General features: G+C 45.1%; 2 protein-coding genes across 4 annotated transcripts; both read left to right on the top strand.

The window, feature by feature from the left end:
• Positions 1–17797: 17797 nt before the first annotated feature.
• LOC131559289 (leucine-rich repeat-containing protein 56-like) lies at positions 17798–74689 on the top strand. The gene is made up of 14 exons (XM_058807618.1): positions 17798–17863; positions 17966–18107; positions 27436–27600; positions 36221–36308; positions 43041–43101; positions 60365–60461; positions 60859–61056; positions 64929–65106; positions 67213–67416; positions 68912–68976; positions 70088–70218; positions 70925–71088; positions 73416–73776; positions 74497–74689. The coding sequence occupies exons 3-14, from the start codon at positions 27445–27447 to the stop codon at positions 74687–74689; spliced, it is 1896 nt and encodes a 631-aa protein (XP_058663601.1). The 5' UTR covers positions 17798–17863; positions 17966–18107; positions 27436–27444.
• A 23440-nt stretch (positions 74690–98129) lies between these two features.
• Positions 98130–131773, top strand: LOC131559126 (ras association domain-containing protein 8-like). 3 transcript variants are annotated; one of them, XM_058807376.1, is made up of 6 exons: positions 98130–98251; positions 126947–127100; positions 127291–128204; positions 129176–129344; positions 129994–130104; positions 130823–131773. In XM_058807376.1, the coding sequence occupies exons 2-6, from the start codon at positions 126998–127000 to the stop codon at positions 130852–130854; spliced, it is 1329 nt and encodes a 442-aa protein (XP_058663359.1). In that variant the 5' UTR covers positions 98130–98251; positions 126947–126997; the 3' UTR covers positions 130855–131773. The 3 variants fall into 3 exon arrangements, with proteins under 3 accessions (XP_058663359.1, XP_058663360.1, XP_058663361.1); XM_058807377.1 differs by lacking the exon at positions 98130–98251 and adding an exon at positions 114562–114638; XM_058807378.1 differs by lacking the exon at positions 98130–98251 and having other exon boundaries at positions 126898–127100.
• The last annotated feature ends 1133 nt before the right edge of the window (positions 131774–132906 follow it).

The raw sequence follows: 132906 nt of genomic DNA, 5'->3' as shown, positions 1-132906 counted from the left end.
TTGGTGAGTCACAACCCCACAATGGCAGAGGGGTGATGGCACAGACTTGCAAAGACACAGAGAGCGATAATAGCTTAAAAGTGTCTTCTTTCCCCTTCTACTTTTTGATAAAAAAGCAAAATACTGGGACTAGATCCTCAGCTGTGGCAAAGCAAGGTAACTCCATGCTTTTGTCAGAGCACGGACATAGACTTTCTGAGGTCATAGCCCATTCTATTTGTAAAAAATTGTTGTTCCTGAGCAGATTATTCCTTCTTTTCTCCAAATTTGAGTTTAATTCTTGGAAAATGTCTGGCTTGCAGTGCTCTAACTGTTGTGAGCCTTGCTTGACAGGAAAGGAAGGCTAACCAAGTACTGGGTCCACTGGCATGCAGGGCAATGAAAAGGAAAGTGAGAGTATCTTAGGTCCTTACAGCCACAGTAAAACTCAAAAACAAAATGTGCAGTGGAGTTGAAATACCTTCAATTCCCATACCTTCAATTTTTCATTATTGTTCTCACCAAAATGTACACAGCTTGCAGCTGGAAGGCCATAACTCATTGACATGCTTATCCTGTCATGGCTTTTTGTACCAGCACACTAAATTCAGTCTGTGAAGGTACATTACTGATTTTTGTAGGCACTGTGGCCCAAAATTAACTCCTTGATATTTTCACTCCGCTTTAACTTCTGTGAGAGGGGAACTGTAGACAAGACATAAACTTAGCTGTCCACTGTGTGACATACAGACATGCCAAGACCTTAGTGAGCAACCGAACTTCCTCATCAGCTACAGATCAAAGCTACATTTTTAAAATTGGAGGTTTTTTGGAGTGATTTTTACTAGAAACACCTAAGTTGAATTATTCTTTCTTTCTCCCTAGTAAAAAAACTCAAAAGAACATGAAAAAGTCTTCTTGTGATCATCAAAATCATCAGCAAAGTAGGTAACAGTAATTTTGTAGCTTCACAAGGATACATACTTCAATACATCCAGATATCCACCATATATTTTTTATATACTGGAGGGTTTATTAGTTCTCAGCAGACACAGAGAGTAGATTAGTGGTGTCAATTGCTATTGTTGTTCTGGGTCTCCTGTTGTCACCGTATCTACAAGTTCACCTGACTTTTAATCATGCAGATTGCTTTCTGGTTCTTTCCATGGCATTTGAGCTCACCCTAGTCTGTTTTCCTGAATGCATGCTTTTTCTGTGTGACTGAAACTTTACTGGAAAGTGTTTGCAAGGAAGGCTCTGTCATTGTGCTCCCTCTGACAATGTCTCTGACAGCATACTGAGAAAAGCAGAGATCTCTGTGAGTTTTGCTTCCCCATTGCACAATATTCTTCATGATTTTTTAATTTAATCCTCCTGAAGATACACTAGACTCAAGAAACATGCAAATCCTTATCTCATACTGGGATGTTTTCTTGCCCATCTCTCCCTGAGCTTAGAGAATGAGTAGGGTCATGGCAGAAAGCAAACGGATAAGTAATCAACTTTTAAAAAATTCTATGTTTCTAGGGAATGCAAATTGTTTCTTTGTAGTATCTGACAGAGTAACACAAGTAACTTATCATGGCAACCAGCTTTTGGAACAGAAAAAAATATATCATTACAAGGTGCTTTGTTACTATAACAGGGAAAGAAGCTGAGACCTTATCAGTTTTGTTCACTTGTGTGTCGTGCATCATCTAGGTAGCAGAATCTGTCAGTAGAAGTTTGTGTTCGATTCAGTGCAAGTCATCTGCCTTGTGAGCCAATCTGATACTTGGATCAAAGCTGAAGTGCAGTCAGAAGGAAAGAAGGAAGTGTTCAGAAGAATTGAAACAAGGCTGGATTCTCAGAAACACAAAGACAAATCCATTTCCTCCAAGCTGATGCAACTCTGAAGATGCCAGTAAGGGATGAACCAATTCTGAAATTAATTTGGCTTGCATTCTCTGACAGTCTCCATTATTTTACTGTCCTTCTTTATTCTTTTTTAAGTGAAGTAAGTCAAACCCATTCTCTTTACAGGGATGCTTCTGGGAAGGACAGACTCATTTCCACTCAGCTTGCTTGGGTTAGTAAGTGAATGTAGAAATGGCAAAGGGAATCAGCTGAGGGCAGAGAGGGGAAACTGTCACAGTTACCACTTTGGAAGGAAATAAAAGCTGAGTTTATTAGCTCAGAGGAGGACAGTTTTGAAAACCGTTGTTTGTGCACAGAGGCCAGCAGAACTATCCTGTGCTGAGGGTAGGCTCATGTATAGATCTGGAGTGGATCTAGGGTATGCTTTACTCTGGAGCTGGAAAGGATGTCTTCTGTGTGACAGATTTGAAAAGTGAAGGAAAAGCTCAAAGTTTCTTAATCCCTTTACTGATTTGAGCCACAAGTAACACAGCTCCAACTGTGTGATGGACTGAAGTGTATGCTCCCCCTTCTATTTTAAAAACACTCTCCCCCAGTTAAAATTTATGCTGTTCATGCACTAGTGCTAATGCTTGAGAAACAGTGGCCAGCTTTCTGAGCTGCCTGGTGCCTAGCTGAATGCACAGGTAAAATTCTTGTGACTCATGGACAATTCTCTTCTAGCTTCCTGGTGAGGTTGTAGAGAAAATGCTGCTAGATAACAAACCCTGACAATAGCATGACTTGGAAAGAAGCCTTTGAAAATAAACTCTTAATGTATCAGATGAATCTATGTGAGATGCAAAGCTAGAGTTCACTCTTGACACTGAATTCTTGTACTGTGAGTGACTGACTATAAAAAGACTTGGGAAAAATCTGAGTCTCCTGCAACACAAAGAAACCTTGAGATAAATGAAAGTCATCTCAAAGGAACCAAGCTAAAACTGTTCAACATTATAATTTAACACAGTTTCCTAGAGACTGGGAAAAGTCAGTGGGCTTATCCTTACTGCAGGTTGTACCAAGAGAGAGCCACAAGAGACATCACAAGTGTTAAATGCCACAAATGTGTACTGGCATCTCAAGGGCCTGGGAATCTTGGAGATACTTAAGATTTGGAAGCAGCAGTCCAGCTGCAAAGGGTTTTTAAGACTGACACTGAACTGGAAAGATCTCCTGGAATAATCAATTAACAAAAGAAAACACTGAATTAATTAATCAGTCCTCAATAAATCAACAAAATCTTCCTCTATATAATCTCCAAAGGCATGGCATTGCTTCAGATGACTCAAGCAGTGAATGGGACCACTTTGTTTTTAATCCCTAAAATAATGGCATTAATATTGGATTAAATTCTACTTAATAATTGTGCTCAGGTTTCTTTCAACCAAATAATTTGAAATGCTGCAGAAGGTTTTTGTTGAGCAGAGCAAAGTCATCACTTCTGGAGTGTTATCTGATCCAGGACAAGATCTTTCTTATGATGGATTTCCTTTTTGAAATAAACAAGGCAGCATCTTGCCAAGTGCCTGGCTCAAGCCCCACCAAAACTAGAGAGAGAAAAGATTTCTGTTGACTGAAATAAATTTTGCTAACAGTTGGATTTGGTCAATTTTGAACTGAGAATAGAAACTTGCAGAGATGATGCTCTGGAATCGCAGAAATTAAAGACTTTGTAATCAGAGCTTGGAAGTGGAAGGAGATTCATGTTCCATAGTTTAAAAATACAGACAGCTGCTGATTCCTTTTTTTGCTATTAAAATCCCCACAACCCAAACACACACACACACACACACACACACACACACACACACACACACACACACACACAAGACATAATTCAGAGACTGGTCATTTCCCAGTCAGACTCCTTCTAGAGACACTGTGGGAATGAAAAGCTATCATATCTCCCTAGATGTGGTATGCAATACTTGGTAACATGAGGCCCTCCCCTGAGTGGATAATGGAATGGTTGGGCTTCAGATTTTGCTGTGTGGGGTGAGCAGGGGGGAGAGATGAGATAAGGGTTTGATCTCTGGGTATTTACAAGCAGAGTGGCTTTCTACAGGTGCCTGACAATTTCAGTCTGATCTGAAGCACACTGCCCTCTGCAGTGTCCCGATTGTTCCTGTGGGTGTTTGCTTAAGCCCCCAGCAAATGTCCTTTTTGGCTATTTGTGCTTTTTCCAGGGAGTTGTAGCTGATCATGTGCTGAATCTGGAGCCTGAGACACTTAGAAACAACACTGATTCTTTCAAGAAATGCCCCCACCTCATCAAGAGTTGCCAGGGTTGGTGAGGTCTTGTGTCTCCTTCCACTCTCTGCTGTGCCTGCCAGCGTAGATCAGCAAGGGTCAGCTACAGTAGGAGGCCTGGTAATGCAGAAATCTGCAAGTTGGGAGCAACACTGATTTTCCTGGCGGTGGTTTGCTGGCATATGTACAGGAGCTTTTGTTAGCTGTCAGCCTGAATGGAATGTCAATCATTCCCTTGGAGCCTGATCTTCAGATCACTGCACTTTTGGGCTTTTGCCTTTGTCTTCATACAGCAGTAACTCAGGTCTGTGGAAGCTGGAAGCCTTATTTTTTGTTAAGAAGCCCTTGTGATATTTAGTCCCCATGTGGTTTTCTTTTTCAAACTCTACAGACAAGTTTGAACCCTTTGCAACTGATACGCTACCAGTTTTTTTTATGGGACAGTTTGGATCACTTACCATGCTCTGGGTCATCTGTCACTTTTGCTGGCAGTAGCCAGATTTCCAGAGTGGAAGTGGGATGAGTTGCTAAGGAATATCTTGTGCTCTATATCATTTCTGCATTCACTGATGTGCAACAGATTTATCTGTGTAGTTCAAGGCCTCTCTGTACCAGATGAGTTTGTATTGAAATCTCAGACCGTCCCACATATTCTCCAGGAGAAGACACAAAGATTATTGGTATTCTTTTTAAGATACTCTTCTTCTTCATCAGTTAATGCTGATTTTCTTTCCATCAGCATCAAAGAACAATTGCTAACTACATGTCTTTCTTGCAGAAATTTCAAAGCAGTGTTGCACAGCATGATTCAGGCATGCACACATGGTAGAATTAGATAGAATTAAAGACATTTGTGTTTATCCAGTTAAACTACTGGTTCCTTTTCCTTTGACTGTTTTTAATATACTGGCCACACATTGTCTCTAACCCTACCATGCAGCCCTCCTTCTCATCATCATGCTCAAGCTGCTGAGCCTTCTCTTCTGTTAATTCCCTCACTAAATTCCTTCTACTGTGAGGAGATGCCCTGAGCCTTGGTTCCTATCTGTGCAAGCAAGTAAAGCTGATATGAAGCAGAAATACATTACAATACATTACAATACAATACAATACAATACATCAGACTGGAGAGGAGGATAGAATCCAGCCTTCCCTGCATCTCTCTGCTTCTTAGTGCTCTTAACACACCAGTGTATGCTCTATTCCTACCCAACCTTGGTAAAGCTTGCTCATCTGGTCCCTTTCCATTATGGACAGGTGTTTTCCTCTGTGGCAGCCTCTTCCTGATGCTCTTGTGCAGCATTTCCAGCTCTCCCTCCATCCCTCTCTGTGATTTCCTCAAATACATGCTGCTGCAGTAACCAAGTCCATAGGTGACCTCAGCCTTGAGGTTATTTATAGCAGAGGTAGACACTGTCCTGCAGTGCAGCTGCTCATTGTCAGAGCTAAAGATCCTGAGTTATGGAGCTCCCTGGGAGCTTATGGTGGTAGCAGTATTCCCACATCAAGTGAGATCCAGGTTAGATACTGAAAGGTTTCCCTGGCAGTGAGGCTCTGCTCTTGTGTCACTATCCTGTCTAGGCTGTCCTGACAAATCCCTAGTAGAGGTGAGGGCACAGTCCTCCCACACAAATGCCTTCAAGAGAAGCACAGGGCTAGAAATCATCCCTTCAGTCAGAGACATGACAGAGTTGACCTCATCAGAGTATTTCTACACCTATTTCACACAGATTCTCTTCTTGCTGGCAGTTACCCCTTTTCTTATTACAGAACTTTCTCACACTGAAGCCATAAAGTTGACCACAGCATCTTGGTGGTTTTGTCTGCATTTTTGTCAACCCCTTTCCTCTGCTGCTTCTCCATCAGGGAATGTAAAAAACAGAAGAGGACCTGCAGTCACTTGCATCTTGCAGGACTGGTGCATGTCCATTTCATGTTCCTAGGTAACTTTTCAGGCAGATGTTCATGAGCTCAGCAGTGGTGTGACTCTGTGTGTGTGTGTGTGTGTGTGTGTGTGTGTGTATGTGCAAATTACCCAGATACTCTCTGAGGCTTTTCAGGGGGCCAGTGCTAAACATTTCAGAAGTCAGACCTCCTGCAACATTCCTAAGCTGAGATGCCCAAAGCAACATATTGCAAATTTCTTCTCTGGTTTGATTCACAGCTTTGTGTTTCCTACTTTCAGTCAGCAGACTTCACTTGGGGAAATACTGAAGTTAGCATACGAAAACACTGATCACAAATGTTACATGAATCCAAGTGATTGATGGAATTTCAGCCATTGGCTATCACAGCCTGTGTTAATCTCCAGATGTTGTATTAACATTGGGTGATTTCCCAGTTCTCGTTAGCAGTATGCTTTGGTGGGGGTAGAAGGTGTTTGCTGTACTTTCCCTTCAGTGAGCTGTTTAATCATTGGAGCTTACTAGCAGTGGGATCTAGGGGACTTAGGTGATCACAAAGTGAATTTAGAGTAAAGCAATACCCTCCTTCTGGCTTCTCTGGGACGGTGAACAGGAGAGGGAATGGGTTCAGAACTGCTCCCTTTCCTCTTTTAAGGAGCCCTGGTGCTCCAGTGAGGACTAAGCAGGAAACTGCTGCCTTCTTAGTCAAGGTCTTCCTGGTTTTCAGGAGCACACTCAGACTGGCTCTCCTGCAGATCAGCACATGCCAGTGAACTTGTTGTAGCATGTTTAGCTGCACGTTCTTGTTGGCTTACTGAGGTCTGATCCAAAGCTTACTGCAGATACAGGGAGGGTTCACGTACTTCTTCAGTGGCCTTTGGTCTACTCTGTGGAGGCAAAAATACAACTGTGATAGATACATGGGTGAGTGAACCCTCCATTAATACCACATTTCACTCTGAGGAGATGGCAAAAGGGATTCTGTAGCCTGACCTTGTGCATCCCAGAGCAGTAAAAGCAACATGAATCCTACTTAATAAGTAATTCAAAAGCACTTTCTGGTTTGTGAATCATCTGCATCTCAGACTTTCTGAGACTCTTGGGTAATGAGACAAGAACAGTGCAGCTTCTGTAGTCATTTCTACCTGCTCACTGGGCTGCTAGCCTGCTCTGGCCCTAATTTTGAGCTGTTCCTTTAAACTGCTCTCTGCAACTAAGCAATTCTCATCTAGAGATCTCAGACATGAAGTAATCCTCCCATCTTTTCTATTAAAAAAGCCAACTACCATTAAACCTGTTTTACAGGTGGGTAGGCTGAACTCCAGTCTGCCTGAGATCACAAAGTGTTATTTAGGACCAAACTGCCTGGTCTGACACATTGCTGCAGCAGGGATGACCACTTTTCTTAGAGGAAGAGAGTGCCCAGGTGGAGGCAGGGCTGGCCTCTGTGGTCGTGCTTTGCACATGACTGTGAAGCACATAAAGCTCACTGGCAGCATGGCAGGAATCCAGGTGTCCCTTGGATGAAGATGCATGTGTAGGGTAAACTAAAACACCGTGCTGGGCTCTGTGTGCTGAGCCATCCAGCAGGTGGGAATGCACAAATCTGCCTGATTGCTTATGCCTGAGTCACCTCCTTCAGCATTTGCCACTGCCTAGCATGTTAGCATGCTGCCTGCTGGATAATAAATGACTTCATCTGCTGCAGCAGTGAGGATAATATTAAAAATTAACCCTGGGAAATGGTCCCACATATTTTTTTCATTCAGACGCAGACAAGGGGGAAGAGGAGAGGAATGCTTTTTAAATGGGATTTGCAGAAAAGGCATGTGGTGAGGTTTTAGTAATGAGGATGGTTCAGGCTTCAGTTTAATCACTGCAGTTGTTGGTAATCGATGATCAAAATTCAGAGGGCTTAAGGCACTTCATAAAGTTAAAAGCAGTGCAGGTAGAAAAGACTCAGTAGGCATATTGCAGAGGAGGTCAAAGAATGGGATAAATGGGGATTACTGTGCTGACATATAATTTATGACCTGTTCGCAGAAATAAATTAATTCATCACGTGGATGATATTACCTCTTTTAAGGAATGATGCTATCTGATTTCATCTGTAGATGAAACACTCTCAGTTTTGGTTTATCCATTGCATGCTTTTCTCATAGTAGCACACTTAGAACCACACCTTACCTATTGCAGCATGCAGAGTATATTTACAGAAGTGAAGGATTTGTATTAAATGTCTCAGGAAACAGTGCAACTGACAGACAGATATTTAATTTTCTTGGCTTCTCTTGCCTCCAGCACCCACACAGTATCCATCAAATTGTCTGGAGCCAAATCCTCACAGGCTGCATTTGAGGCTTGGGCAAGGAGCCAGCCTGGTTTAGAGAGCAAAGTCCTGTCTGTCCGCACGCACTTCCCACTGTCTGTGTGCTGCAGTCTGGAGCAGGGGAGCTCAGTCTAAGGTTCAACAAAAAATACCCTTTAACTCCCTTTGCATTGTTCCAAGAAAGGGATTTGGTGTGAAGCCTGCTGACACATGCATTGATGATTCCATTGTTGACACAAAAATTGCACCTTGTTCTGAGGCGTCATTCAGCTGGCTTTGGTACAGCAGCAAGCAGCACATCCGATCCTGAGGGATGTCTCAGCTCTTTGAGCTGCTCCCTTCATAGATGGTTGGTACCTATAGATGGTCTGGATTGCAGCACAACCTGTAATGCCAGGTGCACTCACTGTGCAAGCAGATCTGCCCTCTGGCTGGCATGCTTTTTTCCAGAAACATATTGTGCCTGTTGATTTCATAAATGTACTGTGATAGCACAGCACCTGTCCAAGGGCCAAGATGAGGTCTGCATGTTTGTCCTGAGTCACCCGCTCATCTCCACATGGTAGAGGTATTTTAAAATGTTGGGCTTAAGCAACATTTCCTGCTACAGCAGGAAAAATTATGTAAAGTTCCTTCATAGACAGTGTTAAAAATTTGCTGGATGAAAAGTACTCAGATATTGCTATGTCCAAATTGGAGACAATTCCTACTGTAAGATCTTTCCTTATCTGTGATATTTACAGAACCATGGTTGAAATATTCCTCAGGCTAATTCCTTTATTTATTGTCTCTCCTTTCTCTCTCCCTCCAGACAGAGCTTTGTCATCAGCCCTAATCCCTGGTACCTACATACAGCACTTGCTGCAGCCAAACACTGCTGGAGCAAGGATTTTATTTTAATGATTACTGACCAGGAATTATCACAACAGTTGTCATCAACACAACACTGATTTATCAACATGGTCTTTGTGCGGCTTTTGGAAAGCCCAATAGCTTAGGGTTAGTTTGGCACCTCTTTGCAGAGTAGATGGTGCACGTTGAAATCACTTCCTTTAACGTCAATAGATTTGAATCACACCCATGGTGGGGTTATTTATTTCCCTCCCCTTCACCCCCATGCCCCCCAGGTCTCTATATTTCACTCTCCAGGTTGCCAAGGGCTGTGTGTGTTGCTCATGTGTTGTGAAGTGAGTATCTGAAAGAAGTGACCCGTGCAAACAGCTGTAGGCATATGTCCAGCTGCCCAATTCTCTAGAAAAGGAAACTGTGATCTATGCCTGGAAAATCTGCTTCCACAAGCCAGGAGTTAACCAGTAAACAATGACTATATAGTTGTGTCCTAGACACTTGTGTTTCCACTAGCTTTTAAGGAGAACGAGAAGGAAATTATATTTTTAATAGCAGCTCAACTTGCAACTTGATCTGCTACTGCAGGGAGAAATCAACTGATAACTTAGATATCAGCCAGCTGCCAATGTTTGGTATGCAAGGTTACTTGGAATGGTCTGTTTTAGTACAACCACAGCATGGCATAGGAAGTGGCCATTGTAGGGCAGGACAAGGGAAGCTTGTGTGTCTTCCAAGGAAGATGGGTTCTGCCAGCGGTGATGTGTCAGGAGTTGTTGGGGGATACACATTTCACTTTGTCAAAAGTCCATCTCTGTTTCTAACAGTGGGAAAATCCAGGAATGAAAGGTCTTTCCTTGGACTGTGAAGGAAGTGAATGAAGGTAAGTCACAGTACTATAGGAGCTTCATGGCTCCTAAAAATAACAGTAGTTTATGGACATGGGAGGATTCCCATTCTAAATTTCTGTCTTCTTCTGAAGGGATTTGTTCAGCCATATGCCCATGACCCAGCTCAGGCACCAGGAGTTTCTGTTCAACCAATATTAGGGTTAACCCAGGGTCTCTTCTAAGGTGTTTCAAGAAAAGAGGATGTTTAGCCAAAGGGCCAGGCATTCAGGCCAAAGAGCAGTGATAAAGTGCAGGTTTTCATGGCCAAAGAGCTGGCCTACAAACACGACTGGAGTCCCCTGTGGAAGACAGCATGCCATGGTCACTGCCATGTACTGTCACTACACAGTGGGGCTGCTGACAGATCCAACCTTAAAAAGGCTGTTAAGCAAGGCTTTTGGGGTAGGTGTGTAAAGATTTCTGTGGACTGGGATGTGTTTTATGGTTTTCAGTTCTTGGAAACCCTACCTGAACATCTGTCTGGGTCTCAGCCAGCATGCTGAGTTAGGTAATAAAGCTGAATATTTACTGAAACTTTTAGACCGTGCATAAAACATACAGAAGCATACCAATAATACATCTTTTCTCATCACTATTCTAACTTAGCCGCTGGAATGTAAGTACACAGTCCTTTTTCTAAGCACACATTATGCAGAATCAGAGCCAAGGCTCTAAAGAGAGTGCCTAGAAATCAGGTCTCTCCTGTCATTTTGGGAACAGGGAAACATTCTTCATTCTCCATGAGGATGGGATTCTTCCTAGTAGTCTAGAGGAAGTTATACATGGTAATGACCCAAATATAGATGAATCCCAAGGCTTTCCAAAGAGGCTATCCATGGAAAAGGCAACCTGAGCTGCTTAAATTCTAGGGAAAATCCCAGTATAGTATGGTGGTGTGTTGCATCACTTTTCATTCCTGTGCAGTATTTACTGAACTTGACTCCAAGCTGCCTGCAGCAGCAGCAGATGTGTAGGGTCAAAGGTTCCTTTGACAGAGCAGAGAGGACCATTGTTGCCTTTGCTCAGTTCGCTCACTGATGCTGAGCCAGAAGGAAGCCCAAATCACCTCGTAGACTGTGGAGCTGAAACAACCCTGGGGATAGGCAGGGCACCTAAGGCAAAAGGGGGACTTTGGCTCTTAGAGTGTTAGGACAGGGAGCCGTGTCTTCAGGCTGCAGGTGCTGGCCCTAGGATTACTTGGGTGAGCACAGGGATGCAGAGGGTATACAGTGTTTGTTCCGGACTGCAGAACTGCCTGGCCCCATTTATCTACCTGCTGATCTCCTCCCTCCACATCTGCAGACTGCACTCCAGCCACCTTATTTCCTGCCCTGCAGGATGGGGATTTGTTGAGGACTTTTGCCAGAGCTGTTGTCTGTAGCGTGGCTCTCAGTGGTGCTGTTGCTGTGATGGCTGAAAGCCCCAGTGTACATGAGTTGCATTCAGAGTAAGCTTTGAACTGTGCAAAGTGCATGCAAACTAGGGGTGTAATGGCACGCAAACTGGTGCTTTGACCTGATTAAATTTTTTTAAAGCCCCAATTTCTCCACTCCTTCACATCATATGTTGTCACACTGATGGGAAGTGAAAATAACAACCCCTTTCTGATTCAGTAACATTTTATGGTGGCTTTGCATTGGCACAAAAAGCAAGTACACATTGGAAAGCTGCTGTTTCCCCTGTCTGAAGACAGCTAGATGAATTTCACTGCTAAATCCTGCTTGGAAAAACAAATCTAAAAAGTGCAGTGAGGCCACAGGTTCCTTTACACTGCAGCAAGTGATGAAAAAGAACAAATGTTGTTCCTGAAAAACTGTGGAGGAAGAGTCACTGACTATAACTCCTTTCCAACGTCAATTCATTTTCCCCTTACTTTAATGTTGAAAACAAAGTTGTAACTCAATCATTGACCATGGAATTCATCCCAGAAGAAATGCAAGGACCACCAATAATGTGGTCCAGGTGTGGGTTATAAATATCATCAGGAAGAGACATTCTGTGTCCCAGGGGCGTTAATCCTGCAGCCAGTGCTCTTTCTTTTATATTTTAAGTCTGTCATATTTAAGGCTTCTCAGCAAGACTTTCTCTTGCAGAGGAATCCTACCACAACAAGCACAGTGATACAGCTAAACTGAATGAAGCCCTGTAGTGGTACTACAGTTGTAACAACATGGGATTTATACCTACCAATTCTTTGATAAAAATTACCATCTGGCAGTTGCAGAGAAGCTTTGGACTTGTCCCATACCATGGGACAGGATACCATACACTGGAAAAGCACATGTGTGCAGACAGCATCCTTGAGCTTTCCAAAACCAGGAAATAGTTTGACCCAAAAGAAACTGAGAAAGTTAGAGGGCCTTGAACAGAGGCACAAAATAATAACCTCTACACAGGGATTTCAAGTCACCATTTATTCATCTGGAGTCAGGAATTAAATAAACAAGGGAGTATAAGCATATTTTTCTGGCTCTCGGTATTTTTTTCAGATAAGAAGCTTTTGTTTCCTTTTTCCTGTAAAAATGTAAAGGGAGAAAAATTTTACGTTTATTAATTTATTTACAACTTTTCATTATACTTTAGGTAGAAATAGGAAATTAACCCTTCTGGAATTAGGCAGTCCTGGCTCAGTGGCTCAAATATTAATACATTGCCCTATCTCACCTTTGCTACCCCATGTCTTTCATCCCAATCAATCATCTTGACTGCACAGTAATGCAACTACTTCTGAGTAGAATCTCTTGGTCATGAACCAGAATCTGCTTTTCTAAAGCAATAGCACAAAGGAAGGAAAGATCCCTCTGGTGTGGCATCTGCACTGGGTATTGCTTTAAAGTAAGTGGGATTCTGCCAGAGTTCTTCTCTCCCAGCAGAGCCGGGTCAGGATTTAAACTAAAGAGATATCCCAACGCAATTGAAGCCTGTCTTAAGCTCACCTTTCCCCTAGGAGACCCTACACCAGGACAAGGTACCACTTGGTGTTTTTATTGCCTTCTAGTACCCCAAAAATTTACCAAGCCAAGGAGGGTGTTCACTTTCCTTGAGCGAGCCTGCAGCAGTGAGAGGAGACAGGTTCTGTCACTCAGCACTGGCTCGGGACCTCAGAGGTGTGTGGTCACCTTCAAAGGCCACACACGGTTTCTGTGTCACTTTGGTGACATCAGTAGTTTGGTTCACTTCTTTATAGAAGCAAGGGCAACATAAAACTATGGATGCCTATCTTTCAGTGTGAGTTCAAATACTCTGTAAAAACTGTTATCAAAAGTTTTTCCAGGTCTAGTTCAGTTTGAAAAGATACAGCTTTGTATAAAATGCCAAATGTTTTCTGATGAAGCTTTCCTTTCTGATTGCAGTTTATGAATTCAAATAAGCCTGTGAAAAGGAGCAAAAACAAATGCCCAGATTCATTGAATCAGAGAAGATGTTTTATTAACTGAATTCTCTCATTGCCCTTTCTTTTCATGCCAGGTGCAGTAACAGAAAAATAAATTCAATTTGCAGACTCTTGTCATCCTCCGGATCTTTGGATCAGTCTCTCAGCCTCATTCATTGCTTCTGAGGATGAACTTCTCAACACCTGCTGTGGTTCAAACTGTTCTTACATCATCTCCTGAACACAGTGACTTCAATCGCGTGAAACCATGAGGTTAATGCCACAGTCGAGATTTCAAAGCTGTTTCTGCAGACCTGAGCTGATTTTTTTTTTTAAATGCTACAGTAGCTGCTAGTTCTTAACCAGCAGAAGAATTACCAAAGCTGGCAGTGTTCTGCTTATCATGCAATACAAGAAGATGGGAAAATTTTCTAGCAGAACTGCAGTCTGGGTGGGGGTGGCAGTACTGTAGGCTGAGTTCTCCACTTAGTTTTGATTTTTGTCTTTTTGTATAAAATGGAGATGAATAACCTTGTTCTGTATTACCTACTTGAACCAGATGACCTTTAAAAGGCCCCTTCCAACTCAAACTATTCTATGATTCTATGAAATTGTTAGTTGTGCTAGAAAAGGGATTCTCACAAGAAAAAAGGTCATTACAGGGCTTACTAATGAGGGTGAGAGATCAGGCAATAGGGGGAACCATCTTTAGAGAGACACTTTGAACAATCTTTTAGAAGGGGGGAGACACTGATACATATCTAAATGAGTCTGGGTTATGTGCTATAGCAGAAAACTTTGCTCTGAACAGAAAGTTCCCTCTGGTTCTGTGTTTCTGAGTTGTAGGACAATGAAATCCTTAAATGTCAATTATGCAAGTAGCAACAACGATTATCTATTGATCAATAATATTAATTATAGACTGGATTGATTGGATGTTGCTTGTGACTGAATAAAACCAGAAGAACAGACAAATCTCTTCTTGTAAAATAAGACTCCGAAAGGAAAAGCAAGTTTATCTAGGCTTGGCTTTCAGAGGAGGCTTCACCCAATTCCTGTTCATTTGGGTAGGACCAATGGAATTAATGCAGAGTACCACATATTTTGGAGTTCCTGTGAAGGTGAGATCAGAAGCAGGTCCACTGTCTCCAGGTCGGACCAAGGTATGCTAATTGTCAATACTAGGATTCTAAAACTTTCTTGGATAAACTGAAACATTACTTTTCTTTCCTATAAAGCTTCATGAATGTACAACATGGTTCCTGCATAGACATCACATCAGCTTCACAGTTATTAATTTACAGATTTCTCACTGACCTTAGCTCAGCTCTGGGAATGGTGCCAGCACAATTACAGTAACTCTGAATAAAGAGACATAAAGCTTCTGTATCTACCCTGAAATTGTGCCAGAATTTTCTCTTCCTCAGTGATGGAAAGATGCATTTCTTCAATTGGTTTCAAATAGTTCAGACTGTGTTGGCCATAAGTAGATTATTTCCAGCAAAACAAGGAAAAGAAGAAAATTGCCATGCAGATGTGTGCATACACAATACAATACATGTGATCCACAGATAATATTTGGGAAGAGTGTCCCAAGAAGGTGTATGTTGGGAAACTGAGTCAAGGTGATTTGAGCTAGTTACCTGGGAAAAAAACGGCAGAGTTGGGAATAAAATTCCAGGGGCAGATGCTTGATTCAGTATTGTTTTCACTGAATCACACTACCTTCCTGGAGCACGTCAAGGCCCATTGCCTTCCTTCCTGTGAAGATGGGCAGCTGGATTGCAATGACAGCAGGTAGAGCTGAGTGTGCTCATCACCTTGGAAAATCAGGCCCCTGGTGATTCTCTCTCATGTTAATTGACCGTCAGACCCTGCAAGAGGGGAGTCAACACATTTCCTGACCTATCGTTTAAGTGTTTTCCAAACCCTAGAGTAAATTGAATGTAGTTATAGAGGAAATGCTGATGCAATCCGCCAGCAGCTGCTGCCCTCCCACATCCTCACGAAGAAGGTGTGAGGGGGTGAATTGCATGCAAGCAGTGTAGTCAAAAACCCAGCAGCTACTACATGGCAAGCAGGACTCTATGCCTTCCCGCCCCGGAGAGAAACACTGCTAAGGGCTGTTGTTGAGAAAATGCTGGGGACCAACCTGAAGGTAAAGCCCTGAAAAAACAGGCTTTTCCTGTGGGACCACTGAGCACCTCAGAGGATGTGATAGGAATCACATCTTCCTAGGTGCCTGATGTACGAATCCTATATTGAAATGTGGAAATGTAGGTATCTTCTGTGAGTGAGAATGGTAAGAGCTGCCCTCTTGCACTGAGATGTTTAATGATGTCACCAACAAAATTGAACCACATCTGTTGGATCCAGATTATTACAAACTTCATTCTCACGTGTCTAATCTTTTGACATTTCTGGTCTGGAAATTTACTCTTTCAGTCTGTTTGGGTTTTAGTTGGTTGTTTGGGGGGTTTTCTTTGTTTTTTTTTTTTTTTTTTTTTTTTTTTTTTTTTAATGTAAAATCATTTGTTGAAACCAGCCGTGTTATCTGCCACAAGCTGCATTTTTTGCACACACTGCAGGAGTGTGGGATCACCTTTGTGCATGATGATGTCGTTATTCATCGGCCGGCAAAGGTTTTGGATGTTGTGAGGAACAGAGGATGTCCCCAACCCCTCCTTCAGCCGTGCGATCACAGGTCACCGAAGTCCCACACAGGGCCTGCTGCTTTTCCCGTCCCGTTCCTGTCCTCAGTTCCGTGCCCCCCCCTGCTCCCCCCATTTTGCTCCCGCTGTTTGCCTCGCCGCTTTTCCCACTGCAAGCGCGCTGCTCTGCTGCTCCCAGCCCTGAACCCTTCCTGCCTCGGGGGGCTCTCAGGCTCTCCGACTCCTCCCGGCGCGGGCAGCGGGCGGGGCCGCTGCGAAGGGAGGATGGATGGACTGACGAACGGACGGATGGATGGGCGGGCCCGGGGGCCGCTCCAGGTGCCGGGGCCGCGGCGTTGCCGGGCGACGGGCGGCCGCTGTCGCTCCCTCCCCGCTCCTCTCCCGTTCTCCCCGCGGCCCCGGCACGGCCGGCAGGTAGGAACCGGCCTGTGGGGAGAGAGGGTGGGAGCCCGGAGGGGTCTGTGCGTGTGGGGGTGTGAGCCTGGGGCTGGGTTCCCCTCCTTTCCCAGGGCTTGTGCACGGCGGTTAAGGGGCGTTGGGAAAAGGCCGTTGTGGAGGCCACGGTGTCCGTGTGGGACACACTGCCCTGAGTGGGACATGCTGCCCGGGGCGGGACACACTGCCCGGGGTGGGACACGCAGGCTGGAGTGGGACACACTGCCCGGGGTGGGACACACTGCCCTGAGTGGGACACACGGCCCGGGGTGGGACACACTGCCCTGAGTGGGACGCACTGCCCGGGGCGGGACACACTGCCCTGAGTGGGACGCACGGCCCGGGGCGGGACGCCTCCAATGCTTCCCAGAGTTTGAAAACCCCACCAAGGCATGTGCATCACTGTAGCAATCCAGCCTATGTGCAGGTGAAAAGCACCTGAGGTCTGAGACTGAAAGTCTCTGTTTATGTTCTGGTAGATGGAACAGCGTGTTTAAGTTTTGTGTTTTGGTGGAGCTCTGAGGAGAACGAAGTTAATGAATAAACAATCCTGGGCAGGTGTAAGTTGTAGAAATATCCCCCGGTGTTTCACACTGAGAGGGTGTGCTCCTCCATGGTGCCCCCTCAGCTGCGCTTGAAGGGCTGAAGAGCCTTGCCAGTGCCAAAGTTACGGCTTTAAAGTTCCTTCAGCTTCTTACAGAAAGGGCTCAGGTATGGTCCCTGCCCAGCTCATGACTCCTCTGTGGTATGGAAAATTATTTCTGTCAGCAAGAAACTTTCTTTGCCCCTCATAGTTTTTAGCAGTCAGTAATTAGTTAATTGGATACATTCAGCTCTCCCTTTGTCTTGTCTGTGAGGCCTGTGCTCTCCTGGCTCTGCACCTGTCTCATATAGCTATTGATTCCTGATAGAAATGTTCCTGCTCACCTATTATTTTCCATTTTGACTGCTTTTACATGGCAATATTTTTTGACAACTGATACAGCGAAAGTATGCTAAATATTGACATTAAACTTTTATCCCATGCTACCCCAATGGCAATGTTTTCTCTAACACAGAATCAACTTACTCCTGCCAGAAAATCAGTGTTCCTTTTGATCAGTAAAAAGCTTCTTTTTCCCCAACTATGTAGATCCTTCTCTATCAAGTCCTTCACCTTCTCATGGTCTCTTTGGGAACTCTAATGAGTTATGCTTTCATTAAGCTCTTCTAGGCTCTACTGCTTCGTGTCCTGTTCAACTTTTAAGCCCTATTGAGCATGGACTTCTGCTGCTACAGTGAATAAAGTACTTCTCTTTATTAATTGCTAAGTGCTCAAACTCTCTTGGGTTTGTTTTGTTGTTTTGTTTTTTGTTGTCTTGAAGATTGTGTTCTTACTATTGTTTTAGCAGGACATGGTACAATTAAATAACACTATGAGCACCTGTCAGTCAAGATAAATGAAGATAAACAGCTGTGACTACTAAATTAAAATCTCTGTAGGAGAGGAATGGGAAATGATGCAGAACAGCAGTGGCATTGGAAGAAAAGGTAAAGTAATTTAAAATGTACAAATTACTGAAAATGTTTCAGAACCTTTTAAAATTACTCTCCCATTTAATGGTATTACTTTTCTTCATGTTATTTTGTCTGGTTTTGACTTGCCTAAAATTGTGGATTAAATGTACAGTGTTCAGGCATGTCTGATCTCAGAGTTGCTGGCATTAACAGGTTTTGTTGTGGAGATCTTTTTGTTGTGGTGATTTTTTTTCTGGACTTTGTGATCTCTCTTTTGGCTTTAACACTGAGAATGACAATGCTCCTGTAGGTCTGACCTCTCAAGGGATTGATAGATGGGTACACCTTCCTGTGGGCAGCTCAGTTTGTTAGCTGTACACTGCTGTCACTAAAAGAACAGGCTCTGCCCATGGCCTGGGATGCCATCAGCCTGTTCTTCCACAATTCAGGGGACCTGATCCCATATAAAGCAGGATGCAGATTCCATGTGAAACCAGATGTGAGTTTAGCATTGGACTGGAATGATATTATTGATGATGACGATGCAGGTGCTTTTCTAACTGAAGTTCCTTAGGGGACACAGTTAAAGAAATCACATTTATCCTCAGTGTTTGAAGTAGTATAAAAGTCCTGCAAAACAGTAACATTATGTAACATATCACAAATTTGGGATTGCTACATTTGTCACTAATGGGAATGGATTAATATTTATTTGCTAGGACCTTTAAAGAGGTTACTTTTTTAAATAGGAAAATTAATGAGCTTTTCACGGAAATTATTTAGAGATATCTGCATGATTTTCATTCACTATTCTAATGGTTAGTGTTTTTATACCTTCTATGGAGTCACATGTGGGCTTGAAAAAAAATTGGAAGTAAAACCTATTTTATATCAGTAGGGTCACAATTACTTGCTATAATACAAATCAGAAGACCAGATTTGCCATGGTAGATGCAATAAATACTAATGTGTCTGTATTAAGGGGAAAAGATTGTGGACTCTAGCTAGTTCACAGAAACATTATCTGATATTTTAAAAAAAACAGAGAGCACACCTTTCTTTGACTACAGCTTCTCACATCTGGAAACAATATTCAAAGTATTGCAAGCTGGCTGTTTATCTTGCATATTTTACATCTTTTGTTTTAAATTAGTATTAGTATTTAGAATGGAGTTCTAAACCCACCTTGGTTTCCTTTTTTTTTTTTTTTTTTCAACGTTCCTATGTGGTGATTTGGCATGGTTTTGCTTTATTTTAATGGAGTACCCAGCCAAGTTTGAAGTGGGGGAAAGAAACATATTTAGAATGAAGGGGCTTAAGTAAATTATTGATACTCGGGAAAGAGCATTTAGCTATTGTGTTTGTTATCTGAAAATAGAATCTTGCAGCTGGTCAAACAGACAGTGTTAAAAATGCTGAGAATAGGGGTTCAAAACAGTGGAGGTTCCTGTACTGTCTTTATGGCCATATCTTGAATTTTATGTGCAAAGCTGATCATCCTGGAGGGTGAATGGCAGAACTGAAATTCTTTCCATTAAATGCTTTGGAGAGAAGGGGAAATGAAATGAGGTGATGCAAAAGAAAGCTATAATTTAATGAATGGCATGGACAGTTGGATGTATCCTCCATAGTTCTAACTGCTGTTGACCCAATTTCTAATTTTGCCTCCAAGCAACCTATACCTGTCTTCCACAATTTAAATAAATACAATGCAAAAATACACTTTCTCAGTTTTTAAAACTGCTTCCTGATGAAATTTCTGTATCTTCTTTAGTCATTGGATGGCAATTTGTCATGCCCTGAAACATGACAAATAATTGTTCCCCATACACCTCCCCAGGCATTGAACACTACTCACCTTTTGGACTGGGAATTTACTGATTGCCAGAAATTACAGCAGCATGCCAGGGAAAGGACCACTTTGGACTATCTCTGCTTCTGATAGTGTTTGTAAAGGATCTGTTTCTGACTTCAGTAGTTGCCTTGGCCCAGCAGGACAGGTATAATGCCACCTCATCTGTAGCCCAAACTGACTTCTCATGGTTCCTTTTCACTGTGAGTCTTCTGCCCTTGCTAACATTTTGGCAATGTCTATTACTAAATAAGCTCTGCTAACAGTGGCATCAGCCACTGTTCAGTGTTTCTCTACAAGTTCCTCTAGAATCTATCTCTTTTTATGCAATCTGTCTCATGTGAGCAACACGCTGGAAATCAGAAACTTCCCAGTCACTCTTCAACAGCTTTGCAGGCCAGGAAGGAATCTCTTGCTTTAAATAGCTTAATTAACAAACAAAATTGACTGAAAATTGTTTGAGGACAACCAGAGTATGTTGAAACTCAGAAATGCCATATATGTTGCGTTTTCATCCTGTGCAGAAGTTTGTGTTTCAAAAGGCTCATAAAAGCATTGCAGTAGTAGCTGGGGGGGAAAAAGGTCCATTTTATTGTCCTTTTCTCAGCTGGAATCTGGAAATTCTTATAAATGGTGGGTACTTAAAATTGCCATGAAGACCAGAACCATAGAATTTTTCTTCTCTGTAGCTTTGTACTGTCGCTTGTACTGAGTCCATGGGTTAGAATATATTTGTTCATCTTGAAAAGGTACTGATTCTGCAAAACCTTGCTTTGCTTATGTCCTTTTTTAGTGTGTTTAAAAACATGCCTAGCATCTGAATTTTTAAGTAATTGCTTATTATGTCTTTTAAGTGCAAGGAAAGTAAATACATCTTCCAGTGACATCTACATTTAAGGCAGGATCTGTGTGTGTGACAAGCACAGATATGTTGACTCCTGTGTATCTTGTCATTAGCTATCCATGATAGGACTTTTTCATAAGATAAAGAGGATTTTAACTAGACCACCCTCATTGCTCCCTTATTTAATGTCTGGACACTGTTAGATAAAAGCTTGTGGTTATGAACGGTGAAATTTGGTTTCCTGATCCCTGGCTACTTTGATAAAATGGTGAAGGACTTACTGTTATCTGTTCCACTGAAACAATTTAAGTGCATTTGGCAACCTTCTGAGAGTGAAAGCATTGGTACCTTGGAGCTCTGTTTTTCATAACCTTTGTTGTTTACCAGCTATCCCCACATCCTGCTCTCTGGTTTGCTTTTCTAGGGCTCATTGTGGGGACAGAAAACAGAGGAGTGTCTTGAGATGGTTTCTTACAGCAGGAAGTTCACCTATAGGTGAAAAAACCCCTCAATCTGTAGCATCTTGCAGTATCTAAGGATTTAGATAATCCATCTTCATCCATGGCCACTCTCTGGAGACTTGCAGTACAGAGAGAATCTACGAACATTTGTAGCCATCCAGAAATTACTACTGACCACCTTCCACCACAGGACTCTAAAAACTAAAACCAATTGATTAGACTTCAGTTTATCTTTTCTTTGAAATGTAATAGAAGATATAAAAGAGAGTGGTTTGCTTGTATATCCTGCTATGAGGACGTTTTGTTGAGGAGTACACTGAGAGCAGGAGGCTGGGTGTGCAGCGTCAGTGGGAGCTGCAGGTTTGTGGCCTGGGTGGGGGACACAGGGCTTTGCACAGCAGAAGGCACGTGTGCCAGCTCGAGCTGTTTCTGTGTTACTGCACCACAATTAAATTGCTTTAGGGTTCCAGACATCTGAGACTCTCCCATGGGAAACCCAGGGCTGAGCCAGTGAGGAAACCCTGCCTGACTGTGTGGGTGTGCAGGGACCAGGAGGGACACCCTGGGGTCACTGGAGTCACCCACTTTGAAGAGACTTTGGTCCCAGCAGTGAAAGTCTGGGGTGGTTGAAATGTGAATGTCAGAGTGGCTCCTGGATGGTCATACAGGGAAGTTTCCTTAAACATTTGGCAATCTAGCTCCAGAATTATGTAATATGGGGGCATTGCCAGCTCACATGATAAAACATTTCTCATCACCCTGCTCAGCAGGATCTCAGGGGAAAAGTATTATATATGCAATTGTAATGATGAAATTATTTTATATATCTGCATGGAATCTGTAGATATGTAAAGGAGAACTTGGTGCCATTTAAAGGCATTGTTTTTTTATTATTACTTATATTTTTAAAGAATATTGGACATCTTTTATCTCGACTGTGTCTGGGTTGTAGCATGCATTTTCTTCTCTGGGATCACTGCTACTTGGAGTGACAGCACAGTTTGAACTCAGCTCCATGCATGGGGGTGTTACAATGTCCACAAAGCTCCCAAGAGCTCTCCCTGAGGAGTCTGTGGGACATAGATCCCGAGGCTTACCTGCCATGGTTGTGTTAATTGTAGAGCAGGATTTTTATTTAATAGCAAAGTACTGTCAGAACACTCTTATAGATCTAAAATCATAAATAAGGAAGGTAAACAAATGAGATAAATCAGTACACTTGCTTTATATGCACATTTGGATGCTTGAAGCAAGGCCTCAAATTGACTGAACCAGTTACACAAAAATATCATCCTAAGCATTCGAGTCATTCAGTGTCATTAAAGTCAGTGAATTTTTAATTACATTAAATGGAATATTGTTATCTTAATATTTCAGCTTTCCCTTAAAAGCTTTTTTTCTTTAGTGGGACACAGAAGGGGAATCTTTATGAATGCTCTTTGCACGATCCCTTGGTATTAAAGTAGCATTACTGAAGTAGGCATTACCTAGTTCTGCTTAACAAAACCAGAAGATTTAAATCAGATTGTTTAGTCATACACACACACACAAAAAGTCATATTAATAACAGGACTGATGTCTTATTTTTCAGCTTTTTAGAAGCTTCACCTGCTAAAATAGAGTGATGTGTTGCAGGATGCTTTATATTACATGAATGTTGCAGGAACTGTTTTTGCCATTATGGGTGGATTATTGTAACAGTAGTTTCCTGATGACATCATAGTAAATTCCAGCTGCCCAAACAGTTATTTTCCAGAAGAGGTTATCTGCAGTGCACTTGTGCAAAATTACACTTAGAAAGGGAACTCATAGTTCTCTTGAGACTTGTAAACCAAACGTTTTGTCAAATCCGTAGTAAATACAGAATTCTTTGTTTTCATTCTGTGTCACTGGTAACAGTATGGGCACTACTGTAATTTGTGGTTCTGAATTAAACAGACAAAAATTATATTATGCAAGACAAGAGAAATGGAAGTCTGCAGTGCAAGCTTCCTGTCATGAAAGGATAGATAGCACAATGGTTCTCAAATGAGGTTTTTTGCTAGAGAATGTTTTGGCCAGTGACCAAAAATTATAGATAAGGGTCCAGAGACTGCAGTGCCCCCACTGAAATGGCACACTTTGTGTCCAGTGAAGGCATGAGTCGCCACAGAGCAGGAGAGGATGCTGGCTGAGAAGCTGGTCTGAGGCAGTAGAGATTCCTTTTTGTATGGGATGTTAATATATAGAGGTATATGCCTTTCCTAGAGTGAATTTTGATTAATTACCATTGTTTGGGGGGGTTGTTTTGTTTTCAAAAGGTAACTTAATTGCTTGGATAAACTGTTTAGGTAATGTCATGAAGGCTCCATTAGAAATTAACATGCCTAGTCACACAGTTCAGAGGTTCTTTCCCAGTCTTAAGAAGCTGTAATTAATATTGAGTCAAACATTTCTGGCAATTGCTGAATTTGAAATGAGTATTAATATATATTTAATGAAAAATACACCATCCTGTCGCTGACTCTTCGATAAATCTTGTAGCAGGAAAATAAAATCTTGGAGTCTTACCAGATTGTCAGACCCTAAGAACATCAAATAACTATTCTCTGCCAATTTCTTCCTAGCAAATTACAGTATTCTGAGGGGATTTTAAATAACATGTTGTTCCAAGGATCATTTAATTTTAATAATGGTTTTCATTACTAGTATTTATATATGTTGAAAGTGTCCTGCAGTTTTTAATGAACTGTCACAACATGTCTGTGAATTGAATAACTTACCATGATTACACACACTCACTTACCCAAGTAAGTAAGTAAGTAAGGAGAGTGGCAGCTTTGGAGGAGGTTGGCAGATTAACTCTTTGTAGAATTCAAAATCTTCCATCTCACTGCTCTGGTCATTGATTTCTCCTGCACTCAATGACTGTTTGCTTCTAGTTATCCACACAAGTATGAGCCTGTCAAGTTAAGACTTTTGATACAAATCCTGCAATAACTAATTTACTGATTTCTTTCTGTCTTTTATTCCTCTCAGTGTTCACATGCAGTATAAAGCCCCATTATTTTCCAGCCATTTTCTCTTCCCCTGACACACTCATGTGCTTACCAGTACTGCTGTGCTGTCCCACTGAATTCACTGCAGGTTTGTGCTAGGTGCAGTTAGCTTCCATCCTTGTGTGTCCCTCAAAGCACTGTGGGAATGGTTCTGTTCAGCACATGGATCCAACATACATCCAGTGCAACCACCTTGTTTGTGAAGGAAATCCTCAGGTTCATGCCTCTAGTGACAGCAGAAGGCTTTGCAGTCCCTGTGAACTGTCCCACTGAGGCTAACACTCATTTGGGGCAGTGCTGGCTTGTCCTGTGTGTTTGGCAGAGCTGTAGGTTCATCAGATGGACCTGATGAAAACAAGCAGTGTGACTCCTGTGTCTCTAGAAGGACAAATGTGACAGGCCCCCTTCTTGCTCCTACACCGTGCTGGAGATTTCAGAGGTTCGTGCGATTTATTAAATATTGGCACCTCACCACTAGGATTTCTGCACTCTTAATTTTTCTACAATCTCATTTTGAACATGTTATTTTGATCCATGTTCAGAAAGAGATTCTTTAGTCTCTGGAGAAAACTTTGAAGTAATAGAAAAAAAAATAGTTTTGCTTGCTGACAATAATTCAACTTGATCCTGAACAATTTGTAATGAAAATACTTTTCTCCTCACTAATCCAATGTTACAATAATTACAAGAGCAGATCAATAGCAGGAAGTATAAAACAAAGTATTACTTCAGATATTAAGCCACAAATTGATCTCCTTCTTGTCAAGCCTAAAGTAAATGCTGTATCAACATGTTTCAAAGATTTGAGGATGTTCTGAAATGTGATGGTGATGGCCCAACAGAGAGAGAACAGTAATTTGTTTGATGTAAGTGTGTTAACTCTTTGCAGCCTGCATCTACAGAATCCTGCTGTTATCTCATTTTGTACTCACACATTACATCAGTGTTCTCTGACTACTGCTCCACTTGGCTCTGATAATGCACAAGATTATCTCTGGATAATAACAATCGTCATTTGAATTAGAAAGAACCACCAGTACTTGTACACAATCCAACACAAGTCTTGTGCAACTGACAAAGGATTCCAGAATGTATGTAACAAGAAGAGTCTACTTCAAATCAGTTATTGACCAAAATAATTCCTTCTTGGGAAAATAATGACAACACCAGAAGGTCTTCATATCACAGAAGATGGTTTAATTTTCTGGGACAACTGATGACTCTTGCAAATCTATACTGATTGAATCATACTGACCTGTTCTAAAGAAAGTAGAGGAAAACAAATCTGAGAATTTCTAGAATTCTTTAGAAAAAGAAGCAGGTAATAGAAGTTTGCGTATTGTAACTTTGCTTCTAAAATGCAGGATACAGTGTTTTTGAGGTCTCTTTTCCCTCTAACTGGATGAAGTATGGAAGTTGTCCTTACACTACTATAGGCATACTGAGGTTTTAGAAGCTGCAAATATCACTACTCAATTCACTTTATGGTTGTTATTTTATAAGACGGTAAGAAAGATTGAAAGGAGTTCTGTGACTCTGAAGAATTTGTTCCTGAACATGTTTTTTAGGCATTGAATATTGCTGTGGCTTAGGTATAGCACATTTGAGCAGTCAGCTTCTCTTGTAGGAGTGCTTGCCAGGTAGGTGCAGTGACCTGGAAAAAGTAGAGTTTGCTTTCTGTGGGCTTCTTCTGCCCTGACAAGTGTACAGAAGGAGCACTTAGGAATCTGAGGGATTGGCTCCTCCCTTCAGAGTGTAGTAGGTTCTGCAGGGTGAGGTTTGGTATATCATCAGTTTTTCATTGCTGTTTTTGTTTGGGTAAGAGCTGCTGGTTTTTTCTGTCAGTACAGTCTTTTGAATATTTTTTTTCTGGTGCACATGAAGAATTTTGACTGGACTTCAGCAGTCAAAAGAAGAAGTCTTTTTGATCCAAATTTCTTTCACCTTGTACCCAGTCAGTCCTCTCAAGTAGAGATGACCAGCTGAGCAGTCAGAACCCTTATTTGTCCTAACAGAAGTTACTCCTCTGTTTAACTGTTTATTAGTCTGAGGAGGAAGGAAAGTGGTAATTCTCAGGTCTTGGCCACCACTGATGCTTTGTCAGCCAGTTATGATTAGCTTGATCATTTAATTACTTTTCCAGCACTAAGAATAAATATTGCTTCGCAGTGGAGAACAGAACAAAACTGCAGGTGTCCCTTCAGCAGAGCAAGACAGCTTTTCTCCAGTCTAGTCTTTTGTTGTTACAGCAGTGTTTCCAGCTGTGATACTTCCTTGTTGCCAAGTAGTAGTAAATAGCTGTATAAATCACAGTAATGCTTGTACCATTTGGGTACAGCTGATTGCTTTTTTACTCTAATGGGTGTACATATGCTTACTCTCATATTTCAAAGTTAATTGTTAATATTTATGTGAAAGTGATATCTTTGGGAATTGAAGAATGACCACATCTGAAGTGTTTCATCTTCAAATTTTGTATTTCATTCCTCAATTGAAGGAAACATAATTTTATTTTAATTGTATTTTTAATTTATTTTCTCCAAGACTGTCTTTAGAACTAGAAGTCAGTAGCCATTGCCTGCCTAACCTAGAGTCAGTAACAGTGCTGGGATGTTTGATTTAGGACAGCAAAAACAGGTTTTGTCCATGCTACCTGCAGGCCGAGCTTAAAATGCTTGAGAGGTGGTGTTGCACCTCGGTACTGGCACTTGCATTCTGGAGTCCAGCAGAGTTTTGCTGGGTGTTGCTCATGTTTCTCTAGAGGAAATGGGTAGGCAGGCAGCCTGTGTGGATGGGAAGCTCACTAACACTGGAGAAGGATGAGTGGAGTAGTGAGGAGGCTGGAAAGGTGTCCTGAGTTGTTTGTTCTTAGCTTTCTTCTTTGTACAGAGCTTTAGGCATGCTCAGCTTCTTGTGTGCCTGCAAACATAACTTGCTGTGGAAGCTTACACTCAAAGCTGAATGGGGTGTGAGACTTGGGTAACTCTTGAGGGTGAAGAAAAGGATGAACATGTAATGCATACCTTTGGGTTTGTGCTGATTAAAGAAACCTGTATCTCCACAGGCATTTTCTGTCTTGCAGGATTAGTCAAAATAGATTTTGCTGACAGGAAAATAATAAATATGGGTAGAAAAATCCGACTGCTTGTTATCCTTTTGTCCAAAGCATGTTGAGATGGACCTGAAGTGGAATCCTGACAGAGTTTCTCATCCAGGCTCATCTGAAGACCAGGAAACTGATTTGAATTGGCAAAGCAACCCAAATCCCAGTCTGCTGATTAAAGATGATGAAGAGCTGCTTATGGATGAACATCTTTCCCCCAGGAAACTGGTGAGTAGACTTCCAACTTTTTAATGAAGTGAAAGAGGCAAACTGGCATATACAGAGCTGTATTAACCTTCCAACTGCTATTGTACTGATTGTGGATTGTTGCCTCTCTGACATTTAGATTTCTGAGTAAAGTAGCTTCTGTCTTATGAAAGTATATCAAATGTTTGTCCTCCTTTCACCTCGTTTCCTATCAAAAGTAATCCCAGCATGATTGTGGCTGTATTTATTGCTAGGAATCTTGAAGCAGCGTGAAGAAAAGTACAGGTAGCATAATTATGGTCTACACAGATCTCATTAATGCCATCTGGAGTACCTTGAATCTTAGCATTAGAAAAAGAATTTACATTAATCTTGTTCTAAAGATTGGAAATGTAACTTTAAAAGCACAAGTTTTTTTTCCTCTGAGTTAGTGAAATCCTCTGTCCTGCTAAGAAGCCAGTTAAAATGTTCCGCAAATTATAGAAGTACTTTCTATACATGTTAAAGTGGGAGGAATTTCAAAGCATATTTGAAAGCCATGTTCCTTTTAGACTGGGGGAAATGATTTTGCTATGCAGCCTGTTGAAAGAGAGTCACGTGCTGAAATCTTCATGAAAGAATTCACTTTGTGAAATATTTGTGAAAGACTACTTGGTTGCACACTAGATTGTACTTGCTCAGGACTAATTAAGGGTGAAATCCTGTGGGATGTGTAGAGCTGACCAAATAATGTCACTTTTCCACACTAAAGGAAGGGAGAGTTGAGGGCAGAACTTGGGGAGAGAGGCTTTCTGTGTTGCAGACCTTCAGAAGAATCTCTCCTGCTGGGGAGCATTTGTGAAAGACAGATGGGGCTGCCAAGGCTGTGGTTCAGGTGCTCCCAGCAGCCATGGTGGTGATTGCAAGCATCCACAATCCCCTGTGTATCCACTGCACCAGTGGGGAGACACGAGCTTCCACAGGAGCATATTCCAGCTGTGGGTTTACACCACTCCCTAGCCACTCCCCAGCCACATTCCAGAAACCATTCTGACCATGTGCTGTAGATTAGGCAGAACTATTGTTCCCTAATTAGACAAGTCTTTTAGTGTTTATAAAATGGTTGAAGGTGCAAAAACCTCTTTTTGCAGAGTGGATATTTTAAGCATTCTGGAGAAAAATTGCTGCATGGTTGTATGGTCTGTGCCATTCACTTTCCTTGGGCTCCTGAGGACCTCTGACCACTTCTTGATCTTTTTTTAAAACCTGGCATAGAATTGGACCAGTCTAATGTGTTTGTGGCCTACAGCAGCCTGTATAAATCTGATGGGAGCCTCTCAGATTAGTCTGTAATGTTAGGGCACAAACCAAAGCCCATTAGAGTAACCAAAACAGCTGCCCTCTGATTCAATCAACTCTGAATGAAACCCTTAGGAAGTTCTCTCATTGGCATGAAGTTCTCTTTCTGAATCACTGCTGCTTTTAATTCACAGCAAACTGTAAGCAGAAAAGTGTATGTAAAGCAACGTTGCCTACATCCCGTGAAGTTGCTGTTTATTACTCTGTAACTTTTTAAAAATGCAGATAAGAAGTTAAATAATTGAGTTTTGCCTTTTTTGAGATTGTGGGTTTTAACATTTGTAAGGAATCTCATTTCAGAGATTCTTTTAAATGAAGTACACTGTCCTGCTAATTTTTCTGGATATAGTTATTTCCTGTCCTGAAACACAGCATTTGTGTTGGCATAGCTGGGATACTTCCTGCTCAGAGGAAAAACTACATGACATTGTCAAGGAAACATTTACTGTGTTTATAGCTTGTTTTAATAACATACCCCATCTATCTATTCTCTGACCTTTATGTTGAACATATGCACTGCTGCCATAAATTTACTTCGTCTGGATTTGTAAATGTTCAGAATGTTCAAACATTTAATACAAAACAAGTTTTCACATGCATAATTCTTTAAGGACCCACATGCCATGGACAGTCAAATGGTTTGAAAGGTTGTCTTGCTTAAATCAATACAACTGTAGTATCTTTTTGATTGTTTTATTGATGTGAATATTTTAGGAGTTATTGGTTGTATCCATTGAAGTGCTCTGAGAGGGAAACTAATAGACTTTTAAAATACAGGCTCATTAAAGTAAAATTGTTTTACATTCAAATAAGTGCATGGACCACACTTGTGTAGTGTTGTGTAGGCAAATTTTGGACACCTTATGGATGTTCCTGAGGACGGTTTTTTTCCTGAGACACACGCTCAGCTTTGCTCCATGTCCTCACAATGGTCTGTCTTGCACCAGTTTGGTTTGAGTTTGGGGAAGCTGTGAAGTCTCATTGGGCAGATTCTGTGTAGATTTGGCACCTTGAACTGCAGCCTGATTTCTGCCTGCACATTTGAGTCATTTTGCCCTTTTTCCAGAGGGATGGCTCTTTGTTTTGTAGTGAAGCCATTATCAATCTGCATTATTAAGAACTCTCTAAAACTTGTGACACTTGTGTTCCTTCACTTTTATCCGCTTGCTGCATTGTTTTCCTCCAAAGAGAGGAAAATTTGGCTTAGACTGATTTTTTTTTTTCCTTTCCTTTCTTGCCTTCTTGGATCATGTAGAACAAAAGACAACTTCTACAAAACCATTGGACTGTTGCCCATTTTCTTGCTCTCCGTTGTGCATTCCTTCATTTAGACTTTATGCTCATTCACCACAGAGTCTGTGGTCTTCTGTAGTCTTGTTTCAGCATAATGTTCACTTCAAATCCTGGATGATTCCATACTTCCATTATGCTAACACATCTTCTAGTTGCTTCTTGCTGCCAGCTCTCTTGCTGCACTGTTGTGTAACATTTTTTTATATTTGAATGTCCTTCATCCAAAATACAGGTCAAAAGCTTTTGGTGCAAGGGTTGGTATCATTAGATGTCATTTTTATTCTTTCTACTAATATCAATATCAATTTTCTGGTGTTCTCTTTAATCTTCCTCTGTGTGAATGGGCATTCTTGCTTTTCCATTTGTACCTGTCCTATTAATATTTTCAGCTCTATATTTTCCTAGTTATTTTCCTATTAATATTTCCCTGCTCTGCCCATCCTTATGTGTGGTTGTCAGACATTGTAGAATACCAGGGTGAGCAAATTCTCACTTTGTTTTGAAAACTGGCTAACAATGGGCAATTAATTTTTAACTCTGTTAGAGCTGTGACACAGATTTTTCATTAAATGTGGAGAAACTGAAATTAAGGGCGCCACCTGTCTTTAATCACAATTTTATTTTGGTCTATCAAGCCCCGTCCTCTCCCTGCTGTTTGCAAAGGATCTTTTCCTGACTTCCACTAAAAGCATTCCACTTCTCAGAAGAAACTCATTTTACAAGGTCAAATGATCTTCCAGACATTGTCACATTATAAAACCCAATCACGTTTGTGTGTGATCTTTAGAGAGGAAAGGAAGTATTCTCTAATTTTGCTTTTTATTGATCCTGCTCCAACTAATCGTGTTTTCCAAACTTAGGAACACGTGTTCGGATGTGGTGTTTAGTTTTGTTACTCAGGAGCTTAGGGTGTATTTCATATGGTATGCACTCATCCTCATGGGAAGAAGAAAATGCTGGAGGGACCTGGAACAACAGATTGGATTCTTGCTGAACTGGCTCAATTGTTTCCTTTTTTCTTTTGCAGAAAGTTTTCCTCACAGCTGTAAGATAAATGGATTTGAAGAAAATAACTGGTCATCAAGAAAGTGCAGAATCTTGATAAATTAGGTAGAGTAAGGGAATGGAAGGAACTGAATTTGACTGAATTTGGATCTGCCAAATCCTTCATTATGGATGAATCTCTTCATCTGAGCTGAGACAAGAGTGTATTTATATGTATATGCTGAAAGTAGAGAAATGCAGCTAAATATTTTAGTTATGGGCATTTGCAGCATTTATCCCTTTTGAAAGGAAGTTTTCATGTGGGGCCACAGAGAAGTTCTGTTCCCTTTTATTGTATCACTTAAGGCTTATTAATTTGCCAATATTTTTCTTCTTAGAAGAAATATTTTTTCATACTTTCAGCAACTTCTTTTTTTTTGTGAAGGAGAGATTATACTTTGACCAAAAAAAAAGACAATAAACACATGAATGGACATGAACTTAGAATTTGCATACAGGTGTAGTATTCAAAGAGAACAAGCTCACCACTCTGGAATTCCTATCTTAGCCAAATTAACCAGGATCAGTGAAATAAATGCACAGCTGGAAAAATTTCTCTGACAGCTGCATGCAACTTGTTCTTCAGCAACATGCCTACTTTTCTTAGAGTATGTGAAAAATCCAGGGGAGAGAGAAGAGATCAGTTGTGTGTGCCAGTTTTGACTGAACAGATATTATTTGTCAATTAAGGAATTTACAGATAGCTGCAAGTGAGATTTGAACTGGATTTCCCAGCATCCCCAGGTGACTGCTCTGCCAATTGGGAAGCTCTGCAAGCCCAGAAGTGTTTCTCACTTGCAATTTTCTACAGAATACTTACTGGCTTTTCTTGTCAGTCAGAAAAAAAGCTTTCCAAGCCAGTGCACAGTCCTCAGTTGGCCAGACATTTTGCATGGTGGGAATGGTTTGTGAAACATCATGGACTTGCTTCTTAAAATACTGGCTAAATTATTTACCAATAGATTCTTCATGAAAAATAGTTTTACTCCTATTTTGAAGAAGGTGAAAAAATGCAAAGTGAAGTTTATTCGTCTTTGTTTTACTTACCCTGTATTCAAAGTGTCTTCAAATACTTGTGCAGTGCTTTACCATGGAAATGTGTCCTTGCTTTACCATGGAAATGTGACACTCCATTTACAGTGGAGTGTCAAACTGCTGCTCAGGATCAACCTTTCAGGCCACCTTCTTGAGCATGATGTGCCAGAAAGGTTTTGATGTTCGATTTTTTTCATAAAATATCTCTTTCTAACTGATACCTACCTTGCAGGGTTGCAGATGGGTGGCAAGCAGAGTCCTCTCTGAATACCAACACTCAGCTTAAAATTATATTGTTTTTTTCAAGGCATCTTTTTGATCTAAAATAGCTGTGCATATATCCCGCTCTTTGTCTAGAACAGATCCTTGGTCCCTTTCTGTTTGCTCTACATGGAGGCTGAGCAGCTGGAAACAGCCAAAGAAACATCTGGATGTACAGCACCTTCATGTCTGTAAGCATTCCTGGGGCACAGGCAGAGACATTCTGTCCCTGGCTGTCAGAACAGCCCATTAAGCTATGGCCAGGCAGTCATTGCCTGAAATCACAGTGGGACACCTCTGAAGTAGGGCAGGAGCCTGTCCTAGACCTGGAATGGCCTAGGAATGGAGATAGAGCATTGAGTATCACTTCTATCCACATGATGTCAAACATCTCTCTGTTCAAGCTGATGACCCCTACAGTGTGTTGGGATTGTCTTCTTTTCTCTTACAGCAAAATTCATCCAAAAATATCCCTTCTCTCAAGTTTTGATGAAGGTTCCCATGCTTTTACATTAAACAACAGCATAGAAAGAAGATCCTGCTAAATAGGTTTCATCTTTGATTAAATGTTTCCACGTCCTTCCCTAAATGTCCCCTTTCCTGGTGTCAGAATTTTAGCTGTGACATGAGAAGTATCACACAGGCAGGTGCACCAACATGCCAGGAGTGGTGTCTGGAGAGTAGCACTGTCCTAACAGTCTTCCACAGTAACCATTCCCCACGTATCCTCCTCTTGAACTGCTGCTCTGTCCTTTGCTTGCTGACTCTCTTGAAGTCAGCATCTGGGGTCTCAGTGCCTTTAAATGAGCTCATATCCTCCACCCAAGAGCATTTCCCATTTCTTTCATGTACTACACTATCTTGTGCATCCCACAGCAAATTGATTTCAAGCTGTCCCAGCATCTCCTCACCATCAGCAGATGAAGGACAGTGATTGTCATAGAGACTCTTGGAAATGCAGAAGAGGGAGGTGGGCACTGAGAATATATGGAATTTTCTCATCTGGTTAGCACACGGTTCAGGGCAGCTATCTATAGTTCAAAGAGCTGGTGCTGACAGCCAATAACCCTTTCCACACTGGAACCACAGTTCTGCCTATTGCAGTACAAAATATGGGTGCACTGAGCAGCTCATCTCAGACACTGGGAAAGGTACAGACAGTGCATCAGGAAGAGGAGAAGGAGGGCAAGGAGTGACACTGGTAATCCCTGGTATGAAAAAAAAAGGAATAGAGAACCCTAAACAAGTAGAGAATATAACTTCATGCAGGTTTTATACTTGGATATTGAAAAAAAAAAGATCAGGGAGCAGAACTGTGAAGGGAGACTGGAACACAGCAGGGGCAGGACAGCATGCAGGGAACTTGCAGACAGCAAAGGAGAAAAGGACAAAAAAAGGAGCAAAGACTTCTTGGGGTATCAGGACCTTTTGCTACTCAACTGACAGTGTGTGTGACCCTGAGCTTATTACTTGTTCTGAAACTTCTTCCTGTTCTGATGTAGGCTCTTAAAACTATTTTGATGGCAAGCAGGGAGGTATTTTTCAGAAGCTTCTTCCTTTAATGACAGTGAGCTTGCATCCACATCCAGCAATCCGAGTGCATGGTTTCATGCCAGGACGTCAGCTAGCTCTCGTTTCACACATAATCTCGTGCTATGTGACAGACAGTGTCATCTGCTGAAAAGGGTTACTGCAGAATGTGCCTTGCCGTGAGGGATCTTGTGTTCACTTGGAGAGAGAAAGCTGTCTGTAGCTGTTAAGTTTGCTGCCTTTGCAAGAGCAAAACACATTTTGTGGTGGCTGCATGTGGTGATAGAGTCTTAGAAGCTTTCTTATGTTCAGCCTGTTTAAAATCACTGTTGAAATATTAAAAATAAGATTAAAACATAATTTTAAACATAATGTTTTAAAAATAGTCCAAAGGCAGTTGAAGATATTGGATAATTCTGTTTCTTAGGACTACAAGTCCAGACTTTATAGAGGGGGACAGCTTTTCAAGAGGGAATGCTCAGCATTTTCTGGAAACCATGTCCTTTTGAAGTGCCATCTCAGTTACACTGATTGGTTTTAGTCCTTTGTAAGAGGATGTGGAACATCAGTGGAAGATGCAGCCACTTGTGCACAATAAAAATATTACCTAATGAGCAGAAATGCTGCAACCACCATTTTTTCCTTGCAAAATTAACTGGATATTCTTGTGGCATTTTTTACTTCCCAAAACTCATAAGCAGAGGTCATCCTAGACATTCCCTTCTAATGAATACGTTCTCCCTTATTAAAAAGAACCTGAAGAATGTTGTTGTTTTTAATAATGAGAAAATTTGGCTCCTGTATGTGATGGTTAATGAATGACTTTCTGCCTTCACCTTAAGTAAAGGCCTAAAGGTCGGTGACAATACTTTCAACCCCTGCTCTTGGTTGCATTATTGAAGAGGAAACTGATGCCAGGGCCTGACATTTCTTTGAAGTGGACACGTTCAGCCACACATCCTAATTATTTTGACACAGAAAGGTGAAAATTTATAAGTTTTATCACTGTGTATAGCATCAACAATTTCAGGCAGTTAACATGACAAATAAACTTTGCTTCTCATTTTTCAAGGATTGTTTCAGACTCCTCCATGAACCACTAACCCATGAGGAAGAAAAGATAAGGTTCTTCTGGTTTGTTTTGTTGAAACATTCATGCAACTAGGCTGATGCAAAGGAGGTGGTGGGATGTGCTCCCTGAATGAGGGAAACTGGGGAGAGAGAAATTGGATCATAGCAGGAAGAAACGGGATGAGCGCAGTGGTAATGGGAGATTGCTTCAGCTCCTTGTGGAGTTGCAGCCTGGCATCTTAGGATTTCACAGCCTTGTTGTGGTTTTCACCGGCAGTCTTAGAGCATCCCCCTCTCCTCTGTGTATGGCTTCTGCTTGTTTTGTTCCTCCTGCTTACCTCTGCCATGGCAAAATGTAAATGAATTATACATATGGCATGTGTATCTATCAACACAGACTTTAGGATGTTAAGAAAGATCAGAAAAGAGTCGGCATGCACACACACACATTCTTGCTTAATGCAGTGGTTCATCCAATTATTACAATTTTGTAAAAATAATGAAGGATTTGGAAGGCCTCTATTTCCATTGTCTAGATACTTTCAAAGAAATTAATAATTCTTGTAATTAGTGTAGTCTTCTGTCAGAAAAGTGAGTGGCTTGAGCTAAAATCATGTTTCTTTTTTATTGTTTTGGATCAAAAGGTAAACAGTATGCTTTGTTGAGTTTTACTACCAGCACCTGTTGAATTACAAGAGATGTTTAAAGTTAACACTTTCTATCTGCTGAGGATTAGTGCAAGACTTGTGCAAATCTTTAAGCATGGACATACTGTTTAAATAAAGTTAGCTGGCATGTAGGTCTGTTGTTGGTTTGCAGCTTGAATGTAACCCTGAGCCTTGACTTTTTAAGCAATGTATGAGTTTTGGGAGACTAGAGTATTTTGGGCCTACAAGGAAAAACGGTCTTTGAATACTGTGTTCCTTTCAATGTGGTTGCACATCTAGCCATGTTGGCCTGAAATACATGTTGACAAAACACTGTTTGAAAATCTTTCTAGACCCTTTTGCTGCTGTGACATCTGGTTTATTGCATGAGGGTACACATATATTTCTGCTTATCTTTACAGAAAATTTTGGCAGGGGTAGATGATCTGCAGCAAGTGAAGGCCCTAGAGATGCGAGTAGACACCAGAGAGATCAGCTTGGGGAACTTTGGTAAGAAACACTTTATTTTCTGCTCATCATCTTGAATTTTCGTTAATGGTGTCTTGACTGGGGATTCACTAACCAATAGCCAGTGAAAAGTACTGTCCTTCTCAAGAGTTCATGAAACAGGATTTCCTCGCACCTCACACTCTTTGATCTCTATCTTCTTGCGTGAGGCTCTGAATAGCACTGGAAACTCCGGCAATGGGATGAGTGACATGACTTCTGTCTAAAGCCAATTAGTTTGGACAAATTTTTCCTGTATGATATGCTAGGCCCTAAATGAGCATTTACTCTTGTCTTTAGTGAAACAGGAGCCAAAGGTCAGCTTCTCTCCACTGTGAGGTTTCCCTGTGACTGAGGAATTGCCAGCGGTATCAGGTGGCTTACGCTTCCAGCAGCTTGTCTTTGCACCCAGCCTCACTGAGCTGTGCTGGAAGATGAGCTGGAGGCAGGTCCTGCAGATACATCATTTTGATGAGCCCCAAGCAGCCCTAACACTTGTCATTTGTTTTTATGTCGTCATCACTGAACCAGGGAAGTGAGAAGTACCAAAGGAATTCTCTCTGCAGCAGAGTTAATACTGAGAATATAAAGTCTTACTTTTTTTTCCCAGCACCAGCAATCATTTTCTGTCATGTGGATTCCTACTACACCCAAGTCCATCTTTTTCTACATTGAAGCTAAATAATTAGTGCAGGGTAATATTTTCTGTGCTGAAAAGGAGCCATGTCCCCAAAACTGTGTACTGGTGCTTTAAGACAAGCAGATCATTTTTCATATGCAAATGACTAATGTAACAGCTGACTAGCTTTAATGGGTCTTTTGATGTCTATTTGTCAAGAATGGTTGAGCAAGAACAGTGAAGGGGGCTTTTGTTTTGTATATATAGCCCCTTTGTATTGGTTATTCTGTTTATTTCATGAATAAGTCTCCTTCTCATAGGCACTTGATAATTTAAGCTAAGTTACATCCATTTCTTTCAGAGATCATAATCTATTCAATCATGTTTCAACTAATCCAGTTGATAAGGAAATCTCATTATGCTATTTCTATTATGCTCAAAAGTGGTGCTCCCATTCCTATGCCATTTTGCATTAGCTGTGACAGGCTAGCAAAATGTTTCACCTTCATCACTCTCTCCTTCCCTTTCCATTACTGGAATAAATCTCTTCTCCTACCCATGGTTAGGCTTTTGCGACCTTTACAGAATATGAAATACAGAACACTATGTCCATGATGCAAATAATTTCCATCTTGTTTATCTCCCACTATTCACACCAAGAGCTGGCCCTTGAGGGCCATAAAAACCAGCACCTGCAGGTCCCCACTGCTTTTGAGAGTAACAGAACATCAAAACCATTCTGAATTTCCTTCTGTTGTTTTGTTGGTTTTTTTTAAGGTGCATTTCTGAGTTTTCTTCCTGTGAAAATCTCTTTGCAAATGTCAGCAGGTGGCTAGGGCAGAAAGTTTACTTTAGTTTCTTTCCTTCTTTTTCACGTGGCTGATGATTTTTAGGCACATGGAGTAGGGCCTAAATGTTTAGGGGTTTTGCACCTCCACTGTGAACGCTGCTGTTGAAGAAGTCGGGCTCATTGCTTGCTCCCTGCTGGCTGCCTGCCCCTGGAGCTGTGCTGCTGACCTGGTCAGTGGTCACAGGGGTCTGGAGAAATAGCCTGAGAAGAACAGTAGGGTAAGAAGCAGACCAGCTGGAATGACAAGCATTCTAGTGTGACAGGATGTAAAGTTTTTCCTCTATTAGGATAGTCAAGCAATAAGAGTATCCAGAGAGGTTTGGAGACTCCATCCTGGTGGGTTTTCAAGTGGATGAAGACCTGAGCACCCTGATCTCACAGACAAACTGGCTCAGAGCAGGATGCTGGACTTGAGACCTACAACTGTTCCCTCTAGCCTGGACTACTCTGTAATTTGGTGTTTCTTTTGAATTTCAAACCTGGCTAATAAGTTTTCTTTATACACATATTAAATGACTTCACCTTGCTCTCACTGTATTCCTTAGTTGTGGAAGGGGGTAAGACCATCTTTATGATCAGCAAATTTTTTGGATGATCAGTCCACACCCAGTAAACAATATTGTTTTGACTAGTTTTATGTGTAAAGATAAAATAGGCCAGGCAAGGTCTTAAATGGCCAGGTAAAAGTGTTAAAAGCTACAAGACTGCCCGTAACTCTGAGTCACCTGGAACCTTGCAGTACTCAAATCCCAAATTTACACCACAGTTTTCACTTGAGAAACATTTCAAGGTTCACAGCCTGTGTTACAGACTGTAACACAAACACTCAGGGCCTGAAGATTTCCAGAGTGATTTAAAACTTGTTGCTTGATGTTTTTCTTGAGACCATTCCACTCTGGGATGGACTAAACTTTAAAGCACTATCCTGTTAACCTTGTCCAGTTTGTCAGGTCTGGCTCTACAAAATGGGATGACATGATAGGGAGGAAGAGTTACTTTTCTTAGGGACAAGGTGTGGACTAAAACATCAAAAGACTAATATTGAAATATTCTCATGCAATCTGTTTTAAAATTTAAAGGAAATGCTTCATGCCAGAGCTTAAATTTGCAGGGCTTGGGGTAATTGCTGAATTCTCTAGCTGTTTTCAGTGCACCTTGCTGAGTGACAGATGAAACCCTGAATGTCCTGGCAAGTCTTGTATCCAGCTTTGCATATCTTGGGGTTGATTTCTATGCTTCTCAGCTGCATGTAGGCCTCAGTTTATGTTCAGAGGGACTATTTCCTTTTCATTAGCTTATCCCTTCAGTTTTGATTGCTGACAGGTATGGAATTGCATTTATGACCAGCTCATAGAAATTCCTGTTGAAAATAATGGTGGGATAGAGTCATTTAAGACAATACATAGTCCTCTTATTCCTAAGTAATTTTAATAGCTCCAAATCAAGTTACCCACAGTGCTGTTCGCTGGTCCTTATTGAATTGGTGCCTGCTGGTGGCCAGACGAAGTTGATTACATGTCTGAAGATTGCCACTTCCCTTGCAGGCATTTTATCAAGGCAAAGCTCTGCCAAGGGTTCAGAAGTAGCCATGTGCTATTTCTCATGCAGGGCCATCATCTCTCTTTCCTCTTGGGCTGTTTGTTGGCACTCTGGGTGCAGAGCTGGGACACCTTTGCTGGCAGCCAGCATGGCAGCAGCAGGTGCTTGCATGGCCAGGGAGCAGCACAGAGGCTGGAGGAGCGAGTCTGGCACGGGTGTTCCTGCCCAGGGTGGTCCTGGCTTAGCTGGTGCTGACAAACTCGCTGAGCAAGGCTTGGACAAGCCCCAGAGCAGGGCTTGGGCAGGGTCTGCAGGAGTCACAAGTATGCACTGGGGCAGTGTGCTTTTGTGAGGCCCTGCACTGATGTGTTTTCTATGAGATCCCCATCACAGGGAGCTCGCCTGCAGCTGCCTTGGGTGTGCCTGAAAGGGCTGTGGTCTCACCTCCAGTTGTACTGCCCAGTTCATCCCAGAAATGTGCAAAAAAATGCCTGTGTAGAAATAGCATCAAAGTGATGTATCTTGCTTGATCAAACACAGCTCAAGTGAACTAAACAGACTCTTTAATTTGCATCTCTGGTTGCTCTTGCTAGAAGAGTACAGCCTGTTTTGATATGCCTGTTTTGTGTTGTAGGATCAACAAAGCATGATGGTTGCCTGATGCCAATGCAAGCATTTGTCAGTAATTTCTTTTTTTGTTTTTCACTAGTTCATGTTCCAAAAGATGCAAGTCAAGCCACGATGATTTTTTGTTAACAATAGAAAAACAAAGATATATGATGCTACTTAAAGAATACTTCATAATGTAAACAGCAAGTGTTAGAAGTGTTGTAACTTGTAGAATATCATAAAACCAGCATTTGGGCTGATTTCTCTTTGCTCCTACTCAGTTTTCTAAATGTCACCAGCAGTACCAAGGCACCTCTACACTGCTACCCTGCCTGTGAAGTGCAGCACTTCAGGCTTTGTTGAGTGTGTGTGTCCATCACTTTTATTCGCCTGACTTGCACTTTGATTTCTTTCTGCCCTTTCATTTAGTTTTGTAGAGTAGATTAACACTAGTACATTGTTGGTGGTTAGTAAATTCAGAGCCATGTAACAAAACCGGTCTTTAGTGAAAGGGAATCGTAGACAGATGAGATAACACTGCTTGTCATCCTGAATTCTCCCCTTGTCCTGCAATCATCAGCATTTCTGTGGACCATTCTTGTTTTTAAAAATCAAAATTGCACAAAGAAAGGAATAAGGATAAGGAATCTACTGCTTGTACTTCTAAAATTAATATTAGAAATAATTACTATTGTATTTTAGAGTATTTTTATATGTTAGTATCATGTGTCCTTGCTCTGAGGAAAGATGCCATGAGGGTTAAAATTAAGAAAATTGGAAATACACTGTTATATTGGGATAAGTATCTTGTCACCTTCATTTTACAATTTTCTCTTCCTAATTTAAACTTCTGGCCTCTAATCTATTTATAAGTATCTGGGACTCTAAAAACCAGCAAAATCAATGGAACGATGAATTCTTAGCACCAAAGAACAATTACATATTGATATAAAACTTAGAGGAGGGAAGAACCTGCAGACTTGCAGGAATACATTGCAGAATATCGCTGCAGAATTTTGCACCACCACACATTGATTACTTCTATTTCAAGCTCATAAACCACACATTAAAGTGTAACACTGTACAACTTCCCAGGGATAGATTGCACCAAAGTGCAAAAGAAAATCTGAGAGGGAGGATCAAGTTACAATAATGAACTAACCAGATGTGAAAATTGTGTTATCACCCTGTCACTCAGCCTCTTTGGATCCTTTAATAGTTGCTTCTTCCCTGAGCCAACCCTAAGTGCATTCAGTGAAAAGCTTTTTCTTGAGCAAGTCTCTCCATTTCTTTTGACTCCTCATTCGAATCTTGTGCTTAACACTAGTCCTTAAAACTCCTTTGCTTTGCAATGCTTTGCATCAGTCTTTGCTTGGTAACCCTTTTACATCTCTGACTGAATCCATGGCACCATTACTCAGTTTGGAGCTGGGACTGGGGAGGCTACTGCAACCCTCTTGGTTTTTCCTTTAACTCTTCAGGGGATGACATTTAATCTCTCCATCCTTGTCAGAAACAGGATAGAAATTTTTTAGAATCTAGATATTTTTTGGGGGGGAGAAATTTCTTAGGCCATGATTTACATCCGAGGGAGTCTTTGCTCAGTAGCTAGTGTGACTGCTGTGAGTAATTAATAGAGATCCTAATATTTTCTCTGCCAGGACTCCAAATTATTTTGTTGCCATATATACATATAAACATATAAAACTTGTTTGACATGAGAAAGCATATCCTGCAGGATGAGGACTCTGTGTTCTAATTTGTTCTTAGTTTTTGTGGATTGTGGAAAATGCTTGGAAAAAAAGGTTAGAAAATGGCACAGTGTGTTTTGAATTTTTTGTATTTTCAAAAGTACTTGGAAAAGACATGAACTTAAATACTTGCAGTACATCATGAAAATCAATATGTGCATTATGATCACTCCAAAATAACATGAGAGGTAGCTAATGCTTCTATTAAAACATGATTTATTAAAATGTTTTTGACATAAATGCTCTTGTTCTCTTTGGGGAATGAACAACATGACCTCCTTTCTTTGTTTTGAGATCCCACTCCCCTTTCTTTTTTTTTATCCTTTGCAAAGTACTCGACTGGTGTCCTTCTGGACATTGGTAAATCACCCTTGCCAGACTGTGATTACTCATAAAAATATTTGCTGAGAACACATTTTAATGTTTCAGCAGTGGTCCAATTTGTCTAAAATTGGTGTTACTTCTACATGTTAATTGGTTGCATGTTATACTGGAGGATGCTCACCAGCCTTGAGTAAACTCTGCTAGTGTGAATGGGTAAACATTTACTACTGTCCATAAGAAATGGCTTCTGAGACTTGAGCTTGTGTCTAAGTTACTCTGCAGCTCGGAGGGATTTGGTGTATGATTTTGGTTCAGAGGTACCATTAGAGTGAATCAAAAAGGCAAATGTCTCTCAGGGATACAAAACAAAGCACATTAATTAAATTAATAACAAAAGAATACTGAGGGTTTTATAGGTATGAAACTTGTACAATTCAATGGTAAACAGTTGTATCTAGAAAATTAAAAGAAGAAAGCAATGCTTTGCAAAATGTAGCATTTGTGGGACCTGTGAACTGTAAAAGATGATGTTGTGACTATGGATCATTATGTGGTTGCTGTTTGATTGAAATTTATATTTTGAAGAAGTGTTACTTGGCTGTGTATCCATTAAGTCCATCACTACTTGCCATTAAATAGGTCATGGAATGCTCTACTCTAAAGTATCCTTTAGCTCTGCAGATTATCACTCAGTTAAAAGTCAATCAGGATGGGGAATCAGACCAAAGAAAACAGTCACACATCAAGCCAGTTTCTTTTCTTGTCTGTCCGGCAAGGTGCCATATCAGAGTTTCCAGTGAGGGGTTCAAAAATTGTAATTGGGTAGTCATGCAGACAATACATATATGTTTCAAAAATGCAAAGAATGAAATAGTTTTTGAGTGAAATAATCTCATTGATTTTCTTAGAAGAAGTCCAGGACAGGCCTGCTAGAAACAGCTAAGAAATACTTGTAAAATTAGATGCTTCAACTTGTAATTGTCATAATTTTCCTTTACTCTAATCCCAGGTCCAAAAAGTGATTCTTTATTTTGTTCCCACAGGTGTGCATCTGCCTAATCTGAGAGAACTGAAGTTGAACAATAGCTTGCTTGTATCTGTGAGGTAAGAAATGAATGATTCTATGAAGTAAATATAAAGAATAACAGCCCTCAATTTTATTTAAGTGATAAAATCTTCATTTGTGCTGCTTTCATTCCTTCCATTTCTCCATGCTGTGATAATGGATTAGGTCATGAATATATGCCCCACTATCACAGAAGTTTAAGGACAGGACCTGATCTGGAATAAATCAGTGAGCTGAAGTTGTGCCAATGAATTAGCCCTAGTTTGCCACCAGGGAAGTTCCTGCTGTGCTGAAGCCCGTGGAAATTTGTTGCACGTTTGAAAGGAGCTAAAAGTTCCCCTCTTATCTATGTCTAGGTGCTTGGATTTCAGTGTTTCAGCCTTTGGGCTTTTACTGTGCACAGTAGCCTGTTCTGTACAGGTCAGACCAGTTCCTCAGCTGATGAAAATCACTTTGGTTTTACTGAAGTCAATGCAAGCAGGTTTATGAGAGCTGCTGTGGAGCCTGCATGTCCCTGGCTTGCTGAGCTGCATGAAAGCATCATGTTTTCTCCCAGACGGCTGGGGGGAGTTGGCTGGTTGGAAAGGTAGAAGTGAAAACCATCACAATGAGGAGGCAGAGCTGTCTTCTCTCTCCTGTGCTATCTGTATGACCCTTGCTAATTAATGCAAAGTAGAAAAATATAGTTCCTATCAGAAAAGGGCTGTGTAAAAGGCCCTATTTTAAATAGGACTGCTCTCTGGCTTTGTATGGGTATCTACTAAACTCATGGGGTAAAAAGTAGTGGGTTTGCCCAATGTCCTAAGAATTGACAATAAATTCTTCTTGGTCTCTCTAAAGTATCTAATAAACTTCATTTGCTACACTTTGATTTTATTTACCCTTGCTCTGGTGATGAAATGAAGTATCTGCAGTCTGAATTTTGTTTTTCTTGCCTTCTAATCCATAATATGTAGAAGTGGTGACTCTACATTGCTGCATTTATTTTAATAGCACCCAACAGTTTTCATAAGCATGCAATTGTTCCATTATTGCAATGGAGGAGTAAGTAGTGGGTGAAAAAATTTAAATTTTGAAGTATTAAGAGATATTATATTAAAAAGAAAAATTATAAAAGGTGGGGTTTAGTTTGATCAAAACTCCAAATTCTCTTCAAATGTGTCAGCAGAAAACATTTTGATCAGCTCTGTTGGTACTGAATGTAAGAATGCTGTTCAGGAAAACTAAACTGCATGACTCATGGTTTTAGCAGGATTTTGCACCTCTGTATTCTGAGACTCTAATTTCTGTCATGAAAAGTTCTGGCAAACCATCTTTGACCTGACACCCTTGTGGGTCTTGATGCAGGGAATGTTTGGTCTCAAGTTTGAGTTTTGATTTGGTCTACTCTAATGTAAATATGTTTGGGCTTGGATATCAAGTCTAATACGGTGATGATTCCCAGGCACTCCAGCCCAGGAGGAGCTACCTGCTGCTCCTTCTGTGTGGCAGTTAAATGCAATTGTCAGGGAAAAGGTAAAGGAGGAAGAAGACTTTTGCTGGCTCTCCCAGACGTGAGCTCAATCTGTATAGTTACAGCAGTAGCTTTGCTTTATTAATTCCCATCTTTGACAATCTGTCATTGATGAACACAGATCATTTAAGGGCACATCCCATGCAAGCACAGCCTTGAACTTTATTTTTCAATGTCTGCATCATGTCAGTTTAATGCCCATTAGAGCAGCATTGCTGCCACAGCAGCAGTGATGCCTGCCATACCTATTGTAACATGGCTGCTCCCATTCCAGAGGCTGCTGCCATTTACTCCAAAATACAGCCTTATTTCTGAATTAATCTTGTTGATATTTGAATTCTGTCCAGAAAGTGATTATTTTGTTTTATTCAACCAAACCCTTGCAAATGGGGCTATTGAGGATGACATAAAAAATTGTTCTTTCTTCTTACTGAAAGTAATTCCCACAGATTTTGCCAGCCATAAGGTCAGAATTATTGTGGTTGTAATTTGAAAATGGGCAGCAGATAATAGGAAATGTCTTGTAAGGTCCAACTGGAAGATTGGTTTTATTTACTGAAAAGAAGGCAAGGACAGAAAAGCAGGGGAAAAAAATAGAGAGTGTTTTGTATATACTTGGGATGCTAAAAGCAGACATTTTCATTCTGTTTTATGTGTAAGAGCATATTCTGGTGAATCATTATGAAGAAAAGGCTGTCAGTTTGCATGCATGAGTGGGTAATAAGATGGGAAACTGTGTTTTGTCACTTTATTTTTGTTTCATATTGTTTTGCAGAGTAGGATTATTTAAATATTTTGGGATGAAATGAAATTAAAACTTTTTTTCTTTTTTCATTTTGAAAATGGAAGAAGAATTGGCTTGGTAGATGCCAAAATGAAGGTTCATCATCCTTACTTTAGTTACTATTTTTTTTGAGGCATTCATTCCTGTCAATCTCACACAGAAACTTCAGATGTGAAGATGCTGAGGTGCACATTGCCATGCACTGTTCAAAGGAAACAAAAGGAGTCATGTTCTGGCAGTGAGGAATCAAGGTGTTCTTGTGTGACAGTTTTCTGTGGGAGTGCAAGGCTTGCTACATCCGTGAGTTTGGATACTGGCTTCTCCTGGTACCTCCTCAAGAAGTTGTGATTCCTTTGATGGGGAATGTGTTTGAGCTGCCTTATAAATTCATGGTCCTTCCCCAATCCTCCTAAAGCTTGTGTTACTTTTGAATACTTGAAACTTTAAAATTAAACCATTTTCAGCTACTTAATTTAATCCAAAAGGAAAATATATCCAAGTTTATTTGCAGATAATCAATCTTGGTGGTTGAAAGGGAATTTCTTTCTTGGATGTTTCTGGGTTTTGGTTTTCTCCTGGCCCTTTGCTAAAGGGAACATCTCTGGAAAATCCAGTGCACCGTGAAAATAAAATAGTTCATATTGTTTTAAATTTCCTAAATCACAATAACTTCATTATGTCCTTGTTTGGTGACCTTCACAAATTTGCTAGCAACTGAGAAATTCTAGATTTATGAACTGATAATTGAGGATGAAAAGTCAAGTCTATTCTGAGGAGTGCCTGCTAAAATATGCTGATTTTGGGGGGTTTTCGGGGAGGGAGGGTAGTGATTTTTTTTTTTGTTTGGCTTTTTGCTTGGTTGGTTTTGGGTTTTTGTTTTGGTTCTGGGTTTTGTTTATTTGTTTGGGTCTGGGGTTTTTGTTTGGTTGGGAATTTTTTGTTGTTTTGGTTTTTTTTTGTGATGGCCATGGTCCTTATTTTTGAAATGCTTCCAGTAAAAGAACTATATTCCAAGACCAATGAATACTGCTTCTGCTTTGGCATGTAGCCTGTGTATTTTTTTTATCAGATTGCTTTTATTCTCAATTCAGGAATGAATGAAAAGATCTGTTTTAAAATGTTTAGATAGATATCTTTACTAAAGGGCTTTTAAATCAGATAGAAGAATCTTGGGACCTGGTTCCCATAAGTTTCCAGAAGAAGCTCTTTCAGCAGCTGAAGTTCATTTCCTCCCATTCAGCACCACACATTGTAGCCAGCAGGAGAGTGATCTCCTCTCAGGGCTTCTCAAGCAACTGCTTCTAACAGAGAGAGGCTGTCATATTTTAAGTGAGATGAAATGCAGAGACTGCCAAGTGTGGGGACAAAAGTGAGTATGGAGGACATAGGGAAAGGAAAGCAGGTTTTCTTCATTCAGATTGAGTTAACATTTCATTGCTGCAGTTCTCCAACTGGGCTTGCACGGTTGCAGAAGCATCCCCCAGAATGAGGGAAGTAATCCTGGTCTGTTTCACTCAGTAAAATCCTCAGGAGGTTCAAATGAACAAGGTGCAGAGTACATTGAAAATCAGCAATTCTTATGCTTTTATAAGCCTTAGGTTTTTGTTTTGATTTTTTTAACACCAGCTCCCAGAAACAAGACTAGCAACACAGGAGTCTCTGTATTCACATTTTGAAATGTTTTGAGCCCTCTTGGCTGTGAAAAAAATAACTGTAAACATGAGACAAGTGATTTGAGTAAAGATTTTGCTGATCATTTTATGACTTTAAGAAACCAGAGCCAAACTAATTATTTTTTAATCCAGCGTAAGGGCTCTAAAGTAATGTTTTCAAGTATTTTTGGGACTTCAATCAGGATCTTTAGGTATTTTAACATAGCAGTAAACCTCCTTTTTACCCAATAAAGAGTTTAAGAAAATAAAATATCTACTGTTTTTAAAGCCACAAGAAGTTTGCCTTCAGTGGCATTGCTCACAAGCTGAAAATTAAACATTGGTCCAATTGCTTTGCTGGATCTGGATCAAGTTACACTATATTGTATAAGACTGAGCCTTGACACTTAACCCCCCCCTAAATTTGATGTACTGTTGATAGTGTGTCTAGGCATCGACTACTTTCTGGATAGTTTACCCTCAAACGAGGAACATGGCGACATAATTTCCCTGAATTTACTTTTTTTCCTTGTCATTTTTATATACTCCTTTCCTATCTCTTTTTTTGTTTTTTCCTCTTTTTTCTTCTGCTTGTAATTTCTAATCTTTGGCAATTAGTGGATAACTATGTTTGTTGTATAGTAACCTGTACAGAGGCATACAGATATCACATGTAAAAGCAACGGGGTTTGTGCAACAAGGATCAGCATTGCTGTTATGATATTTAAAATCTCCAAATAGTTTCTAAAATCAGTTCAGTTTGCATTACAGGTGCAAATGTTTGTCAACAGATGATGTATTTGTGTTATAGCAGTTTCTTACTGTGTCTAGCAAGGAATCAGGGTGCTCTTGCTCTAGGTTGCTCTTACCCATACAGTCAGAGAACCACTGCTCTGATTTGGCTGGGGTGAATCACTTCATATCCTTGTTTCAGCGCCCAGAGCATCACTGCTTACTTTCATATTCACATTTCAACATGGGGAAAGCCTTTCATTGCACATGCAGCCTAGTTTCTGTGGGAAGTGTTCCTGTTAATTCTTTTGTGTAGATGGACTGAAAGTCCTTCAGCAGTTAAAGATGCTGTGAAGTCTATGTTAAGAACATGTTCTTAGAGGACTTTGAGTGCTTTCCAGGAGCTAGGAAAGCATTTAATTAGAATCTTAATCTCTATATTAATGAGTCCTCTCTGTATTAGTGCCTGCAGATCTCTGGTAGTATTACAAACCTGGGCAAAATTGTTGTGACCTCAAGTTTTATTTAGCATTGATGGTTTTAAGGCTATTCATATTATTGATAGAAAGTAATGATTTTGGGACAGAAATACAACATATTTTAGTTGAGTGGATTATTTTCAGAAAAGTACAATCAGCCTGTCTGCCTTTGGACCTAGGGAAATCTGATTGCTTTGACCACTTATCTGTCCTGGGTAGACCTCTGGTTTAATTTCTCCAGGTCAGGTGCCCAAAGAAGAAAATGTGTCTTTGTGACCTTAGATATCAGAGAATCTGACAGGCTGATTCCCCAGAAAGGGAAGCTGAACTTTATCTGTACAAATGCGCAGATGGAGCTCAGGCTCCATTCTGCTGCAAGCACAGAGGACACCAAAAGAGGCTTATGGCCTTGCAGTGTCTTTCCATGTTTCTCAGCATCAGCACCCCATTTCCTGAAGCCTTCCCCAGCTGCAAGTCCCTGCCTTGTGCTTCAGACTGCCAGGTACAGGGTGTACCTGTAAGGAAGGGGATGATGAGGCAGGGCCTGCCCTTGCAGCTCCAGCTTTGAGTCTCCTGGCTGTGGCAGGGTTGGTGAGGAGGGTGCAGAGCATCTCTCTCCTCACAGAGCAGAGAGGATCTGCTCTCATTGTCATCTGAGCAGTTCCATGGCAGCAGGTTTCTTCCCCCAGGACACCTCTATCATGTTCCTATTTTGTGACTGCCATACAATGCAGAGCATTAAAACCATCAGAGGATCACCATAGGCCACAGCAACACTTTGTGCATCAAGAACACGGCTAGTGAAAAAGCAAAGTAAATAAGTAATAGGTAATGTGTGTAGGAAGGCTGCCAGTAAACTCCTGCAAGGTAAGACAAGCCCATTACATAATTGTGCTTCTTCTTTGCCCACTATCTGAATAGGCACTCCACTTTGAGTCTATTTGGTAAAAAGTGGCCTTTCCTCTCAGGATGTTTTCTCATGCCTTGCACCTATCCAGGTCTTAAAAAGAAGTACAGCTCAGCTCCTGGGTTAACTGTTGTTTCTACAGCATCCTGGGTTAGCTGTATAAACATGCTGTATTTTCCATCTCAGTTGCTTATTTTATCCTGGGCAGACACAGTCTTCTGCATGAGTTGTGTATAAGGCCTTGCCTAATGGTATCATGATCTTGCTTGTACGCTCTGGATGGATATGATAAATGAAACTGTCAGTAATAAGTACTGCCAGCAAATAAGTACTTATGTGCCTGGCTATTAGGCAGTTTGCAGCTGCTCTGTTTCAGCTGTCAGTCTCAGGGTTCACATATGAAAATATACACCTAAATATTAATTTATTTAGCGATGAGAAAAAAATTGTTATAATCATGGTGTGAGAAACACCAAAGAACAGGGCTGGGAAGCAACAGTAATTAGCCCATTGGAACTTAGCAGTGGAACTGTTGAGGAAGCTTTCCTGTCTGACCATCCAGGAGCCATTCTGGCAGAAACTCTCACACCACCTGAAATTTTCACTGCTGGCATTGAGGCCCCTTCACAGTGAGCAGCTCCAGTGACTCCAGGAGTGCCCCTCTTGTCTTCCTGCACACCCCACACTCACACAGTCAGACAGGGTTTCCTTACTGGTTTCTAGGTTTCCCACAGCAGACTCCTAGATGTTTGGATCCTTAGAGGAATTTATTTGTGGCACAATAACACAAAAACAGCTCAAGCTGGGTCCCTCCTTCCTGAGCAGTATCCAGCTGTGAAAAGATTGTCTTTGTAGAAAGACTTTGTGGAAATAAGAAAATAATCAGCATTAGTTTAATGGGTTTGTAGGTTGTTTTGATTCTGTCCTACAAGGGAATTGCTTCTCCGTGGCTTGTTTGATTTTTTTTTAATTGAAAATATTTATGTTCAGTGGGAAAATACTTTCTTGGAACGCAAGATAAATGCTGATTTTTAAAAAAGGAAGGAATCAGGTTGCAGGGGAAATTATGCTAATAGTTGTATTTGTCAGTTGTAACTGCCAAATGAGAGGAATAAAAATGAATAAATAGATAGAGTTTCAGTGCACAATCAGTTTCATTATTTGATTTCTATAGAATATTCTCCACACAGGAGTTGATTTAGTTGTTCTTATTTTCTACAGACACATTGCTGCACACAAAGGGCCTTGTTGCTATTTTCCCCTAAAATACATTCACACTTCTTTTTCTCTACCTATGCTCCTCATTTGCTGTGTGGCAGAATTTTATCCTCCTGTCATGAAATCTTTAAAGGATGCATCAGATCTCCCAGATGCATCCATAACTGGATCAATAGCTGCAAGAAATAAATACTGAAATGCCTTTGTGCTTTAGGAGGTGAAGTTGTGGTTTCATCAGCAGGTGTAATGTGTGCACATTCTTCACCCTTTGCCATAAGCTACGCTGTGTGTTCTTCTTGTGGGGGTAAGAACCTGAGCACAAAGGTCTGATAATGAAACCTGCCACCCACACTTTTGGTAACAGAAGTTCTATGAAAGATTGTGCGTTTGAAAGAACATTTATGGCATCTTCTGGCTTGAACTTCATCAGCCTCACAATCCTACCACTCCACTTTCTGCTGTGTCATCTCATGGGCAAGAATTTAGAGAGGTTTGGTTTACTCTGCTTAGCGTTGCAGCTACAGTTGCCTCAAGAGCAAGGCCAAGATGATCTACATCCAGCTAACACCTGCACCAGATTTGGGATGTCTGCTGCTGTGCTGTGAAGGAAATGCTGAGGCTCTGCTTTGTAGTAACATCCTCAGTATGGAAATCTACAAGGTCCTGTCTGTCCCAGTAATCCTGTGATGGGCTTTGAGGTCCCCCAAGCTTCTCTTCTGCATCTTGTGTGCTTGTAAAAGAGCATCTGGAGGCCAGTACAAGCAGAAAAAATCTCACTTGAAGCTGTTGTTTAGGGAGGAAGTCTTGACTCAGGACATATGGAGACAAGTCTGTCAAGATCTGTAGAGAACATTAGAGGCTTAGAGAGGAAAGAAATTTGGAGGAAATCAACTGCCATTCACAGGTCCAAGTTGTACCTGTACCTGTTTCTTGCAAGCTTCTTTATTTTTTTGTTTTCTCATTAGATGTGTGCACAGATAAAAAAGAAAGAAAGGAAAAGTTACAAAGAAGAAATAGCCATCAGCCTCAGAAGGAAATCATTAGTGTCATACAAATGTGCCTGATCTAAAAGATCTCAAGAACATGCATTTCCACCATTGTATATTCAGACTGAATTGCTTTAAATTACATTTTCTCTCTTAAGTTTTCATATCAATCCACTTCTGCAATATTTCAAGTATTTTTTTACAGTGGAAACTCTGTAGTCATTACCATGACAAAAATTGAATAGCTACTCCAAGCTGATCCAATTCTGTAGTTGTCTGTGGTCAATTAATCTAGAACTCCAGTTTTTCTGATACACAGAAAAACATGTTTCAGGGACTTTTTTTTTTTTTGGTGGTATGTGTCTTAACACCACTGAATCTGTCAGATGATTTGGATCTTTTACAGAATATTCCTTCTGCTTACCCTGAAGCATTAGAAGTTTAAAGTGTTGATTTTGAAGGATGAGATCTGTATTAAAGCAAAGTTGGAATATGTCTGTCTTGCTCTGCCAAAGTTCAGACCTGGAACATACTGTGAAACAGGCACACAACATGTGGGAGACTGAAAAGTTCTTTATGCAGGAAATTTCAAAGCACTGTGGGATTCAGTTGTTCAATGTAAGTAACTCATTCTGTAACCACAGTTTCATTATCCTTTATTTTTTTATATGTAGGCTTTCAATGGTGAGAATGAACAATTGCCAAAGCTATAGGAACTGTCAGTAGCTCTGGGGTTAAACTGAGGGGCAATGGTTCTGTGGATGTGAGAGTTTTATTTACTGTGTCTCAACTTATTCCTGTTTGAAAATCAATTTGTTCTTGTGGAAGACATAGTGCCCCCATTGGGAGGCAGCCCCAGTTGGGGCGTTGGGTTTCTGCAGTTTCTCTGGGGTGCAGCTTTATGCCAAGGGTGGGAGCTGAAGTAGGGTGGAAAAAATGTAGTCAAGGGCAAGTCTTGTTCAACAGGACCACACTTTGGCAATCTCTATTCCTCTCAGATTGTGGGAGCTGAGTTAAAGCAGCTGTTCTTTCATTGTGAAAATGCTACAGCAGTATCTAAGCTGACAAGCAGTTTTAATGATCAAAAGAAAATTAACACCAAATTACGTTATCCTTCCCACACGTGTTGTATATCCGTGTGTTAAGGAATTGCTGTTCCTGACTCCATCAGTGTTGATCAATCCCATTATTCTGCTCTAGGTTTTTTTTTGACAGCAACTAAAAATGAGAGCACTTGAAATTAAAGCTGCATTTCACGTGTATTAACTTTAACAGAAGTAAGCATCTCAGTTACCTTAGGCACAAGTATGATGAGTTACAGAAGTGTGTATATCAGCATACTTACTTCTAAATCTCTCACAAAGAGAGATTGTGGTCTCACAAAGCACTTTTTGTTTAAATGAGATATAATCTGACATGGAAAATAAAGTTCTTGCAAGTAATATAGCACTTAATGTAATATTGCAGTTGCTACAGTGGTTTCAGTGAGGCAACAAGAAGCAACAATGACAAGTGAAAAAGTTATAAATCAGGAATAGCCCAGAGATGTATCTCATTGGTTTAGGTTTTTCATCTGTTGCCATCTCCTGTATCCAGCTGTCGTCTTTGCCTGGCAGCAGTGCAGAGGGAGGCAGGGAGCAGTGGGCACTGGTGTTAGTGCAACAAGGATTTCTGTGCAGTGTCTCTGGTTGAAGCACAGCCACAGATGTGTCCATGGCAGAGCTCAAGTACTCTTATCAGGACCATCAGGGTGGTCGTTGGCTCCTGTCCTGGAAAACAGCCAAACTGCCTTGGATAGTTTGTGGTTTTGGCTGCTGTAGCTAGGTAGTCTCTTGTCCTTGTTTTCAGGCTTTTGCTTCAGTGAAAGTGCTAGTCAAAAGCACACGGCTCCTTGATAATTGTACTTTTTCTTAGTAGGCCCACAAAAGCTGTGGCAGGTGTCTCTCCCCTTGGCATAACAAAGATGAAAAGGCAGAGTCACAGGCTGGATGAAGTGAGACACCTTGAATGTTCTCCCTGATCTGTTTACCCCTGCTGCAGCACCGGGCAGTTGCATTTCCTCCCAGACACCCATTTCGCTGTCAATGAAGTGTTCGGCAGAGATCCACAGCTAAAAAAAGCAATATATGAGATCTTTGCCCGTTTCCAAACTTGGAACTTAACACACAATCAACCAAGAAACAAAAGAAACCCCCACAACCCTAGAATAAAATAGTGAAATTTGTTTGTTGGGAGAAATATTGGCAGGGGCATTAGCACTGCAGCCCATTTTGAAAACAGCTTCTTATTCATAGTAATGTTGCCTCAAAAATTTGGGACAACAGAGACATGCTGCTGCAAAGGCCTTTGGCAACAATAACTTTTTGTTCATTCAGAAATTCTTCATTTGCATGTAAAAGGGAGTTATGAAAACAGAATTTTACAGACACAATTTTTACTTAAGAAGACATTTGGTAAATCCATGCTTTCTGTTCAGCCTAAAACAAGCTAGCTTTCCTCTGATGTATTTAAGAATTACCTAGCAAACACGCTTTTTGCTTAGTTTTTGAAGTCTCCATCAACGTGTCTCAACAGGATTATGAACTCTTTCTGTTGAAAATTTGCACAGTTCAGAAGGCAGAATGAGACCAGATTATTAGGTACTACATTTCCGTGGTATTTCAGCCTAAAAGTGGCCTTCTGGCTGCAAAGATGAGACATGACCCTCGTTATCTTGTACCTTGGGCCGTGGTTCACTCTGGCCCAAGGGAGCATATGATGCTAAAGGCAGCCTGTGTGTCATGGAGGTGTAAGATGTGGGACAGAGGAGAAGCAAGCCAACAGTTCTCAGCATATTGCCACTTGAATTTTGAAGAGTGAATACAAAGACTGCAAAGACTGCAATGCTGCAAAGCAAGGCAGGTCATCACATTCACATGACATTTGTTCAACTGTAAAAAGACACTGCAGGGACAATAAGGACTTGGCCTCAGCACTGGTTGCAGAGTTGGGGGCTGTGTCGTCAGTTTGATCAAGTATGAGGAACACATGCATACAATCAGTTTTACAATTTTGAATACAGCTATTTGTGAATACAATTAAACTTTTATATAAGCTTCCTATTAGAGCATGTGTTACTGATTTAAATAACATTCAGGCTTTAAAAGGTTTTGTTTCAGATGTCAGAATTATCTGTACAACTAAAGCATTGTGTGCTGACATTGACCATATAGATGTTATCACAGTGCAGCTTGATAAATTCCACTTGATTTCTGTAAATCAGAAATAGGATTCTTTTATTCCTTTATTTTGTAAGACTGTAGTTTGGTCACTCTCTTACAATCTAAATTTCTCTATTTACCGGTGCATTCATTTTCAGAGCGATCTTTAAAATAAATAAAATCTGCATCAATAGCTAGTTTAGATGTATTGCTTCTGAAGATTTATTCATCATCAGATGCAGGTGTGCTTTGAGATACTTCTTGCAAGTTCCATGGATTCCATTATTCCATAAGTTCCATTATTTTTGGGAAAATTATTCAAAACTGACTTCAAGAACAAATGACAGGGCTCAAACTGACAAATGTGTTCAGTGTTTTGCTGTTGTGTTTACTGGGTAGCTTGAGCTCAGTGGAGCAATTCAGGATTTATTGTCGTGTAACCAAGAGTAGGATTTGGCTCTCTAGGTCTGATATTCATCCAGTAAAAATTTGGCTGGATCAAACCAGTCCCTGAAGAACAAGGATGTTGGATTAATGGAAGAACACATTATTTCTCAAACTTGTTATTAGGTGCTGTGAGCCAAACTGTTCATTGCCCCTGTGCTCTCTCCGCAGCCTGGGGGAGTGATGACAAGATTGGAGCATCAGATTTCATGGGAAAAAATACTAAATGGTTGTGCACAAGTGGGGAGGGTGTTGCCAAGACCCTCACAGAAGCGCTGGGCTGTTTCATGAGTTCCCATCCCTGCAGCAGTTATTTTGAGCTAGTTGGAACCCAGGCTTCAAACCCTTTGGTTTATTAATATTATTTCCTCAAAATCAATTATAAATGCAAATTTTGGGGTTAAAAGTGAAAGTGGGGGAGTCTCTGTTGATTTCTTGGTGCTTTGGGATTCTAAAAACATGATCAGATATTCAGTGTTTTGCAGGCAAGTATGTGTATAGGAGCACATGTGGAGTAATTACTCAGGAGGACTCTGGTTTGGCAGCTCCAGGGGCTGTAGTCCTCTGTTTATCACAATCAAAGGTTATGATATGTACATCCCCACCCCATGTTCCATCTCTCTGCCTCAAACCTGTCTTGAATGAACCATAGCAGGGGTGAGCAGGATATATAATGGTTTTGGTTATTAATTCTTTGCCTTTCCTGTTAAGTTCCCAGCTTCCATGTCACTTGGGACAGGACACTTTTCCACTGGATTGGGATTATCCATTGTATTAATGGGAGCTATGTTTCTTCTGCAGGGACTTCTTTTTCCTTCTATAAGCTCTTTGTTGTTTGTACATCACTGGAGCACTCCTGTGCTGCATCTTATTACCAACTGCCACCAGCCTTGTACAGAGTCTCATCTTTTTCCTTTCAGCCATCAAACTTTTCAACCCTACTTTCTATTTTTGGAATAGGTGCTGTAATTTTCTGTATGTTTATATCATGCCCAATGCAGGAGAATCCTTGTCCCTGACACGTGTCTCATTAATTTCAGCCTTGGTCAATGATTATTTTGGGAGGAGTGTTTTGTTACACTGCATGTATAATTATAGTGGATTTTCTCTCTTAATACCCTGATAAATTGGTTTTAAGAGTTTATTATTACATTAAAATAGTCTACCCTAGTGAATCATTATCAGAGTGCAGATTCCCATTAATTCCATTTCAATAAAAGCCAATAGCTGTATCTCCCCAGTTTGGGCTGATCTCACCCTCTGCACTTAACACAAATGAAAACATGCCTGTGTGTACACTTGCACGCCATGGTGGTCATGTGTGCTCAAACAACTCCTCACTTTGCTCTCACCCCCTCCAAGGTGGATGTGCCAGATGCTCTAGAGCTGCTCCCAGAGGAGACACTCCCATCTCTTGCAAGCTCTTAAGTTCTCGTCTCACCAGCCAAAATATTTCAGAAGAATTTTCAGAAATGCAGGTGCGTGCAGTTGTGAGGAGCAGCTTGCTTTGAGCTCCATGGCTGTTTCACCTCACAGCAGCCATGCTCTCAAGGGCAATTATCTCTATAGTAATTAACAAGGGAATTTTCTCTGATGCTGCAGAGTGAGTCATGCAGCTTCCAAAAGATTAGTTTGTTAGTTACTGAATAAAATGTTTGCAGATGTACTTTGCTATGATAACATCTCTGACTGGGGATGACTCATTACAGATGCAAGAGTAAAGATCTGCAGGGCCAAAATGTGACTGCATGATCCAGAATTTTAGGCTCCTCTAGCAGCTAGCATGACCCCAGTGTCAGCAAGAGGAATTTGGTTCTGCAGTAGAGCCCAAAGGGGAAAAAGTCCCTTTGCCTCTTCTCACTGCCTCTACATTAGCAGGGAAGGAGAGGTAGCAGTCCTTTGCTCTTCATAAGAGCTGGAGTGCCCTTCTTGAGGAGCAGGAGAAGAGATATCTTGGGCTGCTAAGTCTCTTCCCTTAGAGACAGCAAAACTGGGCCAGGTCATACCAAACAATACAACAAAGTTCGTGCTTTCTTAGTATTTTGTTTCTTGAATTAAAGATGAGCTTTGTGACAGCCAGCTTCAGCCTTGTAAGAAACCACTTCCCATTAGCTTCCATATTTTTTCTATTCTGAAATGTCTGTTTAAGCATTTTTTTAATAACAAGACCCTGCTATCACACACTGGGTTGCATTGCAAACATGCAGTCGTTCTGCCTTCTGCAAGTACCCAAGACATGGGATGTACAACCTAATTCCTTTTTCTGGAATACAAATCCTCATCAACTTTGATTAGTATTAACCTTGAAAGTGCTATTCCTGACTCATGCCAGTTAGCTGTAGGAGAGTCAGAGCTGCAACCCATGAATGAAACTGGAATGGATTTGAGACTAAGCTTAGTAGCACAAATTGTGAGAAGTAAGGTAAGTAGGCTTTAGAAGTCATTTCAGTTTGGGTCTTCTGATGGTGTGCACAGCAGGAGGAATGCTTTAAGGACTTGTTAGTTAATAATTCCTAGTGAGTGTGCCCCATGCATGAACTAACACACAGTCTGAGTAGGATTGACCCTGTCTGTGTGCACTGGGTTTAACCACAGCCAGCTCTGGAACAGAAAACTCTGACAAAGAGAAATAGGATTTAACTCTGGAAGTTCTAGACTTCTCAGTGTGAGCAGGGAACTACTTCCACAAATGCATGGAGTGATCAAGGACTAGAGGGAATAACTGTTTGTTCTTGGGAACCTGTGTAAAAATTGCTTGGGAATTAATCCTCTGCTTTGCTTTAGCATTCTTTATATTGACAGAGAAACATTAGGAACAAGCATATTGCTGCAATCTCCTTCTGTGGCAAAAACTCTTCAGTTAAAAGTTCAAGACAAATTAAAAATGGAAATAAAGTCCATTCACCATATCTTACTCTACCATATGTAGAGTAATCAGGTTAGGATTGTCTTCAGTTTTGCTGGCCTAATAAACAGAATATCTATCAGAAACACTGTTTCAATGACACAAAAATGAGAGTGACTACTTCCCTTTATCTCTGTTCAGTACTTTACAGAAGAGAAAATTCTGCACCAAAATTAGCCCAAAATTTGAAAATCTAATCAATGCTTGAAGAGGGTCATGAAATGAGCAGTGCAATCCCTTCACATTATTCCTAATGCCATATTTGTATTTAAGGGTGTGTTGGCCTTGCAACATGGTAGGTTCTGTTTTTGTAATTTAATTTAATTTCTTTCTTATTATAGGCATGCTGCTTGCAAATCTAATAATAAATTTTCAGTAAATATTACTTTGGGAGGCATCTGTTCCTTAAGGAAGCCTTAGAACCAGTTTTTGTTTTATTTAGGAAATATACACAATGTAAATAGACCCTGGAAGATCTTGTGCAAGGCCAGGGATGTGGTGATATGAATTTGGCTTTCTTTATCCTCGTGTCACTAGAGGCAAGCTTCCTGGACGCACAAAATTTGCTGCAGGTGTTGTGGTTCATATCAGTTGAGGATTTTCTCCTCAAGGGAAGAGTAGCCTTAGATGGAAAGAGATGTTCAATGAGACTGAGATTTTTCTTTTTTTGCTTGGTTCTGGCCACTGAGTCAGCTGCACTGTTTGTACCTCAAAAGCTGTAAAATGTAACATTAAATACATTGTGTGGTGTTTCCATTGTGAGCTTATTTAAATGGGCAGCATCCAGGGAAGGGGTAGTTAGAGATACCCAGTGCCTGCAGCCCCTGCAGTGGTAGGGGATGGATGAAGTCAGATAGGTCTGAATGATGCCCATGGACATACCAGTCCCTAGGAGGCAGAGGGATGGAAACCCCAAGTTTCACCTAGAAACTCCCATTCAACTCTGTATTTGCCCCTCACAGAAGCGAGGCACCTGAGGATATTTCTCCTTGCACTTATCCTTTATTCAGGCTTACACAGGTTCCTTTCTCCTGACAAGGCCCTTCCCAAGTATTCAGATGGTAGAGAAACAACAAAAAAATACAGATAAGAATGTGTCTATCCCCACTCATAAAAAGCACTCCTTCCTGACCTCTGGGACTGGCTGGATGCCCTGCCGAAGCAGGCAGCTTGGCTACGGGGAATCCCCTGTAGTCTGTAGCTGCAAAGCTGTACCAAAGTTGCATGAGGCTCAGAGGGCAATGCAAATCTGGGCTTGTTGCCTGTCATCCACAAAGAGAAAACATGAGTACAGCAAGTGTTACCTTGATATTTTAAGATTATAAGGGCCCCTATTACTTTTCTCTTTTGCAATTTTCTGTAGAAAACTTACTACTCTCTGTATTTTAAGAATTAATTAAACTTACTAGTATAAATTAATTAAACTTACTACTCTCTGTAGTATAAGAATTAATATTGTGAGAGATAGCTAATCCAAATTTTTGAGGTCCAATAATCTCTATTTAAGAACTATTTTAACTTTTTATGTGGTCCTGAGAAACTTGCCTGGCTTGAGTATGGGTTTTGGACAAGATGACCTTCCTTTCAACTCAGCCATGAACTCCATGCTTGTCTCTACCTCCTCTGATAAACTATCTTTGAATTTAGTTACCCACTGTTTAGTTCTTTATTGTTCAATACTCTGATATCTGGCTACAGTCGAAAATTTCTGAGCTTTGGTTGATTTGGGATTTGATAAAGTGGTGTATTTTGTTTATGTTAGACTAGTGGCTTTATGCAACTTAATGTTACCAAAGATGGCAGGCCAGTTTGATTTGCCACCCTTTTTGTGTTATCTTTGTATTGTGCAGCACTGTAATGTCAGTGGGACATTACATGTGACTTAAGCAGGTCAGTGTGTGATTTTTCTGGGTTATGACCAGAAAGTTTAAAGTTCATATAAATGATCCCTTTTTGACATTTTGCTACACCCAAAGGATGGAAAAATAGGATGGAAAGGATTATAATTTTCTGCTGATTCAAAAAATGATTCTGACAAAAGTGTTATTCCTTTCAACTGCAAAATCATAAGAGAGGTAAATCTGTAAGAGGGACAGAGTGAGACTGACCATGCAGTCAGCTCAGATATATTAATTTGGGTTATATGAGTGCAGCCAGTGATGCCAGCATAGGAAAACCCCACTTAATTCTTAGCAATTGTCTGTGATTTATGGCAGAATTACCATGGTGTAGCTCTTGGAACAATCTTAATCAAACAGGACTGGGGTGACATGTTGTCATGCAAGAACAAAGATGACAGTTGGATAAGTAAAAAGGGGTATCATTTCATTCCCCAACTTCAAGGGTGAGCATTTTTAATGGAATATTTTGTAAACAATGTGAGCTGTGAAGGAAGTAGCAGTGGCCTAGTCTTAGGAAAAAGAAAGCAAGTCTTGACTTTTTTTTACTCATTCAAATAGAGCTTGAATTGTTTTTTATAAGGGATCTTGGAACATCATTGTCCCGTCTCCGTGTCCTGTGGATGGCTCGGTGTGGGCTGTCAGATTTAGATGGGATCTCTTCCTTCAGCTCTCTAAAAGTACGTATAGATGTGTCCTACCAAATAACAATCTCACATCTATCTTTAGTTGATATTCTTTACTTTTAGTCTTCATTCTCTTCAACTCTTGCTTTTCTGGCTGGCTTTGGTTTCATGCCTCGAATTGTGTGAGTTAGTTTAAAAGATGCTACAATATAACTCTTAAAATGGGGTGTAACATTCAGGTCTGATTCTGAGTACGCCTAAAGCAGTATATGGCTAAATTAGCTCTTATTATTAAAGGCTGCAACAGCCACACTTTATAAAATGTTCGCTACCTTGCTAGTTTCATCTTGTAACATTTAGTATTTCAAGTATTAGAAAAAATTTTGCAGAGCCTCAGTGTTACTTGTGCAAGCCCGTGGTTTACATGTGTATTCTGTTTACTTCTGCTGAGGAACTCTACATTGCTTACAACAATATCTCTGACCTGAGCCAGCTGACCTGGCTGGATCACCTGGAGGTTTTGGACCTGGAAGGGAACAATATTGAGGATATCAACCAGGTGCAGTACCTGCGACTTTGTTGCAAGCTAAGCCACCTGACAGTGGAGGGCAACCTTGTTTGCCTGAAGCCAAATGCAGAATCTGCAGAGGTGAGGACTTGGTTTGCACTTATTGTGTTATTTTTTTGTCAGTACTTTTTAACTGTGAGTTGGAAATGAGAAACATTTCTGCATCTTCCTATTGCATCATTCTCGATGATGCCATGGGATGCATTTCCTACCTTTAATTTCTGTAGATGTTGTGGTCTCATTAGTATGGTCTCCAGGATGACCACAAGTGAAATACAAGACTGCTGGTAAAGACTCACACCTATTTCCCAGCAATATGAGGAAAAACTTCTTCTCTTGGAGTATGAGCACCGGAACAGGTGTCCCAGAGAGGCTGTGGAGTATCCTCCCCCTGGAGATACTGAAAACTCATCTGGGTGTGATCCTATGCAGCCTGCTCCAGGTGAACCTGTTTAAGCAGGGAGGCTGAACTGGGTGACGTTAAAAAGTAATTTCCAACCCCAACCATTCAGTGGTTCTGTGGTGAGACACCAGTTTTTGAGGGTTTTGCATTTCTTTTGGAGCTCCAAAAGCAAGTCCTCCAATGTCACCATGCTCAGAAGTTGGGCCCTCAGAAGAACAGTGCTTGAGGTAACTAGGAAAAGCCATAATGTTGGAACTACTTGTTACCCTTTCCCCTGAAAGCTTAAAATCAAATGACCAAGAAGTCCTTCAGAAAAAGCTGAAGGTGCAAAAGTGATTCACATCTTACATACTAAAATGATGGAATAGTTTCTGCTGAGGTATTTTGTTGAAGGCATGAACTCTGTGTCACAAAGCTGGGAACACAATAATACATTATCTGATTTGGGTTTCAGGGCACTCAACAAACAAAGCAAGGGAGATCTAATTCTACATGAACAGCCTCAGAACTGTATTACTCTCTTTGACTTTCTCCTACTTCATAAAAAAGCGTTGTTGGGATATTAAAACACCAACATATTTGCCATCCAGGTCTTTTGGAAGGTCTATGGGCACACACAGAGTTATGTAAAACACAGGTCTCACTAAGGATGGTGCAATTCCCAATGGCACCATAAACAGCTGGTAATGCAGATCCAAAATCAGAGCTGATGCTGTTATCCCACTGTAACATATTCTATAGCTTTTCTGTGTATTTTAAAGAAGTTATGTTGATGCTGTTAATTTGCCTAAAAGGTTGGGTTTGATATTTTTCCTGGACTTAGACTTGAAAACACTAAAACTCAATCATGCAACAGGCATATATTTTAAATCTTGGCACTTCTTAAATATATGAGTTAATAGCATTTTTCAGATGCAATTGTTGGCTTGATCTTATTGTTCAGTAAAAGGGGCCATGGAAGGTAGCTCTTTAGCTGTCATAGTTTTCCTCTCTGGAATTCAAAAGAAAATATTATATACTTGCCTTTCTAGTTTAAAGTGGTGGAATTATCCTTAAGGGACCACATTGTAACTGCTTGTAACCAAAGTGATTTCTCCATTTTGGAACATTTCTCCCTTATGGAAGATGCAATCATGAGAGGAAAAATATATTCCTGCAGTAAGGAAGCACTGCCTGCTTGTGATGGACAAGGCATGCCTCCTTACTCTTTCTGCTCCCAAGGAGATAAATACATCTACTGACACTTCATATCATAGCTTCCTACCATGGAAATGGTGCAGTGTATCCTAACAGCACAGAAGGTCTGATGCTGCTTCCTTGTTGTTCCTGCTCAATGAAAGTGGAATTTTTGGAGGATTTGACATCTTCAATCTTTAAGGGTACTTGTAATGGAGGAATGTCAGATTTCCCTTGGGCTGTTCAGGTGAAATGAGTCCTTGGGATGCTCTGCATGTTGTCCCATCATGGCAGTACAAAGAGCAGTGGTATGTGGTGGTGTGCCCTCCTGCTCCATGCAGACTGGCTGTCTCTACTCCTGTGCAAGTAGGTGCTAAGATCTGATCAGTGAGACATGCTTCTACCAGAGTTTCAGTGCAAACTTAATGCCAAAGTCAATGATACAGATTTTATTTAACAGTAAATGTGAGGTAGAGAAATAAAAAGAAATGGAAAAGAGAGGAGAGAGAATATTGTCACCACCCATGGATCCAGTGGCATCGCTGCTGATCATTCTTCAGCTTGGACTTCTTGGTGGTAGGGTCCCAACATCATTCAAAACTTTTCATTCTTTACCCATTTTAGCAAACGAAGGAATTAAGCATTAATTGGCTGCACAGATCTCTTATGCTATTGGGTAAATTATTATCTCTTGTGTCTAGTGCTAATTAGTCCGCATGCTTTGTCTTTCTTTTCTTTTGAGCCAATGATCACAAGGTTCCCCTGTCGAAATTACCTTTTACCTAGTGGGAACTGATTTTAGCAGAGTTGCTGGTTTGCCTTTCCTTGTGGCCTGTAAATTCTGCATTTTTTTGTTTCCATTATCAGTGATACATTCTTCCCAGCTTTGTTAGCCTTCCCCTAAGTGTGAGATAACACCCAGACAATAGCACCACCTTTGTCTTATCTACAGTCCAAGTTCCAGGTATCCACAGAGGAATATCTGGGGCGGCTTCAAGTGGTCATTGGTGGTCGCAGATGTGAATTTGTCCAGGGAATAAGCACAAAGGTGTATTTTACACTGAGCTGCGCAGAGGCAGGCTGTGAGTTCACTGTAGTCTCGCACCCAGTCTCTGTTTTGGGAAGATGCTTTGCTCTCAGGTTGTTACAAAGTGGGGCCTGCCCTTCATTGCTGCGAGCTTCTCCATGGGCTTTGTTGCTTTCTTGATTTCAGTGGATGTTTGCATTTTTTTAGTGTATAGGAAAGCCATTTAGAAAAGAGTATATGTGGGCTTACTTTGGTGTGCCCTTGATGGCCAACTCTAATTCCTCAAGCTCCTTCTTGTAGTCTGGCCCTTGCTAAAGGTCTGTCAAAGCTCTCCTATTTATTTACTTTTAATCTACAGAATGGTCCAGCTAAATTTACTGCTCTTTCTTCAGATGGCCTGTTTGCTCCCTGTAATTTGATTTTCAGATGAGCTCATCTTCCCCTGTTATCTAAACCAAGAGCAACAACTTGATGATAAATTCTGCAGCCTCTGCCTCTGTAGCTGAAATGCAGCATGAGTGTAACATGATTCTTCTCTCCAACAGGACATGGCTGGGAATTGGCCGTAGCTGAGAATGGTTGACTCAATTTCTAAATTAAGATTAAAGACTTAGTTTGCAAAAATTGGTGTCTGCCTCTTAACAACAACTAACACATTTTACCTGGTGAGTTCCCTCTACCAACATCAGTGCTGCATCATGCAGAGAGAGGGGGCATCCAAGCAACCAAACCCCACAGAAAGGTTTCTGTTTATGACCACTCTGTATTGAATGAGGACTTGGCTTTGAGGAGGTTTCTAATATTTCATGCATTATCCTGAAAAGCATAAGATCTGCCTGGGTGAAGAAATTTGATTAGTGGCTAGCTGTCCATTTGTATTCTGCCACTATCAAAGCACTCTTGCCTTATACTTTTTTTACTGTGTGCCTAAAACCACAATCTATGGAAGTGCTCTTTCTTTCTCCATCAGCAGGTGTAGCAACACTCATAACATATTTCAAGCCTTTCTATCACCTGAGCACTGAGGCAAACACCAGAGAATCACAAAAGCAGGGAGACAGATTGGCTGAATACTGAGGGAGCCCAGGCTTTCCATGGGCATCAGTGGCGTTTTTGCTTTTGCACATTACACATGATATAACAAAGACAAATGGCAAATCGTCAGTGGGTAAACAACAGAGGAGTCTTTAGGTGAAGGCCGTGTCTTTGCAGTCCTCTGGACATTTTCATGATCAATTCAAGTAGAAATTATGCGAGGAGCATTTCAAATTGTGTGGCAGTCATAGAAATTGACGGTATTAACACAGACTGTTAAATAAACTGACCACTTTCTCAATTTCTCCCCAGGACCCAGACTATAATTACAGAGCAGAAGTAAAAAAACTCATTCCCCACTTGAAGTATTTGGACGGGATACCAGCAAGCCAGACTACTCTCCTTCCTTCCAAGAAGGTGCATGAAGATTCTCTAATCATCAAGGAATCCATCAAGGAAGGTGGTTTAGCCAAAGACATTTCATTGTTAGGTATGACAGGTTTCTTGTTGGGGTTCATTTTTCAAGTTATGATGTCGAAAAAAAGAAAGACAAAGAGCAAGGCAACCTCTTTAAAGCCAATCTTTACTTATAGTGAAGGAACAAAGGATGTTGTTTTCTTCACCTGGGAAGTAAGAAAGCTGGAATTCAGCAGAAAACAGCTCAGATTTAAATGGAAGTTGTCCTAAACTGGGCATCAAGATCAAAAATGCAGACAACTTCTAGAGCATCAAGCAAATATAGCAGTAGCTGGGAGTCTGTACTTAGGACTTGTTCTGCATGATGGAAAGAAGCAAAGCTTGGAAAGGAATGTTTCAACAACAGCTGTTCACACCTCTTTCCATGGTAACAGTCAATCCCATGTAGCATGGATGTGGTAGGATTTCCTATTCCAGTTTAATAATAGGAAAGGCAATCTGGTTACCACCAGTGGTAGCAACATCTGAGAAAGATTGCATGGTCTTGTAAGAAATCTGTTCCACTTTCTTTGTTATTAGATTAAGTTCATTTCATTCATTAGTAGAGAATAAATGGTTTGAAAGTAAATCTGTTGTCCCCTTGCCTGCAGCCTTGGTAATAGTTCAGATGTCCATGCTTTTATGTGTCATGCTACATGCACTTTATCACATACTATTAAATATTGCAAAGTATTTCCTATAACTGCTCATGTTGCTTCCCATTAGTGTGGGCAATGCAGTTGGCTTCCCAGCCCCCTCCCCAGGTTGTGGTTTGCCTGCCAACTGCACTCCATTAAAAATTTAGTTTGTTTTGGAATAAGTACATACATTTGTCATTTATTGAATCCCTATGGGTCCAAATCATTAGTTGTAATAGTAGTCATGGTAGGGAAAAAATCCATTGAAATCTGATCCCTCAGTGATTGTGCTTTGGCAACATCACCTGAGGTTCAGAAAACTAGTTAACAAAGTTTGCTGACAGAAGCAGTAGAGCAGAGTACGAAATTGTGAATTCATCTAATTCCCTGGTGTAACCAGGCTTATATTCTTGCTGGCAGCTCTAAACCAGTAAGTTCATACAGTCAGGTTCAGACATCCCAGTACATTTTTCTTTCCAGTAACAATGTTGATTTGGGTACTTTCACATGGAGTGTATTTCATGGGTTCATATTAACAGCTGTGCCCAAGATGTGTTAAAGGTCCCTAACACTCAACTCTTAAGGAAATGGCCATATCATCACAGAGCTGATGCCTCACTTTGGAGCTGGTAGATGTTCAGCACTTTAAAAAGCGCATTATTCATCTGGGCACTGGAATGAAATTCTCTCTCCCATGGGTTGTTGGCTTCATATGCTGCTCTTAGAGCTGTGCTGTGCTCCCAGGACAGAGAGCAGTTGGACAGGTAAGAGGGCAAGGTTCTGTCTGCCTTTGCTAGTTTTTGTATAATCCTTCCTGTCCTGTAGCATTACAAAAACAATTTTCACCTTTCTTTCTGTGGTAGAGAACTATCTGTCTCTGAGGCAGTACTGGAAAAATCTATCACTGCCATTCTCAGATTTTTGTAACTCCTGGTACAGTTTCTCCTATTTGACTGGTGGCTCTGGTAAGATGTCCATTGCCATCTGCATTGTGCCAGGGCATATAAGCAATGTATTTAAAGACTGGGGCCTAGGCTGTGCCTGCAGCAAGTCTGGAATGGTTGCCCTGTGAGCAGGTGGGCAGCAAATGAGAGGCAGCTTACAGTTAGCCTGGGCATGCAGGCAGGGAAAGTGGCAGTGCCCTGGATGTGTCCAGGCTCCCCTGTGGGCCAGCCAGAGGTGGGTGGTGAGCACAGAGTAGTTCCTGACTCATAACCCCAGCAGTCTGTCTCTGATGCCCTGAAGCAGAAGAAGAGTGGGAAGGGATATCAGTTTAGTTAGGGATCCCCAGATTCTGCCATGACTGGGCAGCACAGCAATGGAAGACCTCCTTCCCTAGGCTGGACCCATTCCAGCATGTTTCTTGTAGCTGCAGTTACATATTCTTCTGTCCTCTATAGCTCCAGGTGTGTAGCAGCAGTTGCCATATTGGCAAGGTGCGGTGATGGTGTTGTTTGAAGCCTTGCATAACTGTGCTTACACTAATGAAATCTCTCTTCTAGATCCGTATCTTGGGGAAGTAGCAAAGCAGTCTGAATGCAGCCCAAAATCCCCAACAACTTCCCGATCTGTAAATGCACAGAGTTCTGCTAATGCAGGGACTTCTCGTGATGCCAGCCTCTTGGGCGGTGGCTGTCCTCTTCCAGATCCCACTGTTTTTCCTGATAAGCTGTTCACAAAAGATGACTCCAGTGATTTGACACATGGTAATGTATGTTTTTTTAATCCTGTTCTTTCCCACACCTCCACCTCCTTCTGAAAGTTATTACTGATGAAAGCCAGGGTGCTTTGAATACCACCCACCCGTGCCACTGCTAATCAGGTTTAGCATATGTTGTCTTCCACGAGACTCACTTGCTCTAGCGTAGGCTTTCCTTTATTTCCCCCTGCAGCAGAAGGTGAGAGTCACCTGCACTGCCCATCCTCAGCCCCATGGCCCATGTGCTGCTGTCCCTTTTCACAGCCCCATACTGCAGTGCTGCTCCCCTTCCAGACCTCTTTGTAGCTGTCCTGCTCGAGTAACACCAGGCCACATCCTGTTCAGCCACGGGAGCGTGGTCCAAGGCAGTCCTCCAGAGAGGTGTGGTGATGCCCATTCCCCCCCCCGCATCGTGGGCTCAGACTCTGTGTGCTGCAGTCTCATACTGCAACAGCATCGCTGCTGGCAATGAGCACTTGGGTCTGGGTTTCCAGAGGTTGGTCCCTCAGCAAGAGGAGTCAGTTCCTTGACTTCACATCCTGATCTAGCCCAAAAGACAGGTCTACCACTGCCCTTCTTGCCCTAGTCACTTGGAAATACCACCCATCCTTCCCTGACTCCTGGAAACACCGTGATGGTGTAACTCCACCAGCCCACGGACTGCAGATTAGATGGCATTTGTTTCCAGGCATGGTGGGCTGCTTTGCTCAGATGCCTGTCTCTCCTCAGTTCCCTGCCTATGGGTAGGACTTAGGATGATGGATTAGATGAAGCAATGCAGAGTCAACAGCTGAGTGGACATTTGGAAATGTACATGGAAACTAAGTACAGCTTGTCAGGGCATGAGACTGTAATTTTACACACAGTTTTAGGCAGCTAACACTACTGATAGAGACAGTTTCACCAAATGCTCACTGCTTCTTCTGACCCTTTGTTGCTTTATCTCTTTTTAACCTGATTTTAATCAAAATCCAGCTGAAAAATAATCCAGCACAACAAACAAAAACGACTTCCCAAAATCATATTTTTTTTTAAATCTGAATTTGTTGCCCAATCTGACTGACATGTACCCTCACAAATATTTGCACCAGCACAACTAAGGAGGCAGGGCAGGGTCAAAAGAAGACATTCTGGTGGAAGCAGAGAAACTGCCTCTTAGCAGCAGTGTCAGGCCATGCCAGCTGGTAGTGTGAACCTACACCATGAATATTATAACTTCCTGTCTATGGGAAGTTATATTAATGAAATTAAATCCTTTCAATGAGGTCCTCATCACAGGCCTCCCTCAACTCATTTCCTAAGCTGTCAGTCAGGCTCCAGTCTTCACCTTCATTCACCTTCAGTGCTTGGCTGGCTTGTTCTTGCTGACCTGTTTGCAGGCACATGAGCAGATCTAAACAGGCTGGGGTATATCAGGGAGATGAAGTTTGTCATTAACTTCAATGACAGCACTGTTTGTTAAATGCTGGAGTAAAATGGTTTTTTTTTCCTGTTTTTCTTAGGACTCCGCCAGGTTATATGTGGGAACCCTGCCAAGGCCCTCCATGTGAGGAGGCAAAAGCTAGGTGTATGCTTTTCTTGTAAACTTCATATTCCTGCATGGTGACCCCCACAACTCCTGGGATAAACTGAACTCCCACTGTGGCTTGTAGCAGCTCACTCTGTTCTGTAGCCAAGAACCCCCAAGATGCAGTTGCCTTGAGGAGGACAGAGGGTCCCCTGCCATGATGTTGCATGTGCCCCTGTGTTAGCAGCAGTGGACCATCAGCTGCAAGGGAGCAGTGAAAATCACGTGTCAGCTGCTGGGGGCAGATTTCCCATCCTCCTGCAATGAGCAAAGTACAAGGCAGGCTTGCAAAACTTGATAGTATTTCTACAACAGTTATTAAGAGAAAGACTTTTTTCAACAGTGTTTCTTTGATGTTGGTGTAAACAGCCAGCTTGCTAATGCTGCAAGGTCATTCCTATTGACTAAACAAACACAAAGCCAAAGTTTGTTCCTCTTGGCAGTGGGGTGGTGCCCCTGCCCTGTGGGTCAGCCTGCTCATTTTGGCTGTAATTCAGTGAGAGGATACCCGTGTGTGTAAAGGGGAGCAGCCTGGCTTGTCATGGTCAGCTTTTGTTGGCCCTGAGGTTCAAAACAGCACAGCTACACATGAGCAGATCTAAACAGGCTGGGGTATATCAGGGAGATGCACAGGACACAGACTTAATGCTCACAACAGATGTTAAAGAACTGCAGGGAAAAGATAGGTACTGCCCATGTCTTTCTGCTACCACAACCTCAGCATAGGAAGCTTTTCTGAAACAAATTTGAACATTTTAGGGAATTATTGTGTGCTAAGAACTGGGATGTGGAATTGAACTGTGGTCATATACTGAGTGATGCAGTCTCTGTGGTACTGGTCTTAATATGCTTATAGGTATAGGTGCTATAGGCTTATATACAGTGAAATATAAATCAACAATTTTGTCACTGCTACCCTGGGTTCCTCAGGCTGTATTAGTACATGACTGGGAAGTGAGACTTCTTAAAATTGAGGAGTTAGAAAATGATGAGGGATAATCTAAAAACTCAGAAACAACAGTGGGCTTTGATGTATGCTGAAATCCACATCTAGAAACGGAGCTGGGAAGTGTTCCCATGGATATCTAGATAACTTGTGCCATTTCCACAGCCACCTGCTGTGAGGCCTTTGAAACCGTCTGGTCTGACGACAGAAAACCTTTGTGGCTCTGGAGGAGGAAGAGATCTGCACCTGGAAAAGGTGTCCTCTGACCTGGGAGCATGGATGGAGCAGCACAAGGGGTGAGACCGCCGGGGAGATAGCTCTTGCCATGCCATAAACTCTACATTCATTTTCTGCTGCAAAAATAAGATCAGCGCTTTGGCCACCTGCTGGTGGTTTCGAGGGATAATCTCGGCCCCTGCCTTCCTGTCCCTGCTTTGGGCGGCAGTCCTCCTGCCTGGAGCATCTGCGGGATGGCAAGGAAGAAGAATCCTCTTCCTTCTCTCTGGAGCACAGGCAGGATGGGCTCACTTCCTTAGCGAGAGCAGAGAAATGACTTCTCATAACTGGTGAGCTGTTCTTGGCCCTGACAGTGTCTGGTAAAAGAGCTGAAAGGGGATCAGCTTTTCTGCAAGCACCACGTTGGCCTAAGCAAACAAAAGGCTGAAAGAAAATACCCCCTTGCTGAGATCTCATAGATCTCACAGATAGGTAATGGTTATTTTGGAAGTAAAAATGGTTTTATTTCTCTGAGCTTACTTCACTGGGTAGTATTTTAAATCTGCCCCACTTCACCTGATTAACTTTAAGATGCTTGAGATAATCAGACACAGGCATCTTAGATGGCTGATCCCATTAAAATGAGTTTTCATATCTCCTGGAAGGTGTGAAGTAACAGTGGGTAACTAAATCCACTGCAGGGTGTTTGCCTGAGTGGCTGCATTTGACCAGCTGCATAAACACACTCAAAAGCTAATTAAAGGTGTGATACTTGATGTTGTCCAGGTGCCTGCAAACAGGTCAGCAAGAGCAAGCCAGCCAAGCACTGAAGGTGAATGAAGGTGAAGACTGGAGCCTGACTGACAGCTTAGGAAATGAGTTGAGGGAGGCCTGTGATGAGGACCTCATTGAAAGGATTTCATTTGACTCTTCTTCCCGCTCCTCCTCAGGTACTGGACTTAAAACCCTGGGGGAGGGTTGGCCTTGGGCTAAACACGTGCTGTTTGTAGATAGGTACATGGGTAATCCAGTGTTTTATGGGATCTGGCATCTGTGCTTCAGGGCAGCAGCTGGAAAATGCCATTGCAGGACCAGACCCTAAGCAATCCATTCCAGTTTTTAAGCAGGAGTTTTTAAACTGTGTTGACCAACAGTTCATATATTTCAGCATGAATATGTAGAATTAAGAGGAGCAAAGGTGATCTCACACTAGCTTAGCATCAAGTGCAGTAGAAGGACAGATCTCTGTCTTTTACCTTGTGTCATTAATTCATGACAGTGCCAGGTGAGTCTAAAATATTGTCATTCCTACTGAGCTGTATTTGAACCCAGTTGGCACTGATGTACATAATGGCTGAGCTAGTGATTAAGGTTTAACTGCATAACTGGGAATTCTGGAAAGATATGCAACCAAAAGGAAGCATTCAGTAAAAGGTTTAAAAATGGAACATGCTCTTCTACTCAGGAATAAAGCCAAAGGCTTCTCTGAAATTGCATTTACGTGAATAAAAGCAGAATTCCCACTCTTCACTACTTGTTGAATATTGGCTTAAAACATTAATAATGGTTATTCAAAACACATATCAAATAGAGGACCATATATAATTACAACTTCAATCTTTTTTCTGTTATTAATCTAAACAACTCCTTTTTTCTCAATAAGTGAAAGCATGTGAGTTTTCATTTTACATTTCTTTCAAGGGTAAAAATGGATCTACTAAAAAATTTAGAAAAATATAATATATTTTGGAAAAAAAAGGAAATATCATTAAATTATTCAAAGCCTCTATGTGTATTAACAGTACTATAAACAGTATCTCCCTAACAAGAATAAAGGCTGTTTGGAAAAATCTAAAGGAATGGCCTATTGTCCAGTACCCACAAAAGTCTTAGATTATGATCTCATGATCTCTTTAATCTGGTCTTTTTCAGATTTTATATGATTTCTTTACACTGAGTATGATGGTCTCATCATCCTTCTAGATAGACAGGACAATGTTACAAACATACCACAGTGTACCAGTGTCATGCCCTATAGCACTGTGAAAGTGAATGGTTGAGCATGGGTCTGTCCATTTTCTGACTAAATCTGTGGGATGATGATGGAGTAGTTCAAAATCTAGAATTGTCTGAGGTGGTGGGGGGACTGACCAGGATCCTAATGACACTTAGAAGTGTGTCCAGTGCAGTGTGAGTTTCTCACAGAAGAACTTGTTGCTGGAAGCAATCCTTCTGACCAGAAAAGGACAAGTCATCTGAGCAAAGCCACTCTTACATAAAAATGTTTGCAGCATCAGATCCGTATAAACTGCATTTTTTGGAAGGCGTTGAATGTTATTTCAGGCTCTTGAGTCAGACATACCAGTCTCTCAGAGTGGCTCTACTTGAAAACAAATATGAAGTTTAGGCATTTTAAAAGTATATCATATGATACAAACTGTTCCATGAAAACTTTTTATCAGCTCTACCTAGGCAGTAAAATACATCCCCATCAACTGGGAGCCACAGAGAAGAACTTTCTGGGCCTGAGTTTTGGTGTCACATTCTTTAGATTATGTTCCTGGCCTGGACCCTGCACATCAGGCACTTAGGTACAGTTAGGTTCTTTTAATAGACAAGAGCAATTGGATCCCTGCTATTTATAGAATGGTTGGTTCTTTCAATAGACAAGAGCAATCAGATCCCTGCTATATTTAGAATGGTTCTAAGCATGTGTGCATGCTGGTTATATTTATAAGTCAGCAACAAGTTTTTTCTTCTCTGTGTGTTGCATGGAGAGAATGACATGGCTGAAACACAAAGAGCCAGAAAGTAGCCCTGCATGCAGTGCAATATTTTCCCCAGCAGTCAGGCACTTATTATGAGATTCCATGATCTCTGCCTCTGATTTAAAAAGTGGATCCGCTCATCTGTGATTATTCCTCTGCCTTGCACTTCAGATCACTGGAAGGAGCCCTAAGGTATTTAGAACAAGTCAGTGCAGACACTGGCAGGGAATGATGCAGGTGTGATCCTGCCTGAGAACAGGAGGGCAGGTGAGCTCGGGGGTGCCCTGTGAGCTCTGCCTGTGAGCTGTTCCTCACTTGGCATGTCAGTAGCAGTGCTGGCAGAGAGGCTGACAGTGAACCAAACCAACTGTCAGAGGAAGAAATTCAACATGGACACATCTGCCCACCCAGCTCCATCACATAGCATCTCCAAAATTTTTCACTCCCTGGGTTAGTCATGTAGCAGTCAGATGAACTGGTAAATCACTGTGCTTTCCACTCTGTTTCAGGTTCATCACAGGCTCAGGAGGATGCAGTGTTCTCCAACACAAAACGTTATCTAATTCCATCCCCTCCAAAAAACCCTTCACCTGCCTCTGCAGTGGATGTTGCAGCAAGACCCTGGAAAACAAGGATTCATAGGGGCATAAAAATACCCAGCCAAGAGGAGGACAGACAGTGTACACAGAAATGCTGGTCAAAGGCTCATCAAGAGTATTCAGCCCAGCCTCTGGACAAAGAACCTGCTCTCCTGGGCCTGCACAGCACGGTGGCTGCCTCTGCATCCCAAGGCCACTGCCAGCTTGTGGGCTGCACCAGCCAGCCAAGGCCCATTCCAGGACCAGCAGCTGTTGGGTCACCAAGGATCAGGTATGTGTACTGGAATGCATCTGGGGAAGGGACTTCATGGCAGGAAAAGGCAGATTTTTATATTGTCTCTGAGGTCTCCTGCTTCTTCTGTAAAATTAATTCCTTTTATTTGTGCTGACATTTACCTTTGACTGTCTAAAGCTAAAGAAACATTTTCCCATGTTCCTTGTAGCTTGAGTATTGTAAATTTTGTGTTTTCTTGAATAATAGCCCAGAATTTTGCTGTGCTCTTACTGCTCAATTCTCATGTTCCCCACCCAGACCCAATGCTGTGTCTGTTGCAAAGATCTTGTGGCACTTGTTCAAAACTCTCCTCCAGTACACTCCAGGAAGGGTTCCTGACGTCCCACTTGAGTTTTTTCCTTGACATAAATTCATGTTAGAATGAGCTCTGGAAAATAAAGTAGGCATTAAAGAAGTGTCACATGTACCAAAACATGTTTATTTCTGAACCTGTTTGCTGTAAATTTAGCATGCTGTTGTTGCTTCTTTGAAGAAATAAAACAGAGGACTTGTGACATGACAGCTTGGGTTTGAGCTGAGGGAGTCACTTTGGAGTCAGCAAAGGCAGAGAGCGTGTGCCTTGTGTGGGAAGTTCGTGTGCCTGGGGTTGCTCCCAGGCCCAGCAGCTTTTGGTTCAGTTTTCAGAGCTGCTGAGGAGAATGCAGATATTCAAATCCAGAGTGCAGTCTCACCACAGAGTTTTCCTCTTTTCCTCAGGCCCATCATGGATGAGAGCCCTTCTAAAGAGATCAACCACCAGCATCCAGCTGTCTGCTCATCCACAAAAGCCTTGCAGAGGTTCAGGCCAATGAATTCTGTTTGGCCCCTGACTGCCAGGTCCATTCTGCAGTCATTGCCACACAAATCCAGTGCCACAAAAACATCTCAGAACAGAAGTCCTCAGTCCTAGAAGGTACCCAGTTGCCAGCATGTGTTGGAGCCATGTACACGGTGCAGCTGTGAAGGATCAATGCTATCTTGCAGCTTCTTCTGCAAGCTAAACACAGAGCAGTTCAAACAATTCATGTGATTTGCCTCAATTCAGGATACAGCTGGTCCACAAATATTTTAAGAGCAACCACTGATCAACCAATGAGCTAATGAATGTCTTATTACAGAAAAATATGGTTATTTTTGCAACCTATACACACTAAAACAGAACATATCCTATCACACTTCCTCTCATCCACACCACGCCCAGCTCAGTGAGTCAGGCAGGGACAGCAAACAGAGCAGAGCATGGAGCCTGCTGCCTGTGGAAAGGGCTGGAGGAGGTGACCTACCAGCAGCCAGCAGTGTGCCTTTTGCAGTCCTGGATGTTAAACATGTGAGGGCCAAAACCAAGGGCTTGAGAGGAAGTGTTGACCAGAGCAGGCTCTGAGGGAAGGGTGTGTTGCCTGAGGAAAAGCCCAGAAAGGCTGCATGGTTCGAGAGTTTATGCCCCCACAGGAGCTCACCCTATTCACAGGCATTGGAGGTTCTTGTAGGATGCATTGCTATGGGAGCAAATGCTGAACAAGTGGCTTATCCCAATATTAACATGTTTGTTTGCTCCATAGCTACCTGGAAGGATTTGTCTCACTTCCTCTGAATAGACATTGCATTCCAGAACTTCTGTAGCAGAGCTGACTTCTGTCACCAGGTGTCAGAGCATCCTCTGCATGTGCCTTTCACTCCATCCCATTTCTGGCATTCTCAGATCAAATAGACTTTCCAATTTGTTATGACTGGATCATTTTAAGTGATGATGCAGCAAAGCAGGGAAGTAAGGGAATAATCTCATTTTTTATTTCAATAGGGCATTTGCTCCATGTTCAGGTAAGATCCGAAACATCTGTTTTAGTGACTGCAGTCTGTGAGATGCTGTTCCAAATGACTGTGTCTTTCAACTTTATTGATGTTGCAGTCTGAAACCATGCATCATCACATTTTTCCCAGTTTAAATTACTATGTTAGATTACATTTTTTTAATCAGTTTATAAAACAGTAATTACACAATGAGTTAATGAATTGGTTTATGCCTCCTTTCTGCTGGCCATCTTAACTTAGACAAGCAGAATAGACAAGGCCCTGAAACTTCCTTTTCATCATGGTGCTCCTTGCACCACTTTATCTTACAAAACAGTCTGGAGCTTGAAGCTAGTTTGCCCAGTTTTGGTGTGTCCTAGCAGAAATCATCTATCAAAAATCATTTTAAACTGTGTGGTAAGTGATTTTATGCAATACTATGGATGCAGGCAGGATTTCACCCAGCAATAATGCCTGTGCCCTTAAATAGGCTCCTAAATCTGACTTTTTGCCAGTGTCACTGACAATACCATCACACACACAAAAAAAAGCTGGCCTTGTAAAAGAAAGAAGACACTGACAGCACTGACCCTTCTCTATATCCAGGGTCCTACCAGGGATAATGGGTAGAACTGTCTTCTCCAGATATTCAGAGTCTCCTTCTCAATCGACATCTTTCATTTCAAAGGGGTGGAGGGGAAGAAAATTCAGTGGGTGTGTAAACTGGGTCTGGACATGAGCATCTGCAGGGACAAAACTCTTGGAACAGATCTGGAAAGTCTCTCAAAAGCATCTGTGGTCTCATCTCTCAGCAAACTCTACATGGCTCTGTATGTGCACAGAGCAAGAAGCTTCTCTGAGCTGGCAGAGAGGATGTGGAGAAATGCTCAGAAAAAAAACAGCTCTGCCCTGTGTGTGGGAAATCAGTGCCTGAGGGCTTCATCAAAACCATTTAACTCAGGGTTTCCTGTTGTACCTTCCCATCAGACATCCCAGTGGTGACTCTCAGGGCTGCAGGCTGTGTGTGACCTTCAGAACAGCCACCCCACCCCTCATTAGTCAGCTCTGCCCCACTGGTGGCCTAACCAAGGCACTCACATGCTGCATGGTGGTGTGGTGTGCTCACAGGGGCAGGAGGAGGTGTCCAGGGTCCCTGTTGGTCACTGCATCAGCTGGTGGCCCATCCATCACCCCCTCAGGGGCCTATGGACAGGGACACGTGTACAACAGCCTAGGTGCCACTTGCTCTGGTGTCTGTGGGGATTTAGTCCAGAACTGAGTGGCCAGCCTGTCATGCATGGAACAGCAGAGAGGCTTGCTAAGAGAGCAGGTTAGTGATCACAGCCCAGGCTGATGGGGCAGAAGGGCTGGTAGCCTCCTCTCTTCTCTCTGCCAATAGTTGTGCACCTCATTTCCCAGGGCTGTCACGCCGTTGTCTGTTGCAGTTTCCAGGACAAGGAAAATAAGCAGGGCCATTCTGTCTGGACAGCTATAACAGATCCACAGGGAAAATTATTGTCCTGGCTTAGCCTCTGCTTGTTCATCTTCCACCTTTTTCATCTAGAAAATGGAAAAGCCAGCTAGGTATTTAATAGGAAATGTAAGGCATGATGGGCTATTTGTGCATTCAGTTCTCTTGGCCCAAAAGGGAAAAAGGGGAGTTTCATTGTATGGGCTTTTTGTCACCATTTCCTCTGTTAAAATCACACATTGGTCCCTTGAATACAGACAAAGTCCTTTAATGAATGAGCTTATTCCCATCCCTGCCTCTGCAGACTCTTAATGTTTGTCTCAGTAGGATCCTTGCTTCCAGTTGGATGTGACCAGTTTCAGATGTACATTACCAGAGTCCTTCCCTTCATTCATGTAATGGGCCAGGAGCTTCTGATGCCTTTAAGTATCTCACTGCCTTAATGGGGTTTGCTGCTGGCTGCCAAATTGATATCTAGTGTGTAAGCTGGAGAGAGGGGTGAGAACTGCTGCCTCACCTATTAATAAATCAGCACTGCAGGGAAGAGGTTTCTGCTGGGAGCCAAGTCTCACCAGTACACACTGCTAAGGGAGGGGATGGTAACATGAGAACAGCTGCCCTGCAGGGAGCTGGGCTCAGAACAGAGGGATTTGGCCCAAAGTGACAATGCTGCAGCATTAGCAGAAGCATGATCCATCCAGGAGGCCTCTCAGCATCACTTAGCTGGTGTGCCATGAACAGCCCTGCTGGAGTGACTGCTGCTGCCCTGCATACTGAAAGGATCAGCCAGAACTTAAAAAAAAACATGGGAGAAAGAAGTAGGGAGCTGTGTGCCAGCCAGTTATTTCAGTGACTGAAAATATCCCTCAGTGACTAAGAACATCCCTTCCCCTGAAAGGAGCATGTCTGGGACAGCATCCCACCCAGACAAGTGGGCCCTGACAAGCAAAGGTGGGCCCTGACAAGCAAAGGTGGCTCCTGCTCAGCCTTGGATTGGGTTCTGCACCTCCCAGCTCTGCAGAGCCCAGCCGATTGTAGACACCTTGGCACCCCGTTTAGGAACAGGCCAAAGGAGATGCTCAACCTGTCCAGTGTTCCCATGGCAGCTGTGGGCACAGCCCCAGGGCTCATGGCTGTTGTGCTTGTTGCCAAGGCCATTACTGTCATTGAAGGCCTGAGATTGCTTTGCACTTGGAACAAATTAATCTTCATTAAAGGATGAATAGAAGATATTTTCTTTGGCTGTCAAGGAGGAGAAAACACAGGAGATATTCAGGAAGGAAAATGCCATACGTGTCCCTTCAAATACCCACAAATGGCAGGCCAGCTCAGGATCATTACTCAGGATCATTTCCTACACGGTTCCTTGCCTTGTTCAGCCTGACAAGCTTGTCTCCTTGCCATGGGCAGTATCTGCACCCAGAGTGGAACTCAGGTGCTTCTGGGGTATGATGAGTCAGATGGCTCCTGCTCCATAGTGTCAGTCTCTGCACTGATCACACGGGGTTTGGGATGATGGCTTAGGTGTCTGCTGGGTACCATCTGTTGCCAGGTGAGATGAATCCTGCCCTGCAACGGCTTTGTCATTACACCAGAGAATCCTGGCCCTGTTTTTATTGTTTTGTTCCTCTAAAATTACCCCAAGAGATAGTGGAAATGTCCTGGCTGAGACAAAGGGTCAGCCTTGGAGAGTGGAGACAGCGTGTGAGCACTGGGGCAGCAATGTGCGCTTGGCTCTTTGAGCCACTCTGGGAAGCTTTTGTACCTTCCAGAGAGGCACAGGTGGGGCAGGACAGCTGCAGGACACCAAGGAGGGCTTGTCCTGGACTGAATTCAAGGTGCCAGAGCAGACCCTGAGCTGGTGAAGAGCTGGCCTGGTGCAGGGGCATCTGGGAGGGCTGGTCTGCTGCCCTGTCCCCAGGAGAGGGGGAGGTCTCTCCTCACAAAGAAGGATTATGGCTGCACATTTGGAAACCGGTTCAGCCAGCTGGGAAGTGACCCAGGTGATGGAGATCCTACCCTGGAGGTCTCTTGCTGTCACCAGAAATAAAATAACCTTTCAGTGACAGCCTTGATCCAGCCTTAGGGGCACTGCAGAAATTTCTAATCTCTGCCCTGGTTTCCTACAGCCCAAGGAGAAATTATGTGATATGAGAGGAGGTGTGCATGGTCTTACACAGGCAACAATTGCAGGGGCTCACTCTCTTCCATCCCTCAACAAGGGGCTCCTCTCCACACTGCCTTCATTAGCCTCGTGGCTGTGCATCCCCAGGTGGAGTTCACAGTGATTGTGCTAAAATTAAGGTAGTAATTGAGATAATTTTTTAAGCTGCCAGGACACAACGGCCTTGCAACAGAATCCTCCTGCATGGCACAGCGTAAAGCAGAAAAAGAAAACGTCGGATTACTGGGTGGGGAGTTGAAGTGTCGTTTATAGATATAAAACCTGTGCCTGAGGAACGGAGCGAGTGCAAATGCAGGCAGGCAGGCGCCGCTTTTGCTGGGTTTGGAGAGCAGGAGGAATGCCTCGGAAGGGACGCTAGAGGGAAGAAGAGAGTCTCACAAGTGCAACTTCCAAAAGCAAAAGGACTCGAAAACCAAACCCAAGCAGCTCCAGGTCGTTCAGGAGGCATTTGGCACTCAGTGGGCTCAAATTTTCTCTTTACCTATCCAGCATCCAGTGTGCTGGCCTCGTGTGGTGCCCCAAATGCAATATGCTGGTAGTGGCTTGCTGTATCACACACCACTTCAATGTATTTGGAAATATTTTCTTAGGAAGCCTGCAATGCCCACAAAGTGTAGTGGAGAACATCCCAGCCCCACTGTGGCACTGGAAAGCTGAGGTCCTTTTGGGGTGTTATGGGGCACGTCCATATAATAATGCTGTGTGCAGCCCCAGCGTGTCTTAAAGATATCATTATCGCAGCCTGTAGCTATGAGCTGCAAACAGGCTCAGCAGGGATCTTGGCCCTCTTCCTGATGTCAGGATGGCACTGGGAGACCCTGGCAGGTCACAGGGGCTGATGCCAAGGCCTCAATATCTGCCACCACCCAGCCCATGTAATTTCTATCCCAGCCCTTTCCCCATGTGGAAGCTGTCAAAAATCAACGCCCACATTCCCACTGCTGTTTTGTGGGCAGGGTCAGACCCTTCTTCCCCAACAGAGAGCACCAGCCCAGTTTCTTCTCCATCCCTGGGCCACTTTGCTGCTGCAGGCTCCTGTCACCAGCATCACCCACAGCCCTGGGGATACTTGGAGCCATGAGAGAAGCCTAAAGGTGAGTACCACAGCAGCTGCTCTCTCCTCTGCAGCAACCCCATCAGCCCTGGCCGTGCTGCCTCCTGGTCCTGCCCTGCTGGGCTTGTGCTGACCCAGGGTACAGCAAACACGGCTCTACCATCTGCCATGTGAGGGACACCCAGAGATGTCGGGCTCAGGGCAGAAAGAAGGGGTGGAACTGCTGTGGGGGGAAGCAGTGGAAGCCTTTGGGAGGTGTGTCCAGCAGGAGGGCACTTGGTGAGCAGAGGGGAAAGCATGCCCCAGCGGGCAGCACAGGGGAGATGGACACACCAGCAGCTGGGGTCGGGCTGGGAGCACTAGCAGTCCTGTCACAGCAGGAGAGGCTTGTCCTGCTGCATCAGAGGTGGAGGCAGTGACCAGGCTGGGCTGATGGATCCCCCTCCAGCCCCCTCGGGAGTGGAGGGATTAGAGCAGGTCATGCTGTGCCAAGACCACCCAAATGACTGCTATGTCTTACCAGGGCAAGCACCTTTCAGGGTCAGGGTATGGACCTGCCAGCCCTTACCAGAAAAATGCTGCACACCAGGAACAACAGTCAGGATCAGGGCAGGTCATCTTGCCCAGGAGAAGGGGATTTCCTGGGATTAGTCACCAAATCTTCCCTCTTCAGAAGCTCAGCCCCAAAAGCTGCTAGATTCCTCCAAGGAATGTTTCCTGCTACCTCCCCAGGTGGGGCTTCACAGTGATAGCAAGGGATTAAAAATATTTAGAGGTCTTGTAGGGTCAAAGCAACAAACACTTTTTTCCCCCGGATGATCACTAACAAAATTAGTTTTTAAGTAGGGGGGAAAAAAATCTCAAACCCTATATTTTCCCTGATTTCTCCTATCCCTTTTATCTAGTGTCAGTTTTGGTGGTTTTGAAGAAGAAAAATAGAGGCATTAGTTTTCCCTTTCAACTGCTGTTGCCCAATCCTGATTTTTTTTTTTTTTTTTTTTTATTATGAACAGTCCAGGGGAAGCAGGAATCCAAACACAAACCTGTGGATTAGATTAGTGGCATGTAAAAACAAATGAGAGGCCCTTGCTGCTGTGGGAAAAGCAATTACCTTAAGATCAAGCAACTTTGCAAGTGATGTACAGAAGAAAGGAAAGAGATGGCTGGGGCTGCCATGTGGTGCTGGCATTTGGGAAGGTGGCCAAAAGTGCAAGAGGCAGATTGTGTGTGTGCAGCTCTGTGTGTGTGTGTGGATGTCTCTGGCATCACTGTCACCCTGCCCTGAGACAAAGGCAGAGGGCATGGGAGTTCAAATGAGAGCTGCAGGATTAGTTTGGGATGCAGGAGTGTTGCAGGCAGAATAGAAGTTTCAGACAAGTTTGTCCAGGAGACCCTCCCATTGAGCCACAAGGGTCAGAAAGGATCCCCTTGATTTCGAAACTCCTTCTCAAAGAGGAGTCTGGATCCAACCCTTGGTCAATGGTTTCTACCTAAAGCATTATATAGGTGCCATTGAGCCTTTATACAACTTTGTGCTGCAGAATTAAGGATGGCTAACCAAATATATTTATATGAATGAAATAAGAAATTTATTTCAATTGATGATTATAATGATTAGACTAAAAAAACTTTAATCAGAATTGTTTACTACACAATAGTTTTAACTACTAGTATAGTGCACATTTTTATAAATATTGAAGCAATTAAATTAAAGTTGGCAAAATAATTATTGAGTAGAGATTGATGTTACCCATTTCAATGACCATGGGCAAATCTCTTTTGCTCAGCATTGAGGGGTGTTTCCATTCAAGAGTGGGATCTGCACACAGACCCAAAAAGGGGGGTATTAGAGGACCCTGCCATCAGAAAGCAGGACTGGGTTGTTGTAGTATGATGTGATTGACTGTCACATGTCACAATGGTGCAGCCTTCAGCTCAGCACCATTAGATAAGTCATCAGTACTAGCACTTGTTGGTTTCTTTATCAGAAGCTTTGTCTGCCACCTCCTCACCAGTGCCAGTTTCTGTCAGGAAACATTGTTCTTCACATCCTCAGAATGTTTAACTTTGGGCTTGATGAGTCAGCCTCCTCTCAGCATTTTCTGCACCAAAAGCAGCCTGACCCCTCCTACTCCATTTGTCACTGATAGCCTGATAACTTCTGCAAATAGGGTAAAGTCTGAGCTGTTTTGCCCTCACCTAGGCAGAGCATCCTGCTACCAGGAGGGCTTAGCCCCCAAGACCCTGATGGGGTCTGTAGCTCAGCCACTGCCAATTCAGGGTGAGTGTGGAGATAGCAATGAGCTGCAAACACACTCCTCCTCCATTTGCAGCTCTTGGCAGGCTTTTTGTCTCCTCCTGGATCCTGGAGCCAGCACAGTCTCCCAGTGAGTCTCTGGCACAAGGACTGTGAGAATCGTGTCATTCTAGATCACAGAATGGTTTGTGTTGGAAGGAACTTTAAGGATCACCTAATTCCAACCCCATGCCGTGGGCAGGGATGCCCCAAGCTGTGTCCTACCCCAAGGCACATTCCCCATCTGCCCTATCACTGTCCTTCCCTGCTCCAGGTCACTGCAGAGAGGAGATGAGGCCAAGCAGCTCTGCAAATCTCAGCATTTCTGTTTCCCTCTGTTCTGGGGTGTCGGTGCAGTGGGGAGCACCTCCATGTTCAGTTGTGTGGTGGGGTCACCCAAAACACCAGCAGTCACCCCACACATGTCTCAAGCAGCATTTCAGCCTCATGATGAAGGCAGCAGAAGCCCTTTTCTGCCCCCCATGACAATGTCACCCAGGTGAGCACTTGAGCAGCAGCAGGGGTGCATGGGCAGGGTCAGCCCTTCTGGCAGGGCCAGTGGTTTTAAAGCAGCAGGGCAGATTTCCAGCTGCTGCAAACGGGTGCTGCGTCCCTGATTTCCACCCAGGCTAGCTTGCCTATATGTGCTAGCTGCAGAGCTGGTCCTTCAATCTCCATGTACAGTGGCTGTCTTGGCCAAGATCCTGGGGTGCTGGCAGGGTTTGGCTGGTTTATTTAACGGGTGCTGGGGCTGTTGTCTGTCACATGCAATTCACTCCTGTTCTGGATCACAGAGTTTGAACCATCTCCATTTCCAATGCTTCTGTCACAGCTTTGTTTGCAGTAGCATTGCCATTCAGCAGCTGCCTGTGCTGCATGGCCAAGTGGGCTACCAAAGCTTGAGGGCATCTCCCAGGCTCCCATGAGACCAGCAGGTGCTCAGCACCCATCTGTATCTGTCCTGCTGATCTCTGGGAGGGCCTGCTCCAAGCTCCTGGCTTAGGTCAGGGAATGTTGGTATGCTTTGGTCCTGACACATCAGCCGAGTGTGTCCAGGGCTCCCCATCTCCTGCTCAGACATATATTGGTGCTTTTAACTGGAGCCACAAGCTCTTCACAAAGGGAACAGGTTGGCTTGGGATGAGAGAGCGGGGATGAGCTAGAGTTCACCAAGATGAGCAGGCAGGTGCCAATTCACCGGCTCTGAGTAAATTAATGATACTGCCAGGGAGAAGGCTGTAGTAGATAAAAAATATAGCTGAAAAGCAGGAGAGAGGTGAGTAGAAGAGAATATAAAAATCTCTTATATAATAAGAGATAAAAATTATAAATTTTATTAAAATTAAAAAGAAAATTTTATTAAAATTATAAAAAAATATAATATACTGTTAGAGTATATTCTAACCCCTTAAACTTTTGTCCCCGGTCCTGCATCATTTCCAATTGTAGCCAGTAGCAGATGCCCAGGGAAAAGCCACCAGAGCATAGGAACAAACAGGACAGGTTAACATCTCTTCCTTATCTTGCCTCACCTCTGTGGCTACGTGCCTGTTGCACAGGACAAGTAAACATCAAAATGGGCCCAAAATGCTCTCTGGCTTTCAGGAAAATCTGTAGCTCAGTGGCTGTGAATTTAATCAGTGAACTTAAATCTTTGCATTTAATACACAGCAGATATGATTAGATTTTTCTCCATTAAGTCTCTCAAGCTTTTTGAGAGGTGGCATCCCCTCGACACTCCTGGTCCCCATACTGGGATGCAGCTGGTGCAACTACCAATGGATTTATTTCTATTTTTCTTTCTAATAGTGAAAGCCCAGAATACCAACTGCTATGACGAGATACAATGTTTATTTTACAAGTGGACTAGAATTTAAGGGAGACTGTCATTGCTACTTATTCACAGACTGTTACCCAAATTTCTCTACTCTCCCCATGCTGCTGCATGTCACCTCTTCCTTGCTCCACGTATTTCCAGGAGCAGGCTCTCCCATGCAGGGCTTGTCTCTGAGGGTTCCCCCTTTGGTTTACTGGGGCACTTTGTGCTCCAGCATAATTTGCTGTGTGGCCCTGCATCCTTCAAATTACAGAGCAAGCAATAGGGTTGTGCATGGAGAAGGGACAGGGGGAGCATGCCAGGCTCCATCCCTCTGTAACACCCCAGCCACTGTCATCCTCTCCCCAGCATACCCATGCTCCTGATTGGGCAGTGGCCTCCTGGAGATGGGTGAGCCCCTGGTGCTGCAGGTGCAAATATTTGCACCCAGGCTCCTGCCGGGGCCATGGAGAGGAAGAGCTGTCCCGCGATGCCCTTGCCCACCTGATGGGGACCCGCTGCAGTGCGAGTGTCACTCTGCTGTGGCTGAGCCCTGCGGCAGCCCGCCTTTTCCTTATTTGTTTTTCTCCCTGTGAGAGCTATTCTTTCCCTCCCATATGCTGTAATAATTACAAGTGATAACTTAACAGCTGCTCTGCTATTCCGGGCTCAGCAGAGCCACGCGCCTCCACCTTCCCTCCCTCCCACGGCTCTGGGTCAATGTCTTGGCTCCAGCAATCAGGGATTCCTGCAATTTTTGCCACTCAGGAGGATCTGGACTCTTTTCCCCTCCATTGCCATCTGTCTCCCACCTGCCCGGTCCAGCATCACGAAGGGGGATGGGACGGTGACATCCATCTGTTACCATGGAGAAAGCTGAGCCAACGAAGGGACGCACCCTGTGTCCTGGGTGATGGCCAGCAGAGAGGGGTTGAAAGGGATTTTCTTGTGTATCTGTTTTATTATCATGTGTCTGTTGTCACTCATGGGGTCTGCTGCAGGTGACAACTGCCACCCTTGGTCACAATGGACCTTAGGAATCCCCTCAGCCCTCTTGCTGGAGAAGGTGGTGGCCTTAGGCCTGGTGTGGCATCCCAGATGGTGGACCAAGTCCACATCACTAAAATAAACCATTTGCCTGCCTTTCTCCTCTGCAAGAGTGGTGGTGGCTCCCAAGGAGATGATAGACCTTCAACAGCAGCCCTGGGGCCCAGGGAAGCACTCAGGCTTCCCATTTTGGGTGTGAAAGGGTTTTTCTCCTTTTACAAGAGAATTTTGCCTCCAGTTTTTCTGATTGCTGAAAGCCCAGCATGAAAAAAGTCAGGATGAGATGTTTCTGCCTGCTCCCCACAAAGAAAATGCTGCATCCCTGAGCATTCCAGTCCTTCCCCAGTCAGCAAGGCTACCCAGGCCAGAAGTGCCTCTTGGGCGCAGATGACGGTTCCCAGAAATGTGTAAAGACAGCCCGATGGTGGTAGTGAGAAACACCCAAGTCTGTGTCGGGCAGTGTCATCCATCCAGCCTACAAAAGGCTGCATTCTGCTTCCCAAGCACTGGAAATCTGACACCTGCCTGCTTGCTCCTGTGCAGTCCCATAGTGGTCACTTCCCATATTCCAAAGGCAGCAGTGCTGGTACCTCTGGTTGCAGCAGGCTCGAAACTGTGGTACAGCCCCACAGAGCAGCCTGCAAAGGTTCTGCAGCATGGCCAGCATCTGAATTCATATTTGGCAATCTGCAGTGCAGGCAGGGTGCCTGTGCTTCCTCTCTTATGTGTGCTAGCCTTTACTGACATAGTAAAATGCCGAGAATTAAGGACAGAATTTTACCTAAGGATGAAATTTGCCAGAGCCATCAGCCCACAGTGGTCTTGGCTCTTCTCACCCTGCACAAACGTCATCTGCACATCTGATACATATCGCAGCAGGTGACATCTTCCCCTGCTACCTGCCAGCTGTCCTTGTAGGCAGCAGATCCCACAGGATACCTAGGATAGGTCTTTCTAAGGAGCAGTGGTGGATAATCTTCCCTGTGGTCCTCCCAAAGTTTTAAGTGGGAATAAGAATTGGGAGTGTGCAAGAAGGTGGGCCTTCCCAGGAATTTCATTTCCCAGGCTGGGAATTCTGCTGCTGGCACCACTTCAGAGCAATGGTGGGCAAGGTGAGGGTCCACAGATGGGAGTTTTGTGCACACAGACACTTCTCACACTTTGGGGTGACCACAGAAATTGCAGCTCTTGGCTTTTGGGTCACCAGCTGCAACGCTTGCCTTGAATTGTGCCCCACCCAGAGGCACCTTTGGAAGAGGTGATGTGGTGCTTATCTGAGCTGGCTTTGATGCTTGGCAGCTGTGCAGGACCACCAAGCAGAGGCTTCAGTGATGGCACTGGGACACACTGGAGGGAAGCTCACCAGGGGAAGCAACACGTGCCTCGCTCGCACCTCCCACACAGGAGTAGGCAGCCCCAGGAAGAGGCGGCTTGGAAAGCCTGTGCCATCTCCTAGGGAGAGCTGGCAGCTCCATCTGGCTCTGCTTCAGAGGAGCTCTCCAAGGAGCTGCCGAGGGTGGCCAGAGTGGGGCCTGTGGGTAGTGTGCCAGGAGCAGGAGAGGAGGAGCAGAAAGAGAGGGAGGAGGAGTGGGTGGGATACACGTGCCCCACACCGCCGAGTTTCCCTTGCAGGGAGGTAATCCTTCATTAAAGCAACTGCTCTGCTCCAGGAGAAGGGGGGTGCGTTTAGGGGCTTGTGTGTGGTGTGATGCTGGTGCTCTGGTGCAGGGGAGGTGCTCCTGCACAGTGACCCCACAGTGACCTGGGGACATGCAGAGCTTTGTGTGCAGGAGCTTCAGCCCACAAGTGCTCGAAGCCACCACGTGTATTTGCTGCATGGCAAAGTCTCTTTGCAGCTCTGCTCATTTTCACGGGTCTCGCGCCTTGCTCTTACTCTCCAGAAAGGCAGGAATTCTTTTCTTGAGGATAGCAATGTGTTTACAGAGTTCTCATTGAAACAGGGCAGCCAGGGTATTTGTTGGGATAAAAACACATGGGGTTAGCACTGTGCTCCTCACTTCTCTGAGCCCAGGCAATTGCACAGCAAAATTACAGTCCTTATCAGCACCCAGGTTTTGCAGCAGTGTAACTGCAGCCATTTGGCTTTTAGTTTCTTCATTTCAATCTCTTTGATCATGTGCCACGATTAATCTGATCTCTATGAGGCGGGATGAGTAGGAGTCAGAAGAAAAACTGTAATCGTCTGCGCCTTTGGCATGCGGGAACGGAATAATTTTGTAGTCTCATCTCCACGCTGGTAGCTCTAGGAAAAGTCTCCATCCCTTCATCAGCTAGCAACACCATGCAAGGCTAAGGAATGCTGATCTAAATGGAATTATTGAGAGCTAGGTACCATTACTGTTCCTTGTTCCCTAATTTTTCAGGCTGCAGCATCTCCATGACACAAACCACGTGGTCAGTGACTGAAATGCAGCTGGCAACAATGAGCTCCAAACACAAAGATAAATTCATTATAAGCTCTTTGCTGTTATTTGCTCCCACCTGCCTTGTCATGACACCAGGCTGCTAACTCCCTGTGTTGTTTCTTTGCCTGAGTCAAATGAAACATGAGGTTTTGTTGGGCTGGGAGGAAGGGAGCAAGGGGAAAGGGCATGGGGAGGTGACATCATGCTGCCCAGCCCTGTCCTGGCTCTCCTGAGTTTTCCCTTGCCAGTTCCCACCAGTGCAGCGCTGGCACTGGTTTTTGCTGTTCTGACAGCTACATAGAGGTGTTTCCCTGCCCTAGCCAAGAGTGCCCTTCCCCAACTGCAGAGCATTGCTTTAATTCTGTCTGCACCAACCCTGGTGTCCATCACAGCCCTTTCTGTTTTGAAAGCCCTCCCTTTCCTAGGCAAAAATGATCCAAATTCCTTTACCAGCACACCTCATCACTTTACTCTCCATCTGATTGTGCAGCTCTCTTTGAGCATTGCTTACTTTTATTGAAAAGCATTACCAGCACAGAGCAGAGATAACCATGTAAGGGACCTGTTTTAAACTGTCCAACAAGGCATTGTTAACCCATATCACAGATTATAATCAAAAGCATCTTTTCTATAGAAATTCTTCCTCTTGCACAATTGACTTTTCCAGCAAAAACAACTCACTCTGTCCTCCATTTGCCCAAATGATTATACCATGTCATGTCACTTGTACTTCTGTTGAATTATGTTTTGCACTGGGTTTTTTTTCCTCCCCACACACCCTTAGGAAGTGAGCGATTCCTTTCCTAAGCTCCATCAGAGATCAACAGGTGCCAGGGAGGTGGGAAGATGCTGAGACTAGAGGATAGAGAGCCCAAAAGGGCCATTTTTCTGCTCAAGTGGGTCTGCCCACAGCACCAGGTTTAAATAAAAGGCCTGGATGGATTATCACTGTTCCCAAGTCCCCTTACAGACCCTGAGGGCTTCTTGGCTGCCCAAAAAAGAGAGAAACTCTCAGGTGCTTCTGTTCTGGCGTAATTATGATGGGCAATTTAAAATCAGCCAAGAGCTGTATTGACAGTGTCATTTGGAACATAATGGACTAATGGTCCCTTCAATTTAATTAAGGATTTTTTCAAATTACAAACTAACCTGAATTAAGATGAGAGTGTATACAGAAAGACTTAATGTGGTTCCACTAATTTAGATTTGCAGTCTTAATTATTTGGATTAATTTTCCAAAAGAACACATGACATTTATATTGGTGTAAAGACCTACAAGAAGTGTAGCAGGTGTTTTGAAAGTGAAATAGTTTTGCCTTTTCAGGGGTGCAAGTCTTGGTAAGACATCTTTTAAGAATCTGTATTAGTACCTCCTTCCCAGGCAAGAATAAGCTACAGAAACATAAAGGATCATGCTTCAATTTTACAGGGGTGTGTGTGTCTGCACACACACATATATATATATTTATATATATATACACACACATGGGAGTGGGTGGTTGTGTGTCTGCCTGTGTCTATGTGAAAAAACAATGGCTGGGAAAGTTGTTCCACTTTGATTACTCTAACAGCTTTAAATCAATGTAACATCTAAATGATAGCAAGGCTTAAGGCAGTGGCCAGAAGGTTATGACAGAATCAGCTGTGGTAGTTTATGACTTGTTTGTCCTCCTGTTTCTTCCCATCTTCCTCCTCTCCAAGTTACTCAGTACTCTCTGGCTGCTCAGGATTGATGTGTCCATAGCAGAGGCAGTGGGAATCATTGGGAAACTTCTCCTCCCCATAGCACATTTGACTGGGTTTAGCTTGGACAGCCATGGTTCTGAAGTTCCCTCCCTGCCCAGCTGGATCCCTTTAGGAAAAAAGGAAACCCAAGTCACTTCTCTTTGCAGGAGAAACTGCCCTGGAGCCCCCCATCCAGTGCATCCAGTGTTTGCTGGAACACTGCTTCAAAAGGTGTGTAGTAATTGAGTCATCCAACTCTGCCTTGCAAAAAGCTCCTTAAGGTGCCATGTTTTGCTCTGCTGTCCTTAACACCATTGCTGGGAATGGGTGGTTTTGGGAGCAGGCCAGGGGAGCCTCCGGCCCTCTGCACACCAGGATGGGGGCAAAGAAGCCACTTGTGGTGTTTGAGTGGTGGTACCACCCAGATGATCAAACAGAGACCACTGCTCCTTTGCAATGTCACTATCAGCACACACCAGAGGAGGATCAGGGGAGGGTGAAAACCTTGGCTTTGGAGAAGACACACCAGAGCCGAGACCTCGGTTACGCTTCTGCAATAGAAGGGAATCCAAGGGTGGCTGAGTCAGGCTGTGAGCAACACGCCTGGCATCTCCCAGGAGATCAGCTGCAGAGTCAGGAGCTGAAGCCTGCTTTTCTGCACACAGATCAGGTGCCTGCAGACACTTGCAGGTGTGTAGGTGTGAGCTGGTCCTGGGAAAGGGAGACCAGTGGACTTCAGATGGGAGGAGAGCCATGGCTTGCCGTTCCTCCCAAATCCTGTAAAAGGATGCTCATGGAAAAGCAACATCCAATCTGTCTTTCAAACCCAGGGCAGTTTCCTTGCAAGAAATGGAAAGAGACAGGGAAGAAAAGAGAATTGCCTTTTTACAAATGTTTGCTTTAAGTAACCCTCCCACTTTGGGGTCTCAGGACTAAAAGGCGGGAATAAAGGGCTTGTTGACCTGATGTTAACATTCAGCTGTCAGCCTTTCAGCTCCATGATCCTCACATGCCGCTGCTTAATCCAGGAGGAAAAAAACCACAAAGCCTGCCCAGAGCCTGTGCCATCTCATTAACATTTGGCTTAGGCAAGATTTCTGTCCTGCACAGGGAGTGCAGCAGCTCCAGTTCAAACAGCTCTCCTCTGCTGTGTCCAGAGACAGAAGTTTGTCACAGCTTCTGCAGTGCTGTGCTTTGGGGTCAGGGTCCTTGAGCTGACAAAACATAATTCAGGCAGAGACACTAGCATTTTTTGGCTTATTGAGAACTTGAACAGACATCTTTGTGAGGTCCTCCACTGTGCCAGAATGAGGTGATTCCCAACAGGCACAAGACACAGACCCAACACAGGTTTGGCTGGTGCCTGGCACCTCTTATTGGGGTTGGGGATCCCACAAGGCCATAAAAGCCAGACTGCAGCTTCTGGTTTGACATCCTACATCCCACATCCCCATCATGTGTACTTAGAGGAAGGTGATAGGGATGGTTGAGGAAGAAATAATATGGGAGGGACAAGGAGCACATGGGCACCTTGACCTACAGCCAGACATCTACTGCCCCCAGGCCCTTGCAGCTTTCACTTGATTAAACATGAAAGCTCTGTGGTTGCCTGAGCTGGCAAACATGCTTCAGCACACCTGAAGCTGGCAGGGAGACCTGCTGTCCTGGGGTTGGCATGGGGCTGGCAAAGGTTTCCTCTTCCCATCTGGGAACTGGCAAGAGTGTGTTCCCGTCTGACAAGGAGATGGGAGGAGGAAGGTGGGTGGCTTTACGCTGGCTGATGTGAGCAGTGTGCTTTTGGTGGTGGAGGAACATGGCCATGGCCATGGGCTGAGTGGGATCACATGAGCTTGGAGATGGAGCTTGAACCGTGTGAGAGATAGATGATTCTTTGAAGGCACAGTGGGATTCTTCAGTGGGAGGACCTCTGTTCTAAGTATAACAAGTCACACTTTAGAAATAAGTTGGTTGAGGTTGAGTTTCTTTGATGTAGGCAGAGGTCACACACTACAGGGAGAAATCACTCAGTGTTCTGCTTTCCTGTTGATTAACAGCTCTGATCCTGGGACAAGGCTGTGATCCATGGGGCTGTTTAGCCATGAGGAAGTAGAAACTCCTGCACTAAGCCAGACCAAGGGTCTGAATTGCTGAGCATCCTAAGGCTTCAGGGAGCAGTAGGTGCTCCCAGAGGCATGTTGATTAGCACTCCTTTGTTTCTCACCCCTTGTTACTGCCTCCAGGAGTGAGGACTACGTGGCTGAGTGTGACCCATATGGCCCCTCACTGTTTGCTTCTAAAACAAGTCAAGAGAACAGTCTCACAGGCTTTGTAAACAGCATTTGTCTGCGTTTATTAATCCAGATTATGTTTTCTCCATCTATTGGTTTAATCTTCTCTTGAACTCATGCAAATACTCACAGCTGACAGCATCCTTCTTGGGCAAGGAGTTCCCCAGCTCTGACCCCCACCACACAAGGACCTACATGCTCTGAATTAGTCCCAGTTTTTGCACTGGGAAGAGGCAGCAAGGCAAATCCCTGTCAGCCTTCTTTGGGCCATGCCTGACTTTGTAGCCCTCTGCCATAACCTCTCCAGCCATGTCTTTTCCAGACTGAGAAGTCCTGGTGTGCACAAGTCCTTGCTTGCAGGAGGGCTCCTCCAGACCTTTGATCCTCTTTCATCCCTTTCTCGGTGTTGCCCTATTACATTTTGGAGTTGAGGCTTCAAAGAGGTGCCTTTTGGGGCACAGGTCAGCACAGTGGCTTGGCAGGCATGCCTGCCCCACAGCCCTGGCTCTCTCCAGATGCTGCTGTTTCTTGGCCACAGACTGTGCCAGCTCCTGTGATCCCGTTTGCGTAAGTAATTGGCAGTGCATACCACACATAATCAGCTCTGAGTTCGTCTTGGGGTTTTTTTGATCCAGGGCTCTTTCTCTTCTGAAGGGTAGAGGTGTTGTCTGGTTGTTTTTATGGGTGTTGGGTCTCCCTCCTGACTGCAAATCCATCCTCCCAGCTTGAAATCTGCTTGGCTCTCCTGCAGAGACCCATGGTTTGTAAGGGTCTGTAGGTGAGAGCCTGGCATTGTCTGAGACCTGAAGGGAACATTTTCAGGGCTGGTCCAGCTCCTTTCCTTTGCTTTCATCCCAGGTAAAATGTATGTACATGATAACATAGAAAAGCATAATAAGCAACGAAACCTCACTGTGGTCAATTCACTCCCAGCCTATTCATGTGGATAAGACCGTGATGAACTCAAATTGGAACTTCAAACTTCTTTGAAGGCATTCAGCCAATTGCAAAGGTGAGAACCAGCTGCACAGTTTGGGTCCTGAGATGAGCTTTGCTGTAGGTGAAGCTGTAAATGAGTTTGTCATGTGAATCTGTCTTGAGAAATAACGACTCTTTATTTTTTTATTGGGTTTTGTTGTTGTTGTTGGTGGTGGTGGTGGTGGGTTTTTTTTGCTACAGTTTTTCCTTCCTCCTGGTCCCACCACAAATCTGCTCTCACTCTAATCTTTTCTTTGGCAGCTAAAACTATTATCTTTATTGTTTCAGGGCTTGGCTTCTTCCTGTTAGATCTCCTAATTGGATTTTTACTCTCCGATCCATTTAGTCTCTCCTGTGCTTTCACTAAAACCCTTTAACCCTTTGGCACCAGCTTTGCTAACCGGTTATCCTGGAAGGTGCTCCTCTCCCTGATTTGCACAGGAACAGCTTTCCTAAGCCATGGATGCCACCTCCAGTGTCACTGTCTGTACACAGTGTCATCATCATCATCTCCTTCACTCTGAAGACTGCAAAGGCTCACTGGGTTTTAACCAAGAATAACCAAAACAACCCACATCACCCTTTAAAAGGAGGTCTGAAGTCACCACAGAGCCAAAATCATCCAAAAATTATAACATTTCAGCTGTGGCTAGTAAAGGTCTGCAGCTTTGTCCAGATTCACCTCCCACCCATCCAGGTGCCAGTCAGTCCTGTGTTCCTGGCTGTGTCTTAAACTGGGTTAGCAGCTACAAGAGGGTGAAACAGCAGTGGGGCTGTGACCACTTCTGGCACTGGGGTCACTTAACCCTTCCACCTGTCTTCATCATCTTTGGAAAAGGCTGTTCACAAAATACACTTTCTTCTACCTCCCATCGATTTTGTTCCTTTGGCCTGCAAGCTCTGCTGGACAGGGCCTTGGCCCTGCAGAGCCTCTCATAACAGTGCCAGAGTCTTCACTGAAGGCTTGGAGTGTGCCAGGAGTGCCCTGATTGCATTGCAGGTGCTTTCTGTGCAGCTGGAAGGACCTCTGTGCTCCATACCAGCGATGGTCTCTGTCCTCCCCATGAGTAAATCAGGGCTCTGGTTTCTCCAGCTGGCAGGTACAATCCAAGCTGTCCTTGGAGCACAGCAAGATGGTGATGGAATCTGCCATGCAGGGGGCTTGGGTACCCCATATCCCAAGAAGAGGCTGCTGGTTTCATGGCTTGAGCCATGCAGCTTCTCTTAGAGGAGGAGGGTGGAGCTGAGACGATGGCATCTCACCATGGGTCTGGTTTTTCCATCAGACCATGCAGTAATGCAGCACTGAGATTTTTCAGGGACCCAAGATCTTCACTTGTAACATTTCTTTGTAACAGCTTGGAGCACAAGGAAGGAAGCTCCCCTCCAGGTCAGTCAAGCCCAGTGCGGGCAGAGGCAAAGGAATAAGACTTCCATGTAGCAAGATGTTAAGTACAAAAGGAAATGTAAATACAAAGGGAGGAAAAGTAGGGAGAAGAGATACCAACCCTGCTGACTGGCTGCTCAACCAATATCCAGCTGCCTGGCCTTTAACAGGCCTCAATGGACCCAGTCCCTCTCCTCCTTTTGTTCTTTTTTTCAGCTTTTTTAAAACCTCAGTGCCTTTGTGTTTGTGTTGCTGGAGTGCGTTGCCATGGTTAAAGTTGTTATTTTCAGCAGGGTTTGCATCCTACCTGTGAGACAGATAGAGATGGAGACGTGCATGAATATGTGTGTTTACCTTCATTTCAGTTCCCACTGGCCATGTAGAAAAATAAATCTGATGGGAAAGGAGGACCCTTTGGGGGAAATGAGGAAAGAGGGAGAATACCACCTTGGAGGAGTTTCTCCAAGGAATACATAGGCTAAGCCAAAAGCATGGGGTATAAGAGATGATCACTTGAGAGCAGGGGAGGGCAGAGATGGACACAGGTTTGTAGAAGGTGTTATTGGACTGTGGAAAACACACAACTTCAAGTCAAGTCTATTTTAAGGGTGCAGTGTACTTGTGGAAAGGTGAGGATCACAGTTCCCTCCCTGCACACTGTTCCCACACTGGCAGTGCCAACACAAAATTGTTCCTTAGCCCTGTCATTTTCCTTGGCTCTGGTTGCTCCAAGTGCTAAAAGGGGTTTGCAAGTGTTATTTTTAAATTATCATTATTTTTTAATGTTCTTATCAGATACATGTAGTAAATTTTACTTTATTCCTTTTCTTTTATAATATTATTTGTTCAAGGAACTGATTCTTTGGCACATTCCCATAGGTATTCTTCTCCAGAGGAAAATGAAAACAAAACCTTTGGCTTTCAGACTTTTAGGATTTTTGGCTTTGGTGTATCAGGCAACAATAATTGTATTGTTGTTCCTCAGGGAATGATTCAGAATAATAGATCTGCTAGGAAAGATGGACCAAGTTCCTGAGTTTTTTGGCTAATGTTATTATGCCAGTCTGAATTGATGGAACAGTTCTGAATTGCTTCACTCGAACATGCATTGAATGAAGAATTGAATCAATATTTGCTGGGCCCTCTTCCAGCCCCTCCAGATCTCTTACACAATCCACTAGTGCTGCCCATGCCTGGACAAAATGTGTGGGGCTGGTCAGGGGTGGCTCCTAGCCAAGAAGCGAGGCCCAGGTCCTCTGGAGTATTTTGGTATCTCACATCCTCTGATTGTGCCTGGAGGCAGGACTCCTCTCCCATCTAACACCAGGCACTGGCTGTGCCTGGCCATACCTGGCTCCTGCTGCAGCAGAGGAGGAGGAAGATGGCACCTCCAGGGGCTGAGTCAGTTGCCTGAGAGAGAAACCACTCTCAAGTGGGATTTTTCCATTGACTGAGAACCTCCCCAGGTTACTGGGGCCTAAGATAGGCTGTCTGAGTTAAAGCTTGAGATAAGAGATGGTGAATTGGGGAGCTGGAAATTCATTCCTGTCTCAGGTGAGGACCGAAAGGGTTGGGGATAAAGGGGAGCACTTCTAAATCATATGCAAGTTCAGAAATGGCTTTTTCTCCATGGGAGAAATGCTGGTAACAGCCCCAGTTCAGTATTTCTGACAGCCTTATCCCCAAGCCCCACTACTGGCCAAGGCTGCTATTTGCCTTTGTCATGGGTGTTGCTACACCGAGGCAGTGCCCAGACAGCCAGGTCTTACTGCCTTGTTCAGCCCTTGGAACCTGCTGTTAAAAGCACTGACAGCACTGATAGGGATGTCCTTCCATATCCACTGGGCTCCATACTGACACACACCTGATCTCCTGCCGTTTTGTCTGTTCCCTTTGGGAAGGCTGCCAGAAATGTCAATGTTTTCACCCTCCTGCTCTGTATGGCAGTGGAGCTGCAGCTCTGCCTGACAGCTGACATGCTCCCCAAGCTTTGTAATTGGGTGATGGAGCTAATGAGGGGGTGAATCCATCCCATCACTTTCTGTGATTGCCATTCACCTTCTCCTGCCCCATCAAGTCAATGGAGAAATCTGGTATGTGAGCCAAACAAGGGACATCTGTAACCGTGGTCTCCAGCACTGCTGGAGGCTTGGTTCTGAGGATGAGCAGAGCAACCTCAGAGCCACACAGACACCTCCCTGTGTGCTTGTCTGCTCCATAGTTACCACAAATTAACTGCTGGTACGTCCTGAAAATTAATGAGTTCAAGACCTTTACAGCTTCACACAGACCATCTTCTGCAGAAATAGTGTCCTTAATTAAATCACACCTCCTTCACCAGGAGCTGTATTGAGCCCAAAGACAGGGAAGGCAGTCAGGCTGCCTGGTGCTGTACTGGCAAGATGTGGGGTCACTGGGAGAAGGCTGCTACAGCTCATCCACATCCACCTGCAGGGCAGAGTGGGGGAGGAGCCAGCCTGGATTTGTTAATTGCTGGCGTGGGGTGGCAAGGAAACCAGCCCATGTGCTGGCCACGGGGGAGCATAGCATCTCAGCAGCATGGCTAATTAATGGGGTAAAATGGGTGTTTGGGACATGGTATAATGGGGAAGTGAGTCAGGCACAGCACCACATGTGCTGATCCTATGGTTCCACCCTCCAGCATGCTCAGACCCCTCTTCAGGTCACCTTCTCTTGTGAGCTGGCAAAACCTCAGTGGTCTTCTTCTGGGGAGAATAAATGACAGGGGGCAGGGTTAGCAGAAGCCAGGTGCACTTATCCCAGAGGTTCAGCATGTGGTCTGGGTGTGAAGGATGTTGTCCTACAACTATTATTTCCTGGGCAGGAAGGAGATCCACACAGATGCCTGGGTTGGAGGGTCTAGGGAGCTCAAGGGGAGAAGTTCTGCCAGAATACCTGGGTTGCTGTTATCTATCCCTCTACACCACCACCAAGGTGATGTGGAGATCTCTCTTCAGAATCTACCCAGGCACCTGTACCTTGGGAAGAAGCCTGGCAGGCTGGGAAGAACCCTCTCTGTCTGTGAGGAGTCAAGATGCACCAGTTCCCACCTCTGGCACTGCAGGAAACAAGGTGATGGCTGCATCTTTCACTCAGGTGTGCACCTTGGCAGCAGCTGCACGTGTTTGAGCAGAGAAGCCAGCACTGGGGTGTTAAGGAAACTTTCCTGTCTGACCCTTTGGCCAGAATGATTCCTGAATGGTCAGACAGGAAAGTTTCCCTAACAAAGGATGGACTGTTTGCCTTGTGCACCTGAGTCCTCTGTGCTCATGAGGGGCTTAAGGCTCCAGTTCTGAGCTCTGTAAAAAACATCTTATAGGGGCTGGCTGGGAGAAGAGAATGCCCCTGCGACTGCAGCCAGGCCAGAAAGCATCCCTGGAGCCGTGGGTCTGCGGGCCCGCATCCACACTGCACCGTCTGGGGCAGAGCCAGGCAGGTGGCAGCGGCTGCACCGGGGCACAAGGAGCACACTGCCGGTGCTGGGAAAGCGACACCGCTCCCGGCAAGGTGACCACCGGGAGGCTCTCCCTGTTAAGGTGACCACCGGGATAGGGGCCGGGACGCGGAGAAAGAGGACGCGCTGAAGAACCCAGGCTTGCAAACACAGTTCTGCAGTTGGAGAGAAGTGCTCTTTTCCCTTCCTTTCCCCACGTCCCTTTTGTTTTCCGCAGCCCGACAGAAGAGGCTTCCAGTGAGCGGCAGGGGTGGGGGCAGAGCCCACCCGCACAAAGGCAGCTCCCCACGGGCTCTGTGACCGCTGTCACGCTTTTTCGCTCAAATCAACGCCAGCAGCGGATGACGCGGGGCTGGTGCTCCCCAGCCCCGGGGCTGATTGGTCCCAGCTCATGTTTGAACGCCAAGGTGTCCTGGCAACGAGAAGCAGAGGAGCCAGACTTTCCCGTCCCCGCTCGGCTCCGGGAGCACGGCGGGCGCTGGGCTGCGACGGGCATCGCGGCGAGGAACAGCGCGCAGGGCCCGGCCCTCCTGCAGGTACCCTGGGCGCCCTCGGGCCGTGCCCCAGCCCCGAGCCCCGAGCCGGGAGCAGTTCCACGCCGTGGGTGTCGGGGGCCGCCGGCAGGGACTCCGCACGGTCAGCGAGCGGCACCTGTGCTCCGCACAGACACGGCAGCGGAGCTGGTACACCGGGGAGAAGGGATGGGGAAATCACCGGTGTTTGGGGCATTGAAAGTGACCGTGCAGTGGGGTTTGGGAGAGGGATGCCTGGGGATTCCCTGCGCAGGGACCGGGGAATCAAAGCGCCTTCCCACAGTTGTGTGGTCAGCTCTCCTGTCCCAAGAGGAACGAGTAATTTGGGCTAGTTTTGGGTTCTCCTGATTAGTCAAACTCACAAAGCCCTGCAGGGCACTCGGGGCTCTGAGATGTGCTAGAAGAAGATGGCTTTACATTGAAATGAAGCAGCTTTTCCCGCTGATAGAGAGCTGCTCTGCTGTTGCCTCAGCGTAACCTTCCTGCAGCCCGTCCCTCTGGAGCTTGGGGGTGAGGAGGGAAGGGGGCCTCAGGGCTCAGCCGTATGCAGGGGCATGCTGTAAAGAAAAGGCTTTTCCCGGCGCCTGGACGATGCGAGCAGAGATGTGAGGAACTGGCTGGGGTAAGAGGTTTGCCGGCACGGGGAGGCAGCACTCAGCACATTTTGCACCTGTCAAAACCAGCAAAGACATATCTGTGAAAAGATGTGCCAGCCATTAATGACAGGGCACATCCAAGCTGTCCCAGTTGAGAAACCTCCTCCACAGGGTAACAGCCATCCCAGAGGAGCTTCCTGGCTCCGTGGCACGGGGTGAGCTTGTGCAAGGGCTGGTGTCCTGCATGGATTCAGTGGCACACGTTGAAAAGCAGCTCCACGACTCAGGTCTTGCTGCTGCAAGTGGGGCATGAGGAGGGATACCAACACCGAGACCTTTTGGAGCACAGCTTGTGTTATTTATTAGAGCATAGGGCTGAGATCTGCCTGAACAATTCTTTCCCACAGACCCAAAGGCATGATGAGACTTGGAGGTCCCTCCTAGTATCATGCTCATAGTAGAAGAGCAGTCCCTCAGCATGCCAGTGGCAGGGAAAGGCAGAGGGACATCACAAAATGAGCAGGGAGTGTTGTGCTGGCAGCATGTTATTGCTGACCTGGATTCGCACTGATGACCTGGAGGGGTGAGATTAGCACAGTCAGCTTGTCCCAGGGCTGTGGGGGGATTAGAGAGAGGGAAAGGGTCATGCCTGCTACATACATAATTTTTCTCTGTTTAAATGGGAATATGAAGCACAAGTTGTCAGTTTTTTAAAAAAATTATCCTGCATACTGAAATGTTGCCAAAGTTTACAATCTTGGAGTGGTGGGCTTACAGCAGTAGAGGCTCTGCCTAGAAAACTCAGTTACTAGATCTGTGAGAATCAGTGATGCTTTTTGTATCTAAATGAAAGCTAAGAAAAAACATCTGTCTCATGTTGTAAGAAGAGGTTTGACCTAGATGAACCTGAAAACAAATAAACATGAAAATTCACTAAAGGTGAATTAAACAATTCACCTTTAGTGAATTAAACAGGGTATTTTAATTATTTTTTTTTTGACAATCATGTTTTTAAATTGAGCAGCTTGGGACTGGATGATGTTCCTACTTGAACCAACAGCTCTCCCTGCTCCAATTAGTTCAAATAAGACTTGTTTCTCTGAAGGGTTAAGGCCAGTACATTCTTCAGGCTTTATTAAACCCATGAACAGTAATGTCAGTCTGAAACCCAAGAGAGGGGAAAACATACCCACACCTTGCAGGCCATAAACAGGAACAAATTCAGCTCACTTTGTATCTCCCCACCAATTGAGCTGAGGCAGTTTATGAGCTGGGAACATTAGCTCCAGTGAGGCAGGACTTTCCCTGATTAAATAACATATTGGTCATTAAATAACTCATCTTTCCTGGTATTTTATGGAATAAACAGTGCCTGTTGCTTGCTAATAGCGTCTGCTTTTATTTGAGTGGGATTGTATTTTATAACAATGCTTCTGTTCAGTTTGCATGTTTGCAGTGACCCCAGCAAGCAATCACTCCATGACTGATAGTAAATTCACTCCCAGAGGTTTAATGATGGCATTTACTGTAGGAGCTATGAGTTTTAGGGCTGTAGTGATTAGGGTGGGTTGATGGGACACAGGGCAGTTGGATAATTGCTAGTGATGAGACAGTGAACTCCCAGGTAATTGCACCTTACCTGGAGAGGTGTGCTGGCATGAGCGGTGTTTTAAAGACAAAGCTGTGAGGAGGATGAAGGACTGTCATTGTCTCCACATGACAGCGATGAATCATGAACAGGAAATTATCCCTTCTCCTCACCAAGAAAAATAATGCTTGGTCTGTTTTCTTTCCTGTTGCCATCTTAAATAAAGGACAGGACTTGTGTGCCTGTCAAGTCTGTGCCCCTTCCTTCTCTTCATACCATTTAAACACTGTTGAGAAGTAGAGATGCTCTGCTTGAGGACACCATCAAGTGTTGTGAAAATGGGTTTTGAAAGAAGGAAAGACAGACATACTCACTGACTGACCCTGGGAAGGCCTGGCATAGACCAAACCTCAGTTAAACACCAGAGAGGCCTGGTGACAGAGGGACCCTGGCAAAGCTCACTCACCAGAAGGCTTCAGCATAAGCTCAGATTTCCTCCATAGATGTGAGGTCCAAGCAATTCTGGTTCTTAGGACAGCAGACATCATTAATAATGTTATTAAAGGGAGACAGTAATTTTACTTTTAATGAATGTGGGATCTACATAAGTTGGTGTGGTCACTCACTAGAGCCCCGTTGGCCCTTGGGCAAGATTTCTGAAGTCCCAGCCATTTCCATGTACGTTTGGGCTCCTCAGGACATTACTCAGCCTGCATGTATGTGGATTTGGTAGTCCTCACCTGGCCCTGCAGTTTGAGGCTGTCTACAGTGCTGCTTCAGGCTCCCCAACCCCTGCAGTCTCCAGCCTTGGCACTTTGTGTTTGTTTGTCCTGCATACCCAGCAGTGGAGAAGACAAAATTGCTTTGCCCTCCCTTCTCATGAAACAGAGGGCTGGAGATTTGATCCCTGTAATTGCCAGCCTCTCCTACCCCAGAAAGGAGTAATCCCCAAAGCAATGGTGACACTGGAGTCCTCTAATCTTTCTTGAGTCTTCATCAGCAGGTCCTTGAGGGCTTTGGGAAAGATGCTGTATGCCTCACGTGTATTTTAGATCTGGGAGGGTTGAAGCAAAGCAAGGGGCAGAGCCTTGACACACAATGACAAGAATAGAGCAAATGGCAGGTTCAGGCAGAGGCAAAGGGATTGATGAAGCAAAGGGTCTGAGAGTGGTGCTCTCACCTCACCCCAGAGAGGTGCTTCTTGGTGGGTCTGGGACCAAGAAAACTCTGGTTAGGTAGCTCTTTATCTGCTAGAACCTTTTGATTTTGCCTCATGATTAAAAGACAAAGATGGGGAGTGTGTCTCTTCTCTCTGTATTAATGAGCTTTCCTCTCCCTCTGTAGCAAGAATAAAAGATTGCAGCAAAAGCAGCAAAACAAACTCCATTACAAGACTGTTCCACTGATTGGGAGAAAATAAGTAGTTTGTGGACCCAGAATCTCCCAGGAGAGGGGCTGCTCTTGGTCCAGCAATGATTTAAGGGACTTAGTGAGTCAGAAGTGCCTTCAATAAAGCTGTGGCAGGGTTGTCAATATATCAAGAATTTTGGGCAATTGGACCAGATATATCCAGGTACAGGATGATAGAAATGATAGTGCTGCTCCAGACTGCTGAAGCTCCATTGACATTCCTAGAGCTACTCCACTGTTATGGCTAGCAATGGGAAAAGGAGTTCAAGCTGTTTTCATTCTGCAGCCTGATCCAAGCACTCGCTGCTCCACCTTCTTCTTTGTTGGCCCACACGTTTCTCCAGCTGCTTGATGCAGAGGCATTGGTCTGGCAGGAAAAAAAAAAATCAAACATTTTCTCTCCTGGGGATTTTCTAGAGCTGGACAGTCCTTGATCAAGTCCTACTCTCTGCACTGAGAGCAGTGCAGGCACAAAGAAGAGGGGAGTGCAGGCTGTCAGTCCACCACTGCCTGCTTTAACCAGCCCAATACACAGCTGGGGTGAATGGAGGAATCCTTTCCTTCTCTTACATGTGGTGCTCTTAAGGGAAACATGAGCTGATCATGACTTTACAAACCACTGCCAGATGTTTGAAATTACATTGTTTAATTGCTGGTGCAGGACCACTCAGTCCAGTGGGTGTGACCTAAAGGAAACTTGCTCTCTGGTACCAAGAGGAGCACAAGGCTCCACAATACCAGCTTTGAACCTGAAGGTAGTGAGGTACCAGCAAAGATCAGAGCATGAGATTCAGAGGCAGGAACTGTTGAGTGTTGATCCTGGATCTGCTCCCAGCTCTTTTTGCTCTGGGGCAAATTGTTTAGCTTTCCTTTTCCCTAATCTCCTTCCAACCCCTGTCCAAATCCTTTGTCATATGGGAGTTGGGAAGAAGCTTGCAAAACACCTGCTGAAGTGCTCTGAAGACAGAAAGCAGAATGCACAAATGCTAAGTTGTATGGGCAATATAAACAAACCCAGCTTTATGCTTCCCAGGCTAAATGAGGAAGGAGGAGGGGTTAACTGGTGGGTGGCACCCATGTCCTAATTACAAGGCTTGTCTCTGGATCCCTTTGGTGTGAAGCATCCTCTTGGCTGAAAAACAGCTGATAAAGTCACACCTGAGCAGAGGTAGGGGAGGAAAAACTTGTCACACGAGTGAACCAGGGTGGGTGGAAATTTCCTTTGGCAGGAAGGGGATAAGTGGTGGTACCAGCAGTGGGTTGGACATGGCCTTCAGGACCACCTCTGACCTACTGGTCCTGCTGTACCTCCTCTTTCTTGCCTGGTGCATTTTTCCCAGTGGTTGCTATATGGTCTTGAGGGTCCTATGGGATCCAGGAAAGTCCTTCCTGTAGCTGCCATTGTCCTCTCTGACACCTGATTCTGGGGGATAACCTCTGGCATTTTAGTAGCCTCTTTGTCCCACACACTTTGCCAACTCAAGAAGCAGCACAGCCCCAAGGTTTAAGATTTAATAAGTAAATTGTGAGTGCATTTTGCTTTCTGAACCTTTCCAGCATTTCAGGGTCACATCTCTAGCATGTCTTTGCAACAGTGGGAGTTCAAACCTGATGGTGCATATATATGTGCTAAGAAAAGTGAGATGTCTCCTCGACAGTAGCTGTTTGTGTGGATAAGACACAGCAGATGTCATGAGGGCTGATAGACCTTCCAGGCTTGGCCCCAGACAGGTGTCTTGGGCCTCTTCCACAAGAGGCCCTGTGGTTCCCTCCTTACTGCTGCTTTTTGCATTTCACTTGTGCTTATGATCTTGCCCTAAATCTAGGTTAGTCTTGCAGGTGTAGCATGCTCTGAAGAGCACCTGGAATAGGTTTGCAGGTCTGACCTCTTGTTTTGGCCAAGTGATTTCTTCATGATCAGGGAAGTGCAGGTTTAACAACCTGGGAACAGGAAAAGTGATTGCAACTCATGCCCATGCCTTTGATGCTTTGTAGCTTGGGCAAAAACTCCAGTTGGGATCAGTTGCATGAGGACATATAAGTGCCTGAAGATGCAGGTTGATATCTGCATGCTGTTTATTTTACATTTAAGCTGCATCTGGGAGTTTTGTTTCCTGACTGGGAAGTAGGAAAAGGTATTTTTTTGTCTCTCCTTTTATTACTGCTCTCCAGCCTGAAAGCTGCTGGGGTTGAGATGTCCCTGTATGTGTGTGAGTGTGTGCTGCAAGCCCTGATTTCAGCAGGAGACTCGTGTTGAACCCCACCAAGCCAGCCCTGGAGCTGAGTCACCAAGATGCTCTCTAAGCCCTGCAGAGCTGCATGTAGGGGAGGGTATTTTTTTCCCCAAAGAGCATTTGATTCCTGCAGTGCTATGGGAAAGGGGACATATCTGCACCACCTGGGTGCTCCTCCATGGCTTGCTGGGGCCGAGCAGCACCTGCTTACCGCCAGTGCTTTGCCTTGGAAGCCTCTGAGGGCTGCTGAATGTATCTGCTGCCTGGCTTCTTCCTTTGTTAGTCTGCATGTAACAGCCTGGGAGATTATTGCCCCCACCCATGCAGCTTGCCAGACAGATGTTAGAGATGGTGATGGATATATCTGCTCTCAGATTAAAAAGCAGTTTAAAATGCATCCCCTGCCAGCTGTGGCCCCCTGGCCTGTTAGTTTTCAAGTGCTCTCTGGAAGAAATCCTTTCAGATTTAACTCAGCCCTAGCCTTTCCTGCAGTCTCCTTGTGCCGTTCTCTGCCTGGCAAAGCCCCAGCAGCAGCCCCCGGGCAACGTGGCATGTGTGGTGGGAACGACTTTGGCTGACTGGGGTGGTTTTGCAGGGAGTCCAGGTGCTGTACACAGTACAGTGGGGAGGAGAAGATGCCTCCGGATGGAAGTTAGCGATCTCTTCCTCCTCCCTTTTCTCCTGAACCCAGCAATTCAGTGGTTGTGTCAGCATAACTCGATAGCAGAGAGAAGCTGGAGCCTCCACAGCACAAAGCAAAAGCCTCAATTTGCTCTCAGCTGCCTGTTGCAGGAAACTCTGTCTCCTGGTGACAAAGGGAGAAAAAGAGCTGCATGGGGAAGGCACCACAGGACAACTTCTTCAGGGGGAGAGTGAATGCTTTCTTCTCTGCTTTGGACATTTGTATACCAACTTGTCCTGCCCTGATGTCTCTGCATGGGCAATCTTGCCCTTAGCGTGGGTTTTCCCAGCTTGTCCCAGGGACCTCAAGAGCTAGTCATCCCCATGCTTCCTTTCCAGGGCTTCTCATCCTGCCAGAGCCTGTAACAGCATGGGCTGTGCTGCAGGTCTCATTCCTTTCCTCAGTTTACCCTGCAACAGTGGCAGGATGTGGTAGTCACTGCAGTCAGATCAAAGGCTGGTAAGCTGCCCTTTTGCCGAGGTGGATGTAAAGGTCTAAGGGCAGCAATGCTTAAAAAAAAATACCTCCTCTCTTGGTAGGAGATGTGAGTGAGAAATTCTATCTTAATGCTGTTGGGACAGGGATGCTGGGATGGCAGGCTTAGTGGGGGATGGCTCTGCCTGTATTAGTCATGGTGGTGGAGGGGAAACCTGTAACATAAAATTATAAATTATATGTGTTCAACAGATACATAAACATTACTTCTACCAGCACTGTAAATCAGGCCTATCTCCCCACCTCCTCCCAGATTTTACCAGCCTAATCTGGAATTTTCAGTGCAATATTTATTTTTCATTACTCAGTCTTGAAGGAATTGCATTTTCAAGCAGACAGTGACTTCTTTTTGTCTAAAAACTTTGTTTTCCCCTGAAGTCAGCTCAGAGCACCTGTCTCTTGGAAAACCAGGCCCTTTTAAGATGTCTCAGGCTGCTTTGAATCACTAATTGCTTCTGAATAGGCAGGCCAAATGTTTTATCACTTCAAACTCCCATAGCAATGCAAATCTATACAGCTGAGAAGCCTCTTTCCATGCATGGGGGTGATGGGTAAAGATAAGGATTAAAAATAGAAACAAATTCAGCCCGGGGGTCCTCTTTGTTCCTCCCTGCCCTCGGTGGGGTTGCCAGGGCTACATTTGTTCCCGTGCATCGTTTTTGGATGAGATCCAGTGCCCCTTGAATGCAAAGCTGAGAGGTGCAGTGGCGGGAGAGGGCTGGATGAGGTCCTAGGTACATACATATTTCATTGCCCATGCCAGGCTCTGTGTTGTTTTCTCTCTCTGGTTTCACAAAGGTGGTGTTTTCTAAAACTCCCTCTTGTTGAGGGCGACACAATCCAGGCTTCATCCCGTCTAAAGTTTCTGGCTTTTCAGTTGTTTCCCACTCTGAATGGCAGCCAGGCATATTTCCCATGCCTGGGGGGAAAAGGGGGATGCTTGGTAGGAAAACAGGACTTGCCAGAGTGTTGTTTGGAGGCAACTACATGTGCTGTGACATGTCCCCCTCGGGGCTGCTGCGTGTGTTTTGGGCAGTGCTGGCTCACAGACGCTGCAGGAGATGAGCAGCCCTTTGCAAAGCCTCACTGGTACAGGGCTGGCCTGGCTTCTTTAAGTAACCCACAGCCTGAAGGCAAGTATTGACTATTAAGAGGTGGAAGATCTCAGGGAGTAAGGGCAGTCTAAATCCTCCTTTTTGCTTAGGTCGCCTGTTATTAGAGCTGCCTGCTGTTTGCTGAGTGCGGCTATGCTCAAAAATTGCCAAGAGCTCAGCATTATGGAAGCAAAAGCCAATTTACTGACTTTCCAATAGAAAGGAAGATACATGCTGAATGTGCATCTGTTGGATGATATTTCTGTTTCAGGCATGCCACTAACACACAAATGGAAAAGCGACTTTGCATGATTTATGTAGTTACTAGGAAAACCTGAGTCAAGTGATACTTTGTAGAGTATTGGGCACTATTTATTCTTAGCAGAGTAGGTTATAAAATCTATTTTCAATTTATCTCCCCAAACGAATTCCAGTTGACGTTGCCTATCCTACTCTGGACATGGAGAGCAGATAAATATCCTGACAAATACCATCTTCATGTAAAATCAATAGCTAATAAGAAATCAGTCCCTTGAAGATGATAGCAGTTTATCTTTAAAATTAAAATAAAGACTGCAAAATTTTGTCAAAGATAAAAACAAACAAACAAATCTCTGTTCTTCTTTGTTTAGGTACTATTTGTATGTTTCAGGTGCATATAGGACCCAGTTAGGGCTTGGTCAACTAAGGATAACTATTGTTAACTTTATTGTACCTTTAAAAGAGACAGCTGCTTTCCCATCAGACTGGGATTTCCAGGGAGGCACCAAGGCACTGGAATAATTTTAGGCCTTCAATCCTGTTCTCTCTCAGGCTTAAATGCGGTAGGGGGTTAAATCTTCAGTGTTGGGTTCCAGCTCAGGGGTAATTGTCTTACTAAACTGGGGTTTTCATACATAACACTGGTCTTCCTGGCAGGGAAAAAAAAATTAAAGAAAGGTTTTGAGTCTAAAAGGACAATTAGAAATGAGAAAGCTTGCTTGTACTTTACGAGCTTATGTGTAGATGTGGTCTTGGATGTTCAAGTCAGTACCAAAAGCAATCCAGGCTTGGGACTCTCCTTATTTCTGCCCAAGATCTCCACTTGGGTACCAGCAAAGCACAGAGCTGGTGCAAGATTGTGCTCTACTCTGACACCTGGCACCAGCAAAGCGAGGTGTGGGAGAGAACCTACAGTGCTGCTGCTGTGAGGGGGCTGTGAGGCTGAAATGTGGGGCTGGCTGTGTAATGGGGGATTCTGAGAGCACAGCCTGGCAGGTGGCTTCTGAGGCATGGTGCTGGGAAAGCAATTAGGGGCAATGGGAATGGCACAGGTAGAGAGCAGGAAAAGGTGTCCTAAAGGGTGGAAGCTGTGCCAGGCTCAGGTGCCCTCCCAGCTCGAAACTGGGAGCCCAGGCAGGGAAGGAGGGGGAATAGCTGGAGCAAGAACCAGAAAAACCTGCTCACACCAGCCCGGGATTCACATTACTCACACTGCTTTAAAACAGGTCAGGTTTGCTTTGGTTTCCAGGCAAAGATGGCCAAAGTGCCTAAGGACTGTTTGCAGCTCAGCTTAGAGCAGTTCCGAGCTCCTGTGTGCCTGCCCACCATGTCACTGTGCCCCCTACCCATCGCCAGTGCAAGGCCCTTCCCAGGATTGCAGCCTTTCTAAGCAAAGGCTGGGCTGGAGGCATGCACAAGGACATTTCCCAGCTCACCTGAGGGGTGGTAATTGTGAGTGGTGGGATCACATCACCCTCACATCTTGACCTGCCACAAGCTTTGGAGCTCACACAGCAAGTTTGCTGCTTGAAGCTGGATGGGAGACTGGTCTGGGGATGCTTCCCATTGCAAAGGAAGAGTGGTCTGCCTCCCCCAGATGCTATCAGAGGTGAGAAACTCATGGCAGTGGTCAGAGTTGTCCTGCTTCAGGTCTCATCCACAAGCACCAGGGTCAGCCTCACATGGTTTATCAGGTTATTATAGTCAACTTGAACTGGGTGGGACTAGCAAAGATGAAAACACTTTTTTTATTGGGAAGAAGGAGGGGAAAAGGAGCTAACAGAGTTAGAAATCAGATTGTCAGAGGCTAATGGCTGTGCCTGCTTATTAGGCAGCAATAACAGTAATTTACCTTTGAATCGCAATAATTCAGCGTAACGCTTCCCACCTACCTCATGAACCCTTTCTGCTTATCTCACTCCTCTTGTTCAGGGATCTGAAAGCATTTCATAAACGTTAATTAATTATTCTTCCACGCCCCTGGAAGCAAAGTAAACATTATCCCAATTTTGCAGCTCAAGAAGCTGAGCTCACCCAAAGAGATAATAACTGAGCAGGGGTGCAGGAGCCCAGAGCACAAGCCCTTTTGCCAGTTTTGACCAGAAGCACCTTTCAGCAGAGTGCTCTGACACGTGGGCACTGGCGGCATGATCCAGGGTAGTTCAGTCCTTCATCCATGCACGTTCCGTGCTTGCCACCATTTTCAGATGGCAGGAGAGGTGTAAAAAGGGTGAGTGTTGCTCTTGCCTTGGAGATGTCTCACACTCATCACTATCTCATCACCTTCAAGCCTCCACCACAGGGACCCAGCACCTGCCAGTGTGTGAAGCACCTGCCATTATTCACAGTAGGACTCTCCCTTTTTTTAATGACTACGTTAATGACCCTAATCTGTCGGTGTGAATGTTGTTAATGCCACAGCTCCAGGGACTAGAAGTTCAGAGACGTTTCTTCTCCTGCCTCCTCTCACCACATTTTGCATCCTAACCTAATGCTTCAGCACTGAGGTGAGCTGGTGAGACCTGTGCTAAAGCAGAAGCCACCCTGTCCTGGCTTGAAAATCGGGCTGCTGTGAGTAAATATCCAGGACACAACAGTTACAAATCCAGGCCATCTCTCTCCAACGTCTCAGCTGAGGGAAGTGAGCAATGTCCTGAAACAAGATGCTTTACGTTAAACCTGTGCTCAAATGCCTTGATGGATCTTGGCCCTTGAGGAGCCTGTCACCCTAGACGTGGTGACAAAGATGTAAATTAAGGGGAGGATGTTCCCTGCAAATAATGAGCCTTGGCAGTGGAGAGAAGGAAGAGATACCAAAGGTCCATGCCAGGCAAGCCTGTTGGGAAGGGGGATTTTTTTCTTCCCCTGAAAGCAGCAGTTGACTTTTGGAAGCCAAATGGGTTCCAGCATCAGAGCAGGAGGAGGGTTGTGTTTCATGAACAAGTCATGGTGGATTAAATGTAAATGAATCTGCAGTGTGATGGACAAATGGGATCAGTGCCGGGAACTCCAGCTCCTGGTGGGGGATGGATTAGTAATGGGCACTGGTGGGTTTGCAGCAGAGAGGGAGTGAATGGCAAGGCAGGGAGGTTTCCAGCATTGCCCTGCCTGTGGCACTGAACGAAAGAGACGTCTCCGGGCTCAAAGAAGAGAGGTCAAGCCTAGATAAACACCAGCTTGGTCCCCCATCAGAGAATCACTGAGGCATGAAGAAAAACTTTAACAGCTGCAATGCTGCTTTTGAACCTCCTAGTAAAAGGGAGGGTCAGGAGGTCAAAACTTTCAATGCCTCTGGGAAGAAGAGGACTTTTCCCCACAAGCCTTTGAAAAACCGAACTAAATTAGCATGACCACACTGCTAAATGCTTGGGAAACCTGAACGGCTCGGGTCACAGGCTACCCGAGCAGCAGAATGGCAAAGAGCTGCTGCATTCCCATACTCAACAGCCATAATTAATGAGGCTATTTCCTAGGTGAAAAGCAGGTCTTCTGCCCGACACCTGGACGGGAAACAAAACCTTGCAGGATGTGCCCTGGGCATCTTTTCTTCTCCTGATACTGTTGCCTTTTCCCCTTTCTGTTTCTCCCCTCCATTTTCTCTCTCACTTCCATCCACCATTGTTTCAGCTGTTTTTTCCTCCCTTGCTCGCAATGCCACACAGCTCAACTCACTGTTTGAAGTGGGGAATGGCAATGAAGTTGTAATGATCTAGCCGTGCTCTCCCCTGGGGTTGCTGAATGGGAATGCAGGAGCTCCAACCTAACTAGGAGGTCACTTTTTTTCCCTACTTTTTACTGCAAAAGGGATATGTAAGAGCCCTCCTCCTCACTGTGAGTTAGCTTCCACTTTGAAGGTAGATTTTGCATTTCTGGACCTTTTGCAAGAGCCATTCTAGCAAAAACCAGGCAATGCAGACTTCTGAAGGATGTAGAGACCTGGAATTTTTGGCTCTGACTCTATCCTGGGTTTTATATTCATCTTGTACTGTGAGTGTGCTGGGCACCACTTGTCATGAGACCCTTTGCAGGTCTCCCTTCACAGCTCCCACCACCAGAGGTGTGGAAAGCAGAGAGGAATGTGCAGACCTTGCAGTGGCTGTCAGAGCTTTTGGGAAAGGGCTGTGTGCCTACACAGGGCAATCCAAAGAGCCCAGACCAGTGTAGCCAAAAGGTTTATTGATCTGGACTGCAATCCTGCAGGCTGCTCCTGAGCATCCCCATTCCTTGCAGCCATAGGAGACCAAGTGCCCAGCAGCTTTTCCAGGCTTGCTGCAGAAGCAGAAGGAATACCGAATAAAGCAGGAGGGCAGGACATAAATCCCCTTTCAGAGGCCAGAAGGCCTGCCCTTGAAAGACAACAGCCCATCTACCCACCAGACCAAGGTCTCTCCTCTGTGCAAGCCCAGGTCCAGGCAGGGTTGTGGGTGGAAATGAGGGGATACAGTCTGTAGTACCCTGGCAGTCAGCTGCAGGGCTCTGCAGTGCCAAGCCCCAATTTGGCTTTCCTGTGATGCTGCAGGATCTTTTCTTTCTTATGTCTCTTGTTGTCCTAGAAACACAGGAAAAAATTCTTCCAGAGAAGCCCTTTTGTTACACTTGAGGCAGCATCTTCTGTCTCTCACTAAAACTGTGTATGGTTACAGAAAAAAAAAAAAAACCCTTGCCAGAAAATATATGGTGAGTTCAAAATCTTCCAAAGAAACCTGGAAAAATTTAATACCCTCCAAACATTCCAAAAGCCCTAAAAGTACTGCAAGGGTCAATGGGCACTTTGTAGCACTGTTACAATGTATGTTGAGCAACAGAAGGCAGCACTCTTGTGTGTATATATATATACATATATATATAAATATTTTTATAGATGTAATTATATGTGTTATTTATGCATATTGTTGAGAGAGAGAGAGAGAGGTCCTCATTTCTAGCCTTGGATTACAGCTTTTGAAGTGGGGGGTGTCTGCTGGAAGAGAAAGTCAACATACCCTCTGGTATTGGCCACTCTTCTCTCCTGGTGCCAGGGCTTTCCTGGAAATGCTGGGATTTTGGGGGCAATTGTCTTTATTTGAGAGGGAAGCTTATGTTCTGGGGAAAATGTGCCCTTCTGTGTGCTCAGCCAGGCAATAGCTGCACTGGGTAATTTCTCTGAGGCACATGAAATGTTGTAGCTGTGTCAGGAAAGAATAGTGACTGATAAATTTCCTGAGGCTTGCAGGATCTGGAGGCACACTCCCAAGGTGTGCCTCAAGGAGTCCATGGCAAGGGGAGAAGGAGAGGAAAGCAGGCAGGAAGGTTTGATAGCCATGATGCTGACTACCTCCAGATCCTGGGGGGAGCAGGGGATGTGGGGCACCTCTGAAAATCTGGTTTCCCACTCTTTCCTTTTAGAAATAGGCCTGGAAAAGAAACTTTCCTCTTCTTTTCCCTCCCAACCACAGCTCAGAGGGTTTTGGGTTTGTGCCAAAACCCAACAGCTCTGCAGATTCAGGTGCCTCAAATACCCACTTTTCCCTCATGCCCCACACTGACTGTAGCACACTAGACTGTAGCACAGACTAACACAGCTGGGCTCGGGGGGCTGTCCCAGGGAAGATGTGCTCTGCTAGGAGAGGCTATAGCTGGTGACCTGCTGCTCACCCACAGTAGGTTTGTACTCAGGAAGGGGTTTTGTGCAAACATATTCTGTATCTTAAGACACCTCAGAACCAGGACACTTGTGCTCCTGAGCAGTGAGACAGCATCTTCTCCTTTGGGGAAACTCAGATAGGATTGCTATCTCGTCTGCTGCTGGAGAGACCAAAGGACCTGCTTGGTGATGATTCAACTGCTCAGGATGCTGAGACAGCATTGATCTCCTCCCTAAAGCAGCCTGACTGCTCAGTGTACAATGAGGACATGACTTTTCAAAGCTCTAAGATACACCTGTAGCAATCCCAGCATGGAACCAGTGGGCACAAAACCAGAAATCAGCTCAGTCACTATTCCAGGTCAGTCCCTGAACATGGCCTCAGCACCACAGGAGCTTTAAGAATAAATCTGAGGCAGAGAAGATGGTCCATGAGCCAGTCTGGCAAAGTCACCAGTGTGAAACTAAATGTTGGACATTTTTATCCATCTTAATTGATGGAAGGTGTGGAGAACTCTTCATAGGATGAGGAATCAAGGGACCATGCAGACAGTGAGACAGAGTCAGTTTATTTATTTTTCACAGTAATAATTTTACAAGTGAAAAGAGATTTCCAATCTTTTTACAACCTACTTAAGGTAGAAAGATTTAAAACTCAAAATCTTTTCTTAAAAGAAAGGCAACCATCCCTGCTAGTGGCAAATGAGCCTCTGCTCAGCTTGTATCTGATTGGGATCTCAGAAGACTGTCCAACCTATTAAATAAGATACATATCTCCTGAGAACAGCCTTTGTTGTTTTCTTTTATAGATCTTTGTTCCTCCTGTGCTGTAAGGTCTCCAGGGCATGGCCTGTGTTACGGAGCACCAGATGTACTATCTGATTTTAGGAGATCCTAATTATGAGGAATATGTCAGAACAACAGAAAACTTCATTTAAAAATCCAATTAAAGCTGCCGAGTGACAGCTACGGACTTGTGTGTTGCATCACCTCCTAGTCCCAGCAGCTTCCATGTGGAGAAGGGAGTAGTTAAAGATATCATAAATCCTAGATAAGGATATCATAAGGCCTGCATGAGATGGGGATTTTTCTGACCATAGGTTAAAATTGGCACAGATTTTGTGGTGGAGCAGTAAACCTGAGATCTGTTTTGGAGCAGTCACCTTGGGATCCAGGGTCCAATGGGTGGGTTATCCTTTCTCGTGAGTAGTGGGACATTTCACAAGATGTTCTGGATAAAGAAATATAAACGTAACTGTGTGTCTGGCACTGGGGTTGCTGAGCACCTTCACCTCCTCAGGTCTCGCTGGAGCACCTGCACCAGTAGAGACCGTGAGGATGGGATTCTGATGCCATCATAGCCATCCCCATTGCTTGGGGGACCATGGAGGAAGGACATTGGCATGCAGGGTGGGGGGAGATTTCAGGTGGGTTTTTTGAGACATAGAATGGGAAAAGCTGACTGAGAGAGGAGGTGAGAAGTTTCCAAAGCCTCCAGCATGGCAGCAGACACCTGCTTCTTCCAAAACCGGCTGAACCTGTCTCCCTGCTGTCATCTCTCTGCAGGTTCAGGGCGTTCTGAGCCCCCGGCCGGCTGAAGGGCACGGGGCTCGAGGGCTGCACCCTCCTCGTGCACCAGGGCAAGCTCTCCTCTCTGGAAAGGAGCTGTTTTCTCTGCTCTACCCAGAGACCTGCTGGGGCAGGTGGAGGTCTGGGCCCTGCTGCAGACAGGCTGAGCACTTCCAGGTGGGAATGAGCCCGCCCATACAGCCCCACGGAGCCAGGAGTCAGGGATAGGGAAGTACAGGGTGGTTTTGCTTGGTTTCTTTTTAGGAAAGGAGATTTTAAGTGTTCTTCTAAAAAACATGATAATGTTTTCAGATTTTTAAATATAAATTAATAACCTTTCTAAATAAAATGAGAATTCAATACTTTTAAAAGTTTTTTAAAGAGTTTTATTTTTATTGGAGAGTTTAAGACTTCAGGGGGAAAATGTAGAATTTATGAGTTCTTAAAAAAATAAGAAGGAGAATTTAAGGGTTTATTTTAAAACGAGACTTTTAATCTGTTGGGTTTTTAGAGATGTTTTATGACTTTTTTTAAAAAGAAGATGTTAAGGTTTTGGGGGGAGTTTTTAAAAGAATTTAAGATTATTTTTTTTAAGGAGAATTTCAGACTTTTTTTTTAAAGAGCCGAGGTGATGCGGGGGAGTTCCGTGTGGGGCGGGGCTCACCTGGCGGGGGCGGCGCTCACCTGGCGGGGCGGGGCCGGCGGGGCGGGGCGAGGAGGGCGGCGCTGGGGCCGGCGCGGCTCCGCGCTGCGGGGCGGGCGGAGCGGAGCGGAGCTGCAGCCGCCCAGGAGAGGAGCCGGAGCCGCGGCCGCCCTGCCGTGGCCGGGCCGGCGGCAGGTGAGTGCGCTCGGGCGCGGCGGGGCCGGGCAGGAGCTGCCGCTGCTTTGCAGCACCGGGCGCGGCCCTGCCCTGCCGCAGCCGGGCCGGTACCGCCGGGAGCGGCCCCGAGCAGGGGGGCTGCGGCTGAGGCGGGGCCGCTGGCCGCGGGTGTCCGCGGAGAGAGCCGTCCCCGGGGCAGCCGGGGCCTCGCCCGCCTGGCAGGGCCCGCCAGGGAGGGGACAGCCCCACGGGGCTGCCAAGTGGGGCAGGGGCGGCGAGCAGCTGGCTTGGGGCACGGCGCCGCAGTAACCCCGGATCCCGTAAGGAGAGCCCGGGCCGGGGGGACGGGGAGCGGCGTTCGGCACTGGCGAGACCCGAGCCCCGCTGCCACCTGCCCGGTGCCGCCCCTGTCGCGTCCCGGTCGGTCGAGCAACCGGGTGGCTTTGCCTCCCGCCTGCCGAGGCACTCCCAGCAGCCCCGGCCACCAGCACGGTGCAGCCGGGCCCCGCTGGCAGCAGCGGCCCCGCCGGCGCTGCAAACGCTGCCCAGAGCCCCCAGCGGAGGAGCCGAGGTGGCGTGGGGGTCTCAGATGGCCGTGCCAGGAGCCTCCTCCCCTCGCATCCGTGGAGCAAAACCTCCCGTCCTTTCTTCCTTCAGAGACGTCTCCGTCTCCCCGAGGAGAGGGGTTAAATTCCTCGATAAGAGCCAGGCTCCAGCCGCATACTTCTGATGCCTTCCGTGAACTCTGCCGGCAGGTTGGCAGGTTGTTTCGTAACTCCACTTGTGGCCTGCTGCGGGGAGGAGGAGGGGGGGAACGGGACACCGAGCTCCTCTGCTGGATTTTTTTTTTTTTTCCCTGCCCTGCAACAGCGCTTTGTAAGTGCAGGTTAAAAACCCAAACGTGGGTTCAAGGGTATTGTACAAAAGAAAGGGTCACAGCCGTGCACCTCTCACTCCGAGTGGCTGCCTCAGGCACAGCCCATGGCACTCCCCTTGGGATGGCTGTTTCAGGAGAAATCAGGCGGAAACTCGTGAGAAATGGTCGAAAGAGGCGAGCCGGGAGCTGTGGCTGCTCCTCCTCGCCGCGAGCCGGGCCAGCTCCCCGGGATGCCGGTGCTAACGGGGAGGGCCCGGGCCGCGCTCTGCCGGGACTTGCCGGGCAGGCGCCGGGCCCCGGCAGCGTGTGGGAGCACGAACGGCAGAGCGCCGCTGTCAGATGTGGGGCCGGGCGGCTGCCGGCACGGGGCAGCGGCGCTGCACACACCTGTCAGCTCTCCTCGAGGGGCAGCGCTGCGGGGAGCAGGCGGGAATTGCAGCTCTTCCTAGGGAGACGAGAGCAAACCGTGAGCACACGCTGTATCTGCAGTGGGCAGGAGTGGGAAGCGTCTTCCAAACGCTGCTTGTTTTCCTTATCAGGCAGTGCCGGTGGTGTCTTCTCGGGAAGGGGGGATGTTCTTACCTTCTGTTGATGCCGTTGGAATGCCAGGAATCCTCCCACATCCCCGTTTATCTGCTGGGGGAGCCTGAGCACGATGCCTGGACTCCCTCTCCACATACCTCTGCTGGCTTCCCCATGCCTTCTCGAAAGAAATGGCGTGGAAATCCAGAAGCTGCCACAAGTGCACACATCTTCCTGAAGCCTTTCTTCCACCGTGTGGTACAAAGTTGTTGCAGCACCTGCAGGTGCCCAGCACTCACAGCATTTGAGCACTGCAGTTCCCAGGGTCCTGCACTATTTCCCTGCAAGGGCATGCCAGTTGCTCTAAAATATAAAACTCTTTGCAAATGAGTGTGAGAGGGACATGGAAATTAGTTTTACCCAGGTCTTAAAGAGGCAGACCTGAGCAATAATCTGGCAACGTGTGTGCTGTCCACCTCCGCAGTGGAGATGTATCCTGTGGTTGCCTTCACTGTCACCACGTGCTGCAAGGAAATATTGCTTGAGTGCATCTGCATGGTCCACACTGGTTCATCCTTTTCATGGTTTTCATCATCTCTCTGTCCTGTCTTGTTCATGTCATCTTCAATAGGAAAACCCTCCAGTGGTGGCACAGAATTGACCTACGCCCATGTTCTGTTGTTTCTCCGTGTGCTGGGGAGGGAATGCTTTGGGAGCAGTTCCAGACAAAGAGTTAATCCTTCCTGGCTGGGAGGCAGTGATGTGTGTGCCAAGGCTTCAGAGAAGAGTATTTTCTGGAGTCATGCGAGGTTGGGTGCTGTGGTGAGCAGGGAGAAATCCAGGTGCTGTTTGACAATGGGTTGCTCTGTGCCCAAGTCTAAATAAAGGTATGAGGGACACTTTAGGTTTCAGCTCTGTGTGTATGCATTGTTTTCAAGAGCATCTTTTTAAAGGATGTTCTTCCATCTGTTCCAGCTTGTCTATGCCCTTGCAAACCTGTGTATTCAAATTAAAGCTTAAGCTTGGCCCCACTGAAGGTTTTTCACAGAATCCTGTTGTTATAAAGGACTGCTAACATTTTTATGTCCTTCCATTTTTCAGATGCCAAATTCAGGAGCTCCTAAAAGTGGCTGATTGTCTGTCTTTTTATGGGCTGGAGTCAGAACTTTCTTGAGGGTTGGGGTGCTTCCAGCTGCCCCCAGGCTAGTCATCTAGAATAACTTGTTGCTTTAAAAAGAAAAAAAAAAAAAAGAGGGAGGGCACAGGGAGGGGGGAAAATTACATGAAACCCTTCTTAACCAAACACATAGGACAATTGCATAAAGGCTTCTTGAATTGCCATGAAGGCTTCTTTTGTTGCTACTTCCTAACCCTGCTACAGCACACAGATCCTGCTGGAGGTCTTCATCTCTGGAGCCTCATGCTCAACACTTCCTGTGTCCTCTCAGGTGCCTCCTGCATGACAGTGGAATGTCACAGTGCTTTCAACAGCCCTTTGGGGTCCAGAGCCTCCCACGGATGTCCTTTGTGGTGTTAGACCCAGCATTGCACTCCTGAGCACAGTGGGGACTTTGGAGGTACCTAGAGCATCCTGCAGGAGAGCAGCTGTGCTGGCAGGGAAGCCCAGTGAGTGGCAGCCTCCCCTTTGCTCCCTGTTGTTCCTGCCAGCCCGGGTAAACCATTGGCACCCAGATGGTGTTGTGAAGCTGTCTGACAGGGAGAGCACTTGTAGGGTTCTTGCTGGTTTAAAGATTCCTGCTGTGAACAATGCTTTCCCCAGGAAATGTGAGTGTGCAGCAGGGAGCTGGTCTCTGCCTCTGGATGCTTGCCTGAGGCAGCTGGTGGAGTGCAGCAGGTTGGATAAACACCATAGGCATCTCTTCATAAGAATAAAGATGGGTTGTGCTGGTTTTTTTGGAGGCTTTGTGGTTGCTGTTCTCACTTGCCAATTTTTATTTTCTCTTCCAAGTTCTGGCAATGTTTGGAGGTGTCAGCGCTCCTTTCTGCTAAGAGCCAAACATACTTGTGGTGGGAATGCTGAGTGGACCTCGTTGCATGTTGTGATCGGTGCGGGCTGGTTCCTGCGGCACAAACGCACACGCACTCTTCTCCGAGGAGCAGCTTAATTGTCGGAGAGCAGCTCGTGGTCTCCCTGGACTCTTGAGCAGTGTGCCCAGGTCTTTGCTTGATGGTTTGTGCCTGTAGAAATTTAGGTGTTTCCCAGGCTTGCTCTGAGGTCATCTCTCCTTCCTCTTCTCCCTGCCCTGATCCCTCTGGGATGGGACTTTCTCAGGGCAACTTGTCAAGTCCTTGGGGTCCCGTCCCAAAGAAGTGGCTCTGCATAGGTGCTTGTGCATAAAGGATTCTTGTAGTTGTTTGTGTTTTTGTTGTTTTTTAAAGACCTTTCTATTGCTCTTTCTAGTATTTTAAAAATCTTGCAAACTTGCCATTATATGTTGGAAAAGGGCATTTGCTTTCCCACTCAGGAAGGGAAGCATCATTGGGACCCAGGAGTGGAGGTGCTAGAAACATGGCTTTGAATCTTTGATGCTGCATGCTGAGGACTAGCTGTCCCTTAAAACTCCTTCTAAGAATTTTTTTTGACTGCTTTAATGCAGTTTGAGGGTTGTCTGGGCTGAGACATTGGATTTGGTATTGTCCTCTTTGAGTTCATTTGGCTTTTTAATGACCTGCTGATTATAAAGAAGTTGGGCTAGGAAGTTCAAAAGTACTTATTTCCCCAAAGCCAGCCCATGTGAGCATTAGCTGCATGAGGATTAAGTCCCTAAATGCTTCAGAAGAAACAATGTATTTTTATTGTCTCCCGCTCTGTGCAGGCAGGAGTGCTGGCCCAGTCCCCAGCTCATGTTCCTATTCCATTTTGATCCTTCAGGTGTCATTAAGTGCTGGACCTGTGTATGGAGCAAGGGATGGAATCCTTTGCTGGCATTAAAACCCCTTCAGCCAAAAGTCCAGCAAGGCAGCTGGGGGGATTGGTTGGTCGTGCAGCCGTGATTTCCTTCTCTTGTTGTAGGACTGTGATTTGTACCCCTGGACGGATGTCCCAGATGCACTTGCCTCTCCAGAGATATGCCATGATTTTACTGCCTTAAAGAGCTTATTGTCTCTGGGTGGGTTCAGGCAGTGATTGATAGCACCTCCACCTAATTAGTCATGTGCCAGGTAGTGCGAAAGCAGAGACTTCTAAAATACCCTAGGGTCTTATCAAAGGTTTCAGCCAGGATTCATTCTGAATCTCTTGTTTATTTGTCTTTGTGTCTGAGCATGTGAGAGAAAGGAGCCTATTCAGCTCTCTGCAAAGGGTCATTAAAATCCTTTTTAATCCTGCAAAGTTATAAATAAATATCCATGACAGCATGCACCTGCATGTTCATCTGTGCATCCTCTACTCTGGACACCCAGCACTATGTCCTTGACATGTGGCTGCTTTCTGAAGCAGGATAGGAAACTGCAAGTTATTCTGAAAGTGGAGAATAAAATCTGGAAGGTTTATCTCTGGTTGTGCATTTGCTAACTTGTTAATTACCCTCTCCTGTAGGAGGAGAATTGAAATGGAAAGAGGATTGCTGATGTCTGACACCAGCGCTTCTAGAGGCTGGGAGGCCGGTTGGAGGGAAAACATTTGTAGGTCATTTGGCTTTTTTATGTCCCTGGTCCTACTTGCAGGACAGCTGCAGAGCCTGAATTTTCCTGTAATCCTATGGGGATGAAATTCTTGCTTAATTGACAGGAGACAGGAAGAGTGTCTGTCTCTGCCTGTATTATCAACATCATCCCCTGGGCTGGGCTGGGTGAGCATCTCAAGGAAGCTGCACTTTGAGGGTCCTTTCTGGCTCTTCTGGAGGCACTGGGAGAGAGACCTCATTGGTTGGGTACTGCCCTTGAAGGTGGGGGGAATGGAAGTTTTCTTTGGCTGGGAAGGAGTATTCCCAAGGCCTGAGCAGGCTCTTGCCTCTCAAGATTGCTTCTGTGTTCTGTGCGTGGTGAGAAATACAAGCTGTGTTCCGACTTGGGGAATGGACTGTGTGTAATAACTCACAAATTGCATCATGCTTTCCCTGATGACTGACTGCTGTGGAAGATGAACACAGCAGGGATTCTGGACCTGCTGGCATATGAGTGCCATGGTTGTGTTTGTGTGGATGCTTGGGCAAGTACCCCTCAGAGCCTGCCTTTTAGGAGCTGGATTCATCCCCTAAAGATGATGAACCTAATCTAGATCAACCTAGAGCCCCAAGATACCCTAGACCTAGTCTTGCCCCTGTACTGGGGGCAAAGCTGGGTCCATCCTGGGCATGGCATCAGGGTGCACTCAATTGCACAAGAAAGAAAAGAGCATGGGAGTGCAAAAGCCTTTCCTCTTTCCCCTCTAATCTACACACTGTTGCTAATTTTTCTTCTCCCCCTTGGGAAGAACCTACGGATTTATTTCCAGCTGCTTCCATGAAGTCACTCTTCACATGTGGGACTGGGAGTGATGGTGATGGTTACAGGAATAGCAGGTGCTGCTAATGGTTCCCTTGCAAACCTTCCTGTTTAGGGCAGGCTTTTTCCTAGCCAGCCCTGCCAGCTCTCCCCCCACGGACAGTAGCCATTAGTGCTGCAGGGGAGAAATATGATGCATGCAGGTGTGAAAGATGATCCTTCCGCTTCCAGGCTGAAGCGCTGTAATGTGAGTGTGTGCAGTAGGTGGAGGGATGTTTTTGCTGCTTTTAATTTATAATGAGCTTTTGGTTGGTGGCTCATCTGTGAGGTGGACTGACTAGCAATCATCCCTAAAATGTCACTGGCTGTGATTCTAGATGTTTTCATATGATTCTCAATGCTGACTTGGCATGGCCACAAATCTTAATCTTGTCTAAGAGGGAGAAAAGGTCTCCCAGCTTCTTCACAGTGCTGTTTCTGTTTCTTCTCTTTCCCTGTGGATTTGATGCTGTAGCAGACCCAAAAGCTTGGGTTGAAAAGCAGAAATCCTGGCAGGTGGAGATGGCATGCAGTGAGTTTCTTTAACACCAGTCATGATGCGAGCCTCCCTTCCCTAAATCCCTGCCGAAGGCCATCACCCTGAGGACCGTCCCCATTCTGTGTCACAGCCTTGGGCAGGATTTGTACCTGACTCTTCCTGCCCTGCTCAACATTGGCCAGCCTCCTCAGGCATGTTAGCATGGGTCTGTAATTTTTGGGAGGAAGTGGAGCAGAAAATCTCTAAGCCTCTATTTTTCTGTTAATGGGAGTTTGCTGGTGTGGTGCTTATGGCTCTCCAGAAATCCATCTCTTTGGGCAGTTCCTGCAAGATTGCAAGATCCTTGTGTGGGACATGTGCCCCCTTGGATTGCCAGAGGATTTTGGTGGTGGTCTGTGATTTCTGGCTCAAATCATGCTTTAGCTCTCCAGCATGCAAATGCCACAAGACATAGTTTTCCTTTTGATGTCCTTTAGTGCAAAAAGCCCTTGAAACACGGATGTAACTTTGGCTGATGCCAAGTGTGCATTATGGGCTGTGGGATGCCCCCAGCAGAAGCTGCTTGCTATTGAAAGGCAGCAGACCCTTGGGGGGTGTTTGGGCTCGGGTTCGTCCACACATCTCTGGTGAAAGTGCACCTTCAGGTTAAATTACCATTTTGGTAATTTGCCAATTTTTAGGGCTTTCTGTCAGGCACAACATGTCAGAGTGGGGATGGTGGGTGAATTGAGGATATGGTGCTATTGTGGCCACCCCTAAATAAGCTGCTTGGGTGTGAATTAGAGCCCCATGCTGGCTGCTTCCTTGCTCCTGGGTACTTGTGACTACCTTGTGTAAGGGCTGGTGGCTTCCTTAGGCCTGGGGTGTGAGAAGAACTTGCACACCCTCCCTGTGATGGTGGAAGGATGAAGAGCTGCCTCTCTGGGCTGTGACCACTCTGGTAGGACTTGTTTGTCACCTCTTGAGCTTGTTTAACCCCTGTCAGTTCTTTGTGCCGGGATGAAGTAACCCATCTGCTGCTCCAGTTTGGAGCTCCGTGCTGCGAGCGTCCCAGCCGCACCCTGATGGCCCCCGTGCCGAAGGACAGGACCCTGCTGCCTTTGGTAGGTGACCCTCTTGGCTGCCTTGCACCGGGCCAGAGGATGTGTTCCTTCAGGATCCTGGGGCTGGCATCCTCAGGACAGGCTGAAATGGTGGAAGGGCATCCTCAGGTCAAGCTGGATTGATGGAAAGGTCGTGCACCAAGTGGCTGGGGCTTTGCTTGGTGCTCCCAGCTGCAGTAGCAGTGACTGTGGGTGGTTGCCAGACTCTGCTGCACAGACTGCTTGTTCAGAGATGTGGATGGTGATCTCTGCCCAGCAAGGGAGCTGGCAGTCTGGCATGTGCCACGGCATCAGACCTTGCCATAGCTGATCCGTGCTCAGCATTGGACCAGCCAGTGGTCAGCCCTGACAATGGCATTGCCTTCTGTCTTGGGATGGACATGGCATGGAGAGCCCAGCAGAACTGCTCAGTCCCTGTAACAGCTTAGCCAAGGGCAGGTGATGTCGCTCCAAAAGAGGGTCCCAAGGCAGGAGGACACAGTTTGTGGTCTGGAGGGAAACCTGGACCATGTCCCATCCCTTCCAACCTGCTGCAGTTGTTGTCAGGAGGCTTCAGTTATTTATGGATCTTCTCTGTGTATCTCACCAGAGTAACAGGGAGGCTTCTGCCCCACCAGAGGTTTCAGCAGATGGGCAAGTACCATCTCTCCCCTTTGGTGCAGCAGCTGGCCCCAGTGCTTAGAGCAGGGAGAACCTTGAGGAAGTATTAAATAGCTGCTGGATGTGTCACTGCAGCAGTTGAAGCAGGGCAGTGAGTCACAGCCAGCCTGCCAGCGCCCCAGCACAGACGGTGGCAGCACAGGCCAGCCCTCCCCTCCCCACCTGCTGCTTACTCATGTGCTGGGTTGGGTTTTTACTGGGGTGTCTGCACACAGCTGGGATGAGCATCCCCCTGGCACTGGGTGGGAGAGGAGCCAGAGGGTCAGGTTCAAAGAAGAAATAAAACAACTGAGAGTACCCCAGCATTTTCCTGGGCTGCACCCAGAGGGATGCAAAGCTGCTGGTCCCCATGGACACCTTGGTGCTTCACAGATGGCAGGCTCATCACAGCCTGCTCTCAAGTACTAATGCAGTTTATTAACTATGAGTCTTTATGCCCCTACCCTCAGCCCAAACCCTGACACGAAAGGCTGGTCTTCTGGATTCCTTTCACTTTCAATTAGGCTTTCTTGGAAGCCTTCCCTGTGGTGCTCCTCTCCTGCCACCTGGCCCTGTACCCAGCTCCCTGCCAGGGGTGGACACAGTGAGGGAGGTGAGTGAACCTGCAAAAATGGGTGAAGCCTTAGTGCTGGCAGGTTGCCCATCTCAAAACCTTTATGCTGGTCCCAGATATTCCTTCTTAGCAGCTGTGATAGAGATGTTTGGGGTACTTTAATATTTGGGTTGCAGTAGGCCTTGCTGTTGGGTGCAAAATGGATGAGTTTTTTCTGAAACAGATTTTGAAAAAAATTGTTATTATTGTGTGTGGCAAAACATATTAGACTCCTGCAAAATGCTTGCACTCCTTGGCTGGAAGGTGCTGTCTCAGCTTCTGAGAGACCCCACAGGGGACATGGCAGCTGGCCCTACAAATCAGGAGCGGTCTTCACTTTTGTGAGGAGGGTGACTGGGCAATATTCTACTATTTCAGGTCCAGGGGAAGTCACCAGACCCTTGTGAGTCCCAGCAGCCATCAGGATGGCAGTTTCCAGGAGCAAGAGGTGCATCCTCCTGCACGTGCAGAAATACTCCTTCTTCTCCACTTCCTTTAGCCTGACAGTTTCAGGGAGGCTGGGAGATAGCAGTGCCAGCAATTAAAATAAAGCTGCGGGATCTGAGATGTTTAATTTTAAAAAAAATTTTTCTAGTGTCAGCTTTTGAAATTCTGACTTTCAGTCAGGAAATCTGTTGAAGTCATGGCATGAATCATCCCTACCCTCAGATTTAGGACCCATCACATGGGGAAAGGGAACAGAAAATTAGTCATTTTGTTAATCTGCTTCCAATAAAAATTATTTAGAATAAAATAAGTGGCCTTTGGGAGCAGCAGTCATGTGTCCTGGCACCCACAGGCACCTGCTGGCTTCCCTGGTGCTGTTTTGGAGCAGGGGCAGGGCCTGGCAGCTGCCTGCCCTTCGGGTTCATGATCAAAGCGACCTGCTGGGGCAAATACAAACAGAGGCAGCTGGAAACCTGCCTTCTGCTGAGAAGCTGCTCTTCCCCAGGAAAAGTAATTCTTGCCCAAAAAAAAAGCCCATAATTTCTCCTACCTGGTGGTGTATCAAGGGCTCCCACTATTAATGCTGGGGGTTGGCAGAGAACCCCATTAAGAGGGGAGTCTATTTGCAAGTGGGGCAATGAGACTCACCCTCAGCTGCTGTGGTTTTGAGTGATGGTAAGGAACTGAGTAGGTTACAGCAAAGGTGATGCTTGGGGCAAGGAGAATGTTTTTAGGTTTATTGCCTGATGGGGTTTTATTTGGTTTTTTTAAACTAGATTGAGGCTGTCATGGTGGAGTATTAGGGATGAGATGCTGAGGGCAGCCTGCGATGTCCCTCCCAGGCAGGAACTGAGTGGTTCAGGGAGCATTGTAGGTCCCCTCAGATAACGATGAACCTTCATCCTCTCTGCTCCCTTGTGAGACCAGGGATTTGGGGGAAGAGGGGCAGCGAGGCTGGTTTTGAGTGGGAGCTGATCCTCCCCAGAAGGCAGGGGGAGGGCAGGCAGGGAAGGGAGCAGCCCCCAGCCCGCTTCAAGGGGGCAGATAACATCCTGTATCTGGCTGCAAGCTGGAGACAGCTCCCAAACCCCCAGAGGTTACAGTAAACATCCCCTGTGCTTGCAAGGAGCTAAGGAAGCAATAAAATCCATTAGATTTTGGGGTGCTGGAGAACATGGTGGGGGTTATGCCCTGGCTGCTTTCAGGGGGGTTTCTCCTGCATGAGGAGCAGGGCTGGCTGCTCCCAGGCTGTTGGCAGCGCTGTGCCGCAGGCTGGGCTGTGGTAAATGATTGCCGGGAAGGCCGGCCAGGGCGGGGCCAGAGCTTGGTGCCTGGTTTGAACCCAGACAGGTGCCCGGGACCGTGTGCCCGCAGCCATCCTGCTCCCACGGCGCTCGGCAGCCCCGGATCTTGGCAGCAAGGTGAGACTGTTCAGTGGGACTCAACGAGCTGGGTTACTTTTCTTCTTTATTCTTAAGCTCCTGGCCCCTGTATCCTGGGTTGTGGCGCAAGAAGCTGGATTTGAGACTAGCTTGGTGCCTGGGCAGGGAAGGGGGGCGTAGGGAGTGCTCTGTGGGGTGTGTTGCTCTCCAGCTGTGGTGTTGGGGTGCTGCTGAGGAGGCTGGGGTGGTGAACAGCAGTGGTTTCAGGGTGATTTGGGTGGTGCCGCAGTGGCACCTGGACTTTGCTCCACGCCAGGGGACAGTGGCAGCCTTGAATACACAGGACTGGGGAGTGGTGCCAAAACGCAGGTTCCAATTTATATCGTGCAAATGTTAGTGGTTTGGGGCTTACAGGGACGTGGGCCGAACCCAGGGTGTCCTTCAGCCCCACAGTTTCCCCGGTGGCTCAGCCAAGGCAAACATGAGCTCAGCGCTGAGGTATTTGTGACGGCTGCTCCGTGCCTGTGTTTTGGAGGTGGGCAGGGAGGTGGCACCAGCAGGACCTGGCACCTGCGCAGAATGTCCCCACCAAGCCGTGTCCTCCTTGGTTTCTCCTTGCCTTTCTCACACCACGATTAAAACTCCTCATCACCGGAGACAGGACCCTTCAAGCCCTCCCTTTGATTACTCAAGTAGGCAACAAAAAATAATGAAAAAGTGGAGTTTAACCAAAGGTCAAGCTTTCTCACAGCCTGGCTGCAAACTTGGGATAGCTGGAGCAGAGGGAGGGGCTGCGACCAGTCGGGTGAAGCTGGGAAAGGAGTTTGTGACCCCCCTGGATGGAAGGCCTGAAAATTTAGTGTGTGTTACTCCATCCAGGACTTTCAGACAAGACTGATAGCGTCAAAACCAGTGTTGTAGCAGGGAAAATAGATACATCTTTGCATGGTGTTTGAAAACTCTGTAAGCTCAAATATTTGAGTTCTTTACAGCTTGTGCTTAATTTTTTTTTTTTAATTTATGCCAGTTGCAGTTGTTGAGCTGCTGGAAGAGACAGGAGTTGGGTGTGCCCAGGTTAAGAGGTGTTGTTTTATGGTAGTAGTACCCACTGGATGGGAGGTGAGCTGGGCCCAGTGTTGGTCAGAGCCTGGGCTTTGTCATAGGTGTTTATGCCTGGCTACCCTTCCAAAACCCTACCTTTGGTCATGCCTTTGTTCAGAAAGAGGCTTTATTTTAATTTCTCAATCTCTCTCTGATAAATTGAGATGGATGTAAATATGAAAATATTAAAATGTGCAGTATCTGCTCCTTCCCTCTAGATCATTGCAAAAGTGGGCCACCAGTAGTTCATCTGTCTTTTCCAAAGTTGTTTAGAAAATCCCTCAGTGCCACTCTGTCAAATTTCCAGAGAAATTGCAGTGAAAATCCAGACCCATAAAACCCATTAAAAGTCTGTGCTCACAACAGAAATAACCTGGGCATCTTTTGGGCACCACACAGACACACAAACCTCATCATTTCCCACCACAGGAAGATCTGGACCCACTGTCCCCACTTGAAAAAAAAAATTTCTTTGCAGATGAATATCAGCGTTTAATAACATCAGCAAAAGTGCAATCTGTGCACAGGGTGGCAGCAAACAACTCCTTGGTCTAGGATTCACCCCATGGGATGATGGTTTAATGACACAGCTTTTAAAGCATATTGTATTCCTTGTTGGTGGCTTGGGATGGAAACCTGGTTTGTTTTCTCCCCACAGGCAGCCTGTCCTGCAATGACCCAGAGCACCTGAGGCCCAGCAGCTGAGGGGATGGAGCTGAAGGTCTGGGTGGATGGGATCCAGAGGGTCGTGTGTGGAGTCTCGGAGCAAACCACCTGCCAAGAAGTAGTCATTGCCCTGGCACGGGCCATTGGTGAGCCATCTCCGTCTGCTGGGGGGTGCCCAATCTGCAGGTTCCTCCTGGAAGAGGAGTCCTTGGGCAGGTGAAGGTCTTGCTCTGTGGTGGTGGGGATGCCAGCAGCGCTGCCTGTGGGGTAGCAGCCTGAGCACAGCCCTGCTGGCCTCTGCTTTCCTGATCTGATGTGCTCACCTCCTCCTGGCAGGTCAGACGGGCCGCTATGTGCTGGTGCAGAAGCTGCGGGAGAAGGAGCGGCAGCTGCTGCCGCTGGAGTGTCCCTTGGAGTCGCTGGCCAAGTGTGGGCAGTATGCCAACGATGTGCAGTTCATCCTGCGGCGGACGGGCCCCAGCATGGCCGAGCGGCCCTCCTCGAGCCCCCTCCTGGGCTCTCCCCAGGCTCCCGAGAGGACGTTCATCCGGGCCAGCTTGCCCATCAAGCCCAGGCTCACCAGCATAGACGGACCCCGTTCCAGGGAGCCCAAAAAGTCCATGACCTTCAGCCTGGGTCCGACAGGCTCCAGCGACCTATTTGCCGTGAGCCGATGGAGGCACCAAACACGGGATGGGCTAGACTTGGAGGGTGGTGGTGTTGTCCAGCCCTCCAAGGAGGAGCTTTTTAGGAGAGTGTTGCAGCAGCAGGAGCAGCTGCATTCCTTGGAGGCCCATGGAGACACGCTAGAAATGGACCTACGGCTCTGGGAGCGCAGCCGGCTTGCTGGCCAGGAGAATGAGATCCTCTATCTGGAGCAAGTGGTGCGGAGGAATGAGACGGAGCTGGGTGAGGAGGAGTTCTGGCAGAGTGAGCTCCGGCTGGAAAAGGAGTGCGAGCGGGAGCGACAGGAGCGGGTGAGGAGCCTGCGGGCCAGCCTGGAGGAGTACACCCAGAGAATCTATGAGCTGAGTGTCCGGACTGAGGCCCTGCAGGAGGAGATCCAATGGGAGATGGCTGAGAGGGCCAAGAGGGGGAAGGAGATCTCTATGCCCAGCCCCATAGAGCTGGAGGACATGGCCACCAAAATGAAAAGGGACCTGGAGGCCAAGGTCAAGCAAGGCACCCAGCTGGAGAGCAACCTGGCCAGCGTGGAGAAGGCCCTGGAGGAAGCTGAAAAGAACCTACAGGTAGATAAGACTGGGTTGAGCCACCCCATGGGATGGTAAGATCTTGAGGGGAGGGGGCGGGACCAGCTTTCCAGACACATTAGACCTATGGGTTGAGTGGGGTTGGTTATTCCACCTGCCCAGTGATCTTGGGACTCAGTGCACAGCTCTCAGCAGCAGTGATCACTTACAGAGGGACACTACCACTCTTGCCCCACTGGCGCAGGGTCCCACACCCATTGCTCTCTGTGCAAGCTACGTCTGGGCTAATGCTCCTTCTGACTGTTGCACCAGGAGCACAGCATCACCTCACTCCAGCACAGACAATGGTGCTGGAGCAAGTGATCCACGTGTTGGGTTGGTGGCATTGGCACAAGGGTCAATGTCATCTTGGATGAAGGAGTCACAAAGGGCTTAGCAGAGGTTCCCGTGGTGCCTGTGCACAAAGTCTTTTGACCATTCAGGGCTTGGGCTCATGGTGGGGGGCTGTGCAGTGTGGAGATGGCAGCTCTGGGAATGAGCTGCGATGCCCCACCAGCTCTCCTGTTGTAGCTTCCCAGCATCAAGGATCAAGGGGCTGCATGACTCCTGCCTTTTACCCACCATGTCCCTTTGGAGCAAAACGGGGAAGCTTCTATCCAGGCTTTCCCCAGGCTGTCCATGCTTTCAGCATCTTTCCTTGAGCATCTCATTTGCATTTGGCAACTCCCAGCACAGCAGGCGCGTTTGATGGCTGCTCGCACCCTCTTGTGGAGATGCAGCAGAGCAGGGCTGTTCCCAAACCAGCGTCATCCTCGTCCCCGTTGCCTGGGCACCTCCCTTCCTGTATGCCCTCAGAGAGGGGCGGCTGAGCCACAGTACCCCTGAGGTTCCCTGTGTGGGCTGGGGTGAGCCCCAGCCGGTGAGCAGCCCCAGCGGATGATTGCCGGCCGACTGGGGGCACGGGGGAACGTGTGGCTCACCCTGTCCCCCGCTCGGTGTGTGTTTTGCAGGCCCAGACCCAGGAGCTGGAGGAGTTAAATAAGGAGCTGAGGCAGTGTAATTTGCAGCAGTTTATTCAGCAGACGGGGGCCACGGTGACCGTCGTGCAGGCCCGGTCCGAGGAGGACGCCCAGGCAGAGCCCAGCCCGTGCGAGCTGCCAGCCTACCGGAGAAACGGAGGTCAGCACACTGCCGCTGGCTCGGCCGCGGGGGCTGCTCCGCGGGACCCTGCCCGCTCCCTGCCTCCCTCTCCGAGGGGTCAGCCCCAAAGCTGGCCACTTCTCCCCTGGGCACTGAGATTAGGCAGGTGGGGGTTTGTGTGCTGACATGGCAGTTGCTCACCACTCCCACGGGGTTTCAGAGATTTTTCACCCCTGGGGCTCCTTCCTCCTCCCCACTGAAGCCTGGGGGCTGCTCGCAGACATGCACGGGAGTCGGATCCTGCGTTGCTGCTCTTGGGGCCGAGGCGGCTGCAGGCAGCTTTCCTTCACAGCCTTGCTCATGTCACCACAGCGGCTGCAGCAGAAGGCAGGTGGCTGAAGGCCGGCGTCAGTCCCCGGGGGCTGTGGGCTGGTGGGCACATCCTCTGGCCACAAATGACCTTTCTGTGTTTGGCGAGGGAAAGGTGGTGCCCTGGGCCTTGTCTGCAGCCTCACAGGCGTGAGAGGAGGCAGCCGGGGGGGTTCTTACAGGAAGGAACCTGGTCATTTCTCCTCTGGAGCACCCGGAGCAGGTGACATGGCTGCCCTGTGGCACTGCAGCGGCTGTGCCCAGCGAGCCTGGGAGGCTCGAGCCCTGCCTGAGCTGGATGTTTTTCCCCATCCTGCAGGTTTTTCTCCCACCGCTGGTACAGACTTGCCTCCCCAGGTCAGCACCAAGCAGCTCCTCGGCCATCCCAGGACCCTGCCGGAGCCCCTGGTGTCCAGCCTGAGCCCCGAGGGTGCGTATGTCCTACTGGGGCCCTGGGAGCCTGAGCTGCTCTGCAGAGGATGGCTGGGAAGAGGGGAGAGGCTTTTGCTGCCCAAAATGGGCTGCAGAGAGCAAGCGTGTGCTGGTGGTGGGAGGCCAGAGCTATTTATAGATGCCATTAGGAAGCGCAAAGCTCACACTCCAGCAGTCTCTGCTGTGCTGCCAGGGGCTCACACACTGGCAGCCTGGCTCTCTGCCCTGTCAGGAGCTGTGGAGGATGGTTCTCATCCCTCTCCTGCCCCTCTGTATCCCCAGGGTTAAGGCCTTGCTCAGTTAGGATGAGGACTTGCCTCCTGGCTTTTACCGGAGCTACTTTTGTTCCATATTATTGACTAGTTCATCCTAAAACCCTTCCTACCTCCTGTGACTCTTTTGTCACCTTGCACCTGTTTTGTGGGTGCAGCAAAAGAGAGCTGTAGTAGGGACACCTACCTGCTGTGGTGATGCTACGTCCACCCTGGCATCCTCCTCCCACCCATGCCACCTTTGCCCCAGCAAAAGCCTCTTGCCATCCTCCACACAGCCCAATACGTCCACCCCCATCCATCAGGACGCTGCAGCAACCGCACTCCCATCTCCCAGTCCAGGCTTTGTGCTCACATACATTCTGTTTTCCACTCTCCTTTTTGCAAGTGCTCACCCACCATGGTGGGATTGCTCAGGTGGCTTTTTTTTCTCTTATCTTGCAGTTGTATCAACCAGGCAGAGCATCTGGAGGTAGAAGGTCCCAGGCAGTGGAGGATCAATTGCCTTCAAAGTGTAACTGTATAAATAAACCATATGATATATATATATATATATATATATATTTTATATTTTTTTTTACTGCTTTATATTGTGAATGGATGTGGATGGCCAGACAGAATATTTTTACAGACTGTAAAGTAAAACTAGAGACTGATCTCAAAAAGCAGCCCTCTTCCCCTGAGGATGAAAGCGACTCCCTTCTATTTTTTTTTAAGTAGTTTCTATATTGAACAGAAAACAGCAGTGCACCCATTCTGCATAGCTTCCTCAAAAAATCCATCGTGCATTTGGAAAAGTCATTGTTCCTTTGACTAGGGGAGCAAAGCTGCAGTGGAGACCCACGAGGAGGCTCATCTGGATGGAGCAAGTTAACAGATTTCACAGCAACTCGTCACTGCAAGGGGGGCCATGACAAATAGCCTCTTCACTGGCGGCAAGGGAGGCCCAAAACAGTTTTAAGACAAATTTCTTTTTGTCTTTTTTTAATGTATATTATAAGAAACCTGTAGGAGAAACCACTTTCTATGGTGCCACAGACCATGCTTCAAGGAAGCACACAGCAGGAGTTGTTTTTCTTAAATTCATTTCATCTTTCAACTTCTTTTTAAAGTAAAAAATTGCAGAATGAGCCCTTCCCCGGTGGTGGTGTGAGTGGGGAGCAGGACCAAAATACTATTGGTGACATTTCCCTGATAACTTTTTTTTTAACTCGATGGCCAGTAGTTACCATTCTGTTCATCTGTCACGGTGGGGCACCTTGTTTGGTATTTTAATTGCAAAACCAAAGCGGTTTGGGGAGGGGATGAGTTTGTCTGGGAGATCCCTGAGCCTGTTTTCAGTGCGTCGTATGCGGAAAATGTGGCTTGGGCACAGCGTTCCCGGTGAAACCCCGCTTCCCTCTGCGAATGTAAATCCCATGTGCCGCAGATCCAATTTTCAATAAATCTTTGGGAAAGGATTTGAGCAAAGCGAGTGTGAGTGTGCTCTTGTGGCCAGGGTGAGCCGTCTCTGCCGGACGCGTCCCAGTGGTTTGCGCACCCCGCAGCTGCCTCTTCCATTCCGAGCCATCTCTTTCTATTTGCTGAATTAAAGCTGTGAGTATTTTATAACTGACTGACTCTTATGCACACAGTGCTCTTTTCTTTTTTTTTCCCCCTTTTTTTTTTTTTTTCTCTTTTTTTTTTTTTTTAAATCGTGAAGTGCTTTACAGCCAGGGGATGCAGCTTGTCTCCGGTGAGCTGCGGCCATCTCTGGGATGAAACATGGCAACATTTTAATAATGCACAGCAGCAGCAGCAGCTCAGAGCATTTTAGGACAGGAGGCAAAGGGGGTGGTGCTCAGCTGCAGACAGGAGCAGGTAAGGGGAAATTTCCCATTTGCCTCCAAACCTCTTTGCAGCTGGATAACAGCAGCCAGGAATGCCAGCTCTTGTTGTCCATCACCATCTCCCCTGAGCTTCTGCTGGGCTCTTGTGCCTGGGGACATCTTCCCCTCTCAAAGCTGATTTTCAAGGTGTCACCACAGTCCAGCAGGCTGATCAAGTAATACTAAAGGATTAAAGTTTGCATTTTGGGAGATCCACTGGTACTGCTGTGTCTTAGGTTATGCCTGGAGAGCTGTCACAGTAGGGAGATGCAATTTCAAAGTTGCCTTTTTTGAATTGGGGCTTTTGGGGCTTTTTGGGTGGGTTGTTTTTCAAGCTCCTCCTCACCCTCCTTAAATCGTGTATCTCAAGGAAAATTAGTTAAAAATATGTTCATTACATGCAGCTGTTTCTCCCCTGCTTGTTTGCTTTTTGAGCTTTGTGTGCTTTTTTTTTTTTTTTTTTTTAACTCTTGTTTTTTAAAGATTCTGCCTTGCTAAGGAGTGGGTGATGGACAGTGTAAAAAGACCATTTCAGTGCTGCTTGGGGAGGGGAGGAAAAAGCAGATTAGAAAACCCACTTTCCCTGTACATGGCTGGATTTCACTGTGTCATGGGATATCCTTTGTGTATCCCAGAAAACTGACCTCTGCAGGTTTAAAA

This window comes from Ammospiza caudacuta, chromosome 6 (assembly GCF_027887145.1).
Source record: "Ammospiza caudacuta isolate bAmmCau1 chromosome 6, bAmmCau1.pri, whole genome shotgun sequence".
NCBI lineage: Eukaryota > Metazoa > Chordata > Aves > Passeriformes > Passerellidae > Ammospiza > Ammospiza caudacuta.
The sequence above is the reverse complement of the archived record's forward strand: the minus strand, read 5'-3'. Positions and strand labels throughout refer to the sequence as shown.

Coding starts and splice junctions, on each gene's coding strand:
- LOC131559289 (XM_058807618.1), top strand. CDS start 27,445: ATGGACCTGAAGTGGAATCCTGACAGAGTTTCTCATCCAGGCTCATCT. Junction 65,107..67,212: donor CAAAGACATTTCATTGTTAG/GTATGACAGGTT, acceptor TCTCTCTTCTAG/ATCCGTATCTTGGGGAAGTA. Junction 68,977..70,087: donor TGAGGAGGCAAAAGCTAGGT/GTATGCTTTTCT, acceptor CCATTTCCACAG/CCACCTGCTGTGAGGCCTTT.
- LOC131559126 (XM_058807376.1), top strand. CDS start 126,998: ATGGAGCTGAAGGTCTGGGTGGATGGGATCCAGAGGGTCGTGTGTGGA. Junction 127,101..127,290: donor TGCCCTGGCACGGGCCATTG/GTGAGCCATCTC, acceptor TCCTCCTGGCAG/GTCAGACGGGCCGCTATGTG. Junction 130,105..130,822: donor GTCCAGCCTGAGCCCCGAGG/GTGCGTATGTCC, acceptor CTTATCTTGCAG/TTGTATCAACCAGGCAGAGC.